This window comes from Adiantum capillus-veneris, chromosome 7 (assembly GCF_014529385.1).
Source record: "Adiantum capillus-veneris isolate H3 chromosome 7, ASM1452938v2, whole genome shotgun sequence".
NCBI classification, from domain to species: domain Eukaryota; kingdom Viridiplantae; phylum Streptophyta; class Polypodiopsida; order Polypodiales; family Pteridaceae; genus Adiantum; species Adiantum capillus-veneris.
The window spans coordinates 7722367-7866545 of NC_140937.1; the positions used below are offsets into that span (position 1 = coordinate 7722367).

General features: G+C 44.1%; 1 protein-coding gene and 1 pseudogene across 5 annotated transcripts; one reads left to right on the plus strand and one right to left on the minus strand.

Annotated features, from left to right (window-relative positions):
* The first annotated feature begins 6356 nt into the window (after nt 1-6356).
* On the plus strand, nt 6357-68447 carry LOC147453401 (uncharacterized). 5 transcript variants are annotated; one of them, XR_015188534.1, is made up of 7 exons: nt 6359-6499; nt 6622-6674; nt 6753-8487; nt 53406-54412; nt 54712-54846; nt 67782-68100; nt 68190-68447. XR_015188534.1 is itself a non-coding variant. In XM_086515588.1 (6 exons), the coding sequence occupies exons 3-6, from the start codon at nt 6904-6906 to the stop codon at nt 67864-67866; spliced, it is 2811 nt and encodes a 936-aa protein (XP_086371714.1). In that variant the 5' UTR covers nt 6358-6499; nt 6622-6674; nt 6832-6903; the 3' UTR covers nt 67867-68447. The 5 variants fall into 5 exon arrangements, 4 of the variants coding, with proteins under 4 accessions (XP_086371715.1, XP_086371714.1, XP_086371711.1 ...); XM_086515588.1 differs by having other exon boundaries at nt 6358-6499; nt 6832-8487; nt 67782-68447; XM_086515585.1 differs by having other exon boundaries at nt 67782-68447.
* LOC147453402 (uncharacterized) lies at nt 17560-18780 on the minus strand (annotated as a pseudogene).
* Nucleotides 68448-144179: the final 75732 nt, after the last annotated feature.

Consider the following 144179-nt stretch of genomic DNA (forward strand, 5'->3'; position numbering starts at 1 on the left):
GGCGCTTGCCCACTGAAACCTTATTCTTGTGTACATATACAAAGAATAAGGGGCAGCTCATACTAGAGTTTCGCTCCACCCACACACTGTGTACTCTCTCCTTCTCTCCTTTTTGTACGCACACCGCACCTCGCACGCACTCAAGCACTCTTCACACAACACAACATTCTTAGTTCGTCATGCACCTGGTCCAACCTTTCTTCAATTTTTGCATGTCATATGATAGAGGAAGCTCAAACATAATGACATTTGTAGCACAGTTTTTGAATGTATGATTGATGAGGAGACACTCCTCCAAAATATCAACAAAACAACAATAATCTACATGCATAAAGTGTTGGGGTAAAGGCATTGCACCTTTTCCTAGGTCCGGATGTCTGGTGTCTAGTCGCCCACTGTGTGTACATACACATTCCTTATTCTTCTTATACCAAAAACAATAAGGATTTCTTCTTACTTTCTTGGAGGAGGTTGCTCCACCCACACAACACGGTCTTGCTTCTCCCTTTTCCCACACGCATCGCACCGTGCACACATGCATTTGCACTAGTGCACTCGCAAGTGGTATCAGAGCCGTCACAATCGGCTGTGGGGCTCCTGCAGCGGCGCGATGGAGCTTGATGCTTGCTGCTTGGCGGAGTCGAATCAAAGGTGGTATGACGATAGGTTCGGCACAAAGAAGTCAAATCAAAGGAGATCTGAGCGGATTGTGGAGCTCAAAATTGCAATGTGTGTAGCCCTCCCAAGCAAGAAATGGAATCTTGAGGGAGATTTTTGCATCTTGGCAGAAATGGGGATCTATAGACAGGTCTCTTCTTCAAGTGAGTGTGCAAAGCTCAGGAAAAGGGAAGCTGAGCTCGACTAGCTTGAGCTTGAGGTCAACCTTGGAAAGGGGCTTATGTGCAAGGAACATAAGCTTGGGAGTGTGTGTGTGAAGACACACACACACACACTTGACAAAGAAGGCAACTTGTAGAAAATCAAGCATTGCAAGCCTTAGCAAATCGAGCAGAGATTGAGGAGCTCACGAGCAAGTCTTGAGAGCAAAACTGCAAAAATCGGGAAAAATTCAAGCAAGCAGGATTCAAAGCCAAAGCGAGTAATCACAACAAGTGAGCAAGGGAATCAAATTTTGAGAGCAACCGGTAGCGCTTAAATAAGGAGTGAGATCGAGCGGCAAGTGAAGTGGCTCTCAAAGCGGGAAATCATAGCTCACAATCGATAGCAAGCTTGGGGGCAGCAGAGCCTGAAAATCAAAAGTAGGTCGAAGGCCTTGAGCAAGAGACTCAAGGGTATGAAAATCAATAGCGCTACACTTGGGGAAAATTAACAGCGTTGACAGAGATTTGAAGGTGAGCCACTCGCCAAAACGGGGGGGGGATCAACAACTTTTTGGGCAGCGGTGGGCAATCAAAGCTTGGCAAAAGCAAATTGAGCAATCAAGGGCAAATTGGAAGGCACAATGTGTGTGGTGCGTGCGCGCGCGCACACACACACAATAGGGATCTATAGGTCGAACAGGTTGGGCACCTGGGCTTCATGCTACTATGTAGCGCTATCAGCCAACAAAAGATCGAGTGTGCGTATGGTTCACACACACACAGACACACACACACACACACACAGCTCGGTAAAACAGAAGGTAAAAAAAAAAATCTTTTTTTCCTTCTTCTTCTAGGGTGCGTTCACACACACACACCCATACACTTGCAGCAAAGAGAGAACGCGTGTGAACTCTCGATAGATTGGCGACATTGAAATAGAGCGAGGGGCGGAGAGAGAGCCTATCGGTTCCCCTATGGCAAAGATTCCGCATCACATGTCTCCGGATAGTGCATGTTCATACGGCGAGTAAGCATCGACGGACAGTTTCTCCCCGACTTTCAAGACTCGGCTCGGCTTCTCGGCATAACCATAGTGGATTGGCTCCAAAGATTGGCTTCTTGATGTCGACTCTTAGAATTGGCATCGACCCAGCAATTCGGCAGCTGTAGATTCGGCCTCAAAGCCACACACACACACACACACACAGAGAGAGAGAGAGAGAGAGAGAGAGAGAGAGAGAGAGAGCCATGGCTCTCCCCTAGCTTGCATCCAAAGCAGCTTGGCTCCACAATGTCTCCTCGGTGACCCCCCCCAATGGCGTTTTGACTTCGACGGTTCTCCAGTTTGTAGTTTTGGCCACACACTGTAAACGCATGGCGACTACGACGTACCATCCCAGAGCGGATTTCCCGTGAGATCGGCACTCGGACGGTGTTTACGACCACATGTTGTGCTATGAGTCTGGTTTTTGATCGAAGTGCTTTTACAGCAACGAGGTAGTGTGTGCCAGATTTCAATCGTTTTGCTCATAGGTTGCATAGTCCTTCTAGTGCACATTGTGCGACACATGTAGTGCTCATGTATGATTTTGTGGAGCATTTCAAAGAGTGGTTTTAGCACGGTTTTGTGCATTTTATGCTATGTATGCATTTGCAGATATAGCTTGAGCTAAGTATAGCTCACAAGCTGGTAGATCACAAGTTTACTGGGTTTTTTGGACACGTGCAATCGTCCATAGAGCCACTCGTTCAGGAGTGAGCCAATCTGCTAAACTTTTGGCAGTGCATGTATACCATTTGTGGATTTGTTTATTGAGACACTAAGTGTATGTTTTCATGTGGTTTCCAGATTTTTCCCAAATTCTTGCTGTGTTTTATGCGTATCTATAGTTTTATTCTCTGATAGTTTAGTGGTCGAGTTTTGACTCCCACTTTGGTAGGTTTTGTCAGCTTAGACATAGTTTAGTGCTCTTGTACCCACTCTCACAGGAGTGAGAGTTGCATATGCTTGTGTGGCTACAGATTACAGACAGTCATAGGTTTCACAGAGTTTTTGCATATTTTTGCAGGCCATTATCTCGTGGGATGTGTTTTGAGCTTGTTTGCTCGCTACTCGCATATATGGCTATGTGCTTTACGCTCGATTGAGCCGTTTGTCTCAGATTGTATTCCTAAAGATAGCAAATTGTGCAGTTTGTTTTATGCATATGTAAGCATTGGTTTTGATGCGATTGATCATGGTTTTCATGACTGTGTAGTGGTTGACTGATCTCCCACTTTGTTGCCACTTTGGCATAGTCTATGGTTGAAATTTTTCTTGAGGATTTTCTCAGATTAGATGGGAGACTCTGTGAGTTTTCTCCCAGGATTTTTCACCACAGTTTCTTAACATTGATGGACAGTTCAAAGTCGATAGTGATGACTCATGAGAGACGGAGGTATCGTTCTTGCCAATATATGCGATGTTGGCATTGTGGTCACACATGGCATAGTAGCATCATTGTTTCAGACATATGAGGTAGCAACATATATCTGTGTGTGATGCAGATGAGGTTTTGACACATGCTAGAGCGGTGGCTTCATATGTCAGTGACGGTGATGTCATGTTTTCCTTTAGCGTTCCTCTTGCTTACATGTCTTCTAGAGGTGACACTTCTTGTTGGTTACTAGATGAGGATGCCGTTTTCCACATCACACCGCATCGTGCGTGGGTTAGCACTTTCTCTAGTGAGAACTTTGGTTGTCTACATGTGGCTGATGATTCGACATTTGACATTTCAGGTGTAGGAGATGTTTGTTTGTCATTGCCCAGTGGAGCATCCTATACACTACGACATGTGCACTATGTTTCTCAGTTCTGCTGAGACATGGCTTGATCTCTGTGAGACAATCAACAAATTGTGTCAAACACTACTTAGAGAGTAGTCTTTCTAGATGCATTGAAAATCATCAGTGATTGCCAGGAAAGCCCGAGGTGGCTTGGTATATCCAATGCATGTATCTGAGGTACGAGACAACATGGTCTTGGTTTTGTTACTGGCATGCATTGAGCGAGAGAGAGAGAAGTGTCTCCTTCATGGGTGAGCTCCACCATGCTCACGAGACAGAGCATTTAGCTATGCAGGACATGCCTATAGACTGAGGTAGAGCATTAGTGGTCTAGTGAGACACAACAAGTGTTGTCAAAGTTTGTGCGGGCACATGTAGAGTGTTGCTCCCTAGAGACACACACATAGATGATGGACATGGAGTTCTTTGATATGTTCATGCTAGAGGATGATGAGTTGATGCCAGGACACACGGTTCTACTTATGGGTGAGAGGACGTAGCTATCACAGTGTCTACGTTGACACATCCATACGCGATGAGTAGTCCTGATGATGTAGTGCATACAGATAGTGTAAGGAAGGCTAGGAAAACCAAGTTGGTGTAAATTTTGTCAATATTCGGGCGTTTCATGTACAACAAAGGGCTCAATTTGGGATGCACAATGGCACGAAGGTAGAAGGGCTCAATTCAAGACCGAAGCCATGGACCGTCCATGCAAAGATCTAGAATTTCAAGAAGCAAGGCTCTATATTTACCGTGTGCAAAGTCAAGGCATCATGCAAAGCTATAGAGTTTAAGCAGGAAGGCCAAAATTTAAGCTCACTCCTCGAATCACCGAATGAGAACACATAAGGATGTCGAGACCTTTAAACTGTTCAACAAAAAATTCGTGCTCAAAATTTTGCATAGTATTAGTAGAAGCATTTTAGGAGTGGTTCTGGAAAGACAACATTTTGTCTTCCACAACACACTTCAAGCACATGTTAGAACAACCTAGTAGAATATTCACCACAACATATCAAGTATCACTTTTTGAAATACTATTGGAAAATATGACGTTCCATTGTCATGCCCATTCATTTTCTTCAACTTCTCCTTTGATTATGTAGACACTCCATCTTCTCTCTTTCCAGTCTTCCATTGCAAAAGTGTAGCTTATTGTTTTCAAATTGAGTTCAAAGATGACAAAATGAACACATTGTATTTACCATCACAAAACTATCACGGTTTTGGCCAAGAAGGCCACAGGGGAGTGGTAGAGAAAACGTGCAATTCTTTGTCGCACCTCTCACTATCCAATGGTCACCATCACATTCATTTTAATTGGAGTAATTTCAAGCCTTACTATAATTGAATTTTGAACATTTTCATTATGAAAGTGTGTGTGTGTGTGCACATGCATCTCTCTCTCTCTCTCCCCCCCACATTAAAGTGTTTAGGAAAATCATTTTTCCAAACATACAAAATTCCTTTTCTTGAATTTGCCAAGAGGAAATTATAAAAAATTAGATTTATTTTTCAGGTTTTTACATGAATTTTTTCTATTTTGGGACGAGATTTCTCCTTTTTCCCTTGCCCTCAACCGACATTTCTGAAATTGAAAGCGACACGATATTAAACAGAGACACATTTTTCCCGAACACAGGTCCATCAAATGTGTTCTAATAATCACTCAATTTATTATGGCAAAAAATGTTGCCTTCTTGAGGCCATCGTGAAGTCTTCACCTTGTTTTTTTCTCTTGCCCTAAGTTTAAACATTGTTAGTACAACATTTTTTCCATCTTACAATTGTCATTCCAAACTAATTACTTTCGTACTCACACAATGCTCTCCATCATGTAGTTCAATTTAGTACAACTCATCCTACGTGTCATTCAGTTTTATTTCATAAAATGATAATTTACTTGCTTATGAACTCAAGCTTCTAACCGTCATTTTGAAGTGTTTACTTATCAATACAACCTTGCACATACATTCACTACAAAAATGCAAGCTCCCAAACATGCAAAGACAACTCATTGTTTTGATGAGTGCTAAAAAGCCATGCAAAGCTTGTAGAATATACTACTACTAGAGCTGAAGATTAAAGTACTAAAAGCGTACATGTGGAAGTGGTTGCAAGAGCATCTACTACACTTGGACGAGGATGCCTGACTCACAACCTACAACATATATAGCTACGGGATAGTAGACTATACAAAGTGGAACCAAGCACCAGAAACACTTAACATTGTCATGAAAGTGCTTAACTCCTGCCAGATCAAACGACATCTCATAATATTCATACAAATTCTAGACAAGCTTGACCTTCATCATGCGATTCATTTTAGCTTCATAAACATCGAGCCGTCCCACATTGCAAACCCTGAAGCATTTGTTGGAAAGTACTACGACAAAAATATCAAAATCAACAATACAATTTTTGTACTAGCCCACATTACCTTATCATATGTCGACAACCTACTTGGGGAGAGTTATCTTCAATGCCCAATAGTTGAATTTATTTCTTCATGATGACCATTCTATTTAACTTCTCTATTAATTAGGTTACAATATCATTGATGTTCATATATTGTATCGTTCATTCTCGTTGGAATTAACCATTCATGTCTCAGAAAGTGATTTACATACTATTTCTTGATCTAATCATGAATGTAGATCAATAAAATTGAATTTTTCCTTGTAATCAGTATCTTAGCCACTAACAACCAATTACCATTATTGAGCCGTTCAAGAATCATGAACACTAGTTTGGCCAATGCTTCCACTGATGGCTCGCAGGAACATCCATCTTAAATTTTCATGATCGTCGTCTTCAACATTTTATGTGCTTCGTATCTGCAGGTACCTATTCTTTCTGTGCACGCTTTAACCCTAACCTTTTCTGCGCGCGCGCGCGCGTGAATTGTAAGCTTTCAAATCAGCATCTTTTGTGAACTTTCCTTGCTTGCATTGTCTGCGCACAGAACTTATCGAGAATAATGAGCGAGCAAGTTAGACGCTTCTGCATTACCAAAAGGTACGTTAACCGAGCGTGTTTCTGCGCAGGAAGAATGCTTTACCATTGATTGTTGGATTTTTATATCTCATTTTGCAGACTGCGCACACAATGATGCCATTGCTTCTCATTTTTCCCATCGTCCTAAGGTACATTTGCCCACATGGTGTGTGCACAGAAACGGACACTTCAGATTTCAAACAACTGGACGTAGTGTACCATTGATTCACAGGGAAGAGGGAAGAAAAGTATGTGCATACTTTGTGTGGTATCAAGGTGGTCACGGCGCATTGTGACCATGTTACCATGGCTTGTCATTCCATTCATCATAACCTGGGCCTTTTCTCAGTTATTACCTCCTGGATACCGTTTAGAGGTAACCTCTACTCGGTTGGCTTGTCTAGGAGTGCTTCTGACCAGTTTGGGCTGGTATGAACTGCTAATGCCATGGTTATCTTCTTGGAGAGCTCGCCGAAGTGCAATTTTGAGAGAGAGACGGCTCATTGAGGCTCAGGAGGCAGCAAAATGGAGGAAAGAGGCTACCCGCAGGTGTCGAAATTGCTTGACAGCATATAAGATACAAAGTCCTGGGTGTGGGAGATTTATGTGCACATACTGTGGTCATGTGTCTAAAAGGCCGGTCCTAGAAGTGCCTCCTTCACTAACTCAAATAGGAGGTCAAGGACTGCATAAAATTTTACATTCAGGGGGCCAGCTTGCCACTGGTTCCCTGTTTAGGGGCTCCATCACAAGGAATAATGATACTGGCTGCTGGTCTAGGCCTTCAGAAAGGAAGAATTGCTGGCTTGGAGAAGGAACCTGTGGAAGTGAGAACTGCAAAGCATGGCAGTCCTTCATAAAAGTCCTCCAGTGGATAGGAAGCTTGTGTTTATATCCAGGAATTATCTTGAGAAAAGTTACTGGAGCGGGTAAATCAACTTCTGAAAGCTGTAGGGGCTTTCAGAAGGGTAAGGATGATTTTTTGAGCTCTCATGAGAGCAGGAGTGAGAAGGCTCGCAAAAGGGCCAATGAGCGGAGGCAAGCAAGGTTGGAAAGAGAGCTTCTAGAAGCAGAGGAGAAAAAGCAGAGGGAAGAGGTTGCTCGGATGGTGGAGGAGAGAAGAAGGCAGAGGGAGGAAAAGCTACAGGTTGAGAAGGAAAGTGAAATAGAAGCAGCTGCAGAAAGAGAGAGGGAAATCAGAAGAGTTAGGGAACTAGAAAGACGCCGAAAGGACAAGGTGAAAGAAAGAACTGGGGAACATTTAGAGGCAAAAGCCGAAGAGGAGACTCATTCTACTGATATACATGTCACAGGCTGTGAACAAGCAGATGCAGAAAAATTCACAAAGGCAGCTGAATCCTTGAAGACTGCAAAAATATCTGCAGCTATCAGACGCGATCAAGGCTCGAAAATAAAGGTTCCCATAGATGCTCAAACAAGGCTGGAGTCTTCAAAATATGGAGGAAATGTGAAGCCTAGACTCAATCTTACTTCCAAATCGAGTTCAGTTTATCAGAAGAATGGTACCTTGAAAAATACTAAAGTTGATGGTCATGTATCTACTAATAAAATTGGTAAAGTTGAAGCTTCAAATCCTTTGAACAAAATGGTTAATGTGAAGCATGATGGTGAAGAAAGCCCTTCTGGTTCAGTGTGGGGAAGAGCTCCATGGTTTAATGCTTGGGCAAAGGGAAGTGAGGCCTTGAAGAAACATTGCATTTCATCAAACCCATGCTTCCCAAGGAACATTGGGCACAAGTTGGATTTGAACGTCAAAGATGGAGGAAACTTTTTCAACAATAAGGCAGTGGGTACCAAACAAGCTTCTTTCTCGGTGAGTCCACCTCACCTACTGCTGCTCATTAAAAGACTGTAATTCTTTATGTCTGGTTCAAGGTTGGCAATTCACATGGCAAACATCTTTCGACTTCTGGTCAATTCTCTAAGTACACACGGCTTCCAAATTTGCGGCTTACTTTTACTCATATGTCTACTTTTGTGGCTGTTGTGGGTTTCACATGTATGTACCTCTTGTGTAGCTTGTCAGAAACCAGCCGAAGACTCTAGCTGAGATTATGCAGGAGATGTAGGGGGGGGGAGAGAGAGAGTGGGGGGATCAGCATTAGAAAGGTTCCTTTTCTGAGTAGCATTGTTTGGCATATTCTATTGCGACAGCAGTGTTGGCCTCATCCAAAGCTTTTTTCCCTCGAGGAGGCGGGATTGGGGTAGCAGCTTCATTGGCTCCTCTTTGTCCTTGAGAGTGAGGATATAATGTTCGGATGGACATGCCCATGTGTGTCGTTCCAAGAGATGGTTTCGGGCTTGCTGTTATGTTAGGTGCAACGGAAGGGTTTAAGGATTTTAGCTGAGATCTAGTAATTTGCACAAACACAAGGTGACTTTACTTTACTTGAAAGAAACTAAATTGAAGGCAATGAAAGAGAGAGGCAGAGAGAGAAAAAGAGAGACGACATTACGTCGTGTCCTGTAATATTTTCAACTATGGCTACAGATAAACGAAAATGATTTTTGTGCACACAGAATGAGTTTATGAATTGATTGGTACCAATTATGAACAGGTAAATTTTCTGGCAATGCGCCATGTGGAAATCTATCCATGTTCGGATAGATTGATAAGTAGAACAGTAGCTGGACACAGTGCAAAATAGTTCAAAACAAACACATGAATAAGATGGTGTCCCCAATTCGCCAAAAAAGCTATAAATTAAAAGTTTTTGCGGTAGCCGCCCATGGACATAGTGGGAATACGACCCGGCACGTTTCGACAGATTGAGTTAGGAGAATCATGAGATCGGCTGAGTAATCAATGCTCCAGATTCCCGAGAAACCGGGGTTCAAACGCTCGTTTTTCCAAGGTTTAAAACTTAAAAAAATTGAGTGGCCGGGTCAGTATGAACAAGATCAAATGATAAAACATAAAAATAAGGCTTAAAAACTTAGCTCTAGCGTAAGTTCTAGAAAGAAGTCGGTGTTGGCAGTTTTGCGAGGCAATTCTCTCTCTCTCTCTCTCTCTCTCTCTCTCTCTCTCTTGCGCTATCTGTTGGCAAGGAAAACTCTAGTGCTAGGATATAGAGGAGCTAGCGCTACCTCTTGGCAGCACTCTGCAATAGTTTCCTCTGACACAGAGAGCCTCCTCTCTCATCTCTCAGTTCAGCCACGTTCTCTCTCTTCTCATGTTTTCTTGCTTAGAGCTCTTGTGAGAGCAGTGCAGAGCCTACATAGCTTGTGGTGAAGGTGCAAAACAGACCACAGAGCTTGTGTGCGTCCTTGCGGGGAGTAGACGCACTTAGACAAGCGCAGTATTGGTTGCCCGCATAAAATTTCATTATTCCAATGAAGTCTAGAGGCAATTTTTAGCCAAGAAGCACTCGTGTAGGTACCTCCTACGCGAGTAAATAACAACAGAATCGTCTTCCGTGCAAGAAATTCCAGTACGAAGCAGAAATAGCCGTTCACGGCTTCAAGTATGATGAATTTCAGCTAGTAGGCTTATGAAACCATGCATCTCTATGCATCAGAAAAGTATTTGGGACATGAACAATGAATTCTGTTTCGGGTCACGTGTTTGTAACATTTTAGAAATTAATAAGAATCTCCTTAAGGGGGGGGGGACCAACCCATCTTCTGGTTTCTAGTGCTATGTCGATTTTTCTGTATTGTTTTTTCCAATTTTATGTCGTGCAAAATTCCACATGAAATAGTAAATTAGTATTTAAAGTATTTAGTACAGGCTTTAGTTCGTGTGGCAGTGGTATCAGTGCAAGGTCCTCTCGTTTCCTTTCTTAAGGAGAGATGGTCCTTGGTAGAAAAATACCTGTCATGGTAGGACAAGCAGAAGAGCTTGAGCGGCTCAGGCAACAGATGGCTGAATTGCAAGGTGCTCTTGTTAGCCAGAAGTGCAGAAAGTGCTTAAGTGGCTGTGCCGTTCCCATCACCAGACGGTATTTTATGATACTTCAGAGGAGATGCTGAGGGAGCTAGATATTGCAGAGATGGGCCTATCTAGGATGTGGAGCATATTGAGTATGGACAACACTTGATGGACACGGGGACTGCACATGGATTGGCCATTTTGAACAGCCTACAGAGATTTCCTGTTGCGGGAGGCTTTACATACTTTTCACATAGACACGGAGCGAGGACAGTGGATTATGTCATGGCACAACAGAGCTTTATCTCGAGTATCTAGGACGTCACAGTTAGACCCATACCTATGGGTGTAGCAGTAGACCATGCCCTTGTGTTGATGACCATCTCTTTCCGTTTAGTGTAGTACACATGCCACGGGTAGCAGCACCTACTCGCTACACGTTTACAAGGGAGACGGACTCTGTCTACATAAATGGGATCTATAGACGCCTGTGCACCGAGGAGCCACGACGACCTCTGGAGGAGCTCACTACTATACTGACGCAGACATTACATGATGCAGTAGCAGAGGCATACCCACACACCCAGCGTGGGCAGAGAGGACGTGTCACGTGCACATCTAACCCTATGTGTACGTGGACAAGCTACTTCATGACATGGGTTCAGTTCAACTAGATTAGGAAGTGTTCTGGCACTTTTGTGAGTCTGTTTGTAGACCGTGCTTGTCCAGGCACTTAGATTAGATGCATATCCTCTGGTTGCACAGAGCATGATCATGAGATTTTCATCAAAACCCATCAGGAGCATTTTTACAGTGCATAGACCTATTTTCCCTATTTTAGCCAATTTTCACTTATTATTTCTAAGTGACTTTTGTTGGGAACTAGGTAGGGCTATTTTGATAGCCAAGTATATAAGAAACTTGAGTGCTAGCACTTTCTGGCAGAAGAGGCGGCAGGAACAAGAGTTCAACAGGCACCTTCTCAGCAAGACTCCCCCCCATCAGCAAACCTAGCTTTTTTGCAGCAAGCAGGCCTACATTTTATCTACAGAAGAAGCCTTGGCGTCTTGCAGATCAGCCCCGGTGACAACAGGACCAACAAAAGCCTAGCGTTTTGCAACAGACTCGAAATTCAGCCCTAGCGTTTTTGGATCAGCAAGACAAATCAGCGTTTTGCAGATTCACCGCGACGGAACCCTCAGAAGCACCAGCGTTATCAGTTTTCAATAGTCAGACACCGCAGAAGAAGTCCCAAACCTCGCAGATCTCACCCTCTCGCAGCAAATCCTCGCCGCACTGTGAGATCCATCGAAGGTTGCAGTTTCAGCCCAGAAAACGCAGACTTCAGCATCTGCGTTTTCAGCGTATCGTCGTTGCATCGTCGTCACCGCTGTCGTCACCGACATAGAATCAGAATTCAGTAGGTAAAGATTTGCAGATTTCAGCCCTTAGCGTTTTCAGATTTCAGCCCGTCTCGTCGTCGTCGACATCGTCGGCAAGTGCAAAGCATTGTACCAGATTTGTGCAATCAATAGCATAGACCTCTCTCGCCATCGAGAGAGGGGCCCTGGGAGGAGGGTTTGACAACTTGTCTGGTGTTGTATTCTTCTCTCTCTATCTCTCAGTCTCAGCACCTTCATTCACAGTGTTCATCACTTTGTTTGTGATCATTTGCTCTCTCTCACTAAAGGAACGGAAGGCTCTCCCTTATGAAGTAAAAGGAACCTTGAGCACAATTCGGAGCACTCATCTTGAGCAAAGTTCAAAATTCACTTCTGTTGCACCTTACATTGGTATCAGAACCACAATAATTTTTTTTTGCTTGTTGCGGTCACACGTAACCCAAGTCCTCTTAGGTGTGCTGATTCCTAATCGTGTTTTTGAAGAGTGACAGGAAACCCAAGAAAGAAGGGCTTGTTCAGCCTCCCCTTGTGCCTCTTTTCACTCATTGAGAGCGGACCGTGCACTTAGCGGCCAGCCAATCGACGTGAGGTGGGAAAAAGCAACCTTGATGTGAGTGCAAGGCCGCTGAGGGGTGTGCCCACGGAAAAGAGAAGAACTCGGGTGAAGAGAAGATCCTTCTCTAACACAGATTGCAAGCTAAAGAAATACCTCAAGAACCTTGAGAACTCAAGACCCTCCAGATGTACGTGACACATCCAACCCTATGTGTCCGTGGACAAGCTACAGCATGATCAGGGTTCAGTCAGTCCAATCAAGTTTAGATTAGCAGTGATTTGGCACTTTTGTGAGTCTATTCGCAGACCGTGCATGCCCAGTCACTTAGCATAGATGCATATCCTCCGGTTGCACACAGCATGATCATCAGGATTCCCTTCAGACTCCATCAAATTCAGTCAGGGGAATTTTCCAGTGCATTTAGCCTATTTTCCCTATTTTTGGATTTTTCACTTATTATTTTTAAGTGACTTTCCAACAAAAGTAGGTAGGGCAATTTTGCTAAGTTAATATATAAGCAAACCCAAGTTAGCACTCAATGGGAGAAGAGGCAGCAGGAGCTTCCCGCTCAACAGGCAACTTCTCAGCAGTACCTTCCCCCCTCATGACCCTCTAGCGTTTTGCATCTCCCCCTCATCTCTGGTGTTTCCTACAATAGCAGGCCTTCGATCACCAGCACTATAGCGGTTGCAGATTTTTGCCATCGCCAGCATATTCCTCAAGACTACCATCAGCGTTTTTACCATCACTAACGCCAGCATCATCAAACACTGCAGCGTTTTTGCCTTGCAGAGTTGGATCAGCCCTTATCGCATCAGATACATCAGCGTTTTGGGATTACAGCTACATGACCAGCCCAATGTTTTCTTCACAAAGACGCCAGCCCTCTTGCAGATTCAGCGTTTTGCTTGCAGCCTAAAAACACCGATTTCAGCCATTGACAAACGCAGATTCTCAGCAGATAACAGTAGCAGATCAGCCCTCAAGTTGGTTGCAGATTGCTCCCCCATTTTCAGCCATCAAAACGCATCCAAAACATTCATTTTCAGCCACCAAGAAGACCACCGAATTCAGCCCTAGAAGATCACAGATTTCAGCCTTAGCCGTCGTCATCAAGGTCGTCGTCATCGGCATAGTCCCATTGCATCAGTCCATTGCATACGCCTTGTACACCTTTGTGCAATCAAAGTAGACCACTCTCGCCTACGAGAGTGGGGCCTTCGGAGGAGGGTTTTACAACCTCTCGGGTGTCGTATCTCTTCTCTCTCCTTCTCTCAGTCTCATTCACTTGCACGCACAATATCCACTCACTTTGTTCGTGACCACAACACTCTACAAGACGGAAGGCTCTCTCCTTCTCTAAGAACTAAAAAGAACCTTGAGCAATAAAGATCACTAATCTTGAGAAAATACAACATTCATTCCGCTGCACCCTACACCAGATCCTCCAGAACCCAAGATCCAAGACCCACAAGACCCCAAGTTCCTCGTGAACTTAAGAACCCAAGACTTCAGTGGATGGTCATCACCCGAAGCGGAATGGATACTTTGCATGAAGGTGATGAGCATGGCATTGGCGAAGAAAAATTTTCAATTTTCCCCACCAGGAGGTTTTTCTGACCCCCCCTTCCCCATTGTCACGTGACACATCCAACTGTATGTGTATGTGGACAAGCTACAGCATGACCAGGGTTCAGTTCAGTCAAGTCAGTCTAGAATAGGAAGTGATCTGGCACTTTTGTGAGTCTGTTCGCAGACCGTGCATGTCCAGACGCTTAGAGTAGATGCATATTCTCTGGTTGCACACAACATGATCATCAGATTTCCATCAAAACCCATCAGGAGCATTTTAACAGTGCATAGACCTATTTTCCCTATTTTTGACATTTTTCACTTATTATTTTAAGTGACTTTTGTTGGAAACTAGGTAGGGCAAATTTCATAAGTTTGTATATATAGAAACCTAGCACTAGCACTTTCTGGCAGAAGAGGCAGTAGGAGCACCTTGCTCAACAGGCAACTTCTCAGCAAGATCCCCCCAGCAAGGCCTAGCGTTTTTGCAGCACAGCATCAACACTGGCATTTTTGCACCATAGACCAACCCTGGCGTTTTTGCACAGCAGATCAACCCCGGCGAACACAGTAGACAGTAGATCCACTAGCGTTAGCAGATTCTACAGCAGTTAGCAGATTTCCACCGCAGCAGAAGATTTTCAGCCCTAGCGTTTTTGCACCTGCAAGACACCTCAGCGTTTTTGCAGATCTTTGTGACGGAATCAGCCTTAGACTCAGCGTTTTCAGTTTTGAGCAGTCAGTACCCGCAGTAGAACCCTCGAACCTCGCAGATCTCACCTTCCCGCAACAGATCCTCGCCGCACGGTCAGATCCATCAAGGTTTACAGTTTCAGCCCGGAAAACGCAGATTCAGCATCTGCGTTTTCAGCGCGTCGTCGCCGTACCGTCGCCATCGACATCGTCACCGACATAGAGTCAGAATTCAGCAGATAAAGATTTGCAGATTTCAGCCCTTAGCATTTTCAAATTTCAGCCCGTCTCGTCGTCGTCCCCATCGTCGTCGACATCGTCGGCAAGTCCAGAGCATTGTAGAGATTTGTGCAATCAATAGTAGACCGCTCTCGCCATAGAGAGTGGGGCCTTTGGAGGAGGGTTCGACAACATTCTAGTGTCGTATTCTCTTCTCTCTTTAGCGCGCTCAGTCTCAACACCTTCTTTGGGCAATCAATAGTAGACTGCTCTCGCCATAGAGAGCGGGGCCTTTGGAGGAGGGTTTGACAACATTTTGGTGTCGTATTCTCTTCTCACTCTAGCTCTCAGACTTAGCACCTTCATTCACAGTGTTCATCCACTTTGTTTGTGTCCATTGCACGCTTTCACTAAAGGAACGGAAGGCTCTCCCTTCCGTAAGTAGAAGGAATCCTTGAGCACACACCCATCTACGCCAAGGATTGTACCAAATCCTATGGAGGCTTTGGTCAAATAGATGATGGACATGATGCTACAACAAGAAGAGCGACGCCAAGAAAGACAGGACTCCTTGGATCACGAGCGTGAGGAAGCGCGCTTGGCGGCCGAGGAATGAAAAGAAAGAAAAGCAAAAAGAAAAGAGGCGGCCGCAGAAAGACAGGCAGCCATTGAGCTTGAGCGTGAGCAAGCACGCTTGACGGCCGAAGCAAGGAAAGAGGCGGCCGAAGAAAGATAGGCAGCCATTGAGCGTGAGCGTGAGCAAGCGCGCTTGGCGACCGAAGCAAGAAAGGAGGCAGCCGCAGAGAGACAAGCGGCTTTGGAGGCAGAGCGTGAGGCGCAGAGAGATCAACGTATGCAAGGGTTGGTCCGACAGGTTCTCACCTCGAAGTCTGAGCCGGCCAAAGATGTTAGTAGTTCATCAAGTGGCGCAAGCCGAGATTCGGACTCCAACAACCCCGTCACAGAGGAGATCACCTTCACTAAGTAAGATGGTAAGATGGATGCTAGTGTTATTCATTTCTTGGTTGCATCAATTTAATGCTTATTTTGCGACAACTAAGAAGACAAGAAATAGCAAGGTTTTGACGGTAGCTATGTACCTTGCCGATGATGCCATTAATTGGTACCACGCACATAGCAGCTACGGTACGGGACGGGACGGGACGTTTTATACGCGGTGTACAATACGCGTACTAGACGTATTTTTGAGAATCAAAAATAAAATACGTCCACTTTTTTTAGATATGATACTTTAATAAGGAAAAATGAAGGGGTTCATGGACCTCCTCAGTGGCTCTTCAATAATTAACCATAGCATACATAAACAAGCACCATGAAGCTCTAAAACACAATTGATCAACTAGGAAAAGACATACGTTTTGAGCAAAAAAACGTTAAAATAGAAAACGTTATTTAAGCTGCAGTGGAAGTGAATGTTGAACTTTGCTCAAGATGAGTGCTCCAAACTGTGCTCAAGGGTTCCTTTTACTTACGAAAGGGAGAGCCTTCCGTTCCTTTAGTGAGAGAGTGCAATGATCACAAACAAAATGGATAGACACTGTGAATGAAGGTGCATGAGACTGAGAGATAGAGAGAGAAGAATACGAAACCAGGATGTTGTCAAAATCCTCCTCCGAAGGCCCCACTCTCTATGGCGAGAGTGGTCTACTATTGATTGCACAAATCTCTCCAATGCTTAGACTTGCTGATGATGTCGACGACGATGAGGACGACGATGAGACGGGCTGAAATCTGAAAATGCTAATGGCTGAAATCTGCAAATCTTTATCTACTGAATTTTGACTCTTATGTTGGTGACGATGTCAATGATGACGGTACGACGACGACGCACTGAAAACGCAGATGCTGAAATCTGCGTTTTCCGGGCTGAATCTGCAAACTACGCTGGATCTGACCGTGCGGCGAGGATCTGTTGCGGGATGGTGAGGTCTGCGAGGTTCGGGGGTTCTACTGTAGAGTCTTGATGCTGAAAACTGAAAACGTTGATGCTTCTGTGGTCTTGTCGCGATGAATCTGCAAAACGCTAGGAGGTCATGCTGACGTAAAAACGCTAGGGGCTGAATATTGTCCTGTTGCAAAAACGCTATGGATCTGCTGTAGTCTGCTAATGCCGGGGTTGATCTGCAATGCAAAAACGCCAGGGCTAATCTAGATCCTGCTGTCGCCAGGGAAACTGCAAGTGTAAAACACTGGCTGCTTTGCACTGCTGAAAACGCTGGCTATGTCTTGGCTGAAAACGCTAGGTCTGTCGCGGGGGGGAGTCTTGTTGAGAAGTTGCTTGATGAACACCGGGTTCCTGCTGCCTCTTCTACCAGAAAGTGCTAGCGCTAGGTTTCTTTTTTTTTCCAAGAAAAAGATCCTTCTATTAGTTAATGAAACTGCCCATAGGGCTACAACCACCTCTTTTTTTTTTTCCCGAGAAAAAGATCCCTCTATTAGTTAATGAAAACTGCCCATAGGGCTACAACCACCTCTGCAAGAGAGGGCTACAACAAGCATGATGGGGAGACTCTCCCAATGACAAAACAACATATATACAATGAGGCTAAATCAAGAGATGGGAGGAGGGAAGAGCCACACAGGTGGACAGTAGTGCCATCTGAGCACCCCCTGGACAATGGTGTAGAAAGGCCCAGGGCGCCAGAGTCGAAGGAAAGCCTCGCGGCGCTCCCGCATGCGGTCGGAGCTGCCCTGTAGTCCCTCAAGCTGTCCTCTGAGAGTATGGATCAGCTCTAGCCAAAAGTCACGAACAGTCTCTGCTGGTGGCACAGGGCGAGCCTCAAAGATGCGGAAACAGCGGGCCCGCAAGATGAACCAAAGTGTCAGGCTACTGATGAGCTCCCAACACTCCTCTCTCTCACTGCACCACTCCTGTGGAGTAAGCTCTGTAGCAGGCTGGAGTGTAGGACGCCCCCCTTGTATCACTATCATCCTGCTGGTGGAAGATAGCTCAAAATGAAGTGCCGGGCCCGTGAGGGTGGAGAGAGCACTACACTGTCGAGCCGTGGAGAGAGCAGGCATCAGTCGAAGAACTCATAGCCACACCTGTTGGGCCGAGGGACAGTCCCAAAGACAGTGACGCTGACTCTCCACCAAATGGTCACAAGCTGCACATGTGGCCAAGAGACCACTATGCACTAGCCAGCTCCCTACTGCTGTGGCTCTATGTGCGGCCAGCCACTGAAACAAGGTGACTTGCCTGAGCTGTCTGGAGTCCCACAACCTCTCCCAAAAGTCTGCCAAGAACTCGACTGTGAGACCCTCCTCCTGCCAATGACGTGCTGCAGTGGGGAGGGCCTCTCTCTGTGCTGCTAGTATATGACGTCCCAGTCGAACAGTGTACTGAAAGAACGGGACTCCTGGGTGGTCTGCAGAAGAGAAGGGGTCCCTCCATAGCCACTCACTAGGATCCCATTGTACTCGTGCCAACGGACAACACTCCCAAGCCCATAGCCTCCAGTCTCCTGTCTCAAGAACTGCTGGGTCAGGGTCTATGACGCAGGTCTGCCCACAGATGCCCACTACTCGGATCCTCTGAAAACAACACTCTGCTACCTGCGGGGCCTCTACTGCAACTCGCTGTAGTCGTCCCCCACCCTGAAGCTTGAAGAACAGGGCCGAGACAGACTCTGAGCAGGCCTTGATTGAAATGAGAACCTCCAGTCGTGTGAAGGCTCCCATCCACCGGGGTGCTACTGGCTCGAGAGGTGTGAGCCACTCAGCTAGAACTGACTCTGAGATGTCTTGACACATGCTCTGCACCCCTCTCATGCCCTGTAGTAGCTGGAAACCCTGCACCTCCTCTGACAAACCTTTGAACTCTACCCAGTCACCTAGAGAGCGAGCTGGACCTGCTGCCATGGGACCCCAAGAAACATGAGGCCGACTACCAACCAAGTGGCCTCTCTGAGTGCTAACCATGGGGTTCCAGACGAGGGGCTGCCGTAGGCGCTCCTCCGTGCACGTCGGCTGTCTCTGCTCCAGGCCACGCCGTAAGAGCTCCCAAGATTGGAGCAAACTCACAGCGAAGCGGTCTTCCAATCTCCTGCTCAAACCAACTCCGCGCAACTCTATAAAGATCCATCTGGTCGAAGGTTGCCAAGGGCCTCCTGACTGAGGCACTTTGGCACGAAGCCTCTGCAGCAAGAACTCCTTCCAGGGCTCCTCTCCTGGAAGAAGTCCTCTGACTACGAACTTCCCAAGAAGGGCTGTGCTCTGTTGTGCTGGATCAATGATCCCAAGCCCTCCCTGAGAACAAGGAAGTGTGATGACCGACCAAGCCACCTTGGCTCGGGCAATCTGAGTACAAGAACTCGAGAAGATCCAGCAAGAAGTGATGTACCACATAGTCGCCAACAACACTTGGTTGGCAATTACTACTCTACCAGCCAGCGAAAGTCGTGCTGAGCTCCAATGTAACAGCTTTCTCCTGATGGACAGGAGAAGAGGAGCAATCTGCTGCTCGGGGGACAAGTCCAAACCAACCTGACAACCCAAGTACCGAACTGCAGTCCCTGGGGGAATCCACCTGAAACCCTCGTCTAGCATCCAATCTGGCACAGGAGCACTACCAACCGAGAAAGCCACTGTCTTTCTCCAGTTGATCAGTGCGCCCGATGCACAATAGCAGGTCTCTAGAGCCTGCTCACACCTGTGCAGAATCCAGATTGGCCTCCTGGCCCTCTAAGTACAAGGCTGAGTCATCGGCAAACTCAGCGTCCAATAGCTCATCTCCACGAATAGGGAGTGCTAAGCCCCGCAAACCAACCTGCTGTGACACCAAAAATCTGCTCATCGCCCCCGCATAGAACATAAAGAGAAAGGGGGCAAGAGGACAACCCTGTCTGACCGAGCGTGTGAGCATGAAGCGCTCACCTCTACCTCTTGCCAAAAACACCTGATTGTGAGCCTGTCTGTACAAAGCTGACACCCCTCTGATCCAAGCATCTGAGAAGCCCATCCTGCGTAGAGTGCCCTCTAGAAAGTCCCAGTCAACTCTGTCGTATGCCTTCTCAAAATCGAGAAGAAGAATCACAAGGTCCTCCCCACGGAGCCGTGCCAGGACAGAAGCCTCCCAGAAAGTGAAGATGTTGTCAAGGATACTGCGTTCCTTGACAAAACCTGTCTGAGTCCCATGTATAAGGCTCTCCAAAAGTGGCTGAATCCTCAAACTCAGAGCCTTGGCAAGAATTTTGTAGGCTTAGTTGAGGATGGTGATAGGGCGCCACTGTCGAATCTCATCCAAGGAGCCACCCTCCTTTGGAATGAGGTAGATCAGGCCCTCACTCATGCTATCAGGCATCACTCCTGTGTGCAAAATGTACTGAAAGGCTCTACAAAGATCTGGGCCAAGCACGTCCCAGTACTCCAAGAAAAAGCTGGGAGTCAACCCATCCTCACCTGGACAGCTACCACGAGGAAGGGCCCTAAGAGCCGTGTGCAGCTCCTCAAGTTGAAGTGGCATCTCTAGCCTCTGGCGCATCTCCTCTGTCACAAGACAAGGCATCTGTGCCCAAACCTGCTCCCTGCATGCATCCTGCCGCTCTGACTGGGGCTTAGCTGACAGTAAATCACGATAAAAGTCAGTAGCAACTGCACACATATCCTCGGGCTCACAAGCATCTGACCCATCGGGTCTCCTCAACTGATTGACCTTGTCATGCGAGTGCCGAGGTCCCACTGTCTCAAAAAAAGCCCCAGTCACTCGTTCACCCACCTGAGTCCACTGAGATGCATGTCGGTGGAAGGCAAACTCATGACGCCTCTCTTCTGTGCTAGCAAGCTCCTGTCGAGCCTGCTGTAACTGCTCCTCCAACCATGGATTGTCTGGATGCTGCTCATGCATCCTCTGTAGTGAAGTAATGCCTCGTCTGAGACGTTGCTCCTCCTCTCTCGCTGCAGCCCTGCGAGCCAGAGACTCCTGAAGAAAAAAGTGGCTCAGTTAAGCTAGGCCTAAGCCCACTCTGTCTGCAGGTGGAACCTGGCTGTTCATGCCCTGTGTCCAGAGAGCCTCTACCCTCTCTCTGAGTGCTGAGTCCAACAAGACTCGCTCTGGGATGCGAAGCATCGTGCTCCCACTCCTCTGCCTGTCTGCCACTGTGAGGATCACTGGTGCACGGTCCGAGAAGGAAGTCCCTGCCAGGATGCCCACTGATCCCCCCAAGTCACTGAAGTGGTCACTAGTGTAGAAGCGATCTATCTGCGATAGATTCACTCCTCCCACTCTGCGTTCCGATCTAGAGAAGGCAAGACTGTCTGGAGGCCTCACAAAGCCAAGAGTGCTGCCATGTATCCGAGACCCTCAAAGTCATACACAACCTCTCCCAAGCTGCTAACTCGACTCCATGCACAGTAGCATGGTTGCCTCCAATCCTGTCAGAAGGGTCCTCCCAACATGTTGAAGTCCCCTCCTACACACCAATGGTCGGCTTGCGGCAAAGACTTAACAATCTGTGACCAAAACTCTGCACGAGCACTCGCCACATTGGGCGCATAGATGTTCAGGAAGCCCACAAGGCCACCCTGAACCTGCATAGTAATCCACTGAGCCGTGCGTGGCACAATAATCCCTCTGCCCACAATGGCCTGCTGCAATGAATCCGCAATAGTCATACATACCCCACCCTGGATGCCTCCAGGTCCAAAAGCAGCTGACCAAAAGGTATCATATCGTCCACGCAAAATCTGACCACATCACCGAATGCGTCTCACACAGATGGTGCTCCTGAAGCATAAGGAGATCAATCTCTCCTCCCACAAGGCAACGCTGAAGCTCCTGACGCAATCGGCCCCGCTGTCGCTGAAACTGGGGCCACCTAGTCCCTGCACGTTCCATGAGACGATCCTCATGGTGAGCGAGAGAGAACAGATGCTGCCGCAGCAGCAAGTCGTGCTATCTTCGAGGCTGGCTTGTATGGGGAGTAATCCGCATCCGAGCGTCCTCTAGATAGGCGAGACTGCAGTGAGTGCCTAGCCCAAGCCCAAGCAGAACGAGCCGTGCGTAAAGCAACCTCCTCTGTCCAGGAGTCCTCATGAATGTATACATAGCAAGGCAAACACTGCGTATCCGCAAAGAAGTATACCACAATGTGCCTACATCCTGCTGTGTCTGGGGGTGTCACCGCAAACTTGGCCAATGGCCACAAAGTCTGCAGCAAATCTGTAACTCCAAGTTCTCCCATGTGATGAGAGAACTCGAGAACCTGTGTATGCAGCCATCCCAACACTGAGTCGAGGGACCACTCTGTCTCGACCCTACCTCAGAGAGGGAAGGAGAAACCAACTGCTAAGTCCAAGGCCTCTGTCCCCCAGCGGCGAGGAACAAAGCATGGACCTTGAAGCAGGTTGCCTCGTGGTCTGTTGCGGAATCGCCGAGAAAGCGAGTGAACCCGTAGTTGAAGAAGTCCCAGCGGCGTCGGAGGTCAATGCTCGTCAGACCACGAGGGATAGCTGCAAGGGAAGATGTCTGAATCTGTAGAGGGGGCCGCAAGAAGGGTTGACCCTCTCTCGCTAGGCGACTCTTGGCAAAAGCGCTGCCAAGAGATCTCCTAACCGCCGGAGGACCAGTCTCCTGAGTCGACTGTGGAACTGGAGCAGGAGGGGGGGGGGGGGGGGGGGGGGGGGGGGGGGAGGAGAAGAGGGACGGGATGGGGCGACAGAGGAAGAGGGGCGAGGTGAAGAGGCGACGGGAGTAGGCGGGGGGGGGGGGGGGGGGAATGAGGAGGTGGAGGGGAACTCTTGAGGGGGAAGCGGTTGTCGAGGGTGAAGCGGAGGTGGAGTGTGGTGTAGGGGACGACTCCTGCTCAAGAGGACCAAAGCGGTTCCCCGTAGGAACCCACTGCTGCTGAGTAGGCACCTAGGGGCCACTCTGAGTGCCAGGCTGTCGCTGTGGCCCCTGGCGTCGACGGCCACGGGCTTGCTGCCACCCCTCCTCCGCTGGAGCCCTAGGCTCGGAGGGTGGCTCTGAATCTGTGGGCTGTGCCGTTGACTGTGGTTGCGGCCCAGCCCTGGTAGGCTGGGGCTGAGGTTGTGGTGCAGGTCTCGGCCTCCTCCGTGGACAGGCCTTCGCTAGGTGGCCCATCTGTCGGCAAATGAAGCACTGGTTCGGGAGGCCCGAGTACTCCACACTCTGTCTGAACCAACCCCCACTCACCCGAGGCAAAGGGATGACCTTCGGGAGCGTGGGTATCTCTGACCAAAACTCGAACTGAGGGGATGCCAGCCGCCTTGGCAGCTACTGATGTTGCCATACGAGGTGTCTCTAGGACAGTCCCGATGGCGGAGCCGATCTTGGATAGAAGTGGTAGGTACTCCCTTCGTAAACCCGGAAAGCAGACTGAGATGGGCATGTCTGCCTCCTCTACTAGAACATCTGAAGTCGGGTCAAAACCATGTCGCCACTGTCGAAAGTGGGCACGTGATGCTCGAATGGCCAATGGACTCATAGCTATGACCTTGGTCGCCATCTCGGAGGTCTCAAACTCGATCTGATAGTAACCCCGTCCGAGAATCTGGACATCCAAGATCTTGCCCACCTCTGCGAGAAGGCGGGCTTGGAGAAGGTCTCGCAGCTCTCCTTTGCTAGGTCAGGTGCCGAGAATCTTGCAGATGACCGACGTCGCCTGCAAGCGCTCTACCTCTGCGGGCTAGGTTCGCTTGCTCTGCCGGTGAAAGAGCAAGTCGAATGGTGGGCTCAGCGGGGTCAGGCGAGGGGGCTTCAGGCGAGTCCCTCTGTGGCGGAGCTGGAGCCTCCATCTGTGTCTACTGCTGTGTCGAAAAGGAGGAAAGAGAGATAACGCTGTCAACGACCTTGACGAGCACTGTCCCACGAAGGGTACTGCCAATGCGAGCTGAAGGAAATCTTCGGGAAGGAAGGCGAAAAAACAAAACAAAGGAGGCCGCGGGGGGGGGGGGGGGGGGGGGGGGGGGCAGTGCGGATAAGGCAGCGGCAGAGAGGTAGCGGGCTGAGCAGCAGAGGCAGCGGGCGGGATGGGCGAAAGGCGGGCGGGATGGCGGGCTGAGCGGCAAAGGCAGCGGGCGGGCTGGGGGAGTGGCGGCGGGGGGGGGAAACGGGCTGAGCGGCAGGGGCAACGGGCGGGCTGGGTGGAACAGCGGGCAGCGTGTGGGGAGGGGGGGGCGCGCTGAGGGGCTGCGAGCAGTAGCTGCAGGCACAAGGCGCGCGAGGGCAGCGATGGAGGGGGGGGGGGGGGGGGGTGCGGCAGCAGCAGCGAGCGTTCAGAGTCTGTTCTCTCTCGATATTGCTACAACCATCTCTTGGAGAGAGGGCTATTGAAACCGGCCCGTGGGGCGGTAGGCGTTGGCTTTCACCCGAAATTCTTTACTTTAGAGACACATAGAGAGAACGTGCAAAGGGAACCTGTGACGGGAATTAACACTTAAGCACACACACGGCTCGGAAGCTAGAATGCTCCGAGCAGACGCCGACAACCTGTAGGCCCCAAAATTGGCACCCCTTTCGGTATTTCTTTATTCTTTGAGAGGGTAAATTACAAAGTAGAGTCTTGGGAATCCTTTATCTGTATCCCTCTAGATACTACACGATTTGGCCAAATTTCGGTAGCATAACAGCCACAAAACTTGTGCGAAACCCATTCCCTTGCTAGAACTCACTGCTATTGGTGTATACCCTCTGATTCCAGCCCAAAAACAGTAAATTCAGCTCGCTGTATTTACTGGTTTTTGCCCTGTTTTCAGCCCCAAACAGTCCTCTACCTGTCCTCTGCCAGTGGGGCATGATTCCCAAGGGTTTTGGCGTCCGTATGGCTGAAAAACAGCCAATTTTCTGCGCATACACAGCCGCTGAATTTGCGCCTGTATGGTGAGGTTATGACCCTCACCGGTGCCTGCTTTGGAGTAGCAGCTAGCTACCCCTGTTCCTGCTCAAGGAGGCTCTTGCCTCAGCACAAAAGCATGAACGCACACAGTTGTACATCAGTCAAATGAAGAGCCCTCTTGTGGGGCATCACATAACTGCACGTATGGGGGGGAGAGCAGTGTGTAGCGTGCAGGGCATCACTCCTAGCACCACACTGTACATGGGAGGGAAAGAAAGCACTTCATAGCTCTTAACCTGTGACAAAAACCAAATGAAGCCTCCTCCCAGCTTAAAATTCAGCACCCATTTTGTCACGTGACACATCCAACCCTATGTGTCCGTGGACAAGCTATAGCATGATCAGGGTTCAGTCAGTCCAGTCAAGTCTAGATTAGAAGTGATCTGGCACTTTTTGTGAGTCTATTCGTAGACGGTGCATGCCCTGTCACTTGCTATAGATGCATATCCTCTTGTTGCACACAACATGATCATCAGTATTCCCATCAGAATCCATTAGAATCAGTTACGGGATTTTTCCAGTGCATTTAGTCTATTTTTCCTATTTTTGACATTTTTCACTTATTATATTTAAGTGACTTTCCAACAAAAGTAGGTAGGGCAATTTTGCTAAGTTAACATATAAGCAAACCCAAGTTAGCACTAAATGGCAGAAAAGGCAGCAGGAGCTCCACGCTCAACAGGCACCTTCTCAGCAAGAACCATCAAGGACCCATCAGACTGCGTTTTTCCAACAACCCTTCAAGCTAGCGTTTTTGGACTTCGTCACCACCTCCCCCTGACCCTAGCGTTTTCAGTTTCCCCTCATCGCCCACAGTCCTCTGGCGTTTTCAGCTTTGCAGAGATCGCCAACCTTCACAAATCCCTAGCGTTTTTGCTAGTGCTACACAAGGACATCAGCGTTTTCATTTTCAGCCTTAAGTGCAGCAAATGCAGCAGCGTTTTCAACCTTAAGAACAGTAGCAGATTCAGCCCTAAGCATCTGCAGATACCCCCATTGTCAGCCTCCCAAAAACGCAGCAAATCAGCGTTTTTCAGCAGTCCGAATCAGCCCCGAAATTCAGCAGATAGAAGACCACAGATTTCAGCCCTAAAGTCGTTGTCGTCATTCCTGTCGTCGTCACCGGCATAGTCCCAAGTTGCATCAGTCCATTGCATCGTCATTGTACCACTTTGTGCAATCAATAAGTAGACCACTCTCGCCGACGAGAGTGGGGCCTTCCGAGGAGGGTTTTACGTCGTCTCTGGTGTCGTATCTCTCTTCTCTCTCTACCTCTCAGTCTCATACACTTGCACGCACAGTGTCCATTCACTTTGTTTGTGATCATAGCACTTTCTCATTAAGAACGGAAGGCTCTCCCTTCCATAAGAACTAAAAGGAACCTTGAGCACAGTTCGGAGCACTTATCTTGAGCAAAGCGCAAACATTGATTCAGCTGCACCTTACACATTTTTTTGCATGAGGCAAGTGCATATAAATTTGCCACTTGGCGCATTTACAAGCATTTTCCCGTTTCGGGTTTGCGGCCTAAAAATCTCCCGACTGGTTGCTCAGTTGACTTCGCGGCAGAGTTGTAAAATGTTCCCCTAGTCATACCGGAGGTAATGATGCAAACACATTTCACGGCCCAAAATAGCAGTTCCCTAAATTTTAGGAAATGATTCCGTTGGGCTTCCACTGGTCATCTGACCATCTATCCTCATTGGGACCGCATCCAAAAGTGCAATGTGGCCCAACTGTCGGATACTTTCTGTTGGTAGTCCCACCTTGACTTTATGCCTTTATTGAGTTCACTTCCTAGTATCCACCAACTTGCTAAGTGCGACGGGGGGACCTATATGATCTTGCTTTGAGCCTAGACATCCTCTTACTATACGAATTCCAGTGTCGACCACTTCCCATCTGCGGGTGAAACTACCGTTCACATTGGCCATACAATGACCGACCGTTTGCTACTTCAAAAAGAGGGTCTCAAAAATAAAACAAAAATCATTGAAAAGAAACCAACAACTAAGGTTAGCAGTTGCCACGTCCTCGTGACATAGTTAACAGCTGCCACGTCCTCGTGACATACCCCCGTCTTGAAATCGAAAACGTCCTCGATTGCATACCAGAAATACACGCCACTGATGATCTTGTGCTATTAACACTCTTTTATCATCGCATGTATCCGCAAGAAAGGTCGGAACACATAGATACAAATGACTTAATGAAACCTTCATACTTTTGTCATTTCCATTTATTACACTGAATTCTTATGTACATTTGATGTACTAGCTCTTACATTACCCCTCCTTTGCACACGTTGGGTTGGGGCATAGGTAGGTTGTAACCCAAAGGCTTCAAGGTAAAGCTGCAATACATTTGGTGACTCTGATAGTTCATGCTCTTCCATCCACTTTGCATCCATAGGCGGATAGTTCTTGAACTTCACCAAATAACGTCTTGCAACTTGTTCTTTAACTTTTCTGTCCTTATGTGCCCAAACTTACTGAGGTATCAGGATCTCATCAAGTTCCTCAACTTCTGGCTGATCCTCATCTGGCATATCTTCTGGTACATCATCCACGAAGGGTCTTAGAAGACTCATGTGAAACGCATTATGAATCTTCCATGCATCAGGCAATTTCAGCCTCTAAGCCACATCAATGATCTCATCAAGCACTTGAAAAGGTCCATAGTAATGCATACTGAGCTTAGGAAACAGCCGTTCCTTGCCCTTCATTTTCTTTAACTTTGCCTTTTCGAACCTTAACAGAACCCAATCACCAGGTGATAACAACAATTCACGACGGTGACGATCAACAGTCTTTTTCTGTTTTGCCTAGACGACCCGGGTTCAAATCCCGGCAATGGAACCTTGAAACCGGCCCATGGGGCAGTAGCGTTGGCTTCAAATTCATTTGACAACCAAGAAGATGCAAACATTTGCTTGAAGTAAACCCAAGTGGCGGGTGCCTGTCCTTGCATTAACAATGTTGTCCACCATGTAAGCACATTGTCCTTTAAGAAGTGGCAGCTTTCCTGACTTTCGAGGCCTCTGTAAAATTCCCTTCTGCATAAGCTGTATCAAACTGCTGGAGGAAAGTAAGAGCCTTTGCTTTATCTTCAAAGCCACTGAAAGTACTGAACTTTATAGCTGCACCACCTTCTTTGTAAGCTTTCGGCTTCTCCAATGCCCCCAAGTTGTCATATGGAATGGTCTGCAACATGGGCACTGTAGTAGGCATGATCGGCACATCTTGGCCATTCACATTTTGCGTCAGAGGTGCGATATCTGGCTGCTGTCCAGAAAAACCAGCTATGCCAAAATGACCTTGTGGCACCCCAAACTGACCTTGGTTGCACTGAAAACCCTGCTGCATGCCGACACTACTATACATGGGGTTTGGCATGATGCCTTGCATACCCCCAAACACTGTTCCTGGCATGTACGACTTCTAGGCGCATAACCAGCCATACTTTGGAACACTGATCCATCCCGAATTACCCAGGATGTACCGTGGGTGGTGGAAAAACTGGGTGCATAGCCTGGTATCCAATTTCCTTTCCATTCAAGACAGCATGTGGGCTTTGAAAAGTGGCGGGCTGAACTGGCATAACGTGTGGAATAGGCGCTCTAGCCACCTTGTTCAAGCACAGGAGGAACTTGTTTTGGAGCCCCTGACTCCGCAACATGCGAGTGTTCCCTTTCCTGCTGAGTCGCATTAAGTACTTGGGCTTAAGCCTCAACAAGCTCCGTATGCGGTGTAGGTTGCCTATTTTGCTGTTGCTCTTGTGGCGCTCGCAGGAACTCCATAAACCTTGGATTCTGCACCAGCTGCGAAAAGACATTCACCGTGGCAACTAACTGAGTCCTGAACGCATCATCCTCAAGTTGCCCAGTCATAAAGCCCTGTACTACGGGAGGGACATTCACATTAACAGGAGGACAGTCTGACGTGGCCGTGAACTCTCGCCAATCTCGAAGACCATAGGAATCTCCTACCTACCTTCGAAGAAGAACCCTCTTCCATAATGCCCTTCCCTTTGTCGGCCATAGTGTAATCCCGCGTTCCTGCACTCTTCGTCTTTACCCAAAACAACCGAGGCTCACTCTTTGAGGAAAAAGTAATTGATGTCTCAGCGACGGAACCTTGAAACCGGCCCGTGGGGCGTTAGGCGTTGGCTTTCACCCGAAATTCTTTACTTTAGAGACACACTGAGAGAACGTGCAAAGGGAACCTGTGACGGGAACTAACACTTAAGCACACACACGGCTCGGAAGTTAGAATGCTCCGAGCAGACGCCGGCAACTTGTAGGCCCCAAAATTGGCGCCCCTTTCGGTATTTCTTTATTCTTTGAGAGGGTAAATTACAAAGTAGAGTCCTGGGAATCCTTTACCTGTATCCCTCTAGATACTACATGATTTGGCCAAATTTCGGGAGCATAACAGCCCCAAAACTTGCGCGAAACCAATTCCCCTGCTAGAACTCACTTCTACTGGCGTATACCCTCTGATTCCAGCACAAAAGAGTAAATTCAGCTCGCTGTATTTACTGGTTTTTGCCCTGTTTTCAGCCCCAAACAGTCCCCTACTTGTCCTCTGCCAGTGGGGCACGATTCCCAAGGGTTTTGGCGTCCGTATGGCTGAAAAACAGTCAATTTTTTGCGCATACACAGCGCTGAATTTGCACCTGTGTGGTGAGGTTATGACCCTCACGGTGCCTGCTTTGGAGTAGCAGCTAGCTACCCCTGTTCCTGCTCAAGGAGGCTCTTGCCTCGGCACAAAAGCATGAACCCACACAGCTGTACATGAGTCAAATGAAGAGCCCTCTTGTGGGGCATCACATAACTGCACGTTGGGGAGAGAGAGCAATGTGTAGCGTGCAGGGCATCACTCCTAGCACCACACTGTACATGGGAGGGAAAGAAAGCACTCCATCTTAACCTGTGACAAAAACCAAATGAAGCTTCCTCCCAGCTTAAAATTCAGCGCCCATTTTTCTACATGAGGCAAGTGCATGAAAATTTGCCACTTGACGCATTTACAAGCATTTTTCCGTTTTGGGTTTGCAGCCTAAAAATCTCCCGATTGGTTGCTCAGTTGACTTCGCGGCAGAGTTGTAAAATGTTCCCCTAGTCATACCGGAGGTAATGACGCGAGCACATTTCACGGCCCAAAATAGCAGTTCCCTAAATTTTAGGAAATGATTCCGTTGGGCTCCCACTGGTCATCTGACCATCTATCCTCATTGTGACCGCATCCAAAAGTGAACTGTGGCCCAACTGTCGGATACTTTCTGTTGGTAGTCCCACTTTGACTTTATACCTTTATTGAGTTCACTTCCTAGTATCCACCAACTTGCTAAGTGCGGCAGGGGAGACCTATATGATCTTGCTCTTTTTGGACCCTGGTCATGCTGTAGCTTGTCCACGGACACATAGGGTTGGATGTGTCACGTGACATCCCCTCCTTTTTAAAGTGAGGTACTGCTACCGAACTGTATGGCGTCGAGGGAGATCGCCAACAGGGTCTTGAATCTTGGAAAGGACTCTTTGCCGGCATTGAAGAAGGTAGACGCATGACTATAGACGAAGTGGAAGCATTGAAGATGACTTTGTGGCGCTTTCGGCGCGGCCCAAAGAAGAAGGCATTGCAGACCTTTATGAAGTTCAAGTATCGCACAACCCACACATCAGAGTGGGCCGGCGAAGAGTCCTTTCTAGGATTTCGGATGTTAATGGCGATCACCCTCGACGCCATACAGTTCGGTACCAGTGCCTCACTTTAAAAAGGAGGGGATGTCACGTGACACATCTAACCCTATGTGTCCGTGGACAAGCTACAACATGACCAGGGTTCAGTTCAATCAAGTCAGTCTAGAATAGGAAGTGTTCTGGCACTTTTGTGAGTCTATTCGCAGACCGCGCATGCCCAAACACTTAGAGTAGATGCAGACCCTCTGGTTGCACACATCATGACCATCAACATTACCATTAGAATCCATCAATCCATCAGGGGTATTTTCCAGTGCATTAAACCTATTTTCCCTATTTTTGACATTTTTCACTTATTTATTAAGTGACTTTTGTTGGGAACTAGGTAGGGCAATTTTGCTAATGAAATATATAAGGAAACCAGAGTTAGCACTTTTTGGCAGAAGAGGCAGCAGGAGCACCTGTCTCACAGGCAATTTCTCAGTAGGACTCGAAGAGTCTCTAGCGTTTTTGCATCACAGCAGACGGGCTAGCGTTTTTGGATCAAGAACCCAGATCAACCAGCGTTTTTGCATCTGTATCAGCCTGGCGACAGCAGAGGAGAGTTCAGCCCTAGAGTTAGCAATTGCATAAGCAGATTCATAGCAAATTGCACCAGACAACAGAATTCAGCCCTAGCGTTTTTGGTTTGTAGATCAACCTCAGCGTTTTTGTAGATCTTCGCGACGGAATCAGCTTTAGACTCAGCGTTTTTAGTTTTCAGTAGTCAGTATCCGCACTAGAACCCCCGAACCTCGCAGATCTCACCTTCCCGCAGCAGATCCTCGCCGCACGGTCAGATCCCGCGAAGTTTGCAGATCCAGCCCGGAAAACGCAGATTTCAGCATTTGCGTTTTCAGCGTGACGTCATCGCATCGTCGTCATCGACATAGAGTCAGAATTCAGCAGATCAAGATTTGCAGATTCAGCCATTAGCATTTTCAGATCTCAGCCCGTCTCGTCTCGTCCTCATCGTCGTCGACATCGTTGCCAAGTCAAAGCATTGTAGAGATTTGTGCAATCATAAGTAGACCGCTCTCGCCATAGAGAGTGGGCCCTTGGAGGAGGGTTTTTCAACATCCTTGGTGTCGTATTCTCTTCTCTCTCTATCTCTCAGTCTCAGCAGCTTCATTCACAGTGTCATTCACTTTGTTTGTGTCCTTTGCACTCTCTCATGTTAGGTGGAGGGAATGATTGTTTGCGCTTTGCTCAAGATGAGTGCTCCGAATTGTGCTCAAGGTTCCTTTTAGTTCTTATGGAAGGGAGAGCCTTCCGTTCTTAATGAGAGAGTGCTATGATCACGAACAAAGTGAATGGACAATGTGCGTGCAAGTGAATGAGATTGAGAGATAGAGAGAGAAGAGAGATACGACATGAGAGAAGTAAAAACCCTCCTCCGAAGGCCCCACTCTCGTCGGCGAGAGTGGTCTACTTATGATTGCACAAAGTGGTACAATGACGATGCAATGGACTGATGCAATCTGGGACTATGGCGACGACAACGACGGTGATGACGACGACGACCTTAGGGCTGAAATCTGTGGTCTTCTAACTGCTGAATTTCGGGGCTGTTTCGGTGGCTGAAAATGACTGTTTTGGCTGCGTTTTCATGGCTGAAAATGGGGGATCTTCCGCAACCAACTGGGGCTGATTCTACTGCTGTCCATAGGGCTGAAAACGCTGTGGTTCTGATGCGGCCAGGGCTGAAAATCACTAACGCTGATCTACTTGCTGAAGTTGTTGATGAAAAGCAAAAACGCTAATGCATCTTCTGCTGCGGATGGGCTGAAAACCAAAACGCTACTGCCTTCCTCTAGCGTTAGTGGAATGATGGGGTGCTGGGTGTGATGCAGAGTTGGAAATGCTAGGGCTCCTTGTTGGTGGCGACACATGCAAGGCTGATACACCGGATCTTGTGGAGGTACTGTTGGGGAAACCAAAAACGCTACCTGTTGCTATGAGAGGAAACGCCAAGGTTGGGGGGGGGGGGGGGGCCTACGGGTTCTGCTGAGAAGTTGCCTGTTGAGCGGGGAGCTCCTGCTGCCTCTTCTGCCAGAAAGTGCTAACTTGGGTTTGCTTATATATTAACTCAGCAAAATTGCCCTACCTACTTTTGTTGGAAAGTCACTTAAAAATAATAAGTGAAAGTACCAAAAATAGGGAAAATAGGCTAAATGCACTGGAAAATTCCCCTGACTGAATCTGATGGATTCTGAAGGGAATACTGATGATCATGCTGTGTGCAACCAGAGGATATGCAGCTATGCTAAGTGACTGGGCATGCACGGTCTACGAATAGACTCACAAAAGTGCAAGATCACTTCTAATCTAGACTGACTAGACTGGACTGAACCGAATCCTGTTATGCTATAGCTTGTCCACAGACACATAGGGTTGGATGTGTCACGTGACATCTCATTACAGGAACGGAAGGCTCTCCCTCCGTAAGTAAAAGGAACCCTTGAGCACATGTAAGGTGCAGCGGAAGTGAATGTTGAACTTTGCTCAAGATGAGTGCTCCGAACTGTGCTCAAGGTTCCTTTTTCTTATGGAAGGGAGAGCCTTCCGTTCTTAATGAGAGAGTGCAATGGACACAAACAAAGTGAATGGACATTGTGAATGGAAATGCATGAGACTGAGAGATAGAGAAGAGAATTCGACACCAGAGACGACGTAAAACCCTCCTCCAAGGGCCCCACTCGATGGCGAGAGTGGTCTACTATTGATTGCACAATCTGGTACAATGGCTGAATGCAAATCTAAGGCTATGTCGATGTCGACGGAGTGGACGACGAGGACGATGCTAAAGCTGAAAACTGAGTGCTTTGACTCTGTCTAGGGCTGAATTCTGCTGCGTCAAAACCGTCGTTGTACTGCTGTCCAAAAACGCTAGGTATGCTGAAATCTGCTGATGCAAAAACGCCACTTGCAGGTCCTTTAAATGCTGCTGAAAATTGATGCGGTATTGCTGTCCGAGGATGCTATGATCGGCTGAAATCTAGTACTTCAAAACGCTGTAGAGGCAGCCCCAAAAACGCTGGTCCATGCTGCTCTTTGACGCGCCGATTTGCTGGATCTGGAAACGCTATGCTGCTGAGGCTATGGCGATGAGGCTAATGGCTGAAAACGCTAGGGGAAGTGTGGTGTAGCTCGTGGGTCTTGCTGGGGAAAATCGCCACCAAGAAGGGGGAGTCTTGCTTGAGAGAGAGAGAGGGGGAACCTGCTGCCCTTGGCCTGTGTTCTCCTTGCACTTCTGCCAAATAGTGCTAGCCTAGGTTTGCTTATATATTATCTTACCCAATTTGCCCTACTCAGTTCCCAACAAAAGTCACTTTAAATAAGTGAAGAATGTCAGAAATAGGGAAAATAGGTTTAATGCACTGGAAAATTACCCTGATGGATTTTGATGGGAATGCTTATGATCATGCTGTGTGCAAACGGAGGATATACATCTAATCTGAGTGACGGTCTGCGAACAGACTCACAAAAGTGCCAGATCACTTCCTATTTTAGACTGACTTGACGGAACTGAACCCTGGTCATGCTGTAGCTTGTCCACGGACACATAGGGTTGGATGTGTCACGTGACATCCCCTCCTTTTCAAAGTGAGGGACTGGTACCGAACTGTATGGCGTTGAGGGAGATCGCCAATAGTATCCGGAATCCTGGAAGGGACTCTTCGCCGGCCCACTCTGATGTGTGGGTCGTGCGGTACTTGAACTTCATAAAGGTCTGCAACGCTTGCTTCTTTGGGCCGCGCCGAAAGCAACACAAAGTCTTCTGGGGCTCCTTTGATGCTTCAACTTTCTCTAGAGTGATGCTTCTTTCTGCTTCAAGAATCTCCATGGCTGAAAATTCCTGAAAGCACTTGTCACAAAGTGATGACGTGGCGGACAATAGAAACCCTAATTTCTGCCAGAAACCCTAAAATTCATGCAAACCCTAATTTCTGCGAAAAACCCTAATTTTTGGAAATCGTGGAGGCTATAAATAAATAAATAAATAAATATAATGATGAGCGACGCAAATCTTGCTTTTTCTCTATGCAATGAGAAAGAGAGAGAGAATGCTTTTGCTTTCAAGTTTTGACTCTCTGTGAGAGAGAGAGAGCAGTTGCTTTGGCTTTCAAGCTTTTGGGGCTCTGCTTTTGGGCATCCCTTGTAACCTTTAAATTAGTGGTGAGGACCTCACTTCTCAGAGCATCTGGACGCAGAGTCTGAGAGTGAAACCCTAGCCACTCTCTTGTACTTTGATCTGTAATATAAAAAGAAATACTGAAAGGGCCGCCAGTCTTTGGGGCCAATATCTCTAGGCACGGAACTCCGCTGGGCCAATGTACATCTATTGTGATCTGTGACTTGTTTTGAAGTGGTTATTTGGCGCTGTTGCGGTTGATTCTTGACTTGGAGTGTCCAAGTCTGTTACAGTGGTATCAGAGCACGACCGATTTCTCTTCTACGGAAAATCCGATCCCCAAAAAATTTTCTGCGGCACCTATGGCTTCACGCAAGGATCAGTCGACTTCCTCTGCATCTGGAGATGCGGACTGGGATCACAACGAAGATTTAGGCAGAGAGTATGCCCGCCTCGGCCTACTGAGGCGGAGCAGCAAGAGATGGAGCGTCGTCAATTGATTGGCGATGCAACAAAGATGATGCTCAATTTTGCCAAGGACCCGAAGATGACAAAATATATGAACCAGACCTCTTTGGAAGAGGTACAGACAGAGTAGCAGAGAACCACAACATCACTCCCCAAACCCGCTCTCAAGAAACCTTCTGCGTCCAAGAAATATACGGAGAAGGAACTGGAGAACGTGGTTGATGCACGGATTGCTCAGCTTTTCGACGTGCAAAAGAAAGACAAAAAGCACGGTGAAAAGCAGAAGAAAGGCACTGACTTCCCGGGATATTTGGGTCGTCGGTCGACATTCGACAAGGCAAAGAAACAAAAGAAGCGTATCAAGTTTGAAGGCTTATCGAGTTCTTCTTCTTCTTCTTCTGACAGTTCTTCTAGCTCTTCAGATTCGAGCGAAGAAGACAGAAAAGGTAAAAAGCGAAGCAAGAAACAAAGCTTCGGAAAGGGCAAGAAAAAGGCAAAGAAGACTAAATCTCACCCAGAGACTGACAGTTCTACTGAGGACTCGTCTATAGACAGCTCGGATTCTGATGATGGAAACTTCTATGCGAACAAGAAGAATTTTTACAAAGCCAACCAGTATGACTTTCTCGAAGATAAAAGCAAGTGTGCGCGTATGTCGCACGTGTCAATGCAAGGAGCTTGCCGATACACCGTGTGCGAGCCACAAATGGCTCCAAGCACACAACAAGCCTAAACTAGTAAGCTCAAAGAAAGCGATGGTGTGTCACTCACCGCTCTACGCTTGCTTCGTGGAGGATTCCTCGCCGCGAAGAAGAAGGAGACGCTGCTACGCCGCGCTCAACCGCTTCGCCGCGGTCGTGCCTTCGTAATGCTCGATCGCCCACACACTCCCTCTCTCTCCCTCTCTGACTCTCTCTCTCTCTCTCACACACACACACACAAAGAGATGAAGAAGAAGAAGAAGGAGATGGAGCAAGAGCACTGTTCAATTGCACAAATGAGAGAATGAGTGAATTTTAGGTTTAGTTGGCTTTTATATGAGCTCACCCCATTCACACTTGGGCGCCCATGCTTAGCCAACTAATCTCTTGAATGTTCCAGTTAGAGTGCGCCTCTCATCGGCGATCACTCTTACCCTTTTCCTATTGGATCGACAAGCCCGGTACCTGACTCTACCAAATAAATAATACAATGTCCGCCGTAGGTTACAACGTCCGTCGTAGGTGATAGGGTGTCCGTGAGCCGTGAGGGTTAACATGCCCCCCTTCCTGATGTAGATTCCGTCCTCGGAAGCTATTGAGTTGAAGCTCGTTCGTCGAGGTGGAAGAGCATTTGAGATGAATGTCCTTAGACTTCTTCAATCACTGCAAAATCAAACAACATTGGCACAGTAATTGCATTCTCATAAGCGATTAAAAAGCATATGCAGTTTTAGGCAGACAAATTGATTGGTAACAGAATTTTAAACAATTTGTCAGCAATAAACATTAAATTGTAATATAATCATAATGCATAAATAGATGTAAAGGTAAAAAATTAAACAAGTCTGGGGTCGCTAATTTAACGATCGAAAGGCACTAGAGATCGACTATTAATACCATGGGTAAGCTTCTTAATTTTCTTTGGGCAATTAAGTTGTTTAATCGCGAGAGCCAAGTATTTCATGTTCGATGGCTGACTAGAGGCTATACCTAGAAGACCTTGTAGTTAAGCTACGATAAAAGAAATTTCTCATGAAATCATCGCTTGACTGATTACTTTTTCTTTGACCCCCCAAAGTCTTTTCACAGTGATTCAATTTCGATGTGTGTGCTTATTTTGTATGCCTTGAGTTTTTTGCTTTTCAAGGAAAAGCGCCGACACTGGGAACCTCTAGGGCTCTAGTACCATAGGCGATACATGTGAGTGAAGTACCCAATCAAGGTGAGATTTCTCTTCTAGCTTAAGATTTTACATTGTGGCACTTTGATTTTTTGTTTGTTCATTTTCATCATTTTAATTGTGTAACTTTGGGGGGTCATATAACACTGTTACCCTCCCCAGGCTCATCACACTAGTAAACTCCCTTTATAATACTTAAGCTAAAGGTCAATAGGGTCAAGCCCACTAGAAAGCCCTAGTACATTTCACACAATGCTGCCTAAATCGGATTAAGAACCTAAGTAACCATTGATTATTAGGAAGGCATTCCCCATGGTATTAAGAGAAGATCTCTAACACCTAGCTTGGTCAAACTAGCTTAGTCGGACTGCTTGATTTTTAAACCTAGACAAGTGATTATGACAGAAAATTACATTGAATTTAATGTTTGGTACTAAACAAAGACAGTAAATATTATGCTACCAATCACAATCAAAGCAGACAATCATAGATGGAAAACAGATAAGGAGCAATGCTAATGGACAAGAAACACCTGTTTGTGTTGATGGTCGCGCTTGATCTGAAGTGTGAACGAGAGAAAGATTCCATGAAGGTCCAAATCCTAACCACATCAACACGTTCCTGTACACACGAGGAAACACAAGGAATACCTCTAAGAGGCACATCAGTGGGAAAAAGGAACTTTGCTAATCACTCAACTCTAAAACAGAAACACTTCTATCGTACTAATTCTACCTACCCTTCATCACTCGAGTGATGAGGGTAAAGGTGTTTTATGGCATAGGTTTCTGTTTCAGTGTACCGAATGCGAATGTGTAGGTCTGAGTCAATATATTGACTTTTATTGTGCATACTCGTTTGCTAATTGCTCTTGCTCTTTATTATTTTTAATTTTTGTGAATATAAAGCTTTATATGTACATTCCCTAAGATTGGGAGATTGAGAGGTCAGGGAGGAAGGTTGAGAGGGAAGCAAGTGAATGATGGATGTCAGCAAACACTCCCCCCTTCCTTGGGTAGATCATACCATTTGAAATGAGCTTGTCACCCTTTCAAACCAATTGTTCCAGTTAGTAATAGGTGAGGATTTTTGCCAGTAGTTTTCTCTTACCTTAGGTGCCTCATCGAGTTGCAAGGGTGGTAAGGTACTCTCCCAGGATCGAACTTGAAGTGGTTCATCAGGTGATTCTTGAACATTGGGAGGTGTGGATTGCTTTGTAGCTTCATGGAGGTCCACTATTGTAGGTGGAGACTGTGGAGAAGCTTTTACCTCTGTGGATGCCTTACATGAGGAGCTAGAAGCTTCATGGGACTCCTCCCTTCCTGAGCTAGGTGAAACAAATCGTTCTTTCTTTGGTACCGAAACTAGCTCTGGAGCGGGTGTGTTGCATTCCGTGATTTTTTCCTTTCCACGATCTTCAATTTGTTTTGGAGCCACAGGATTGAGCTCACATGGTTCAGGTGACAGGTAAGAACACAATCTACGTTTTGGCACCCAGATGTGATTATTTCCTTGATAGTAGCCTTGGGCTGCCAATAGTCGTTTAGGAATCCATCGCAACATTTTCTTTACTTTTCTTGGAGCGAGAGGTACGTTTCTTACAAGGCTTCTGTTTTTTCGCACTAGTTATGGTCGCTAAAGAAGCTTTAGGGACCCACTTGTATGTTCTTTTTGTTATATGAGAATGAGTCTTGTCAGAAGCTATATGCATTGCTTGTAGCATATTTAAGGGTATGGGCATTTCATCCCTCTCAGGTGTTATCCATGTCGTCTCCCTATTTCCCCAAGTGTCTATGGTTGCTGCTAGGTGGACCCAATCCCATTGTCCGACTTAGTTATCCCATGTAGTGCATGCATATAAGGAGAATCTTCCCCAACATCAGTGTCCGCTTTACACGTGTAACAATACTGCAATGGGGCCGAGTGAACTGTGGTGTCAGATCTATGATCAATTATAAACCTGTTTCCTAGGGGATGTGCTCGACCAGTCACAAGATCCACTCGAATGACAGAATCTTGGAACTGCAAGTAGACATGGTTTTTAGACCAATCATGCACCATTTTTGCTTCCCTCATGAAAGGACGTCCTAAGATCATCTCCGATGCCATAGTGTGTTTGGAGAAATCCATAACAATAAAGGTAATGCTTATTTTATGTCCAAAGACCTTGATCTTGAGATCTTCTAGCATCCCAATAGGTTTAACAATAGACCCATTGGCCATCTTCACTACTATGGTTGTGGTCGCAAGGTGAGGTCTTCCCATAGTTTCCCAGCAAATTTTAGTCACAATGCTAACCCCAACGCCACCATCAAGGATTCCCTTCACAGTTAATCCCTTAGTAGTGATTGGTATGGTCGCATTGGATTCATCACCCTCAAAGTATTGTCCCAACTTGTTAACAGGTATTTCTATAACAAGGTTCTCATCTAGGTTGGGTTGTGGATCTAAGTGTTCCTCCTCTATTGGCATCTCCTTAGCTCCATCCATCTATGCAAATTATGGTAGCCCAAACTTTAGTTCTCCATTGAGGAAAGCTCGAAGAGTTGAGACTAGCTAGGGGTCTTTATATAGTTTGGACATGATGGTGGTTCTAACTTCTGAAGACATGAAATCCATCAATTTGGCAATGGTTAACAACACCTTTTGGCCTTGAGTCCCTTGACGTGGGGAAGATGGGATCTCCATTTCTTCGATAGGATCAGGTAGTCCCTCTGTAAACATTCTTTCCATCAAGAAGTGAGTACGCCCACTTTCCCATGACTTTAAGTCACTTTCTTCTTGGATGACACTAGGTATGTCCAAGGGTCTATGGACTTGGTGAGGTTGTCGTTGCGTAGGGAACACGGTGTTTGTAATCTGGATCTTCCTAGGTGCTGGTTCTAGATCCCTTTGGGTATCTTCTACCAAACTCCTTAAATGCTTGACTCGCTCAATCTCTTCTGTAGGGTTTGGGTAAATTCCTATCTTCTTTTTGGATCCTTGTCATTGTGGCTCATGAAGATCTGCCTTGTTGGTTTCTATGTTAGTGGTCGTTTTGGTCTCCATGGTTTCACCTGAATCAGAATCTTCTTCAGTGTCGTTCATATATACGGGGTCATCACCAATCCCTATGTTGGTCTTTGAACTGGGGCCTGACTTCGCTGCTTTTTGCGATCTCTTTCTTCGTGTTTTCTTCTTTTTCTGAGATTGGGCAATTGATGCCGTGTCTCTTTCCTCAAGAATATAATTTTGTTTTTGCAGCATCGATCGTGTGAGTACGTTTACTTGTACCACGGGTATACTTGGTGATGTCTCCTCGGTAACTTCAATCAAGTTTAATGGCGTGATCTTCGGTGCATTTGGATTATTTGGACATTGGGCAATCAAATGATCTATGCCACATCGATTACACATGAGTATCGGCATTGTAGACGTGCTCGCTTGATTGGTCTGCATTAGTGTGGCGTTCTTTTGTAGCCTAATAGGACACTCGGCTACACGATGTGGACCTCCACACTCATAGCATTGAAGAGGTGGTCTCTTAGCAGTGTAATTGATATTTTGGCCTCTTGCCGCAAGAGCAGCTACTTGATATACAGGTTTGACTTGTCCCCAATAGTCCTCCATGTAGTATTGTGGACTTTCTTCAAGCACATCCATCCCATAGGCGATATTAGGATCTATATCTTCCTCACAGCCTTCCAAACAAGAAATAAATGACTCACAATCCACTTGATTCACAGAAGTGATTCTCGGATGTGGTGGTTGTGGTCCTAGCATTGGAGGTGGTAAGGGTGTTGTTTGAACAACATTTTGGGCCGTAGGGACCATGTGTTGTGCTGTTTGTTCAAGAGGTGGGGCCGACATCAATGCAGACACTCGAGGTGTGTCTGTCCATGCTAAGGTTGGTCTATTGGCCATCGTGCGCTTAAATACTATGCAATCCTTAGCTTGATGACCATACCTGCCACATGCATTGCAGTTCCCATTGAATTTTACTCTAAAAGTAGGGCATTCACTGGTACTATGTGGTCCATAGCATACTGAGCACCATTGTTGCTCCCTTCTTGGATACATATGATTGTTTTGCGGAGCACGATTGTCTCTAAGACTCTCTTGAATAGCCTTAGTGAGATCTGCTAAAGTCATCTCAGATATCTTTGGCTCCTTAGCAATAGGCTTTAGGGTCATTGGCTGATGCCCCGATGCTTGTGAGCTAATAGATTTAGACTCAACAGACACTCTTTCTCCTTGAATCATTAAATTATCCTCCAATTGGATCGCATTGGTGGTGACTGCTTCCCAATTGGTGATACCTCTAATGACTAGGCCATTGTAGATATCCTCATGCCGTAATCCCCTAATGAATCTATCAAGCAATTGGTTATTGTTGAAGCGCTCATTTGGATTACAACGAGAATTCAAATGCTTCATGCGACTTATAAAGTCTCTCACCGACTCTCCTTCCTCTCGTTGGGCTTTCTGAAGCTGAGAGGCTTCACCCCAAAGCACTCTCTCTCGTATGTATTCTTTTAAGAACAGTTTCCTAAGAATAGGGTAAATCGTTTTTTCTTCCACCCTTAGGGTTCTATACCAATCCCCAGCCTTTCCACTTAAGGTTAGGCTTAAAGTATTGCTCTTATGTAGGTCATTGTGTTCTCCTAGAGAATCGCATATTTGTTCAAACACTTAGATATGCTTCCTCACATCCCCGTCTCCGCTAAATTTTTGTGTGAGCTTGGCTATTTGTACCGCCTTATTTCTAGGCTCTCTATCAGGCGTGTTACGCATATTCTCAGCAATAGATCGACCAATAGCTTGAGCAAATGTTACCAAGTCATCTAAGTGAGCAGGCACCGTGGGTGAAGGTGCTCCAGAGACTACATGTGGAGTAGGTATTGGCATTGGGCTTGGCGCATAGGAAGCCCTTGGGTTCCACGTTGGGTACGATGTTGTGCCATGTGGTGGTCCATAGTTCATATGAGTGGCCCTAGGCATAGCAGACATCAGATGTGACATGCTAATGCTAGCCGGTATAGTCCCATGGGAATAAGAATTTGTGTATTGTGGTTGTGGAGCATAGGTAGTTGAAACAATGGGAGGGGTAGGGACTACATGAGTGTGAGCCATAGGTGCATACGATTGGTACGCACTTGTAGGTACTATTGCAGGCATTGAGCTACCATGTAGTGGTGCTTTACTAACAAACGAGGTCCATGGTGTGTTTCTTGGCATGCCCATCATTGGGGTAGGCATGGTATCCGTGGTGTCATCCAGGGAAAGATGAGCTAGACTTGGAAAAGTAAAGCTATTACTTGTGGGCTCAGATTGCATTGAGACCCCTGGCGAAACAACATATGGGGGATCGATGGGACTCACTGGGGGAGTCTCCATTTGTGATAGAGTGGGTTGTTTCCCTTTGCCCGTGTCTAAGAATCGCATAGGACCCGTCGAAGGTATGTTTATTCCTCGATTTTGCCTCTCGGATTGGATAATCCTATGGATGACATTGCAGATCATGTGTTGTTGTTCCTCTAGACTAGTGACACTAGATGTAGATTGTACAACTTCTAACCAATCCACATGGTATGTATAGCCCATGTATAGGTCGGTCAAAGTCTCCATGTGTAGGTCATATTCCCAATTTTCATTGAGAAATACCCCGTCTAAACTTGGTGTACTAGAGGGTTGCCGTGAGGTGGATGCAATGTTGCTTCCCGTGTTTTGACTTTTAGTCCCCGCTACCTTAGAGGCGACTTTGGAAGGTGGTAGCTCGGTAGGGCCCTCATTAAATGAGGTAGGTAGAATGTCCACGTGGACACTCTGAGGGAGTGTGGGGTCTACAGGAGATGTGAATGGTGATTCTACTTCCCCACATCCTTCGTTTACTTCACTAGGCATAGGTTCAGAGCGCATAGCTCTACTAAAAGTTTCCATCAAACGGCTAAAAACACTAGTTCCAGGTTGTTGGGCCCAGCTAGGCACGGTTTCATTTGTTCCCCCGGGGCTTTGTGTAAGATGCTCTTCCATAATATCGTAGTCAGAGGAAGAGTCGCTAGCCGCTATATTGGGTCTTGGGTTGCACTACCTTGGGTCCCCGCCAAGGGCGTAGACCCTAGCGTGGAAGGATAGTGAGTACCCCCGTAAATCGAAGCATTAGCTAGTTCGGACTCTAGCACACGACCAGAGCGTAGATACATGTGCTTTGGGTGCCCTATAAGTGTCAGCAAGTATCCTCAAAGGTTACTTGCTTTGTTTTGTGGGTGTTTTGCACCCCGTTTTCTACTTGATTTTTTCTTGTTTTTGATGTTTTTTGAATGTTTTTTAATGTTTGATTTTTTTGATTAAAGTGTGTGATAACTCGAAACGAGCGTATCACTTAGAGGGTGTGTGCTTTACAGCACAATTTTCGGGCATCTGACGTTCTGTTGGTCCTCAAAAAATCGATTTTTAGCTACGTGTGAAGCTAAAATTCGTTTTTTTAAAAGGCGGCCTAGGCCTGGGCCTGAGCGTGAGCTTGGACTTGGGTCTGGGAGATATTCCCTATCCCGGTCCTACCTTTAAAATTTATTTATTTATTTATTATTATTATTTTTAAAAAAAAGAATAAGGTCGCCGTGGCCTGCGCGAGAGCACACACACACTCTATCTACCTACTTCTAACTAATACACTTACTCTTACACACTAACACACTCTATTAACTCTCACTAATCTACTTCCTACTTACTATACACAGAAAACTAACTACCTTAATACACAGAGAATAAACACAGAACCTTTGAAATCTCCATTATCAAGAAAACTAACTACCTTAATACACAGAGAATAAACACAGAACCTTTGAAAACTCCATTAACAAAAAAAAAAACACAGAGTATAACACCAAATCCCTCTTCTCAACACACACACACACACTCCTTCTCTACCTTTCCTATAATTGAAATTGCACCTCAGAGAAGCACAGAGTGCTACTCGAGCTTAATGTATGACATTCCCCGGCAGCGGCGCCAAAAATGTGCGCGTATGTCGCACGTGTCAATGCAAGGAACTTGCCGATACACCATGTGCGAGCCACAAATGGCTCCAAGCACACAACAAGCCTAAACTAGTAAGCTCAAAGAAAGCGATGGTGTGTCACTCACCGCTCTACGCTTGCTTCGTGGAGGATTCCTCGCCGCGAAGAAGAAGGAGACGCCGCTACGCCGCGCTCAACTGCTTCGCCGCCGTCGTGCCTTCGTAATGCTCAATCGCCCACACACAATCCTCTCTCTCCCTCTCTCACTCTCTCTCTCTCTCACACACACACACAAAGAGATGAAGAAGAAGAAGAAGATGGAGCAAGAGCACTCTTCAATTGCACAAATGAGAGAATGAGTGAATTTTAGGTTTAGTTGACTTTTATATGAGCTCACCCCATTCACACTTGGGCGCCCATGCTTAGCCAACTAATCCCTTGAATGTTCCAGTTAGAGTGCGCCTCTCATCGGCGATCACTCTTACCCTTTTCCTATTGGATCGACAAGCCCGGTACCTGACTCTACCAAATAAATAATACAATGTCCGCCGTAGGTTACAACGTCCGTCGTAGGTGATAGGGTGTCCGTGAGCCATGAGGGAAAAAGAGCAACCCAAAGGAAAAGAGCAACCCAGAGAAAAAGGATGCACGACCCAAGCTTACTCCTGAGGAGAGAGCTCGCTTCATCAGAGAGGGGAAGTGCTTTGGATGCGAGGAACATGGACATATCTCCGCGAAGTGCCCTAAAAAGGCACAGAAAGAACAGAATGATAAAGACGACGACAGGCCTGAGAGTTCGAGAGCAGCTGAAGAACGTGGCAGAAAAGGCAGATAGACCGAATCTAATGAATGAAAGTACAAACTTTGCCGCTTTTGGGGCAAAGTGAAGGATCAAGAAGCTCTTTTGAAGGAGTCAAGGCCAACTTCTTTTCACTTGGAATTGGCGGCTCGATTTGGAAATTACGCCCGAGAGACTGACGCCACAGGCGGAGGTAGTTCGACTGGCACCCGGATGGGATGTTGCCTTTACACCGAGCATTGGCAAACTTCGTTTGCAATGACAAGGGTGTTTAGGGCACGTGAGTGACGTTCTACTCAGGATCCCTATGTACCACAAGAACTACGCCGTGGTTGACTACCGGGCCGAGAAAGCGACTTTGATAAATGAAGGGCTTAGAGATTGTACTTTGATCTGATTAATATAAAAAGAAATACCGAAAGGGGCGCCAGTCTTTGGGGCCAATATCTCTAGGCACGGAACTCCGCCGGGACAGTGTACATCTATTGTGATCTGTGACTTGTTTTGAAGTGGTTATTTGGTGCTATCGCGGTTGATTCTTGACTTGGAGTGTCCAAGTCTGTTACAACACTTCCAACACAAAAACATGAACATACCTATTCCATGTAAAGTGATTGGAAAAAATCTTGTCTTCCGCAAAGACTGTGCATGCAATGTAGATGAACAAAGAAACGGAGTGCCAAACTGTTCACCACACACACGCAACAATGAGATCGAAGCTTTCTCTTCTTGTCTAAAGCAATCAACTGTGGCAATTCATAACGGAAATGCCCATGCTTTGTGCTCATACTTTCTTGTGCTCTTTCTATGACTGTGTCGTGCCAAGGAAGAGACATGAAATGTGACTTCTTTGATTTGGAGAAGACGAGATCGAGAGAGTCTCCTTCTCCCGAATCCGTTCAATCTTCGCCTGCACATTAGAAATGAGAGAGGGAGAATGAACAACTTGCTCTCCATGAATGACAATGGGAGAGTTACTTTTGGCATTGAAAGTGAACGTATTTTCTGCCCAATCAATGAGAGGGTTATGCTCACGAAACCATCGAATGTCCAAAATCATATCACATCCTGAGAGAGAAGAGACAAATTTTTTTTTACGGAAAGAAGCTTGTTGAACTGTAAACAACACATCAAGGCACTCTTTCGCGATGGGAGAGTCTATACCGGGAGCGAAGCCAGAGACCTCGAGAGGAGATTTCTGACTAACCTCTAGGCAAGCTCTCTCAACAAGAGGGGGACTGATCACATCATGCATACTGCCTAGGTCAAACAATATGACAAAACACTGCCCCGTCATATGACCATAACATTTATTGAGAGAGTCATCAATTGGAGGGTCATGAGAAACTTGGGCGACACTCGTGTTGTCATTGATTGCATTGACAGAGGAAGTGGGTTCTATGGATTCTTTAGATTCATTAGAGTCAAGCTTAGGACATGTTCTTTTTATGTGACCCTTAATGTGACAATGCAAACAACGACCTTCCTTAGAATAGGTACTTTGCTCTTCGGACGTGATGTATCCTCTTAGAATTCCTTGTGCTACCTTTTCATCTGGAGTGAGCTTAGGTTTAGCAATTGTGCTAGCTTTACCCTTAGGTTCATTGGAAGAGTTCTTTTCTGAGAGACTGTTGGAAGATTGGTTAGAAGAGTTACCGTTCTTACCATTCTGAGGGTTCTGAGAAGTCTGAGAGATACTTGTGGAAGTCTTGTTCTCCTTAGGCTTTCCCTTGTTGTGCTTCATCTCCTGTGCGAGAGCAATCGCTACCGCCTTGTTGAGACTGATTGGATCGAGCACCTCAACATCGTACTTGATATACTCGTTCAATCCATAAAAGAATGCCTCTTTGCGCTCATCATCCGACTTGCGTAATTGGGTACCTAGCTGTAAAACACGATTAGAGAAAGACATAACTGGCTTACCATTTTGCTTGAGGGCGTGCCAATCGTCCTTCAATCGTGCGAGGTACTAAGGTGGCATAAACCGCGCCTTGAGCTTGTCCTCCTCCAAGGGCCCCACTCTCAATGGTGAGAGTGGTCCAGAGTTACCTGGAATGCGGAACGTGAACGGCGACGGGCCTCCCTGCGGAACTGGGGAACAGGAATGGGCTCGGAACGGAAACGGCGCGAAACGGGAGGCTAAAAAAACACCCAAATATTGTTGTTTTAAGCGTTATGTGTTTGAATACAAGTAGTACTAGAGTCCTTTGACTCTAATACCCACAAAAAACACGATTCGAAGACCATTCAACCTTATTATGACTTGATTGGGATGTGCGGCGCCCAGAGTACATAACACATATACAACATTGAGCAAACACAATGCCCATACACAATGCTCTCAAATAATTGCAAGAGTAGTAGTCAGAGATAACACTTTGGAATTAATTATGGCTAACAAGCCTCAAGGGCCGCCAAGGTGCTACAAAAAAACCAAAGGGGGGCAAACCATTGACCACAATACCAAAAGACTGAAGGTGACAAATACCATAAAGATGCTAGTAGCTACAAATGGCAAAGAGGGCAAGGCTCAAGCAGCCATACAAAAGGGTAAGGATAAATGGCAAAGACTCAAGACTCAAGAGCCACTAGCCTGAGAGGCCTCCCAATCCGTAGTAGCCTGCTGTAAATCGTAAATCATGCACATCCTCCCATTCCTCATCATCGAGCTCTAGGCCCGGCTCGATCTCAGCCACGGATGAAGTACCTGGTGTTGGTGGATGTGCATCTCCACCTACCTGAGGAGCCTCTTGTTCCATCTCCCACTGTGTAAAAGGATCTGTGTTTTTGTCTGTACTCTTGCAAAGCATTTTCAAATTTGCACTGACGAAGATAAGATCATTACCCTTCTCCACTCCAAGCCAATTCCTCTTCTTGGAAGTAATGTGGCTAAAGGTACTCCACAATTGCTCCAAGCATGAGGTACTAACTGATTGGCTGAGAATACGGATCGCCAATCTCTGAAGCTCAGGGCCATCATAGCCATAGTCCTCCCACCATAGCACTGAACCTATCTTCCTGCGATCAATCTGAGCATCTGGACTGCCAAATGACCTTCTATAATAGCTGCTGCTGCCCTATTTGATGCCTCCCCATCTGTGACAAAGGCCACCACGTGTTGCTCACCGATGGTTTCTATGGGTGCTGTCCACTCTGCAGAGAGGACATCGGCGGACTTGCCACTCGGTGGCATCATGAGAGTGCACAAAGTACATCTCTCCACTCGAGTATGCGACGAGACCATGGATAGATCTCTTCCATGTATCGCTCCACCCGTCGGCAATGTGGGAAACGCCATGTTTTGCCCAAAGACGTTGAATATTGAGGGTTGCTTGCTCCACGATAGCCTTCTCTCGATCGAGCAAAGTGGTTCGGAGAGCCTCTGAAGATGGCGGCACATAGCCGGTGCCATACTCTCCTATCCGTTGCACCATGACTTTCCAATACTCCGACCTATTTCGATCAAACATAGAAGAGGTTAGTTTCAAAAAGGTGGAACCGACGATAAGGGAAGAAATGAGAGAGAAGATTGATAAATCATAAAACAATGAACATACCTCGCGGTGACAAATGGGATATGGTCGTGATAGAAGAATCAAGCCACGGCCGCATCCCCCTCTTCCTTCTTCTTTGTGTCCCAAGAGGTGGCAAGGGTCCTTTGGCGACGAATTGGACCTTGTGAAGATGCACCAACACGTACACCGGGTAGAGAGGAAGAAGGGAAAATGAGGGTCTTTGGATCAATACCTTTGCGTGCGGGCTTGGCTTTGTGGTTGAATTGGCGATTCTTTTCCTCGAGCTCCTTCCTCTTCTCGATGGTTAAGTTGGTGCAAAATCTCACTTCATGTCCCGGCACTCGAAGAAAGTGTGCCCTCACTTTGTCATGCCCCCCTTTCCGCGTGTAAGAGCATAGCTTGCATGCCCATGCACGAGAACCTCCCGCCGCCGACAAGGTGCCCTCCGAGGTCTCTTCATCCCACCACGACCATTCCTTCGCCTTTTGAGTGTTGCCCGCATGAACGGAGGGGGTTGTACGAGAAGAAGAGGCCATGGAATCTAGATGATGGAAATTGGAATGAAACTTGAGAGAGCTTGAGGCTTAAAGCCTTGAGACTCGAGAGCAAGAGAGAGCTTGAAAGTTGAGAGCCTTGAACTTTGAAGGCTTGATGCTTGAGAGCTTGAGAGCAAGATAGAAGTTGAGAGCTTGAGAGCAAGATAGAAGTTGAGAGCTTGAGAGCTTGGAAGTTGGTAGCTTGAGAGCTTAAGAGGTCGAAGCTTGAGCCTTGAGAGCTTGAGAGGCTAGAGCAAGAGAGCTTGAGAGCAAGAGAGCATGAGAGCTTGTGAAGGAAAGGGGTGAGGGCTTGGCACATTATATAGTTTTTGAGGGCTTATTGTTTTTGAATTTTAAGTTTCTGCCCGTTTTTGAACGTTGGAAAAATCTGCCCGTTTTTTCCGTTCCGGCCGTTCCAGTGTTCCGAATCCGTTCCGAGTCTATTCCGGTCGACCGTTCCGGTTTGAGTCCGCCTCTCGGAACGGACTGCCGTTCCTGGACGTTCCAAGCCTTGGCTATCGGCCAAAACGCCGTTCCGGCGTTCCAGGCATGGTTTTACCCGTTCCCTGGTAACTCTGGAGTGGTCTACTATTGATTGCACAATCTGGTACAATGGCTGAATGCAAATCTAAGGCTATGTCGATGTCGACGGAGTGGACGACGAGGACAATGCTAAGGCTGAAAAACTGAGTGCTTCGACTCTGTCTAGGGCTGAATTCTGTTGCGTCAAAACCGCCGTTGTACTGCTGTGCAAAAACGCTAGGTATGCTGAAATCTGCTGATGAAAAAACGCCACCTGCAGGTCCTTTAAACGCTGCTGAAAACTGATGCGGTACTGCTGTCCAAGGATGCTATGTTTGGCTGAAATCTGGTGCTTCAAAACACTGTAGAGGCAGCCCCAAAAACACTGGTTGCTGTTGCCAAAAACGCTGGCTGTGCTTGTCAAAAACGCTGGTCCATGCTGCTCTTTGAGATGCCGATTTGCTGGATCTGGAAACGCTATGCTGTTGAGGCTATGGCGATGAGGCTAATGGCTGAAAACGCTAGGGGAAGTGTGGTGTAGGTCGCCACCAAGAAGGGGGAGTATCTCTTGAGAGATAGAGGGGGAACCTGCTGCCCTTGGCCTGGGTTCTCCTTGCTCTGCTGCCAAATAGTGCTAGCCTAGGTTTCCTTATATATTATCTTACCCAATTTGCCCTACTCAGTTCCCAACAAAAGTCACTTAATAAATAAGTGGAAAATCTCAAAAATAGGGAAAATAGGTTTAATGCACTGGAAAATTCCCCTGATGGATTTTGATGGGAATGCTTATGATCATGCTGTGTGCAACCGGAGGATATGCATCTAATCTAAGTGACTGGTCATGCACGGTCTGCGAACAGACTCACAAAAGTGCCAGATCACTTCCTATTCTAGACTGACTTGACGGAACTGAACCCTGGTCATGCTGTAGCTTGTCCACGGACTCATAGGGTTGGATGTGTCACGTGACAGCACAATTCGGAGCACTCATCTTGAGCAAAGTTCAACATTCACTTCCGCTGCACCTTACAGGCGAGGATCTGTTGCGGGATGATGAGATCTACGAGGTTCGAGGGTTCTACTGCGGAGTCTTGATGCTGAAAACTGAAAACGTTGATGCTTCTATGGTCTTGTCGCGATGAATCTGCAAAACGCTAGGAGGTCATGCTGATGCAAAAACGCTAGGGGCTGAATATTGTCCTGCTGCAAAAACGCTATGGATCTGTTGTAGTCTGCTAATGTCGGGGCTGATCTGCAATGCAAAAACGCTAGGGCTGATGTGGATCCTGCTGTCGCCAAGGAAACTGCAAGTGTAAAACACTGGCTGCTTTGCACTGCTGAAAACGTTGGCTATGTCTTGGCTGAAAACGCTAGGTTTGTCGGGGGGGGTGTCTTGCTGGGAAGTTGCTTGATGAACACCGGGTTCTTGCTGCCTCTTCTGCCAGAAAGTGCTAGCGCTAGGTTTCTTATATACAAGCTTAGCAAAATTGCTCTACCCAGTTTCCAATTAAAGTCACTTAAAAATAATAAGTGAAAAATGTATAGGAAAAATAGGTCTATGCATTGTAAATATGCTTCTGATGGAAATCTGATGATCATGCTGTGTGCAACCAGAGGATATGCATCTATTCTAAGTGTCTGGACATGCACGGTCTGCGAACAGACTCACAAAAGTGCCAGATCACTTCCTATTCTAGACTGACTTGATTGAACTGAACCTTGGTCATGCGGTAGCTTGTCCTCGGGCACATAGGGTTGGATGTGTCACGTGACACATTATGAGACATATTGTACGTTGCAATACGGGACGTTGTGTATTCTAAATAAAATACGTGTATTTAAGCTACTATGACCACGCATGGCAAGCACAATTGACCGCGCACCTAGAGGAAGCCGAGGAAGGCACGCCTTTTCCTTCAATGGGGCCGATTGCCAAGACAAGCTCAAGGCGCGGTTTATGCCACCACAATACCTAGCACGATTGAAAGATGATTGGCACAATCTCAAGCAAATGGTATGCCAGTTATGTTTTTCCCTAATCGTGTTTTGCAGCTCGGCACTCAATTACGCAAATCGGATGCGGAGCGCAAAGAGGCATTCCTTTATGGATTGGACGAGTATATCAAGTTTGATGTCGAAGTACTTGATTCAATCGATCTCAACAAGGCGGTAGCGATTGCTCTCGCCCAGGAGATGAAGCACAACAAGGGAAAGCCCAAGGAAAACAAGACTTCCACAAGTACCTCTCAGACTTCTCAGAACCCTCAGAATGGTAAGAACGGTAAGAACAATTAGCTTTTTTTACAACATGCTGGTATGGAAAGGACATCATGGTTTCAGGACATGGGTTCAGCATGGACAGATTGCCCCCCTTCGAATACTCATCGGATTTGCCCCTCTTTGATTCTTACACAATCCGAGAATCACCGGGCTCATCCGCCAAGACCTGACTCACCTAGATACTAGGACTTGGATACAACTGGCACAGGAACTGGGCACGAAGATGCCTTTCTATAGAGAGCATTTGCTCTAGCTTAGTGAGGATGGCTTTGTGACGAGGCCTAGATACATGGACACCCAATTATCTCATGGGATACGATGCGCTATTGGCCAGATACGCACATCTTCACACCAGCTTCGGGTCGAGACTGGTAGATATAGCGGAGTACGAGCAGAGGCCAGGACATGTCCCCTATGTCACATGGAGCTTGAGACAGTTGCAGTACACATGTCACTACTCAGTTTACTATGAGATACGAGTCCGCTTTCTTCAGAGAGGACTTTGGACCACTCTCTGTAGTCATGGGGTATGAGAACCAGAGATGCCTGTGATTGTTCTTTCTCGAGCTGCGCAGACATAGAGAGTGCCTGATGAGAGGAGAGGCTAGCCAGTCTTAGAGGTGGATCACAGACTTCTTTAGAGGGGACTCTGGGCAGCCGGAGGAGCAACTACCACAACAGAGCTCACATTCTCCTTACACCAGAGGCACGCTGATCGATCGAGCGACGGAGCTAGGGAGATCCCGACGCCCACGACTGCGGAGGACTACACAACATCGACGGAGGCTGCATCAGAGGATTCGGGTCACTTTGGCCCCACATACACGCTGCTCGGTCAGACTATTGACCATGGAGGAGATTGATGAGATCCGCCAGCGACCGATGATGGATCTCCTGTGATTTAGCTCTTTTGAGGATTGTACACCCTGCTCATCTTGTACCAACCTTTGTATCAGCTCTTACCCATTATTATATCTACACACCCACACCCCCAGTGTGCTATATTAGCCCTCATTCACCACTCACTTCCCCCATGCTCATATCCTATGCAGTTCCATTTCAGTACCTTTTCTTTTTATTTTGGTACTCAAGACATTGTATCAGATTCACCGCGTTGTAACTTTTTGGTCTCATAGGTCATTTTGGCCTTTTGAAGCTCGGTATCCCCCTCTCTTTCATGTGCTCGGCAGTGGGCTGTGTCTGCCTGTGAGTAGAAGCACAGAGGTGAGAGGGCAAGAAGATGCAGATGGTGGGCAAGAGGGTGCAGAGGTGCACGACATAGAGTTTTTTTTGGGGGGAGGAATATCTGAGGGAATCTCAAAAAGTAATCAGATTTATATTTTCGAAGAGTGAGAATGAAAGCAGTGAAAACAGGATAGAAAAGGCAGATTTTTCTGTGGCAGCAAGTAGTTTATGCCTTTTATTCTGCTTGTTTGGGTTTAATGTGGATGGTTTTATTGTGGTATCTTCAATCCACATGAGGGCCCTTTTTGTCCATGCTTGTTAGGTTAACCTTTTTGTGGAGTTAATTTCAGAAAGTGCATCTCCATCTGAAGGCAAACTTTAAACATCTGGTGCCCTTTTTTTGTATTTGTCTTGATTTGAACTTGTGATGCAGAGTATTAATCTTATACACAAAAGAGATTTTTTGTCTTTTAACTTTCGCAGGGGACTAATGCTGGTATGCAGCCACCTATTGCACCTCCATCAACCCACACAGCTTCAATTCATCAGCTCTTCTCGAGCCCAACAATTTTTCCACCATTGGATTTGGCAGCAAATCTGGCTGGTCAGAGTGAGCAGGCACTGCAGGGAACTGTAACAGCTTCTTTCAGACCTGAGCATACATTTTTTGAAGCACCTGCGTGTGGCACCTTCCAGTCTTGCACAGGGATTTCTGTGCCATCGTCTCCAGCTGCCCCTGTACAAGGTTCGCTTCTCTCGTCTCCGCAGCTTACAGTCAGTGTTGACAATGGTGCTCTGCACTACATGGATGTTTCACAGCACTCGGCATTACTGGCATCTGTAAAGTTTCCACAGACTGGCAACTCTACAGTTATCCACTGCAGTCCCATCTCGCCCCATACTGTATCTGTCTCTGATACAGCACATTCCGATGTGAACACAAATCTCTCTCCAAATTCACTCTCTCGAAAGTCAAATATCTCCAACTTTTGTCTGGAAAAGTGTGATGCTGTGTCTTGGGACCTGCCTTCTGTCTGTTTAGAGAAGACAGATGATGTGAATGAGGGAACACAGGAGCGACTGTGGAGTATAGTAGCACCTTGCAACAGCGAAGTGCATGAACAAGTGGAGCCCGCTAAAGCCAAAGATCCCGATACTTTGCAGCTTCCTCATCTGAGCACTGTGCAGTCTCTCTTTGATGCGGAGTTCCTTTTGCCAGACTCACTCTCGCTCTCACCTCAGAAAGAAGGAAGCACCTTGCAAAGTGGTAGTGACAGTGTAACATATCCTGGGCAACTTTTTGACAGGAAAAGTCTTTGGTCTGATATCTCTGCTTTGAACCCTGCTGTCCAGATATGGGATGATGCTGACAACAATCAGAAATTGCCGCCAGAATTTGTCGATTGCATCACACAAGAAATAATGAAAGACCCTGTAATCACTGCAGATGGGCATTCTTATGAGCGAACTGCCATTGAGAAATGGCTCAAGTAAGTTGACAATGTTCTTGTTTGGGGGTAAATCGCATGCAAAATACTTAGTGGGCAAGCTGTGAAAATACTTTTTGCTGATATCGCTTGTTTGGTTGGGGACTTTCTGAGAAATTAGAGGTATTACAAGACTTTCAAGTCTATATGAATATGGAGCTCACAAGGCATTGCTTGTAACAAAAATGCACTTTTAAGAGGAAATGTCCATTTGTGCTGGCAGCAAAGACAATTTAAGTAGATTATGATGTTGTTCTTTTTTTTTTCTCATTAATGTGTGCCATTGCTATTTGTGTTTTCAGGCATCATGATACCAGCCCAAAGACGGGAGAAGTTTTACCTCCCCCCCCCGGGGGTGTTGGTGTAGATAAAACCTTACGGCCAAACCACATTCTTCGTGGTCAGATTATCGAGTACAATGAGAAGCTTGCAAAGATGTAAGTTTGTGCATTGAAGAGAATTCACTTTTTCTTGATTTAAGAAGCTATATCTCGAGAAAAATACTTTAAAGCTTGCTTTGAAGATCCATTGAAGCTGCTTATGGTTCATTGCAACTAATTTTGCCAATGATATCTGTCTTTTTTGTTGATGTCAAAAGTCCCTCCTTTGCCAAAGACACAATGCCACAAACTTCCCATTATCACTGCCCCCTGCCTCTTCATACACTCCACGTGCTCTTCCTCCACCCCTTTGTACCCACTTTTTTCTCTTCAAGATTTTTCCATTTTGGACCTTCCTTTGATATGGACACATCCCCTCTTCCATTGTGCCCTCCACTCTAGCCCTTACCTCTTACCCGAGCTTTGGTGTCTGTCTCTGGCGCTTTCATTGAGTAGTCCTCCCCGGCAGCTTCACAGAACAAAGATAAGTGATGATGGCCTTGTGCCTGTCTATATGCGGTTACATCTCTTGCGCTGCTTTGGGTCTAAAATTTCTTTATTGGGAAGCCGCCATCAATCTATGCTCTCCTACTATGTCCCATCAAAAATGGAGGAAACATGGACTGAGGAGGTCATGGCATCATATTGCAAGTAGAAGTGGTCAACCCCTCTTTGTAGGCATGTGTTTGCACTTCTGTGAAATGCATATTTACCAAGCTGGTTTCACATGGGCGGTTCATGTACATAGTAGATGGGTGTATTCATTTCATGATAATAATCTCATGAGTAATTATATGATGTGGGTAATGCTTTCATACAAGAGAAGGTTCACAAAGAAGGTGAAGATTATAGGCTAAAACCCATTCTCAACAACCCTCCCCTTGTGGGGTGCTAGATGACCTAGCCCACCATGTGAAATACTTGGTGTTCTTATTGCACGATGATGCAAGGAGAGCATGTGATATATCCTATAAGGTGAGAGGGCCTAGACTATGGCAGCGTAAGTAAAGGGCAGCCTCGTTGGATAAGCACCTTGCAAAAGTCTTGTGACAATCCATCATGGTATGATGATCCTTGAGTGGATATTGGAGCAGAATTAGTAATGTGGCACTCGGGACCAAAAGTAAGCAGTTTTGAACTTCACACTTGAGCAACTTAAGTCAAACACGTAATGTTAGGTGTAGCGGAATGAATGTTTGCGCTTTGCTCAAGATGAGTGCTCCGAACTGTGCTCAAGGTTCCTTTTGTTCTTATGGAAGGGAGAGCCTTCCGTTCTTAATGAGAGAGTGCTATGATCACAAACAGAGTGAACGGACACTGTGCGTGCAAGTGTATGAGACTGAGAGATAGAGAGAGAAGAGAGATACGACACGAGAGACGTATAACCCTCCTCTGAAGGCCCCACTCTCGTCGGCGAGAGTTGTCTACTATTGATTGCACAATCTGGTACAAATGAATGCAAGTGACTGATGCAAGTCTAGGCTATGTCGATGATGACGACGGTGATGACGAAGTCGACCTAAGGGCTGAAATCTGCAATCTCTTTACTGCTGTCCAAAAACGCTATGGGCTGAAATCTGCAAATCTTGTATCTGCTGAATTGTGACTCTATGTCGATGACGATGTTGATGACGACAATGCGACGACGACGCGCTGAAAACGCAGATGCTGAAATCTGCGTTTTCTGGGCTGAAATTGTAAACCTTGCGGAAACTGACCGTGCGGCGAGGAACTGCTACGGGAAGGTGAGATCTGCGAGGTTCGGGACTTGATCTGCGATGTCTAAGTGCTGAAAACTGAAAACGCTAATGGTCCTTGACTTTCCGTCCCGTTGATTTGCAAAAACGCTGAGATTGTGCTGCAAATCAAAAACGCTAGGGGCTGAAATTGGTCTTTTTGTCGCTGTGGTTCTGCAAATGCAAAAACGCTAGGCTGATCTGCTGTGTAGCGATGGCGCCGGGGCTGATCAGCTGTGCACCAACACGCAAGGGCTGATCTGATCGCAAAACGCTAGCTTTAGGCTTCTGCTCCAAAAACGCTACGTCTCTTGGGGGGTTCTGTTGAGAAGTTTCCTGTTGAGCGTGGAGCTCCTGCTGCCTCTTCTGCCAAAGAGTGCTAGCATTGGTTTGCTTATATATTTTCTTAGCAAAATTGCCCTATCTACTTTTGTTGGAAAATCACTTAAATTAATAAGTGAAAAATGTCAAAAATAGGGAAAATAGGCTAAATGCATTGGAAAATTCTCTTGACTGATTCTGATGGATTCTGATGGGAATTCTTATGATCATGTTGTGTGCAACCAGAGGATATGTATCTACACTAAGTGATTGGGCATGCACGGTCTACGAATAGACTCACAAAAGTGCCAGATCACTTCTAATCTAGACTGATTGGATTGACTGAACCCTGATCATGCTGTAGCTTGTCCACGGACACATAGGGCTGGATGTGTCATGTGACATCCCCTCTTTTTCAAAGTGAGGTACTGGTACCGAACTGTATGGCGTCGAGGGAGATCGCCAATAGCATCCGGAATCCTGGAAGGGACTCTTCGCTGGCCACTCGGATGTGTGGGTCGTGCGGTACTTGAACTTCATAAAGGTCTGCAACGCTTGCTTCTTTGGGCCGCGTCGAAAGCGACACAAAGTCATCTTCAATGCTTCAACTTCGTTGAGAGTCCTGCTTCTTTCTTCTTCAAGAATCTCCATGGCTGAAAATTCCTGAAACCATTTCCAACACAAAACCATGAACATACCTATTCCATGGAAAGTGACTGGAAAAAATCTTGTCTTCCTAAAAGACTGTGCATGCAATGCAGATGAACAAATAGACAGAGTGACAAACCGTTCACCAAACATATGCAAACAATGAGATCGAATCTTTCTCTTATGATCTAGAGCAATCAATTGTGGCAATTCACAATGGAAATGCCCATGCCTGGTGCTCATACTTTCATGTGCTCTTTTGGGTACTGTGTCATGCCAAGGAAGAGACATGGAATGTGACTTCCTTACATACATACTTTTCAGCTTTTCATGAAAAATCCGCATACATTCGTGCTCATCCATGAGTGAAACGTGCTCAACGTACAATATGTCATGCCTAATAAAAAGGATCACATAAAGACGCTAACTAAAATACAAGAAACGATCATGAATGAAACACTCGAACAATGTGTGCGTATCAATCATGCGAACACATAATACTTCATGTGAGGCTTCTTTGAACCTAGGCTCGAGAGCCAAGATCTCTTCTTCTTGAGGGGGTTCTTTGGACCTAGGCTCGAGAGCCAAGATCGATCCTTTGTGATTGATCGAATCTGCAACGAGGTTAGCGTCACTAGAGAAAGTATCCACTAACACATCATCCTTGTGAACAATCACATCATCTTCATGCAACTCATCATGCTTGTGAGAAATCACATCTTGATCATACAAATCATCATGCTTGTGAGAAATCACATCTCGATCATGCAAATCATCATGCTTGTCATTGGCATCCAAATCATTATGCAAATCATTTGCATCCAAATCATCATGCTCATCATTTTCAATCAACTCATCATGCTTCTCATAATCATGCGAATCCTGTGTGTCATGCTTTGGAGAAGAAGAGACTGAGAGAGTCTCCTTTCCCCAAATCTCTTGCATCTGTGCCTGAACTCGAGAAAAGAGTCGCAAGAACTCTTTGTTGTGTCGGTCGCTCTGTTCTTGGAATGCTTTGGCTTCTTTTCTTTCTGCTTATTTTTTTGCACTTCTTTCTGCGTGTCTGCGTTCCATTTCTGCCATTCTTTCTGCATTTCTGCGATCCATTTTTGCTTTTCTTTCTGCATTTCTTGCTTCGTGTTCTAACTTCCTTTCCATAAACATTTGATCCAAAGCCTCCATAGGAGTTAGTGCAATCCTTGATGTAGATGGGGAAGGGTCAGAAAAACCTCCTGGTGGGGAAAATTCTTCTTCGCCTCTCTCATGCTCATCACCTCCAAGCGAAGTATCCATTCCGCTTTGTGTGATGACCATTCTGAAGTCGTGGGTTCTTGTGGTCTTGGGTTCTTAAGTTCACGAGGAACTTGGGTTCTTGGATTCTTGAGGGTCTTGAGGTTCTTGAGGTTTTCTTTCGCTTGCAATGTGTGTTTGAGAAGAATGTTCTCTTTACCTGAGTTCTACTCCTTTCTGCGGGCGCACCCATTGGCGACCTTGCGCTCACACCAAGGTTGCTTTTTCCCACCTCACGTCGAGTGGCCGGCGGCTAAGTGCACGGTCCGCTCTCAATGAGTGAAAAGAGACACAAGGGGAGGCTGGACAAGCCCTTCTTTCCTGGGATTCCTGTCACTCTTCAAAAACACGATCAGGAATCAACACGCCCAAGCGAACTTGGGTTCGTGCGACCGCAACAAGCAAAAAAAATTCTTGTGATTCTTGTGGTTCTTTCCTTGAGTGATACAGAACACTGCCAAAGCTTTGATACCAATGTTAGGTGCAGCGGAATGAATGTTTGCGCTTTGCTGAAGATGAGTGCTCCGAACTGTGCTCAAGGTTCCTTTTGTTCTTATGGAAGGGAGAGCCTTCCCTTCTTAATGAGAGAGTGCTATGATCACAAACAAAGTGAACGGACACTGTGCGTGCAAGTGTATGAGACTGAGAGATAGAGAGAGAAGAGAGAGACGACACCAGAGACGTTGTAAAACCCTCCTCCGGAGGCCCCACTCTCGTCGGCGAGAGTGGTCTACTATTGATTGCACAATCTGGTACAAATGAATGCAAGTGATTGATGCAAGTCTAGGCTATGTCGACGATGACGACGGTGATGACGAAGTCGACCCAAGGGCTGAAATCTGCAATCTCTTTACTGCTGTCCAAAAACGCTATGGGCTGAAATCTGCAAATCTTGTATCTGCTGAATTGTGACTCTATGTCGATGACGATGTCGATGACGACAATGCGACGACGACGCGCTGAAAACGTAGATGCTGAAATCTGCGTTTTCCGGGCTGAAACTGTAAACCTTGCGAAAACTGACCGTGCAGTGAGGAACTGTTGCGGGAAGGTGAGATATGCGAGGTTCGGGACTTGATCTGCGATGTCTAACTGCTGAAAACTGAAAACGCTAATGGTCCTTGACTTTCCCGTCGCGATGATCTGCAAAAACGCTGAGATTGTGCTGCAAATCAAAAACGTTAGGAACTGAAATTGGTCTTTTTGTTGCCGTGGTTCTGCAAATGTAAAAACGCTAGGCTGATCTGCTGTGTAGCGATGGCGCCGGGGCTGATCTGCTGTGCACCAACACGCCAGGGGCTGATATGATCCCAAAGCGCTAGCTTTAGGCTTCTGCTCCAAAAACGCTAGGTCTCTTGGGGGTTTCTGCTGAGAAGTTGCCTGTTGAGCGTGGAGCTCCTGCTGCCTCTTCTGCCAAAGAGTGCTAGCTTTGGTTTTCTTATATATTTTCTTAGCAAAATTGCCCTACCTACTTTTGTTGGAAAATCACTTAAATTAATAATTGAAAAATGTCAAAAATAGGGAAAATAGGCTAAATGCATTGGAAAATTCCCTTGTCTGATTCTGATGGGAATTCTTATGATCATGCTGTGTGCAACCAGAGGATATGCATCTACACTAAGTGACTGGGCATGCACGGTCTACGAATAGACTCACAAAAGTGCCAGATCACTTCTAATCTAGACTGATTGGACTGACTGAACCCTGATCATGCTGTAGCTTGTTCACGGACACATAGGGCTGGATGTGTCACGTGACACGTAACCGATCTGTCATCGTGTCATTTGTGCATTTGAAGGTTGAATGTGTTATTATTGGGGTGGCACATAATTAGAATTGGGGGATTGTCACTCTGTTGGCCCCCTTACCTTAGTTTGGGCACATGGATGCTACACTACGAGCTAGGGGTCATGATTCGAGGAGATCACAGCGTATTGAGTGGGAATAATCCCCTAAGTAAATAAACTAAGAGATGATTATTCGAAGCTTAAGTGTCAGCTGAAAGGGGAATTACCCATTTTCTAACCTCTGGGGGTGCTTGAGGAGGACAACTCTTTCTCTTGCTAACGGGGCTCATGGTGCTCACGTTTCATTGGTATCAGAGTGCTATCCTGTGCCCTGCCTTGCCTTGTCAAGGTCGGAGCTACTGTTGTTTCGTCTTTTTTTTTGAATCCGCTGCCCCTTGCGACAACCTGAGGCTGCACTCGAGGTGCTATCGGCTGCAAGTTGTGGGCTTCACTCTCCGTGCCCTTTTGACACTGCGGCCCCTTCATGCCTATCATAGCTGCTACCCACGATTGCTATCCGCCTTGCCAATAACCTTACAAGGCTGCTCCTGCGCCAGCAGGGAAGAGTAGAGCTCGGGTAAGAGAAGATCCTTCTCTAACACAGATTGCAAGCTAAAGAAAGACCTCAAGAACCTCAAGAACTCAAGACCCTCAAGGACTTAAGAACCTCAAGAACTGAAGAACCCAAGAACCACAAGAACCCAAGTTCGTCGTGAACTTAAGAACCCAAGATCTCAGTGTATGATCATCACCCGAAGCAGAATGGATACTTCGCGTGAAGGTGATGAGCATAGAGGTGGCGAAGAAGAATTTTCCCCACCAGGAGGCTTTTCCGACCCTCCCCCTTCTCCATCTATGCCAAGGATTGCACCAAATCCTATGGAGGCTTTGGTCAAGACGATGATGGACATGATGTTACAACAAGAAGTGCAACGCGCCGCCTTGAAGCGCGAGCGCGAAGAAAGAAAGGCAATGTTAGATTGCGAGCGCGACGAAAGAATTGAAGATGGACCTACGTCCATAGACAGTTGGACCGTTGAAGCAGCCACAGATCAGTTTGTGTCGCTTTTGTCATGGACCTATGTCCATAGACACAGTTGGACCATTGAAGCAGCTACAGATCACTTTGTGTCGCTTTTGGCGCGGCCCAAAGAAGCAAGCGTTACAGACCTTCATGAAGTTCAAGTATCGCACGACCCACGCATAAGAGTGGGCCGGCAAAGAGTCCTTCCCAGGATTCCAGACATTGTTGGGGTTCTCCCTCGACGCCATATAGCTCGGTACCAGTACCTCACTTTAAAAAGGAGGGGATGTCACGTGCACATCTAACCCTATGTGCATGTGGACAAGCTACTTCATGTCTAGGGTTCAGGTCAGCTTAGGAAGTGTTCTGGCACCTTTGTGAGTCTGTTCGCAGGTCGTGCTTGTCTAGGCACTTAGAGTAGTAGTGGGAGACCCCCCGAGGTCGTGGACGTCTAGATCTGCCAAGCTCAGTGGCTCAGTCAAGCAGTGTACCTCTACTATGAGTAGGCTCTGAGATCTGCTGTAATGACTACTCCGTTGGCTCTCCTTTGGCTAGTGTAAAGAAATCTGTGATTCTTCCTTGAGGCTGTCTTTCCCCTGATGTCCTTAGCAAGGTCTCCCTAGGTCTACGCAGCTCTAGCAGGAACAATCCGAGACACCTCTGATCCTTGTATCTCGTGACTCTAGAAAAAGGTCCGAACCCTTCTCTGAACAGGCAGTGGAAGCGGCCGCGTATCTCATAGTATGTTGGACAGTGACATGTGTAGTGTAGCTCTGTCTCTGGCTCTAAGTTACATAGGTAACATTTCCTGGCTCCTGTCGGCACCCCTCGAAATCGGGCGGTCTCGATCTGGAGCTGATGTGAGGATGTGCGTATCTGAGAGAGAGAGAGAGAGAGAGAGAGAGAGAGAGAGAGAGAGAGAGAGAGAGAGAGAGAGAGAGAGAGAGAGAGAGAGAGAGAGAGAGAGAGAGAGAAGAAGAGAGTTTTAACGTCGTAGGAAACTATCCCAAGAGACCTTAAAGATCTAGCTGACGAGGAGTTGAACTCAAGACCTGTTATTCAAGAGGGAAATGGCATAACCAATCTACCACACTTGGGTGATAGAAAGGTTATACCATTTTCCTCTTTTTATTAGCGCACACACACACACCCACACGAACACACCCGAGAAGAAGAGAGTTTTAACGTCGTAGGAAACTATCCCAAGCGACCTTAAAGATCTAGCTGACGAGGAGTTGAACTCAAGACCTGTTATTCAAGAGGGAAATGGCATAACCAAGAGAGAGAGGTGAAATGAAATGTTTTATTAACGTCTTCAAAAGGCCAAAGACCAGAAAGTTACAATGTGGTGGATCTGATACAAAGTCAGAGTAACAAGATGAACAAAATGACAGAATGACAAAATGACAAAATAAAATATTATGGAATCCTAAACTGCTAGGTGTGAACTAAGCTGCTAAACAGCTAGTTGGGATAGCTAGATCACAGGAGATCTAACATCAGTCGATGGCTGGTCTCATCAATCTTCTCCATGGTCAGTAGTCTGACCGGGCATCGTGCATGTCGAGCCAAAGGGATCCGAATCCTCTGATGCAGCCTCCGTCGATGCTGTGTAGCCCTCCGCAGTCGTGAACGTCTGGTCTCCCCAGCTCAGTCGCTTGGTCGATCAGTATGCCTCTGGTGTAAAGCGTCGAGCTCTACTGTGGTAGTAACTCCTCCGGGTGTCCAGTGGTTGGCAGCTCTAAAGAAGTCTGTGATCTGTCTCTGAGACTGGCTAGCCTCTCCTCTCATCAAGCTCTCTGTGTGTCTGTGCAGGTCGAGCAAAAACAAACCTAGGTATCTCTGATCCTTGTACCGCATGACTCTAGAGAAAGGTCCAAAGCCCTCTCTGAACAAGCAATGGAAGCGGCCTCGTATCTCGTAGTAGACGGGGCAGTGGCATGTGTAATGCAACTGTCTCAGGCTCGATGTCACAGAGGGGGCATGTCCTGGCCTCTGTTGGTACTCCGCTGTATCTCCCAGTCTCGATCTGCAGCTGGTGTGAAGATGTGCGTATGTGGCCTATAGCACATCGTATCCCATGAGACAAGTGGGTGTCCATGTATCTGGGCCTCGTCACAAAACCATCCTCCGTAAGTTGGAGGAGATGCTCTCTGTAGAAAGCCATCTTCGTGCCCAGCTCTTGTGCTGGCTGTATCCATGTCCTCTTGGTGTCTAGCTGAGTCAAGTCCTGGCGAATGAGCCTGGTGATCTCTCCTACTCTATTTGGTATGTATGTGGATGAGGTTTCTGACTACATTGAGAGAGATGGTGATAGAGGTGCACAGTTGGCAGGGACATGGATTCCACTATTGTTATATGCTAATGATATTGTGTTGATCTCCGACACTCTGGAGGGGATGCAACGTCACTTGGATGCTTTACATAGGTATGCCCAGGAAAGTGGTTTGTCTGTCAACCTTGGTAAAACCAAGGTCATGGTATTTAATACCACCCCACAGTGGATCAGGAGGTCAGCGCCCGCCTTCACATACGGCCAGGAGAAGGTGGAGTATACAGATGCTTACACTTACCTTGGAGTGGTTTTTAGTGGGCCAGCATTTTCATTGAGGAGGGCAACGGAGACTAGATTGACCAGAGCCCATGCAGCATTGGGTAGATTGGAAAGGATGTGTTCACAGGTTTAGTTTCAAGAGCCTCGGACGAGCTCTGGCTCTTTGACACTTTGGTGGCTTCTGCATTGCTTTATGGAGCTGAGATTTGGGGACCTTCATTGGATCATCACGGGAGGACAGGCCGCAGTGATGGTTGGGGGGACATGGAGAAGCCTCTGGTCTCTATATGATCTTGCGGCTCATTAGAGCCAAGGCTTCAATACCACATGCTATTGTACGAGCAGAGCTAGCTGCCCCCCCCCACTAGTGGTTGAGGCGCTCACCAGATCTATCTCCATACACCGCATGTGGGAACTTCCCAGAGACAGATATGCACGCCTTGCACATGAGTCCTCTTGACAGTTAGCCATGCACGCAGGGAGATACAGCATGCCGGTATGGGGAGATGACATCATGGTTTCAGGCGCATGGGTTAAACATAGACAGATTGGCTCCCTTCCAGTACTCACTAGATGCGCCCTCTCTGGTGAGAGAGAGAGAGAGAGAGAGAGAGAGAGAGAGAGAGAGAGAGAGAGAGAGAGAGAGAGAGAGAGAGAGAGAGAGAGAGAGAGAGAGAGAGAGAGAGAGAGAGAGAGAGAGAGAGAGAGAGAGAGAGAGAGAGAGAGAGAGAGAGAGAGAGAGAGAGAGAGAGAGAGAGAGATGAAATGAAATGAAATGAAATATTAACGTCTTCAAAGGCAAAATGACCTATGAGACCAGAAAGTTACAACTGGTGAATCTGATATCATGTCCGAGTATGAAACTAAAAGAACTAAACTAACTAAGAACTAAACACTAGAACACTGAGGAAGGAAAATAAATCTGAAGCTGATTCAGGATTGAGACGAGATGCAAGGGGGAGGGGTTGGTGGGTTCAGATGAAATCCCTCATCGGTCGTTGTCGAATCTCGTCAACCTCCTCCATGGTCAGCACTCTAGTTGGGGTCTTGCATGTCGAGCTAGAGTGATCTGTATCTTCTGTTGCAGCCTTCGTCGATGGTAGGAGACCCCCGAGGTCGTGGGCGTCTGGATTTGCCTAGCTCAGTGGAACGATCAAGCAACGTACTTGTGGTATGGGTGGGCTCTGAGATCTGCTGTACTGACTGCTCCTCTGGCTCTCCCCTGGCCTGTGTAAAGAAATCTGTGATCCGTCTCTAAGACTGTCTTTCCCGTGATGTCCTTAGCAAGCTCTCCCTAAGTCTGCGCGGCTCTAGTAGGAACAATCCGAGACACCTCTGATCCTTGTATCTCATGACTCTAGAAAAAGGTCCGAAGCCTTCTCTGAACAAGCAGTTGAAGCGGCTGTGTATCTCATAGTACGTCGGGCAATGATGTGTAGTGTAGCTCTGTCTCTAGCTCTAAGTTACGTAGGTGACAAATCCTGGCCCCTACCGGCACCCCTCGAAATCGGCCAGTCTCAATCTGGAGCTGATGTGAGGATGTGCGTATCTGCCCAATATCGCATCTTATCCCATGAGATAAGTGCGTATCCATGTATGCAGGCCTAGTCACAAAACCGTCCTCCGTGAGTTGGGGAAGATGCTGAAACCGGCGTGTTTAATCCAAAAAGGGCGGTAGACTTTAGACTTAACCTTATTTGCTTTCACCCATTTAATTTGTCGCCCACTTTACCTGTATTTTCAAGACACAACAAAGGGGAAAGGGATACAGGCTGCTAGAATGCACCTGTATGAGAAGACCGACACCAGATTGGCCCCGCCCCTTCCGGTATTTCTTTATTGTTTAAAAGAGGGAATAAACGTTGTGGTTCCCTACAAGCTGCCCCGCACAAGCTTTGCTGAATTTCAACTGTTCCGGCCCGATTTCGGGAGTATAACTGTACTAGGACCCTTCACAGCCAGTATTCCCAAGCATTGAATGACTTTCCCGACGCATACAGGCACTTTGCAAAACCTGGCAAGAATCTGCAGCACGCTGAATTCTCTGTTTTCAGCCCCGAAAATGCACCAGATCACTTGTACAGCGGTCCCCTCGCGTCCCCGAACCTCCTGGGGGTATTAGGGTCCGTTTAGGGCCAAAACACTAAACCTGCAAAAATACACAGCAGGTTGTAATTTATTGTTTCGGGCTCTCGGGGGGTTCACCATTCAGTACCCCCCTATATAACGTGCGTTCGCGGGGTATTAAAAAAATCCCTCTTTTAACATGTCTGAATGAATAAAATGACCCCTTATTTTAGGATTTTTTTCCAAAATTGAATTTAAAAACCCCTTATTTTAATGTATCTTTGTTAAATTGCCTAAATTTTTTGCATTTTAAAACCCCTCCTTTCGAACTCACGTTATACATTAACATGATAACATAGTGCACCCCCCGAGTTCGGGCTCCGTTTCCTGCCGGTCGCATCCGTAGCAAGTCCTCGAGCTCCCGCACCTGTAGGGCTACTTGCCCTTTGAATCGGACGAGATTTCGGACGTGAAACCTCTCCGAATCACCTGTACGTGCGGGGGATTAGCCGCTAGCTAATCCTGTACCTGTGCAAGAGGCTCTTGCCTCGGCAATCGCGCATGAACTCACACAACTGTACATTGGTCAATTGAAAAGCCCACTAGAGGGGCATAACATACTGCCATAGGGGAGAGAGAGAGCAGTGCGTAGCGTGCAGGGCATCACTCCTGGCACCGCACTGTACATAAGAGGGAAAAGAAGCACACCATAGCTCTTAACCTGTGACAAAAACTGCAAATCAGTCTCCTCTCTCATTTTAGGCGCCCCCTTCTCTGGCCAGGAGTAGTAGAAATGCTCACAGAGTGACACCTCGCCCAGTTTCCGATTTTGGCCAACGGGGCTAAAAATATCTCAACTGGTGCGTCAGTTGACTTGGCAGTAGAGCAATAAAATGTTCCTCTTGTCATTCCGGAGGTAATGACGCGAACACATTTTCAAGTCCCAAAATAGCAATTCCCTAAATTTTAGGAGATGCTGCCATTGTATCTTTCTAGGTCATCTGACCCCCTTTGTACACTGCAACCACACCCAGAACTGAAATGTAGCCTCTGTAGGAAAGGATTCCACTTTGGCTAGTCAATGACCCCACTTTGGCTAACCATAGTCTTTGTCCAACCTTAGTGCTCTCTTGCCCTCAAGCCTGGACTCCCTCTGAACAGTTCCACACTAGCTATGCAGTGCAGGGCAGTTAGATTTCCTGAGGGGTGTTTCCAAAAAGTGAAAGTAAATAAATAATAAGAAAGAAATCAACAAAAAGGATAGATAGTAGTCACACGTTGGTGACAGATGCTCTCTGTAGAAGGCCATCTTCGTGCCCCACTCCTGTGTCGGCTGTATCCATGTGCTCCTGGTATCTAGCTGAATCAGATCCTGGCGTATGAGTTTGGTGATCACTGTCTGTGTGAGAGACAGGGAGGGTGCATCCAGGGAGTATTGAAACGGAGGCAATCTATCCATGTTGAAACCATGCTGTCATCTGTCCATACAAGAAAAAGTAGAGAGAGAGAGAGAGAGAGAGAGAGAGAGAGAGAGAGAGAGAGAGAGAGAGGTATGTGTTATGCAGGCAACGAAATGCAGTGTCTTGGAGCAATACAAGCAAAGATGGAGAATATCTTCCAACAAGTACATTAGGTGTGCTGTCTTTCTAGCGACTTTGCAACCAACAGCACGTCAAGGAAGAGGCCCAACAGCTAGTGCTTCTCATGGACCATCCTTTGACTGCACAGGTACATCGAGCCTGCATGACCCACCATAAAACTCATGATTTGAGAGAACTGAACAAGCTTCCATTTTCCATTATGATCCATTCCTACATGGAAAGTACATTCATCATATAAAGAAAATGAAGCTTCACTGCACATGTCTGGAGCAGTTTTACCATGGTGCGTTGCAGTGTACAGGTTCCATTAATCTGTTTATTTATTTGCTTTGGGTTGTTTGATTAGATTTTTCTGTTTTATCCCAAGGAAAGATTTATTGGAGGGCATTGATTCAAGGTCAAGGACCGAGTTTCTTGAAAGCTTGTATGTAGAAACTGTACACGTTCTATGGGAAGAGCTGCATTCTATGGAGATGTAGAAGTGAATGTCGTTGGACTATTCCTTATAACTTGCTATGATGTGCATAGCTGGGTAAATGTTCTGATTACCAGGGCAGTGTGCTCTTGAGAGACAATTGGCAAGGACTTCTTTTTAAAATTTGCAATCCTATTAAGGTTTTGCTTGTCTTTTCCTTGCCTATGGTTTGTTGGTTATTTTGGGGACTCTGCTTGGTGAAAAGAAAGGGAGAAAGTGTCTGTTGGCAATGTATAGCTACATGCATTAACGTCTGGCTGTCCCATGGCCTGTAAACAGTATGGCACATGTATTACAGATCAGGTCATGTGTGCCCTATAACTTTCGTAGGCACAGTAATCTTGTATCTGCTGGGTACTTGGCTTCGTGTCTCTTGCTTTGCCAGCAGAAAGTGTGGTCCCCCTGCTAGGCTTCTCTCTTCTCTTGAATAACAGGTCTTGAGTTCAACTCTCCTCATCGGATAGATCTTTAAGGTCTCTTGGGATAGTTTCCTACATGTTAAAATACTCTCTCTCTCTCTCTCTCTCTCTCTCTCTCTCTCACACACACACACACACACACACACACACTGTACATAGTTACCCGGAACGGGAACGTGAGGGTCCGGAACGGGACGGGAACGGGGAGAGAGGGGGGGGGGGGGGGGGGGGGGGGAAATGGTAACGGGGCCGGAACGGTCGACTAAAGTAAGGCTTGAATTACCTCCATTCAGCTTAGTCCCAAATAAACTCCTATACAACCCCAAAACTGCCCCCGAATCTGCCCCCCTAGCCTGCCCTCACACGGCACCAAATATGTTCCCCAAACAGCCCCAAATCTGCCCCCAAAAGCCCATTTTTTTACCCCCACGCGTTTCGCCGTTCCACCTCATGTTCCGCCTTGTTCCCCCCATTCCGGAACACCGTTCCGGTTACACCTTGTTCCGGAACGGCGTTCCGTTCCCGACTCCGTTTCGGGAACGAGATTTGTCTGGAACGCTGTTTCGGAACGTTTGGGTTGTGTTCCCCCCTGTTCCTTGTCTCACACACACACACACACACACACACACACACACACACACACAGAGGTTTTGTTACGTCAATCTTGGGCGATGAGAAGAATCATTGTACAACTGTGGTATCTCCTTCAGTAATGTATCCAAAAAAGTGTTTAAATGAACAGAACTAGAACTAAAACCTAAAGCTGAAAAAGTACAGCATGTGCAGTTTTGAAAAAATGAATATATATAGAGTTCTCCCTCCTTCCCTGGGGTTAAAAAAAACGAAACAGGCTGAAAGGCAAAGTGGTTTTGAAAGATTATGCTTGGATCTCTCAGAGCTGGCCCACTCTGCTCTATGGACAGATGATGATGTGAGCTTTGATTTGTGTCATCTCTCTATGGTAGAGCCTGGTTTCTGGTAGCCCGGTGCTACTGTTACTGGCTAGAAGGCTTCCTGCTCGCTGAGATGTGGCTCCATGCCTGGACTCACAAGGAGATCTTGCTTTGTGGTGTTGGATGCCTAGTAATTCTTTGTTTTGTAGGAGCACATGTGTTGGTGTGGGCAATATGTGTTCTTGGGTGTGAGGATGCCTCATCTTAAGTGGGCACTGTTTTCCTTTCGAAGGTGTACATTTCTTTCTACTCTAAACCCTCTGATTTCTCTTGAAGAGAGTTTGCGGGCTTTGTTTACATAAAAGCTTGAGTAATTGGGCCTTGTGATTTCTTGGAAGAGCATCAAGCGGAATTGAGTCTATGAGGTCAGGTGATTTGGTCTTGATAGCTTCGGGGCTTCGTGTCACCCCCTGTGCTTGTTCTGCCTTCTGTGGTAAGCTCTTTCTTCTGTGTTGGTGTTTTTTTTTCTAAGGTTTGACCGTCTTGTTTGAATATTTTTGAGTTTACCTTCCTGGTGGTTCAGGGCTTTCTGGGAACTTTTTGAATTATGTGAACTTTGGTCTGCTTTGTCTTTTTCCTTGAGTGAGGTGGCCTGTTACTGGTCCTCTAAAGTAGATTTCCTCCTGGCATGGCTGTAGTGCTCTGTAGTTTATCCTCCTGGTTGATCAGCTTCGAGTCTATTTTCTGGGTGTGCTCCAGACCAAATAGCTTTTGTTCTTTTGCTTTGGATCTATGTATACATCCTTGTGGCTTATTCACCCTCATCTTTGTTTGTATAGGTAACTTTACTTCTACCATGTCCCTTTGGACGTCTATCGGGCGTTGTTTGGTCCTATATCATCTTTGATGTAGATACTTGTCTTGTGGATCTAAGGTGCAGGCTTTTTAGGAAAGCTTCTCCAAGTCCCTTTCTGTCCTTTGGTAGGCAGCCATGGCATTTTCAATTGTTTCTAAGGGAAGATTTTTGTTTGGCCTTTTTCCTAGGTGATAGCTATGTGATCGAGTTGTTTCAACTTTTCTGTTCTTTCAATTTAAGTCATTGAGCATTGTGTGCCCTACCAACCTAGATATATTACAACTTTGTACTAGTTTTTGTCATGCTCACATACGTGGGAGTCAAGTTTTAATCACCGTACTTGGGAGCAGAGTATAGCACCTTTAAATGCCACCTTTTAAGGGGTAGGGAATGGTCATTTAATAACCATTACCGGCCGTCAAGGTTGCTGGGAAGGGGGCCAGGTACAGAGGTTTACCTATAGAGATTGCACATGCGGAGACTGTAGAGATCGAATAGTGGTCCACCTGCAGCGATCGCATTCCGTATGCTGACCTGTCAATCGCTGCTTGATATTCCCACTGCTGATGTGCCATGCAGTCATTTGCAAAAGATTAAACATCCTGACTGTCGATGTGGCGTGCATCCAGCAGCTGCAGCACTGCATTCAGCAGGAGAAGCGACAGTGGGCGGAGGGCCTAGATCTTCTGCCCCTGGACCAGCGTCCTCGACGGTAGAGGAGGAAAAAAATAATCTTATCTAATTGGGCCTTTTTAATTAATAGAGATTAGCATTGTATTACACCACTCCAACCCATCCGTTGTTTTGAGTTTCATCAGCGACACTCATCACACAATGACACCTTTCATATCTCTTAGAAGTTTTTGTGATATTGAATTTGTAGTCTCTATGTAGTAAAGAACTAGCCAAAAAGAAGCCTTGTAAATGCTGAGATTTCCCATTTGCAAAATGGTTGATTGCTGAGGAAAAAGCAATGATGACTTTTCAAATTTGGGGGAAGATTTATTTATTTCAACAGTGCGATCTACTTTTGTTCCCATATTTTGACTTTTCCACTAGAGTTATTTGTTATTGTTCTTGTTTCTTGTATAATGCAATCTAATTATAGCATGCTTCTTCTGTAATGTATTACAGCACGGAGTCAAATTACAAAACATTTTGAGACGATGAGGCTTCACAAACCTTCTCTAGAATACATAAATATCATGATCCTAAATATCAATTCATTTGCAAGCATCTATAAATAGTCAATTCATTTGCAAGCATCTGTATATATCAATTCATTTGCGAGCATCATGATTTGTGAAGAATCATGCTACGTGCTTCTACAGGACTTGTCACTCCATTAACAACGACCTATGGCTCGAGACATCAATGTGCGTGCTTCATTTTTGTTTAGTAGTGTGAACTAGGCGGCTCCACGCTTGGCTGTACTGTGCACTTTCTGTACCCTCCAAAAGGTTATGAGGATTTGTTCTTTTGGGAAAGTCAGCCAACATCTGAACAATAATGACATTATTGAGAAGTAATAGACAATGGTTGCATGCGAATTTTGAAGCATTACTTAGTGGGTAGATTCAAAGGAATACTCCACCAACCTTCACTCTTTGCGAGCCTCAGCGAGGGCTAAGGGATGCAGACAATACGACCATACGTGAGCAACATACATATTGCCCAAGAGGAGTTACAAGTAGGACATAAAACACAGCCTATTTTTGACAAGTCTCCCAACCTCAAGATTATGACACAACGAACTAGTTGTATGTTGCAACAATAGTTTCAACCAACAAGAGTGTATGTACCTTCAGCCCTCAATCATTCTGTCTCTCTCAAGAAAGAGTCCATCACATTTGTTGGTAGACTTTGCTCCATTGTTCTTGCCTTTCGAATGACCAGAATCTGAAAAATATGGCAACATTTTATTGCTCATGAGTGTGCCATACTTCGAGCAATTTATTTATAAGTAGCTACCACATTAGTAAACACTTTAGGTTTTTTAAAGCTACAACCGCACTAAGCAGATATCACACTTTAATTGATTTTTTTTGACACAAGCTATTTAGTTTGCAACCAGTAGGAATTAGAGTTGATAAAGGAGGACAGTAATGACAACCATTTACAATCCTCCTTTAAGCAAAGGGTAGCAACAAGGCAAGCTTCATTACAAACAAGTAGTAGGAGACAACACCTACATGGATATACATCCAAGTGATAAAGCCTTCGTTTAACTCAAAGCCCCAACAAACAAACTCTGAGACTAGTCTTCAAAGCAAGAGTGTAGATTCCAACAAAGAGTGCTCAAACAATATCATCATTTGAAGTTCTCATGACAAGAGAATGACTAATCATACATCAGATTAGGTTGTGTTTGCAATATACTTTGGTATGTCAAATAAAACCTTGCATTTTTTCTAGCTCTCTCTTTTCAATAAAATCAATCTTTATAGGCCTGTAAATCATAGGCCTGCTCTTACTAGTACTATGCCTTGGTGGAGTCATATCGCTTCGTATTGTGATTGTCACCCTCTAAGCCACACTTGTTAGCATAAGCCTATATCTAGTGGTATAGGAAGTCCATGCTTTGTATGGTAAAGTCGAAGGTCAAACTTGCAAAATATGGTTGATCAACTCTAAAATAGGGTAATCTTCAAAACATGCAAGGAAATTGACTCCTTATGTCAAAGTCCCAATCAAGGCTCAATGCCTATAAAACAATGTACTCTTCTCTTTTCAACTAAGCAAGGTTTCATAGTTGGTCTTTCATTATAAATGGATCTCACAGTTTTCCTCCATAATCATCGTCAATTCCAACACTGCCATGTCACAAAGCTTGTGATGGTGTACATGGTGACATTGTAGAGGTTGTAGGGCTTGACAGAGCACCAAGAGCCAGGATAGTGGATGCTTCATGGTTTAGGGCGAGGGCGCCCAAGGTTTGAGTGCCCATGGCGGTGGGGCTACGGTGGAGAAGTAGGCTAGTTGTATCTAACCTTGCTATGTGCTATCCTAATTTTTTTTCATGGTTTCATGAGCACTCTCTAACCCTCTACGATTGCATGGTGAACTCGAGTTCCTTGTGGCCTTCTCCCTTAACCATGTCATAGATGATGGAAACATTACAAGCATGTAATAGTGGCATTAAAGCTTTGTCTACTTTTGCGCTTGTATCACAAGAAAGTGAAATGGTGCACTGTTGTGCTCTCTACAAAGGTGGGTGTGCTTTGAGTGTAGTATGCCTAAGAAGCCTCACATGCAATAGAAAAGAAACTTGGAACTAGAATATTGGAGACTGTAGACCACAAAGAAAGACCAAGGCCCACTACAAAGTCACAAGAAGGATTCAACGAGATGAAAATAGGGGCATCACACCACTGAATATATTGAAAGGCAGCAAAATCGACAAGGCACCAAGCTATAAGAGTGCGGCTGACTGTTACCATATACCTGTGGTAGTGATGTGTGCGAACACACTAGGACCGCTGGGCATTTTTTCCCTCTTTAGGAGGTTTTTCCCCCCGAGCATTGCATATACGCCCATCACTCTAGGGCTATCTATCTTTCCATTGCATACTAAGTAACACACTCTCTATTGTGTTCCTTGAGCTTCCTTCGTCTTCTCCAAGCTGTGTGCGTTTCTCTGCAACCCTAATTCCAACAATTGGTATCAGAGCAGGTTGCGTCCTCCCGAGCTTAGTCGCCAGCTGCTCCAGCACACGCCTACTCACTTTCTCCGACTTCAGTGAGGTTTGGCGAGCATTCGCACGTCGACAAATATTTCGGGAAGACTCGAAGAGCTCAATCTGCTCAGATTTTTGATTCGGGCTCATTTCGGCCTCCATTTCCACTACAGGTAGGTCTGCACAGGCAATTTCGTCATTTTGTGCAGAATTTCTGTCAGTGCTGTTTTCTGCATATCAGGTGCCTTACAATTTTCTACGGTTTGTGCTATATAACACGTATTGTTCCCACTCCGTTTCTCCTATTTTTGGGCAATTTTCACATCAGGTGCAACATTTACCATGGCTGACAACAACACAGATGTGTTCAAGATGTTTGCTGCTGAGGACAGGTTGGATGGGGACAACTACCCTATGTGGGCTTATATGATGCAACATGTTCTTGTGTCAAAGGGCGTATGGAACATTGTATAGGGCATTGATGTACGTCCTTGTTTTGAGGATGTAGGCGATGTTGAGGATGTTGCAGGCCTTGCTGGAAGGATTGCTGCTATTAGAGTTGTTTTGCCTACGGCAGAACAAGCTCGTTGGGATGTAAAGGATGCACAGGCTCATGCATTGATTGCGTTGTCTGTGAAGCGCACCATTGTTCCTCACATTCGTTCAGCAAAATCTGTAAAATAGGCTTGGGATATTCTAGCAGGATTTTATGCAAGCGGCAATGAGGCTAAAGTTGCTTTGCTGCGTAAAGAGCTGGAGTCGAAGATTATGCATGAGAAAGATAATATGGACACTTTTCTTGATGGTGTCAAGGATATCAATGAGTAACTTATTTCTGCAAGTGAAGTCATTTTAGACAGTTCCCTTGTGCAGACTGTTCTTGATGCCTTACCAGAATTTTGCTAGTACTTGGAGACTTATGACCCAAGGAAATCCTGAAGTTGTCAAGTTTGATGCATTATGCACATTGCTGTTGCAAGAGTCACTTTCCAGAAAAAATAGGACTAGGCAGCGTGCAGTCGAACAGGCTTTTATTGCTTCTCAAAGAAAGGGTGGTAACAACAATGCAACCACTTCTTATGGTTCTGCTGCGAGTGGCAAAAATTATGTTCCTAATGCGTCTGTTGGCAGCAATTCGTCTGGAAATTCTGGTGATAAGGGGCAAAAGAAGATGCGTTGCCATTATTGTAAAGCTAATGATCACTTGATCAAGTCGTGTCCTAAGTTGAAGGCCAAAGAGGCTAAGAAGAAAGAGGGTGGTTCCATTGCAAATGCTGGTTCCACTACAAATGCAGCCATTGTTGAGTCTTCTGTGAAAGGAGACTATGATGCTGATGTTGATGCAGAATGGGCTTTTAGCGCAGAGTGCACTTACAATCCTGCTATCCATGATGCATGCTTGTCAGTTGCTGCAGATTCACATGTGTGGTATTTCGACAGTGGTGCTACAAAACACATTACCTCACATCGTGAATTGTTTACCTCTCTCGAGTTTGTCCCTCATGGAATTCAATCACTTGTGCCAACAATGCCTCTTATCCGGTTCAGGGAGTTGGAAAGATTGTGCTTACTGCTGCAAATGGCAGTTCCTTCACACTTGTTGATGCACTTTATGTACTTGGGATCAAGAAGAAAATCTTGTCTGTATCCGCACTTGCTAGACTTGGACCTGTAGTCAAATTTGTGGATGAAAGATGTACAATTCATGATCTCAGTTTTGGTGATGAAATTGTTGCATCTGGCCTTTTGTGCCGTGGGCTGTATAAGCTCACTTTGTATGACAAGTGTGGACAAAACATTGCAAATGCTGTTGCAGATTCAAGGGCTATTTCAGATGCAAAACTTTGGCATGCATGTTTTGGTCATCTGAATTTTGCTAGTTTGCTGCGTTTGCAGAAATCTGATATGGGTGCTTCTTTGCCGCCTCTTGAAGCACCTACCAAACATGTTGTGAAGGTTGTACTTTGGGTAGGATGCAGCGTTCTAAGTTTCCAAAGGATGGTTCAGTTCGGGCCACATGCAGGTTGCAGCTTGTGCATAGTGATGTTTGTGGGCCCGTGCAAACTCCGTCCTTGGGCAATTACCTTTACTTCGTGACTTTCATTGATGATTACTCCAGGCATGCATTGGTATTTCCGCTTAAAGAGAAGTCCGAAGTTTTTATGTGCTTCAAACAATTTGTGGCTATGGCTGAATATGTCTCGAAATGTACTATGGGCACCCTCCGTTCCGATTGAGGGGGGGAGTATATGTCTCATAAATTCCATGCATTTCTGGCTAGCCGTGGGATAAAACACCAATGTACAGTTCCTTATACACCTCAGCAAAATGGTGTCGCTGAGAGGAAAAACATGTCACTTATGGAAATGGCACGATGTGTGCTTGAGGCCATCAAGTGTGCCACTTATGTACTAAACAGGTGTCCTACGAAAGCTTTACAGTCTATTACTCCATATGAAGCATCGCATGATAGAAAGCCTTCTATTGAGCACATGCGTGTTTTTGGCTGTTTGGCATATGCTTTGGTGCCACAAACACAGCACAAAAAATTGGATGATAAGGCTGTCAAATGTATTTTTGTTGGTTATAGTGCTGAAAGCAAAGGTTACAGGTTGTATCATCTGTAAACAAAACGTATTCTGGTTTCACGGGATGTAGAGTTTGTGGAAGATTCTGTTCAGCCCTTGCTGTCATGTACTAGAGACAATAATGTAAGCTCATAGGACATTTATGACACCTTGTTGCCTCTTTTCAGTGGTGGAAATACGAATGTAAGTTCCAATGAGGCAAATGTACTGCCTATGGGGGCTTCTGAAAATGTTACAGATCAGCCTATTACTGATGTAGATGTACATGATGTACTTGATGAGGAAAGGGCTGAAAATGAGCAGGCTAGAGGTATGCCAAAATGGCTGGTGCACACTTTGCATGACAGTAAATTGGATGCACCTTTGTCTAGTTGTACTCGTTCAGGCTCTCGCCATGCATCTTATGCATCAGATTGTTATGCTTTGGCTGTGTCTAGCTTACATGATGTTGAGGAGCCTCTGCCTTTTGATAAAGCACAGAATTCAAAAAATTGGATGGCTGCCATGCAATCAGAATATGCACTTATAGAAAATGACACCTGGACTTTATGTGATTTGCCTCCTGGCAAAAAGGCCATTGGTACGAAGTGGGTTTACAAGTTGAAATGCAAGCCGGATGGTGAGATCGATCCCTAGAAGGCTCGACTTGTTGCAAAGGGTTATGCACATCAAAAAGGCATAGATTATGAAGAGACTTTTGCTCCCACTTGTCGTATAACTACTGTGCGTTTTCTATGTGCATTGGCAGCTCATTTTGGTTGGGATGTACATCAATCAGACATTGTTACTGCCTTCTTGAATGGTGACATATTTGAGGAAGTTTATGTAACGCAGCCTCGCGGTTTTGTTATAAAAGGACAAGAGGACAAAGTGTGCAGATGTAAGAAGTCTTTGTATGGGTTGAAGCAATCTCCTCGTGCTTGGTATGAGAAAGATGACACTCATTTGGTTAAACGAGGCTTTCGTAACAGTCCAATAGAAAGCACATTGTATGTAAAGCGTGAGGATGATGTACTTCTCATTGTGGTTCTTTATGTAGATGATTTGCTGATCACTGGACCAAATAAGAGACTTATTGATGAATTTAAGGCTGATTTGAATGCTACTTTCAAGATGAAAGATTTGGGGTTGTTGCATCATTATTTGGGCATACACTTTAAGCACTGTGATGGTGGTATTGTCTTATGTCAGAAAAGTTACATAGAGACATTGCTATGTAAGTTTGGACTTGAGGATTGCAAGCCTACTGCCACTCCCATGGAAACAGGTTTGAAGTTGAGTCTACATGATGCTGGCGATCCTGCTGATGTCACTCTTTACCAAACTGCTGTTGGCTGCCTCATTTATGTATGCAACACGAGGCCAGATATTCAGTTTGCAGTCTCATAGGTCAGCAGATTTATGCATAGCCCAGGGTCCAAGCATTGGCAGGCTGTCAAGAGGATTTTCCGCTACCTTAGTGGCACTTTACATCTTGTCTTATTTTATCCCAAGGGGGGATCATTGCTGCCAAACCTACATGGTTTTTCGAACTTAGATTGGGCTGGTTGTTTTGACACGCGAGTGTCCACAAGTGGTTTTTGTTTCATGCTTGGCAGTTCATGTATATCATGGTTGAGCAAGAAGAAACCTACTGTGGCCACTTCGAGTTGTGAGGCTGAGTACAGGGCAGTCTTCATAGCTACGGTTGAGTGTGTATGGCTCAGACGCCTTATGGCTGATTTGGGTGTTGGACAGGACACTGCCAACACTATCTACACTGAAAGTCAGAGCGCATTGGCAGTTGCGAGGAACTCAATTTTTCATGCTCACACAAAGCGCATTGAGGTGCATAACCACTATGTCAGGGAGAGGCTCTCAGCAGGAGAGATCAGCTTGGCTTATGTGCCAACACAGGACAACCTTGCAGATATTTTCACAAAGGCATTGTCTTGTGAGAAGATTGAAGCTTTCCGCAAAGCTTTGGGCTTACTCCCCTTTGTGGACTGATCATGTACTGAGGGCATGGCACTTCCCTTTACTCATGTGTCAACTCTCGTTCACTGCATCACTCCAAGGGGGATTTGTTACCATATACATGTGGTAGTGATGTGTGTGAACACACTAGGACCGCCGGGGCATTTCTTTCCTCTTTAGGAGGTTTTCCCCCCCCGAGCATTGTATATACTCCCATCACGCTAGGGCTATCTATCTTTCCATTGCATAGTAAGTAACACACTCTTTTATGTGTTCCTTGAGCTTCCTTCGTCTTCTCCAAGCTGTGTGCGTTTCTCTGCAACCCTAATTCCAACAGTGACGGCACCTTAGCCCTAATCCTCAACCCAAAACCAAGGATACAAGGGCGGTGGAGAGGTTCAACGGTGCATGGATTAGGCAAGTATGCTTGGACCGAAAAACTCTCAACAATGTGGTAATCACTAATATAACATATATACAATGCCAAAATATCTCAGATATGAGTGGCGACAAGAAAGGTGTGGTGGATAGCAAACCAACGAGGGACCCATGCCTCCACACTGTCATCCCCAACTAGTAGATAGTCCAGTATGGTGGCCCAAGCTGCTTATTCAAAATATTTTCTATTTGATGTCCTCTAGACTGGCCACCTGGGATTAGATACCCCTACCTAGCTATTGATGATGGAGACTAATCGTTGTGCGTATCGACCCCCCCGAGTGCTATAGCTAACTCAATGTTAGTATCTTGCTTGGAGAGAATCGTGTTGCAATGCAATAGACCCAAGCCCATGGGGCCACACATCCCTAAAGACCTAAGACCTGTGTAGTCCATATGAAACTAAACCATAGACTTGACTAAACTAATAGAATAGTCCCTATGGCCAAGCTATAATGCTTTTCATACGACGAGGGAGAACACAAGGAGAAAAATCTACATCACTTAACTTTCTCTCAATGATCGAGTTGTCATTTTCTAACTGCGTGATAAACACACCTAATTTAGCTTTTAGAAGAAGGAGGTGAATTTTTCTAGACAAATAATTAATGCCCACACAAACTTTTAGGTTTGTTGTGACCAACATGGACAAATGCACCTAAACTACCTTGATGCTATGCAATCTGTGTGTTAGCAAGTTTGTCTTTAGACTATTGTAGCTCTATGGACCAAAGTGGAGTCCATGCCTTGTGAATGAGCGATAAAAGTTTGAGGAGATTCAAGAAAATAGTTTTTATGGCTATGAAGTTGGGCTTATTGGCCTACAATGGGCTTCTCTTGAGTATGGTAGCGTGCAGTTGCAATCCTTAGGTGGTGGTGTCATATTGGGGTCACTGCTCGAATTTTTTTTTTCCCCAAAAATTTGGCAAACCTACATATGAGAAACAATAGAGGTAAACTGACTAAATTTGAAGGCTTCTATACCAATTTCACTACAACATGCCGCACAAATATCGACGCGTGTACCGACAGCAATAAGTTTTTTTTAAGAATAAAAAGCCATGATATGAGAGTTGGTATCAACATCACTATCATATTGCCGGTATAAACGCTAGTATATTAATCATTGGAATACACGGTGATATGAGCGTTGGTATACCCGTTTAAATAAACGTCAAAAATAAAATAACATTTTAGCGCTAATACCGTTGTGAATACCAACACGTATTTCGATGGCCATTTTTGATGCCTATACCGAGGGAAAATCCAGCGCCTATTCCGATGCCTGTAATAGCGGCAAAACGTACATTTTTTTTTGGACAGAGAGAGATGGAAACTAATGCTGCATGTACTGTGGCAGTAGGAACCAACCCTCTTTGCCCAAAGGAGGAGTGTCAAAGCAACCGCACTCCACCTACATTTTGACGAAAAACAGCGAGAGGTACATTCAGTATAGATGCACAAAATTGTAATCATAACAAAAACACAAAATCAAAAGCTTAAACATGACAAGTTTCCAAAAGCATAACCATAACGTCAACTCCCAAACCATAGGCACAACAACATGAATATTTTCTAACCATAACTAAAACATGACTTGAAAACAATAAGTATAATGTTATGAACATTTTCAAGCAAGAATTATACCATGAGTAGGTGGATTTTGGTCCTTCACTGCCATATGTATCTTTTTCCATTGTAGATACCTAGCTTTACTAATATAGTAGAGTGATATATCCTCCTATGCTTTGTAAGATTAATGGTTTAGATAAAAATCTACATACCTTGACCACATCGATGGAAAACTATAACCATAACAATAAGAAGATTCTCAAACCATAAATGTAACATGATTCAAAAATTGTTACCATATTCATAACATAATTGCAAAACTATAACCATAACCTGATTGCCATACCATAACCATAATGTGATTGCCAAACTATATTTGCAAAACCATAACCATAACCTGCTTGCCATACCATAACCATAACATGATTGCTGTACCATAATTGCAAAATTAGAACCATAACCTGATTGCCAAACCATATTTGCAAAACCATAACCATAAGCTCATTGCCAAACCATATTTGCAAAACCATAGCCAACCATACCATAACCATAACATGATTGCCATATCATAATTGCAAAACCATAACCATAACGTGATTGCCATATCATCACCGTAACATGATTGCCATACCATAATCATAATCATAATCATAAAAGAAATGCAAAACCATAAACAAACATTAAATTGTACATGTATACAATGAATACGATAATCAAGATGACCACAACTACAATATATATAAATATAAATAAATAAAAATAAAAATAAAAATAAATAAATAAATAAATAAATAAATAAATAAATAAATAAATAAATAAATAAATAAATAAATAAATAAATAAATAAATAAATAAATAAATAAATAAATAAATAAATAAATAAATAAATAAATAAATAAATAAATCAATAAATAAATAAATATATGGAGGATGTCACCCTCATGGTGATGCCTCACAGCCGACAGCCTCTCCCTCCTCCTGCAAAAACAGGGTCAAAAGGGCCACAACTCCATGCTTGTACCCATACTTCTCTTCTCGACGTGTCGTAGGGCGCTTCACAAAAACTTCTTGCAAAATAAACAATTAACCATAAGATAAATATTCAAATAACATATACATATTTGATAATTTAAAGCGTACGTATAATACTTACAAACTCATACCGAAGAGTGTCGTAGCCCCCACTCCCAAGATGTGACGCTCCAACAAACTCCAAACGTGCTCTAGCTACATCTCTCTGCTACTGAAATCTCAGAGGATTGTTCTGTGTCTCTTATGCAATCTCCACCCACTCCTATGCGTCCAACCATGTTGGCTTTGGACTGCCGCCTTGTATGTGTCTCTCGTCTCTGACCGATGGTGTGACATTGTGGCAATTGCCACGCTCAAGATCTAGTGATTTGAGACTGGATCGTAACCCTCTGGCCGCGTGTACTCTCTATGAATGGCCTCGACGATGTAATTCTTTATTTGATCATTTTGATCATCCCAAATCTCCATCACAAAGTGGCCAAGCTAATGTGTACAGAGGTATCGAATCCTCTGTCACATGGCCTTTTTGGCCCTATCTGCCATAGCAGCTCCATTCCTGCAGGGTCTTGTACACTTTGCTAGGATCATGCTCATGTGATACCCAAGGTGTATGTGGTGTGCCAATTGGTGAACTATCTACTAAAGAGAGGTAGATTCTCTCTTGGTGGTGTAGACGCATTAGTAGAACCACTATCACAACAACCACCACCTCCAGAACGACTCCTACCTTGTTTCGAAGAAGAACGAGCCATCAGTATAACTGGCATACTCGAGTGAGGTGTAGTCCCGGTTGGTGTAGGGGACACACTCATCCTAGGCGTAGAGACGGCCCTACTAGGACTAGAGGGACCAGCTCCCCAAAGGTGTCGTGCATAAGCGACCCGCTCTAGTGTGAAATGTGACAAAAAGGAACCCATCTGCTTGGGTGACACGTCGGTCGGAGTGATTGAAAAACTAAAACTAGGAGAGTATGTATCGTCATCATTGGCCATGGCTACATATAGACAAATAACACAGATACAATACTTTAGTTCACATATCCATAGAAGAACAGCTTAAGCAATGTAAATAACAAAAAAAGAAGCTTTAATATAACTCATTATATCTATCCAATGTTATAGACCAATTAAAAGAGTTTTACAAAAGAGTTTCTAGCAAACAACAGTAGTCAATCTCTTATCTTCTATGAGAGTTGATGCACCAAAGTTATCTATCTCAATCTGTACTTGTGGGACGGGTGTCTAACCTCACTCCTATTTTATTGCAGACGTAGCGAGAACCACGAACATAATTGTCAATCCATGGGACGAAGCTGACTCGCCTAGTGCATAGAGGCTACAAGAGGTTGTCAATATCTTGAAAAAAAACAAAGAACCGGCATATATCTCAAGCTACACTCAAATGACAAAAATCACCAAAAGCTAGTCGCTCATCGACAAACAAATCACATCCGTTACAGCATCAAACGACATCCAAACGTTACAAACTTCTAGGAAATGGTTATAAGACCTAAGCACACATGCTTATGGTTTCAGATCTCACTTTAGGTCAAGTGCAAAAATTGCGATTATTAACAACAGTGAGTTTTTGACCTAGTCGTTTTCGACCCAGACTACATCTAAATGCTTAGCAATGATGCCCCAATACCCCGTCTATACTTAGTTTTTGATTTTAAAGCTTAAAATTCCTACTTACGATGAAATTAGGCTGCGAGTCAGCAATGCCAAAAATTACGGATGACCATGAAATGCTTACGTCAATGCGTAGAGCTCTTACCTGTGGTTGCAACGTAATAGACGACACTGCAATGTGACAATCAAAAAGGGAGTAGGAAGCGCAAGAAGGAGAGAAGTGAGCACCGTTAGCTCACGCTGTGTTTCATTATCCAAAAACTTATGAAAAAACTTACAAAAATTGGCTTTTATACCTTAGCCAAAGTTTTTCTGGTCAAAACTAATAATCTGGGAGCTCTAACTAAAGACAGGTTGATACAATCTGGAAGCTTGTAGCCCCAGCTCATCAATTACAATGTTTATTTAAGAAGTAGGAGTTACAATATTCCCGATTCATCAAAATAACAAGTGTTTTTACAATGAAAGCTCCAAAAAATGTTATCCGAGTTAGCTTGCTGCTAACATTTCCCCCTCCTTGTCTGTATCGTCCCTTGACACAGCTTCATGGATTGAAGCAGTCTTTGGGTTGACGGCTGGCAACAAGGCGGTCTTTAAGCGCGTGTAAATCTTTCTCATATCCGAGTCTTCTCTCTTTGTCAAGGACTTGCAAGAACTGCATGGTGACTCTGTATTTAAGCTCTATGGCTAAATAGCCAACAAATCTGGTTGTAAGGTTGCTTATCCATTGTCCCAAATATCTTCGTTCTCCAAGTGAAGAAACCTATATAGAATGCTTCTTCAAACGCCAACATATTGCTTGAGGATAAAAACATGCATCGGACGTAGAAACCGTAAAGGACTTCTTCGGAAGGCTGGCCACTTAAGTCATAAGCAGAGACCCTTATTGCCTTGAGGAAGGACTGCTTGCTCTGGCTCGTGAAAAACTTGAATACATGTGAGCAGTATTCTACAAATCTTATATAACATGGCACATGAGAGGTCAAGAAGGCATTTGAAGAAAGTCATGGCGCACGTTAGGGTTTTCACCATGTATTCCTTCGTTGCCGGTCCTTGTTCAGGAGCTGGCAATCATGGATACTTTAGCCATGTAGGTGGCTTCTTTCTCAGTGCTTCAAGTGCTTGCTTTGTCCTTACCCTTGGTACATGACAAAATGTTGGGTCGTTTTGTAGTGCGGTAGGTGCTCTTGTGAACAGAATCAGATATCTTGGATTCTTGTTCAACTAGCTCTTTCTCCACTTAGGCTGGACATCCTCTGTGCCTTCTGCCTGCATATCCTTGTATAGTTTTTCTTTACCTGTAATAGCTCTACTTTGATCAAAGGGTATGGCAATGTTTGTTTATTCCACTATGCATTGATTTGGTTGGGAGTGAGTTGAGTGACATTGACTGAGTGGAGAACTCTCAACTTACAATCCATCGCTACCTTCCATTTTGTATATGTTTCTTGAGTAACCTATTCTTTGAGTGCATCTTCCTCAGCTTTAAAAAGCTAGACCATGGGAACTTGCTCAGCATCTATGAGTGGTACCTGAAAATCTTCTTCTCCTTCTAGCTCTTCCGTCGGCTGTGTTTCCACCTCAGCAAAAGAGACTGAGGGAATGTCGATAGTTGGTTGCTCTGAGGTACCTGCTTCTTCTTGTGTCTCTAGTTGTCCCTCTCTCAGCAGTTGATTGACTCTTTTTAGCTATGCTATGCCCTCGAACAATTGCTCTTATCAGTTGTACCCGCATGAATGCAAATGCAAGGTCTCTTCTTTGTGTAAGACCGCGGGGGATTGGACCATGCAACTCTCCACCCAACCGTGCTAGTTATAGACTCCTAGCCTCTAAAGATAGCGCCCCTTGACCGCATGTCCGTCCTGGCCCTTGGCCCTGCCCTTGGCCTGACATTACTCCCCCCTTGGAGAAGCATTTTCGTCCTCGAAAACACAAGTGGTAGTATCTTCGTAAGAACACTGATGTTTTCCTTATTGGCATCCTCTACACGGGCCAATTTTCCATATGACCGATACCTGGTGCAGTGAGGAGGTTCAATGAAACCAAGAGCAACATCTTGATTTTCAACATTGTTGTCCTTTTGCAACCACCCGTATCTATATGGTAACTCATGATAACTCATGTGAGTATCTTGAAAAGCTCATAGCTACTGAAAGATAGAATAGGGAGTGTCCTCATGTCAGACTTCTGAACATTTTGGAACACACAGAACCATATGTTCACCCCTAACAAAGGTTACATGCCAACATACTCTGTCAGCACACCTACTAAGTCCTTGACTTATGAAACTATCGGTATCCAACCCCACCACAACAGGTGTTCAAAGTTGAAAACCTAACTTAAGCAAATTCTAGAATAAGGAGAGAATCACCTATTCAGAATGCATTGTGCTAACGTATGCGCTTAGCATATCCTTTAGTACTAAATAGAATACTTGTAAGCTGCCCATCCAATGTGGGATGAATAGCAGCAGTAAGAGTGAGGTATTTTCCCCAACCACTTACAAGCAGTCTTCCACGACTGACGACAAACTATGACTCAACCATTGAGTATCCAGCCATATACTCGATATGGAATGGAGACAACCAACTAGGTTGAAGGTAGATTGGAGGTTCCAGCAACCAATCACTAACATCCATACTCAGCCATCACCTTGTATGGCAGGGTGTAAACTCATACTAAATCTGCAAGAGAGATTGCACTAGCAGTGCAAAAGGGTGCAGAAAGAATAAAGTCCATGGATTTGAATGCCGCTCCAAATAAATTTGTGTTAAACACTAGGGCCCATAACACCTAGTGTGCATGCATTTAACACAAACATATCCAAACCGCAATTCCATGACGAGACTTTCCACGATACTTACGTGAAAATCTTGCAACAAAGTTGGACTATAATAGAATGTGACAACCCGGTCACACCTAGGAACCAACCATGAGACATTCTCATGAACGTAGCATACGTTGCTATATGTAGAAACGACCCTCCGTTAAGGTGGTTTCACAGCACTTGTAATCACAACAAGTCTGTACTTAGTACCCGACAATTTTTGGCCACTGAAATTGTTCCTGATACTGTGTGCATCAATTGGTCTAATGAACGGATGCGACCAACACCTAGGGACTTCGTCACGACACATCATTTCGAATTGGGCGCCAGTGTCAGTCCCAGAGACTCATATTCTCCACATGTGGAATATGTCTCAAGTAAGGATGCCAGGAAAAGTGACATCCATCAAGTACGAGCTGTACTTGTGTGTGGAGGAACTACAAACACTCTGCGACGCGAGTGAGAGGGACCCTCATTATCATGCTCCACACTGGCTAAACCAAACTCCTTGAGTTCCTAGACCATGTTGTATCCCATGTGACAACATGTGCCAAATCGAACCCTACAAGTAGGTTCGTAACAACATAAGGCAAAAAGGTAGATTGGACACTTGGCCCAAAATACTTTGTGCCGACATGCCCTTGGCATGGCTATGTAACATTCAAGCGTACTTATACGTCTTGAAAAAAAAACAAGCAAAGCATACAAAAAATGGAATAACACCAAATTAATAGATGCGTACTTGGAGGTTTGAACGTAATGTTCACTTACCAGTATTCAAACGGAGAGGAGCACATCTCCTACCTGAAAAACAAACAGCATTGCACTGGGAACCATGGGTGTTGCCTTCACAATCCAACCCCTTTGGTTAAAATCTACGTAGTCAAACCCCTTGATAAGACCCTTTGTAGAAACTGCTCAACTAGTAGGTACGGCAACCAACATAGTTAACCGTGTACATAATGATTGGAATCAACTTGAAAAGTTGAGTTTGTCCGCTACAACGTGGTAGATTGCGGAATTATTTCCTTGAAAGTCTAACTGAGAGAGATCAAACTGTGATCCTCAATGCAGATCAACTGTGATCCTCAATGCCTATGGGGTGATGTAGCAGTCACCCGTCGGGTCGTACCCCAAAACAATATGTCCATAGACACTCTGTAGTGCTATAGAGAGAGCAAAAAATCCACACAAGTGAACTGCCTAGCTCGTGTGGACAGCCATGCTGTCACCACTGATTGCTGCATCTATACTTCCTTATAGAGATCAACTGCTGTGAGTTGAAGATTATCAAAAACTCAGCTTGAGTGTCACACTGAAAACATGTAATGCAAAAAATGACACCCTAAACATCCGTAATGACAAGACTCTTGCTTGTGAATTAACTTCGATGTATACTTCCCTGGGTAGATCTGTTCAATCTTGAAAACAATCACCCCAAAGAATGCCAATAGTTGGGTCTTACCCTTGGCCTGACAATGGCTCTTAGCCGGTGTGGCTCATAGCCCTTATGCAAATTAGTGTTCAATGGATGAACCCATGAAGACTAATTTGAGTAGCATCTTAGCCACGTGCTAGCTGAGAGTTAGAGCACCTTGGCTCAGGCTGACTCACGAGCAAAACATGTATCAAAAGCTTCTTAGAAGATTTTTCATTTTTCCCTTAAAGAGAGGGAGAGAGAGAAGAAGAACATGCTGGGCTGAGGAATTTTTCTTAAATTTCTAGAGTGTGTGCCCAATCTGTGTGCTTTTACATCTTATGCATGACTTGTAGCTTATCCTATAAGCATTCCACAATTTTCGGGTATGACTCTCTCATTGAGAGAGGTAACAGAAAAACAAAACCACATTTTGACCTACCTGCCTTGCAGGGTCGTGATTGTATGAAAATGACTTAGCATTGGCACTTTGCCTGTGAAATAAGTTCTAGATTTAGGTTCCTTTTAGTGTTGTTGGGTGTTGATAGCAACCAACCATCATGTTCAACAATCCATCACTTAGTCTGTCCTTGATAGAGTTGCGAGTGTGACAGTGGAAGCGTAATCCATGAAGTGGTGGACTCACTTCATGGACTCCATGCCACCTGCTTAGCATGCCTTGCATGCAAAAGCGTAAGCCCTTGGCTACTAGGACAATCTCAAGCGTGAGAACCAAAACCATAAGTGCCTTGCACATAATAAACTGGTAGAGATTCTGTGAGCTGACATTCCCTATTTGGTCAGTTCCCCAAACTTGGGTGCTAATGCCCTTGATCCCAAAATCAATGGGCAGTATCTCGGCACAAGGGAGAAGCCTTGCTTCGTATAAAATTGCCAAAGCACTTTGCTTTGCACAATGATAGTAATTTGCCAAGTAAAGTGTAAACATGGAAAAAATAAGAAAAACTTAAGCTTGGCTAACCTAGTAGTTGTTGCTGCAACCAGGTGTCATGAGATTTCCAAGGGAAAGCTCGCGTAAAGATGGCTCATAGCCAAATCTTCCGTGTGAGAGAAACTTGTCGCATATGGATATACGCCCTCGTATATCATATACATCCGTCATATACAAAATGAAATAATTTGTAAATAGTTTGCTAAAGCCTTCCCAAGTTTGTATGCTCATAGCATATGCCAAACGTGGTGAGTCACTATGCAAGATGCATAAATAGAAGCCTTGCTTCACCTAAATCGGGTAGTGCTAATAGCCAACTGCGTGGCAAGCATCCTATGTTGGCTTGTAGAGACAGTGACAACGAGTCGGCCATGCCGAGCAACTTGCTGCCCTCAACAAATCCAGTAATAGGCCATGCGTGTCACCTTGAGATATTGAAAAACCGGCCCTTGACCCTGCCTTTGAAGCAAAAAGTAACTTGTGACGAGCGTGCTCCATTAAGGTACTCAGGAGAAGCCATGCTTCATATAAGAATGTCTGGCCTCATTGCCAATAAATGTTATTAGCAATCGATGACATAGCAAAAAGAGTCGACCTGCTTGGCATTATGAATGATAGCCGTGATCATTCATTCCATTGCATACGAGAGTTAGGAAGCACATGCGCAATAAGTACTCCACTTCATGCTGTCAAGGGCCTTGCCCATTTCACAACCAATGTGGTATCATGTGAAAACTGTAATGCTCTTACCTGCCAGGTTTGATTGGCATTGTTCATGACAATCACCACCCCTATCATTAGTGTCTGCATCACCACATAGTGTGGTTAAATGTTGTATAGGTAGAGAAGCCTTGCTGCTCTGCAAGCCCAAACTCAGGGCTCTTGCCAGTCGCCTTGAAATCGGCCATGCCGATCAACGATCCAACCATGCAAAACAACTTTGCACACATGAGCCGAATTAGCCACCGGCTTTGCCGTTGCATCAAAGATGAAGCTTGAAAATTCGATATGTATAAGTCTGCAAAATATCATCACATAGGGATTAAGAAAATCCTTGGAAGTACGAAAAGGCCAACCTGATGAGCATGGAGTTTTTCCGTGTACGTGGCAAACATATCCGCCCTTCGAGCAACAATATCGTTGTAGAGAAGCCCAGACCAAGGCCGTGCCTTCAAATGCTTTCAAACTTTTGTACAACAAGTCGGAGATTTGCCGTGATTGCCTTGGAAAATTGTCCTCGAATTCTCAATGCGGCATCTCGACTATCGGCAACTTTGATAGTGTTGAATTCATCTGAAAATCTGCTGCACGCATCCATGCAACTATGGTCCCTTTGCGGATGCCCTTGCATGTTTATGCATGCCATGACAACCGCCGTCCACGGTTTGCTTGTGTGCGGGAAAGCTCCCCTACAAGGGGTGTGTGGCCCAAAAAAATTTTCAACTGGACGGCCTGTATGTGAAAACTCACCTCTAAACGATGGTGGAGACAGGTCGCAAGCAGCGCAGGGGGTAATCTTCTCCAACCAGCAGCTACGGCCCTCGTTGACCCTGCACGAAGAAACGAAGTTGCATCCCCTTGCCCTTGCGATCCTACTGAGCTCCGCAGTGCCGTGTTTGGTGCCAGCCGAAAACGCGCTGCTTCCCCGCTTAGGGTTGCTGCCCACGGTCCTGCAAGATTTGATTACACCTCCCCGACTTGGGAGAGCAGCACATAGTGCTTGCTTCCCTGCCTCCCTTGTCGGAGAAGAGCCATGCAATTCCATGCACCAGTTTCGCCATGGCTGCGAGAGAGATTGAGAGGGATGCCTTGCAAGACGATAGAGAGAGCGAGCACGAGAGGGAAAGAGAAGACCAGGCTTCTTCCCCTGCTCCATGCCTCCTTCTCCACCTGAGCTCTGATACCAGTGTAAGACCGCAGGGATTGGACCATGCAACTCTCCACCCAACCGTGCTATTTATAGACTCCTAGCCTCTAAAGATAGCGCCCCTTGACCGCATGTCCGTCCTGGCCCTTGGCCCTGCCCTTGGCCTGACACTTTGTGATTGCTCTAACTTCAGCTCCAGCTCGAGATCCTTGTTTCTTTTTTCCAAATTCTTATAGACTTCATCTGTACCTTTGATCGAGGTGGCAACAGGATTTTCTCTTACCTGTTTCAAAAAAGCTGCATGATCATTGATCCTTTGCCTAGAGTATTGCAGAGATGCGTTTGCTACATTGAGCTGCACTTGGATCTTCTGTACTGACAGAGTCGTGGTTAGGAGTTCATTTGTTACCTCTGTCAGTTGTTGATCTTTAGTTTTGCAGGCATCGGATAACTTGGTTAGAAGCTCTCCGAGCTTCTCCATTTCTTTCTGCTGCTTCTCTTTGGCCAATTAGTGCTGTTCTCCTTCATGTTTCAGCTCTTTGATCTGTCTCTATAGATCTAATATGATATTCATCCTGTCATCTAACTCTCCTTGTAGAGCATCAATAACTAATTCCCAGCTCCCTAGCCTTAACACTGTGGCTAAGTGCTGATGTTTGCATTTTTTCGATCATCACTGGCATCTGCTTGGCATATTCATTTACTTTCATGATGACTTTGGTGAGTCATTTTCCAATATTTAGGGTTTGTACGCTGTCTAGAGGTTTTAGCCGTCTCAGTGTGTGGCTCCTTGGGTGGTGCTGTGGTGGCTGCTTGTGGTTGTGGGAGGGGTTGTTCTTCACCTTGAGGCATTGCGGTTGCCGTAGCTGCTTTTGTTGCTTGAGGCTTTGTGGATGCCTCTATTGTTTCTTGTTGGGTGGTTGTAGAAGGGTCCATCTCAGTTTGTTCTTGTGCTTTTGACTGCTCAAAACTGGCTGCTGTCTGTTCTTGGTGTTCAGGCTCTTTTTCTTTGGTTTCCTCGTCCTCATTGGGTTTAGCTGTTGGTGAAGGGCGAGGACTTGGCATTAGATGATCTGCTTGCTCCGTAGCGGGTGAGGTGGGCTTTGGAGACATCTCTCCTTGGTCCTGCTGTGTCATAAAATATAATATCTAACTTTACCAAATGATTTTCTCATATTAAATTGATCATTTAATGTGGGAGAATATACGGGAACAAGAGTTAGAATAGAGACATGTGCTTCTAGACCTATCTCAACATGGGACCAAAAGGAGAGATGGTTGTATCTCAATAGGGGCCCAAAAGGAGATGGTCTATCAAAGAGCAACGTGCAATAAGTGCTTCTAGACTTGCCTCAACATGGGACCAAGAGGAGAGATGGTTACATCTCAATAGGGGTTCAAAAGGAGGTAGTCTATGAGCAATGTGCATCTAATGGAGCTTAAAAAACCTTAGAGTTAGCTTCATTAAAGACCTCCAATGGTTAGTGTTAAAAGTTCTTTGATCTTAGGCAAGCTAGGACTGAACTTGAGGTGGGAACACAACCTAAGCTTGAGGTGCTTGTCGTGCTTGATGACTAAGGTGCTTGAGGTGCTTGTCGTGCTTGATGACTAAGGTGCTTGAGGTGCTTGTCGTGCTTTTTGATGACTAAGGTGCGTGCTTGATGACTAAGGTTCTTGAGGTGCTTGTCATGCTTGATGACTAAGGTACTTGAGGTGCTTGTCATACTTAAGAGGAAGGTGCTTGAGAAGCTTCCTATACATGGGGGGTAAAGTGCTTGAGTCAAAAAGAGACTCTAAAAACTGAATGAGGAAGGTGCTTGAGAAGCTTCCTATGCATGGGGGGTAAGGTGCTTGAGTAAAAAAGAGACCCTACAAACTTAATGAGGAAGGTGCTTGAGAAGCTTCCCATGCATGGGGGGGGTAAGGTGCTTGAGTTAAAAAGAGACCCTACAAACTTGAGAAGCTTTCTATGCATGAGAATCTCAAAGTTAGGGGAATCTTTGACTTAACCTTTCCACTCACCCAAAGGACACCCCTTTTCTAAAAGGGCACATGGGACACATGTCAGACTCTCCCTATGCTTAACCACATGGTGTGCTTGAATGCTTTTTGGTTGGGCTAAAGAGGGGTCCAATGAGCTTCTAGTTCCATCCAACAAATATCTAGATATTTTCAAGCTCTTTCTCTCTAAGGGGTAAGGAGGACACTTGTCAAAAGACTACCCATGTACTTGAATGCATGCTACAAGTGGTTGGCTAGGGGGGAGAGGGGTCCAAAGAGCTTGAAACATGTGTAAAAGCTACAATACGTCCCAAGCAAGCAAGGGGGGTGCTGGGGGGACACACACACACACACACACACACACACACACACACACACACACACACACACACACACACACACACACACTCTCATTTTGTGGATTCATTCTCACTTGGTGAAAGTTGAGGAACTCCGCCTCCGTCTCCAAGCTTGTGAGAAGTGAGAGCCTACACCAACACTCTTGGCTATGGAATGAAAATCCAACCAAGGGCCATGCTTCAATGCTTAAGCTTGCCATCTTCTCCATCTTCATTACTATGCTATTATGTATGCTAGCAAGAAGAGTGATGATAAGTGAGGAACTATTTATTTCCCCTATGGAATGTTTCTTCTTCCTCTTCCCTACCCTCATTCCCCACTAGCTCTCTCCACCTTCGAAGGTGTTTGAGGCCTTGGGACAGAGTCTTGGGATAGTTAATGCTTTCTACAAAGTTTATGTTATGCTTGTGATGCATGAAGCTTTCCATCTTCATCGAATGACCTAGGTCACAAGGAACACAAAGATTGTATTGTACCAAGTCTCTCTTGATGGGAGAAACTATAATACAAATGCCTATTGGAGGGGCGCCTGCTCCGTATGAATCCGGTCCTCAACTATTGTCATGTTCTCTAAACTCTCTCTCTTGAAAAAGTATTGTTCATGTTAAGTTAACTAAGTACCATGTTTATGTTTCTACCATCAATTAAGTTCACCCCTATGCTCACAAAGTAATCTCACAAACGTGCTTCACCTAATTTCCTAGTTCCGCTACTCTCAAAGTTGATAGGCCATTTCCATTACATGGGTATCAGAGCATTTGGTTTCTCTTTTCTTTCTTAAGAAGAGAGGTCCTTAAGTAGCTTATTAATGGTTTATTTTGTTAATTATATTAGGGTAAGTGGAACTGGGATCTTCTATCGGTTTTGTTGAGCCCATTATGTGGGATATGGTGCACATCTCGGGAGCTTTGGTCTTAATAATGGAGTCTTTTTAGACTTGCCTACGGCTTTACCATTATTGAGCCATAAGAAGTCTGAAAGGAGCTATCCCTCAAAGACTTTGCTATGTTAGACTCACTCCACTACTCTCTATAATTAATCAATTTGAGCCGTGGGTGTAGATACTTAAGTGCCTATTTTCAAAGGCTAAGAGGAGTAGCAACTAAGGTTTTGAATTGCCAAAGCATACACTAAGTAAACACTTAAGTTTAATTAACATGGCTGATAATAACCAAGAGAGTAGAATGAACATTGATAACTTTGATTTTGCACATGAAGGTGCTAATGATGATGCCCCCATGTTTGTTAATTATCTTGTCACTAGGTTGCAACAAGCTATGGGCAACCCCGCTTTGCAAGCTGAAGTTACTCAACAACTTCGTGCTTATGGGATTTCCTTTCCTCTCCAAAAGGAGAGAGAGCTTAGGAGGCCTCTTGACGAGACCCCCAAAAGAAGACTCTCTCCCATATGAGAGGAGGAATCCAAAGATCAAGAAAATAATGAATCCTTAAATTCCTCAGAAGATGTGGCTCCACGAAGAAGGCGTACTAAACGATTGCCAACTCCTCCCGAGAGGAAATGATTAACCCATAATCCTTCTTCTCGTCACTCCAAAAGGGAAGAGAGGAAACAAAGGAAGAAAAGAGCAAGAAAGAGGTCACCCTCTTCTCCTTCTTCTTCACCTTCCTCCTCTGCCGATGAAAGCTATGGCTATCTCCTAGAGAATACAAGAGGGGAGGACATCACAAATCTTACCCTGCATGGCGAAGTTCCCAAAGGTTAAAGAAGTTCAAAGAGGGAGGAAATAGTATCTCTTTTCTCACCTATGATGGCACCTTTGGTGCTACCAACAAAGTATTGGCCTTCATCCAACAATTTCATGCGGTCTTTGGAGACGAGGGCTTCACGGAGTCCTCCAAGCTACGCCATGTAGCTATGCACTTCCAAAAATCGGCTCGTCAATGGTGGGCTAGCCTTCATGGAAACGGTGAAGCCCCAAAGACATGGAAAACTCTACGAGTTTCCATCATGAAGCAATTCCTTGCAATCGATGCAAAGGACAAAGTGCTCACCAAATGGCAGAGCTTGAGGCTTCTCTCTCATGAGTCTATCCACAAATATGTGGAAAAGTTTTGGTATTTACATCTCAAGGCTACTGTCTTTCAAAAGATAGACTTTGCCGAGCAAAAGCAACAATTATGTGCGGGATTACCTGAAGAGATGGCCGAGTATGTCAACTCTCAACAGCCTGGTTCTATCACCGATGTAATCCACCACATCATGGATTCTTAGGAAAACCAATGCCTAAAATTCTTACCAAGGCTATTCCAACAACAACAACAACAATCGGTCCAAGGAAAGGGAGTTTACAAAGGTAAATATAAACTCTCTTCTAAAGATCTAGAAGCTTTTCATAAGGACGCAAATGTTTTAAGTGTGGGGAGTAAAGGCATGGTTATCGCCCTTGCCCCAAGTGAATTTCCCATAATGAGACTTCTAGAGCTTGTATGTTTGAAGCTCCAAAAGAGGATGCTCATTGCCAAGGATTTTTCCTTTCCTATGCTTGTGGAAAGATGCAAGAGCATGATGCCTTTATTTTGTTTGACCCTAGTTCAATTCACAAATTCATATCCACGGAGTTGATCACTAAGCTAGACATAAAGCCCACGAGATGGGAGATGCATTGAAAGCCATTGGAGCTAGCAAGGGACAAGACGTCTCACTTACTTCCTTAATTGGAAAATTAAGGCTTCATGTCCAAAGCTATGTGGACAAAAAGGATTTCTTCATCTCCCCTCTCAAACATGAGAATGTTATCGTTGGGGACATCGTGGTTTAATATCATGACTTCCAACATGAAGTTCCCTGAAAGGAAAATCTACTTCACCTACAGGGAAGAGAGCATGTACATAGATGCTAATGAGTCGGGGAACACCATATCCTTGCAATAAAGGGAATAAAGAGGAAGTAGATTTGTCTAATTTCCTAAATGGATCCCATGACGTTTTCATTGATGACATCCCTAGTGGGCTACCTCTAAAATGAGGGATAATAACCATGCAATTGAGCTCCTACCAGGACGCTGACTGCCTATAACAAGCCTCCTTATCGAGTTTCACAAGCTCAACAAGAGGAGATCATGAGGCAAGTGCATGAATTGGTGGAAAAAGGGATGGTGAGGTCTAGTTCCTCTCCATTTTGTTCACATTGCTTTTAGTGCAAAAGAAAGACGAGACATATCACATGTGTGTCGGCTATGGTGCACTAAATAAGTTTACTATCAAAAATAGATTTCTCGTGCCGCGGGTAGAAGATCTATTTGATAGTTTAAAAGTTTTGGCTTGACAAATGCTCCAGACGGATTCAAACTCATGATAGACAAAAATCTTCAGGCCATTCAAATTCTCTTGAGGAGGAGTACAAGTGACACCTCGAGGTAATCTTTCAAGTTGTGAGAGAGAATAAGCTTTTCTTTAATCAAAAGAAAAGTGAATTTTTCCTACAAGAGATTTAATATTTAGGTCACATTATCTCTAAAGATGGCACCCATATGGATCCAACAAAGTTAGAGATAATAAAAGGATGGCCTAATCCAAGGAATCTATAGGAGGTATGAAGATTCATAGGTATGTGTGCATACTATAGATGCTTCATTAAAAAAATTCTCGCTAATAGCAAGCCCATTACATGACTTAACAAAAAAGAACGTTAAATATTCATGGACTGCAAAAGTGCAAGAAGCTTTTGAAGAAGCTTAAGGAGAATCTTATCTCTCAACATGTGCTTGCACTACTAGATCTCTCAAAGCCATTTAAGGTCCAATGTGATGCTTGTGGTAGTTGCCTTGGAGCTATTTTGCTTCATTAAGGGCATGCCATAGCATATGAGAGTCAAAGACTCAACTTCGATAAGTGAGTATTGGGCAAATGCGAAAAAGAGCTACTATATATTCTATATGCCCTAAACACGTGGAAACACTATATCTTGGGGACTCCATTCATCTTACGAATGGATCACAAAGCCTCAAGAACTTCATGATGCAAACCAAGCTCTCTGACAAACAAATGAGGTAGACAAATTTTCTTTTGCAATTTAAATTTCATATTGCTCACATTGCTGGCAAGCACAATCAAGTGGTCAATGCACTTTCACAACGACCAAGGATAAATGTGGTGTCTATAGCAACTCACAATGATGTATCTTTTATGATAGATGAGTATGCTACTGACCGAAACTTTAAGTACATAATTATAGCCTTTTCAATAGGGAAGAAAAAAGAACCATTCCCCTTGAAGGATGGTTATCTTCCAAACGGCAATAGGCTATGTGTTACTCACCCATATAGTAACAAAGTCATGTATGAATCCCATACTTCTCCTTATACGGGGCAAAGAGGGTTTCCATAATCTACTCTTCGAGGAGTAGAAATGTAATTCTTGTTCATCTACCATGAAAAGTAAACATACAAGACTATGTTTCAAAATAATGCATGGTATACCAAAAGTTGAAATTTGATCGAGGGAAGCAATTTGGATTAATTTTGTCAACAGGCTTAGCAAGAAAACACCCTCTATGCCTATCAAAAAGACTATTAAGGCACATCAAATGGCAACCCTCTTCAGATCTCAAATTTTCAAGCATCATGGGTTTCCAACATCCATAGTGTCGGACGAAGATCCTAGAATGACCAATAATTTCTAGAAGGGTCTCTTTGAGAATCTAGGAAGTAGATTAAATTTCTCTTTTGGCCTATTGTTAGAAGCTGGACACACCCCACGGCAGTAACTAACCGGAGGATTATTATTTTTTGTAATTATTCATTCATTGAGGAAAACCTGATTTTTCACCTTGTAATTATTGGGTCTTACAGAAGTTTCGAGATTGTATCCCAGTTTTGATAGTTAGATTGAGTAGATGGTTGATTTTGGAACTTTAGGGTTTGAGAAATTGTAAGGTATATATACCACTTTTTGACCTTAATGAAAAACCTTTTTTGTCATTTTAAAACAAGTTTTGAAGTCTGTGAGGGTGAAAGCATGTTAACCTATCGCGCTTTTTGTGCTAGTTAGCAGTTTCAAGTTAGCACATCTTCAAAAAGTTGGGCGTCCGGTAAATTTTTATACAAATAATATCAAAATTTGTCGGAGGTTGTACATTTGGATTCCTTGTTTCAAGTGCTTTCTATTGATATATCATATGCCATTGATCTTGGAGATGTAGCTCAAGTTATTGTACTAGTTAGCATATGTCAAAATTGTGCTAGTTAGCATTGTCCGGAACATGAAAAAGCATGACAGGTTAACATGCTTTCACCAGTGAGTGAGCGTACTGTGTACGAGAGAGAGAGAGTGTGAGCTTCATCTTGAAGCTACGTGTGCTCCGGTGGTCGAAATCTAGTGCGAAGAAGTGCAGCGTATTGCCCCCGACGAGAGCTACGCGCCGATACCTACATTGCGCGCGTACGGTCCGGTTTTGCGAGCTTCTTCTACGAGCTTCATCGGTTGTTTGGGTGAGCATACATTGTCCGATTTTGCATTGCAACATATCCACGCGTTCACATTGAGTAGAACTACACATTAGGCACTTTAGATTTCGGAAACGAAGACCTGCAGATTTCAGCCAGACATCCTACGTGTTTCTGCACCAGGTGTTTTGGGTTGGGATTTTGGTTCATGGACCTTAGAGAGAGCGACCTATTGGTATTAGTAGGGTCTCCTTCAAGTTCTATGGTGTTTCGAGATTGTTTGATGGGTATTCGGCTCTAGAAAGCGTTGTGGGAAGTTTCCTCTTATGCACTCTTGAAGGCTGTGACTTAGACAATTGGTAGAGACCTCTGTAGGAATTAGTTAGGAGTCGGTCGATGTAGGTTGACATCTTATGCTTGCTTCCATGTGCCTGCGGGTCGAGCTTCGTCCTTAGATGACATTACATGTTAGGTGAGTTCTCGCTGTGCTGACGTCCGTCGCGGCGTATCTGTCCAACATTGGCGCCGCTGTCGGGGACGAAAACCTTAGGTAGGTGACCGAGACTAATCCTGGAGAATTGGGATTTTTGCCTTGCCAAGAGTCTCGCTTTACATTTAGATAGGATCAGAGGGTGGAGGACTCTCTAGGTCTTAGAGGGAGTCTAGGAAGCATGTGCCTGGCCTAGATCCTTCGACTTAGGTAGATGAGGTAGACTTAGGTAGTTTTAGGTGGTAGTCAAGTTCTAGAGTAGGAGTTGGAGTGGTAGAAGCGGTGAGAGGAGAGCTTGAGAGTCTGGAGGGCCAAAAAGCAACGAAAAAAAACACCATCATCACCATTTCACATGATAGGTAGGAGTAGAGTAAGTAGGACATCATGATTCAGGATCTAGAGCATTTCATGCATGTACACTTGCTTAGTAAAATCATTACAAGTTTGTAAAAGATGCAAAAAGACGCAAAAGTGTGTTTGAAAGCCTAATTGAAGTCCAAAAGCTACTGTGAGTGTTTCTGATAGACCTACAGAGCATCAGGAGCATTCCTGTCAGAAAAAAAATTTAATTTTAAGCCAGGAGACATCCTACGCGTAGGATGTCTACAAGCTAATATGGAAGGAATTTTGGGATTTTGAGTTGACCAGTGTGTTCAAAAGGTAGGGTTTGCCCTAATTTCAATTGGAAAGTGAAAATTTGGCCATATCTTGACAGGATAAGGCCAAATAGATTGAAATTGCCAGACATCCTACCCAAATAGTGCCAAAACATTATTTTGAGACCAAAATCATAAGAGGGCTGCATGAGCATGTCTTGCATGATATATTGAGTGACTGAAAGGGGTTTCACCTCATTTGGGTGAGAAAATTGGGTTCAAATCGGACTTTAGCACTTTTGATTGAAAAAGGCAAGAACAGCTGAAATTTGGGACTTTTGGCATCCAAACCAAAATCTAAGCATACCATTGGGTTACTGACATCAAGGGGAAGCTGTGGGACAAGTCTGGGGTCAAACATGCCAAAAAAACATCCTACGCGTAGGATGTCTTTTTAGTGATTTTGGACTCCAAACTGAATTCTGAGTATACCAAAGTGATCAGCAACTCAAGGGGGGCCTGGGCTTTGAGTTTGAAGCCATTATGATGAAAAAGACATCCTACGCGTAGGATGTCTAATGCAAGAAAATGAAGCCAGACTTTGACTTTGAGCATAGTAAGGTGTTGTATAGCCGAAGGCAAGCCTCCTAGTCAATTTTGGTCCAATTTGGAGTTGATTAGACTGATCAATATCAGCAACAGGCTATCGGAACAGATTTTTGACTCATTGACCAGCTAACAGGTGTCCAAATCAAAAAGTAAAAGCAGCTGTAAGCTCAGCACAATAAGGGGAAACAACATTGCAAAAATCCAGGCAAAACACAGTAGGAGACATCGTACGCGTAGGATGTCTATTAGGGTATACTGTAAGGAAAATTTGACATGGCATAGACAGTAAGATTCTATTTGGCTTAGGGGTTCTAGAACTTCTTTCAGAAGTGAATTTGGACCTTGTTTGCCCATTTGACGAAGCAAAGACTGAATTCAGACTTTTTCACGTGAATTGACCAACATCTGAGGGAAGTACTGTTTCAGATTAGCAGACCTAATCTAGAACAACAGCAGTGTATAAAATATAGTAGTGGTTGAGATTAACTCTCCAGTTATACCAATCATTACTAAGATAACCTCTAGTAGATAAATGCTTTGATTCAATTTCCGAAATTAAAACGCTTGTGTACAGGTATATTCAGCAACAAAGCAAGAAGTTGTGCAAAAACTGACCCTTTGCCAGGTGAGTGGTTGGATTTGTGATAAATTGCATTGATAAGATCAGGAAGATACATTGTGAGAGACCAGAAGGTGGCAGGTGACGAAGGTAGCTTAGTGTCCACCGAAGAGAGTGTAACTCAGGCAAGGCTAGATCCGCTAGCACCGATTATTGAGGAAGGGAGTGATACTGACACTTCTTCAGACAGATATTTCTTCATGATGGGTAGTCAACAGCCAGGACGTTTCACCTATGATGGACCTATGCGAGGAGGAAGCACCTCACAAAATCCTTTGAGTGATTCCAAGCTCATGGTGATCTTCTTAGAGGGAACAAACTCGAGAGGAGCCCTAGTCTATTCTGACTATCGGCCGCAAGTGCATTTGTATCGAAGAGAGGCCAGCTCAAAGATTGGAGATAATCCAAGTCTATGATGATGGAGATAGATTCCGACACGAAAAGGGGAATCCTGAAGATTACAACAGATATGGAGATAACGTGGCGAAAGGGAAAATGGTTTCAGAAACTCAAGAACCGCCACCAAACATTGATCGTCGCGGAGCTATTTTTATATATGATAAGAAAACAACCAGGGTTCCAACTTATAACGAGAACGTGGGAATCTACAAGCATGAGAGTGAGGCGATAGTCTATTACTTTCGCAGCAAAGAACCATACATAAATGAATTAAGCAAAGACAAGGTTCTTTACTTATTCTCTTATGAAACTGCTACGGGGAAGGGCATAGTTTTTGTTGATAGATATGGACAAGAATACCAACGTATTCACCCAGAGGAAGTAGAGAGAGAAATAGGTCTAGGAGCATCAGCATATGCCCCTGAGGAAGTGCCAAGAGCCACCTACACCCCAAGAAAGTCTACGAATCCTTTTTCAGATGAGTATGACGCAACCTCACATTCCACCCGACCGCAAGCATTCAACAACCAAGACCAACCAGCAAACCAGCCATCATTGCAGGCATGGCTTCGACAGAGTGCAACGATGGAATCAGACCGAAACCAAGATGGTTATCAAGCCACACAAGGGCTCAGGGATTTGCAAGAACCACCACTCTATTCAAGGTATCAGGCAGAGAGTAAACCAAAGACTCAAGGATCAACAGAGCCTGGAGGACCACCCATAGAACGAGTTCCCAGAGAAGAACCACCTCCAGCGAGAACCGTTAGAAATTATGGCTTAGGAGCACCATTGGGAGAGGAACTGAGGAGGTGTATCGACTAGGACGGGGTGATCCAATGATGAGGTTTGTAGACCATCGAAGAATTAGACCTTCTCAAGTGCAAAAATGGGTAAATAAGAAATACACAAGAAGCAGAGACCCAAGAGATCATGTAGCAACCTTTGTGCGTGTAATTAGAGCCGAAGAGGTGTTAGATTTTCCTACCCAATTTGCAGGGTTTGGACTAACCCTAGAGGATGATGCTGCCACTTGGTTTGACTCTGTAGAGGGTAGAGACTTTGAGTCGATGGAGGAAGTGTTTGACGAGTTTATCGAGGAATTCTCTCAAAGGGGAATAGCTCATAATACCGTCTCACAAATCCATAAATTCAAACAGAAAGATGGAGAATCTGTACGAAAGGCAGCCCTAAGTCTAAAAATATATGTTAAGTTCTGTCCTGTTGAAGAACTGCCAACTCAGTCGAGACTTATGTTGATATTCATCCAAGGACTAAGGAATGCAGATCTCCAGAAAGACTTACATATGAAGAGGAGCACGACGTTGAATGAGTTGACCAAGGAAGCTCTGTACCTTGTGGACAATTGTGCGGTCTACAAAGAAGGGGAGTTCAAGGACCTTGATGACGATTCGTCTTCACAGCAAAGTGGAAGCAAGTCTTCTAAGACAACACCGAAAGGAGAAGTAGCGGTAAACCAGGAGCAGCTTGTAGATGAAGTGCTAAAAAAGATCAACTTGTACGCCAAAACCCAGGCTAAACAGCCCAAGTGGTGTGCTATTGAACAAAAATGGACAAACCATGGGACCGAGGAATGTTATTATAACAAGGGATATGTGAGAGAGAGACCTTACACTCCCCAAGCTCCAGTAGCTTCCCCTCAAGTTCCACCGATGCCTAGATATCAAACAGGCAATTTACCAGGACTTGTAGGTGTAGAAAGACCACAACCGGTGTTGGGGCAACAACCACCCCAACCAGGATTACGACCAGTTGGTATAAGATACACACGAACGATAACTGAATCAGAGGATAAGGCTTTGGTGCCTATGCATGCATATTATGAAGACCCCAATGGATATGCGGAAAACCCTGTCTATTATCCACCAGAAGAACTCTCGACACCAGAACCATGGAGCATGATCGAAAATACAGGACCACCAACTGCTACACAGACAGAAGGAGAAGGAAGATATAGCTTAGATGAACGAACATTGTTGTTCATAGCCAATGGAGGCATGGGCGGACAGAGACATGCTTACCAACAAAGAGGAGCTCAAGGAGCACCTCAACAACCCAAGGGACCCTGCTACAAGTGTGGAGGAGACCATTGGCTGAGAGACTGTCCTCATGATGAAATCATTAGAGTCAATGAGTATTGCCCAGAATGTGGAATTACTCATTTGATTCCCGATTGCCCTAAAAACCCGAGCAAAGGAGAAAAAACCACCTTGAACATGTTAGAAACAGTACCTTCCAGTGGAGGATCGGAAAATGAGACAATCATACCTATTTAGGCGGTAACACGAGCCCAAGCTCAAAGAAGGACGAATGAACCCATAGTTGAAGAACCAAAAACTGATGCCCAAAGTTCAGAAATGAAAAATCAGAGAAGCACTTGGAAAGCTAGAAAGGCATGTAGGAAAGCTAGGAAAGAACGAGAGCAAACAGCCCTATCCGAGAAGTTGAAACATACAAAGGACAGATTGGAGCGGTTAGAGGATCTAGCTAGCTTAAGCTCACACACCACAGTAGCCATAACACCTAAGGAAATAGCAGAGCCCAAAAGTGCAGGATCAGGAGGATCTGTACTGGCAGACAAGGTAAATGAGCAGTTGGATGTGCTTCTAAAAGCTTATGAAGCCCGACTTAAAAAGAACCAAACCCAGGAGCAAAGGTGGATGACTTATCCATATGCAAAAATAGAAAAACAGAGGTTGGATATGTGTAAAACGATGATCGAGACGGTGCAATCATTGATGGAAGACCCGCTGGGTAAACCTGCAAATTGGCAAGAAGCACCAGCTCCAACCCCTATCCAACCAACTTTAGAGTAACATGTGGAAACAAAGGAAAGACTCACTAATGCCTATGAGTCCAGAGGAGAGCCTATCCTAGTGCCAAATACCACCAATGGGGCAAGTGACGGGTTCCAGCCTAAAATATTGGCAGAAATGGGTAAGGACTGTAACGGTCTAGATGATCTGTGGAAGCAAATCCGTAAGGCCAACGAGGCTAATAGGATGAGTAACCACATGAATAGCAAGAGAAAAGAAAATAATGTGATCTTACCTCCTATTGAAGAATTTGAGGCAAGGTCGCAAATGAACTTTGAAATACATTCACAAGGGGGAGACCAAGGATCAATTAGTTCGGGGCATAGCCAACCAAACTCGCTGAGAACCTTACCCTCTACCTGGGAGAGTACGAAGCTAAGTCGGAAGTGAGAGCAATCCCATCTCAAAGAATTTCTTCTAACAAGGTGATGCATTCGCAAGTATTGATTGATTTGTTATCCACCCCGGTGGCATGCACAATCACGTTAGCAGAACTCCTAAGGTTAAGGCCAAACATGTGGACCACAGTTGGAAAATGCCTAGAAAAATTTGGAGTGAAAGACCCCACCTTGAAGCTACAAGAAGGGATCAGAGAGTTGGACAGGCCTCAACTAAACACTAGACCAGTATCATTGAATAAGGTTGGAGAATATTGCGAAGGAGAAGATGGAAACACTACGCTACCAGTAGACTTCCAAGGAGTAGTTTCCAAAGCTATTCTTGACAGTGGAGTGGGGGTTGCTATCGCCACCAAGGAAATCTGGAAAAAATGGGGAAAACCGGCTTTGAGGGCTACCAGAATGAAACTGCAATTGGAAGATGGGTTCATGGAGAAGCCTCTAGGACTCTTAGAAAAAGTGATTGTCACTTCGTGCGGAATTGAGTATGAGCATACATTTGCAATAGTCGATTTCGACAAGAAGAACAATTATGAGATCATCTTGGGACGTCCATTCATGCGACAATTGAAGATGGTCCAAGATTGGGGTTATGACCACATATACCTCAGACATGGCGAGACAACAACTAAAATACACCTGAAAGACCATAGTTACAAAGATGTGAACCAAACACATGTGGAAGAGTTTGATTCGGCTACAGTAGCAGGATCAGAACTACCAGCATGGTCAGGGCAACCAAAAGAGCTATGGATGTGCGGAGCTTCACATTGTGGAAGCCTAAGAAGAGAGGACTGCGTCTTAGAAAGAGCAATTGAGGACAAGCAGTATATTCCGAAACCTTTCCCTGAAGATGCCTTGGAACCTCTAGAATGGGAACACATACTAGCAACATTGGATGTCTGTACCATTACCGACAGTCCAACAACAAAATTTTGCGATAAGGATGGCTATGATGTGTTACCCTATTACATGGTAAGCATTATACCAGAAAAAGAGATGGTAGAACCACCAGAACAAGAAGTGTTTTACAACTCCTCTGAACATTTTGAAGTAAATGAGAATGCAGATAATGAGTGTTCAGACATCTCAAGTGAGCGTGGAAATGAAACCGAGAATAGTAAGTTTTATGATTTTGCTAATCAACATCCTAGACGCCAAGAACGCTATAGGAGGAAACGAGCACGAAACAGAGCAAGAGAGAACCTGATGCCCAGGATAAAAGGTAAAACTCACTATTTGATGCTTGTAAAAGCAGAGGATTGTGTAAAGCATCAAATATCCGGGAAATTCTCAAAAAATCAAAAAGAAAGAACACGAGAGGAAATAAAACAGGTACGGAAATCTAGCACCGAAATAAAATCACAAAAATCTCAAAATTCAAAAAAAGAAACAACAAAAGACCAGGAGTGGACCAAACTGGAGCGTAAACAGAAATACCAAGAACTGAAACGGTCTTTGAGAGAGATATGGACCACTGAAGAAGATAGTGATGGTAAAGGGGAGTCAGAAAAGGGGAACATGAATGTACCATCACACTATCGGAAATTTACTATCCAGGACAGAAAAATCATCATGACACCACCAGTAAGGGAAAGAACCAACCAAGAATCTTACGATGGGCCTGAAAATGCAAAAAAGATAGACCTCGCAGAACCAGGTGAAAAGCCTCAGCCGGTCTATATAGCTAACGATTTAGAGCATGAGGAGGAAGAACAGCTAACACAACTTCTCAAGAAGTATAAAGATGTGTTCGCTTGGTCCTATAAAGACCTCAAAGGAGTTGATCCATTGATATGCCAACATACAATTCCTTTGAAATCGGATGCAAAACCTAGCAAACAACGTCCTTATACATATAATGACACATTTGCTAAACGAATCAAAGAAGAGATTGATAAGCTAATGGAAGTTGAATTCATCTATGAAATTGAACATACAGATTGGGTGTCGCCCATTGTGGTAGTTCCCAAAAAGAATGGAAAACTGCGAGTGTGTGTAAACCTCAAAAAGGTGAATGCAACAACCATAAGGGATAATTATCCCTTGCCAATCATAGAACATGTACTGGAGCGAGTGGCCGGGAAACGGGCTTATTCCTTTCTGGATGGGTTTTCAGGATACAACCAACTGACAATAGCAAGGGAGGATCAACACAAAACAACATTTGCCACAGAATGGGGGATTTATGTGTATCGAGTTATGCCATTTGGCTTAACTAATGCACCAGCCACTTTCCAAAGGTTAATGACTCACGCATTCAAGGAATACCTAAGAATATTCTTAGAAATTTACATGGATGACCTGTGTGTACACTCTCTCCTACGAGAGGAACATATTAACCATTTGCAAAAGGTCTTTGAAAAGTGCAGGACATATAGAATCTGTCTTAACTCGGAAAAGTGTGTGTTTATGGTTAAGCAAGGACGAATCTTAGGACACATTGTCTCAAGAAATGGCATAACCACTGACCTAGACAAAGTCAAAGTCATTGTAGACCTACCCAAGCCTACTAATGCGAAACAAGTGCAATCTTTCATGGGACACTGCGGATATTATAGAAGATTCATATACATGTATACGGTTATTGCACAACCTCTGTATCGTTTGCTAGTCAATTTCGAGTGGACCGAGAAGTGTGAAAATTCATTCCAAAAGATGAAGGAAAACCTTATATCAGCACCTGTACTAAAGGCACCAGATTGGGAAAAGATATTCCATGTGCACATTGATGCTTCAGCATATGCAATTGGAAGTATTCTAGCTCAACCTGGAGATAGAACAATGGATTTTCCGGTTTGCTATGCGAGTCGACAGTTAAACAGTGCAGAAAAGAACTACACAACAACCGAGCGGGAAGGGTTAGGAATGATTTATGCTGTAAAGAAATTTCGGCATTATTTGCTTGCAAACAGATTTGTGTTCTTCACAGATCATCAAGCTCTTTTGTACCTAGTAAATAAACCTTGCAATACAGGGAGAATTGTACGTTGGTTTATTATATTGCTAGAATTTGACTTCACAGTGGTGGTGGTCAAAAAGGGTAAAACCCATCTACGAGCGGATCATCTTTCAAGGATACACAACGGGGAAGCTCCGAAAGGAGTAGATGATGACATACCAGATGCTTATCTTTTCAACATTGATATGGTACCCAAATGGTCTCAGGAAATTGTCAGCGTTCTTTCCTTTGGAAGTGGGTTTGATAATACGGAATGCAGATCCAAACAGCAAACAATTCGACAAACAAAAAACTTCCAGTTGATAGCAGGACGGTTGTATCATCTTGGATCTGACCTAATCCTATGATTATGTATAAATCCGGAAGAATTCGAGTGCTACCTTGAAGAGGCACATGTCCAGGGTTGTGCATTTCATTGTTCAACAGTGAAGACACACCAGAGACTGAAACAGTTAGGGGTTTATTGGCCAACTACGTATGCGAACACACATTCTTATGTTATCAATTGTACTATATGTAGTGTCAAACGACCAGCGGACCATGCAACTTTGTTTCAGGTAAACATAGCACCTGCATGGAGTCAATATATCATTGAATTCTTAACCAACCACCAGGACGTTCCCTGAGAACATCACAAGAGCATGGAAAAAAACTATAGAGCTGGAAGCTCGTGACTTTCAGTTAATTGGGAACCAACTCTATAAGCGAGGTAAGGACAATCAACTTAGAATCTGTGCAAGTGAAAGTGAATACCTGCTGATTCTAGCACATGCACACAACGGAATAAGTGGAGGCCATTTTTCTGGCGATAAGAAAATCCGCATACATAGGAAATCCGCACCATGCCATCCACAGGCCAATGGGCAAGCTGAGGCCACTAATAAAACACTATGTACGGTTCTCACTAAAAAAGTGTCAGAATCAAGAACAGATTGGGAGCAACAGCTACACTCAACACTATGGGCGTACAGGGTAGCTTACAAAACATCAATAGGAACAACACCATACAACATGGTGTTTGGCCTGAATGCTATACTACCCATAGAGTTTTTAATTCCAACCCTACGAGTAGCAAAAATCTTAGAATGGACAGGGCATGAGCTCTCTTCAAGAATTGATGATCTTGAAAAGCTAGATGAACTCCGCTTACGAGCTGTCGCTTCAATCTATGCTAAAAAGAGAAGACAAAAGGAATTTTTTGACAAACATGTGCGTACCAAAGAGTTTAAAACAGGCGATTACGTACTTGTTTATACCTTGAAGCAACATGCCAAGAAACTTAAAAAGCGAGGGATGGGACCATTTGTGATTAGTGATCTATCACAAAGTGGAGCTGTGAGGCTTGCTACATTAGTAAGTGAAGAAATGCCAAACTGGATTAGTGGATGTCGACTGAGGAGGTATCATCTACCACTCACACAGGAGATGCTCCGACAAATTCATCAAGGAAAACAAAGAATGAAGGAAAAACAGAGAGTACGGGAGGAAGCTCAAGTTGAAGCACAAGAACGCATTGCAAAAAGACGACTTCTGCGACAACAACAACAAAGTGGAACACCATTGCGAATCAATGCCATTCGACTGACGAAGTTGGAGGAGGAAACAGTGGAGCCAATAATTCCGGTCAAAATGGGCAGCAATCAAGTTGAATCGACAGCATTGCTTGATTCGGGTGCTCAAGAAAATTTGATCTCTAACGGATTATACCAACAGCTCAAAGTCACAGGTCAACTTCATTCTACTCCTCAAGTGCTGGAAAGTAGCACATCACACCCGTTGAAAACATTGGGATGGACTATATTGCATGTACAGATACATCAATATATTTACCCACACAAATTCTATGTGGTGACAGATGAAAGCACACAACACCCAATGATGCTGGGGCAACCTTGACAAAAAGCGTACAATGTGCAGATAGATTGGAAAGCAAAAGCAGCCAAAATTCAGCATGAACATGAACAACAGGTGATAGCTTTTGCTCAACAATACTAGCATGATCAACTGCAAGCCGTGCAATCACTGGGAACAAGGCCAAAACCACGAATGCCCTTAAAGAACAACATGATACCCGAGACCAACAATCAGGTAAAAGCCAACCATGATAATTACAGACAGATGAAGTCACCGGCCACAATGCAAAGATCTAGGCTACCAAAACAAGGAAAACAAGTATGGATGCGGAAAGATAGAAAGGACATGGCAGACAAACAACAATGCAACAAAAGGATTCCAACAAAGCAGAAGGTTCAACCACAAACCAAAGGCACAAAACAGATATGGATCCCAAAGAAAATGCATATCCATAACCCAAATGTGACTCACATTTGGATACCAAAGCAAAAGCGAAAGGAACTCCCTTCAGTACAAGCAACAACGGAAAGCAGACAACTGCATTTCAAAACGAAAAACCGACTTATGTGGATGCCAATAAAAAACAAACCAGTGGTAAACAAGAAAGTGCCAAACCATCTACAAAAACTGGCAGCAACAAAATACCAATGGAAAGCAATGGCAATACGGCCCATAGCCATTACGACACAGCCAATTCTATCCTTCGAATCAACTACGACTCCATCAACAGTGTTGGCAAAGCAATTGTCTATTGCCAAAAAGACAATTAAACAGAGAGCAGTAGAGTTACAACTGTTACTTGCAAAGAAAACAGGAAACCTCGACGGCGAATGCCAATAAGCATATTGCTTATTCCCTTCTCTTGCACAACATTAATTTTTCCATGCATTGACAGAGTATGCATAAAATAGGGCCACATTAATCGGCCAGGCATTAGCACAACTTTTTCAACCTATGCACGACACATAATCCGAGGCGAAACCTTGTTGTCCTGGAGGACTCCGGCTAGGAGGGGGGGAGGAATTCTAGAGGCACTCTCAAATGCAGAACCAATAACAGAAACAACAAAAAAGGGCACGATTTTCTACTATTTTTAGGATTGTTGTTTGATTGTGAAATTTTCTAGAGTAACCCAAGTACATATGCCCTTATACAGCATGAAGCTACAGGTAGATGGGGCCAAACGCCAAATCAAGCCCCTAGGTGTGGTATATAAGTAGAAATAGCCATTTTTCAGGCAAAATATTGGTAAAACGGAGAAATCTAGCCATAAAAATTGCATGTGAGTGTATAATATGTGTTACGGTGATGTTTGTGATTTATTATGATTTTTGGGGACTTTCTGGGTTTGATTTGCTATTTTTCTTTTAATTTTGCTAATTTTTGGCAAAAAAACTTAAAAAATACAAAAAGCAGGTGAAAAACAGTCGTAATGAAAACAAAAAATATGGGGATGATCAGTGACTATAGGAAAACCTATGGTACAGTGGGGGTGCAGTTATGAGACTGAAGCGGAAAGCGTATTTTGGCCAGGTTTTGACCAAAATGCCAAAATTCTGGTAGACAGAGCAAATGCAGTCCAAATCAAGAAATTTTTGAGCCTAAACCGCATCTCGCAAGAAGATAGGAGCACATGTCAAGTTTCAAGAAAAGTAGTTCGGGGACCTCCATTATAAAGAATTTTCACCCCATTTGTAGCTCATTCTCACTATTCACTTTGTGGAGAGAGCTTCTGCCACCTAGAGCGGATCGACCTTCCAGCAGCTTCTACGACGCGCACGACTAACCGACGAGCTCTAGACATGAGAGTTAGGCTCACCACCTTGAGCTTTTCGTGCATGCTTGTCATTATGTTGCGAAAACTAACGTAGGGGTCACACACAAACCGGGCGGTAGAGACCTACAAGTAGAGACGATGGCTTAACAGCTAACCCGAAAGAAACAAGACTTCATTGGCAGCTTACCCTAGTCTAGGAGACCAGTCCTGGATAGCCAAAGGCAGTAGGAAACCATCGGAAAAAACCCTAATTCCCAGAAACCCGCAAGAGGCCACCAAATGGGAAATCGGCGAAACGGCGACCACATGCTACCAAAATTCATGGGTAGGAGCATCTCGACATGCTCGACAAGTCTATATGACCCGCATGACCAAAATGTAACCCGAAGCGGCACTAAACTTCAGAAACGGCATCAGACACACAAAGCGTCAAATTGCACTCGCGGCCAAACCGCAAGTCCGTTTGCCACCAAACTTCACGAGCGGCTTTCCTAGACCATCAACAACCAAGTCCTATGGTGGTAGACCACCACAAATAATCAAAGGTATGTAAACGCAACCACGGGTGCTTCTAGAGCGACAAATTGCCAAATGGAGCTCCGGTGAAGCCAAAGTCGATAAAAACCATACGGCAAGGATCCCCAAGGGATCGGGAAGCTATGGAGACCAACATCAAGAAATTTCATCACCAAAAAGCACTCCAAAATTCAGAAAATGGCTTGGAGGCTCTGAAGTCCACACAGGGAGTTATACTCTATCCATTTGACTTTTTTGTTGAAATTACGCTCAAAAGGGACTTAGGGGGGCAAAGCGCAAGCACTGGGAGCACCATCACAAACTCCAACATTTCTCATCATGCACATGTTTTGAATGACATTTACAAGTTATACACCAAGTTTCATCACATTTGGACCACATTGGACCTCATATGCATGGAAAAACGCAAAGTTAGGGCATAGAGGCAATAAAGGGCCATTGACCTACCAAATCTTGTCCAAATCCCATGAAACTTACACAACACATTCACCAACACATCAAGAAACAATCTGTGTGTTCAGGGAGAAAAAATGATGAAATAGACATCCTACGCGTAGGATGTCTATTTGACCTTTTTGGCATGCAAGGGATGATTTATCATTCCAGATCCAATCACCTCATCACCAAGAGCCCATATATTAAGTTTGAAGCCATTCTAATCACTTTTGACCCCCAACACCCTCAAGATACACTTTTTGAGCCCAAAAACACCTCACAGAGCCTTACAAGCATCAAATCTTATCCAAATTCAAATCCAAGAACATAGCCATGTTCCATAATCCAAGGACAACCCACAGAACAAGTTTCATGTCATTTTGATGAAAAAGAAATCCTACACGTAGGATGTCTACAACATAAATTTAGCCTTCTGTGCAAAGAATACATCATGGGAGCCAATACTATGGTGCAATGAGCCCATATACCAATTTTCAACCCATTTGGACATCAATTGCTACCTATGATGGACATTCTACCCAAATTGTGACCTAAAGCTTGAATCAGCCCAAAAATCCACTTTTTGATATCCAAATCCCAATCCAAGCATATAGCCATGTTCCATGAGCCTTACACTACCTGCATGTCAAGTATGAACCAATTCTGATGAAAAAGACATCCTACGCGTAGGATGTCTAGATGAAAATTTTTGGCCAGATTTGCAGTGTGAGCACATGCACAGCTTCACAAGTTCCTTTTAAGCTTTATTTTCAATTTTCAAGTCGTTTGGATAAGTAAAACTCAGTTTTGCAGCTAATATGGAAAAAACGCTAACTTCGGTCTACTGAGTGCAACAGGATCTATGGCAGCCTCAAAGTCACCGGCAAAAAAGAAAAGAATGACCATTAAAGATTATCTAGACGAAGTGGAACCCTTTGTCATTCCAGAAGGAACACTAAAGCCCACCAGCACTTGGATACAAGAAGATTTGTTAGAGTCCAACCACCTAAAGATCTACCAGGGAGTGTTCAAAGAAAATGAAGGCAATGTCATAGAGCTACCAATGCTGCCGAGAGAACTCAATGAGTTTGTACGAAGCAAGATGGCCAGCTACTTGGAGAAGATTGATCTCCACAACTACTTCGAAGCAATACCGGTAGGAGTGGACATCAAAAGAGTCTGGGAGTTTGTAACAAGCATCAAAGAGGATGGAGTGGCCAAGGTAACAGATTTACAAGGCAGACCAGATACAGAGATAATAATCACTGAGCGGGTTGTAGCCCATGCACTAGACCTCTCCAATGAGGGAGACAGTGTAACAAAAAGAAGGGATGGAGTCAAGGTGTACAAAGAGAAAAAGGCAAATTACACCTTTGAAGACATTGCCAACCCAAAGGTGGAAATTATGAGCCAGTTGTACAACCAATACTTCCACACGTGCACGAAAAGGCCACAGAAGTACAGGATGCCACCAGGTGCAATTGCCACAACGTTCACTTGGGCAATGACAAAAGGCACCCCAAAGATAATCAACTATGCGGCATACATACATGACAGCTTAGTAAAGATGGGCAACAAAAAGCCAACCTACATAGTGCCAGGAGAACTAATCACCAAGGTGGTTTATGGGGCACTACATGCTAAAGGAAGGTGGCCTGACCCCCCATCTCAGAATGATTGGCTGCTGGCTGAGAGTAAAAGAAGACAAGGAAGATGAGCCGCAAAGGCCACCAAGGGTCGCTACGAGGTTGAAAAGACGGCTAGATCCAGTTGAAGAGGAGCAACCCAAGCAGAAGAAAGGAAAGAAGGATTTTGCTCAAGTGCCGGCCAAAGAGACAAGGTCACAAAAAGCGGCAAGACTAGAGAGGCTGATGGAGAGTTTCTGAGCAGAGAGAGCCCTCAAGGGTGATTTAAACGAACTCTGGAAGCCATCTCTGGATTCTATGTCCGGATCATCCAGAAGAGTGCAAAGGGACCATTTTGAATATTATATCAAGAATTTCGAGATTCTTGATGCTGCAGCAGAAAACATTCCCCATGTCCCTTTCATAGAGGAGGAAGTAGAGCAGATAAGGCAGAAACTGCTACATGAACAAGAAAGCCAAGAAAGAGAAAGAAAAAAAAAGCAGACAGGGAATTAAAGGGCAAATCTGCAACTTTACCAGATAGCCCTAAACCCAGCCCACAACCATCACCACCACCCTCACCACCTCCTAGCAGCCCTCCACAGGAAGATAAGGAGGCTGAGGACAGAAAAGAAGGGCAAGCAGAAGATCAAGAGCAAAGACAGGAACCAAAGCAAAAAGAAGAGGCCAGGCCTGAAACTGAGCAAAAAGGATTAGATGAAGCTTACTATGCATTTTTGGACCTGCTAGCTGCAGGCTATACGAAGGAAGAAGCCGCCACAGTCGCATTCGACTTGGCGAGGACAGGGCCTAAAGAATAGATGCAAGGCATCAAGCTAGTGGAGCTAAAAGAAATTGCTACCGACACGGTAGACCTGCACCCGCCCTCCAATGACTGGGACGTGGTGATGACAAAGCTAGCCGGATTGAGGGCACAATCCATGGCTTCAGAGAAAGAGATGATAACTCTCAAAGCCACCGAAGAAAAGATCAAAATGGAAAGGGATTCTTTGCAGGCACATAGCCAAGGGCAAATAGAGAGAGAAGCTGACCTCCAGGCCAGCTTGGCAAGGACTCGGAAAAACTGCCAAGCAATGGAAGACGCAAATGAGGCGGCAACAAAAAGAATACAAGCAGCTGAAGAAGAGTGTCAGCAGCTGAGCAAGTCATTGCGAGATGCCGAAAAAGAACGAGATAATCTGACGCTGCAGCTGGCAGAAGAAACGAAAGAAGTAGGGCCATGAGGAATGCCAAGGAGAGAGCAGAGATAGAACAAGAAGCAAGCCTGGATGAAGTCCTTGAGCTCAAGGACCAACTAAAAGTCAAAGATCAAACCATCCAAAGGTTGCGAGCATCACCTGCTAGAGTCAGAGCTACGAGCTCGGCTCAAATCATTTATGAGAGTCAACTCTATGAAGAGAAAATGCAAGAACTTAAGAAAGAACTGACTCTCGAGAAAAAGCAGAGGTTAATGATGGTTGAAGGTTCTATAGTCATGCAAACTAGAATGGAAGAGGGCCAAAAAGCCCTGCAAGAAGAAATGGAAAGCATAAAGATAAAGCTCGAGGAGGCGGAAAGAATAAACGCCGAACTTAATGACCTCCTCGTGAATATGGGAGGACAAGCTGAAGCGGAAAAGCAAACACTCCTCATGCAAATTGAGGAGTTGAAAGGCCAACAAGGAGGAGAGGCAGAAAGCTCAGGGCCAGCCGCCAATGAGGGCATCGACCTCGAAAATGTGGCAGATCCTGTGGACACACCCATGCAAGAGGAAAGCATAGCAGGATCCTCTCAAGAGTCACAGTGTCTAACACAAGAAGAGGAGGAAAAATTGCGTAAGGCAATAGAGGAAGAACTCAGAGAAACCACGAAGGAAGCCTTGGACTGGGAGCAGAGGGTCTTCAAATATATAACCATTCAGAAGATCGATGCCAGCAATCTCAGGCGCGAGTGGCTTCAATTCTCTCTCCCATATCCATTACTGAAATATGAGGCAGCTACAATAAACAAGCGGATCAGAGAAGAGCCAGATGTACCTATCTACAATGCAGACACCTCAAAGCCAGAAGGAGTTAAGCTTATTGTGGATTCTCAGCCAAAGTGGAGGAAGGATTGGCTTACAAAGTACCCACAATACCTAATCCACTTGGTAGAGGCACCTAAAAATATCAGAGACAACCTCAGCTTCTATCCTCTACCAACGGTTAGGACGTGGAAGGCACATAAAATTTTGCAAAGAAGCCAACCCACTTGGCTGAACTACCCAAAGCTGCCGGGCGTGAAGGCAGGTGAGAGAATAAGTGTCCAATACATGGTGAAAACGCTAACGGGCGCCATAAATTTGTTCACTGGTTCAAGTGACCTTACATCCATTATGATGAGAAAAATCTGCAGAACCATCTTAGCAGTGTTCGAGACCTTCAAGCCAGGCCAGGTGACCGACAACATATTCTTCTTCCAGGATACATACAGATGCGCATATGATCTGTCAGGTCAGCCTTCCAAAGAGGTGATACATGCTCTGTATCAAAGGATCATGTTTCTACCATCCTATCACCTCCAGGCTTTTGAAGAAGCATTCTATACAGGGTTCTTCAACATCAATACGGACATTTTTGGCCCAACAATGTTGAACCTACATGCCAGGTATGAATCACTGCTAAAGATGCGGAAAACGATAAGATGAAGCAGTAGATCAAGGCTATGTCAGGGACGACATGAGCAAGGAGGGGGGGAGTGTTAGAAGATGGACACACCCCACGGGAGTAGCTACCCGGAGGATTATTATTTTTTGTAATTATTCATTCATTGAGGAAAACTTGATTTTTCACCTTGTAATTATTGGGACTTACAGAAGTTTCCAGGTTGTATCCCAGTTTTGATAGTTAGATTGAGTAGATGGTTGATTTTGGAACTTTAGGGTTTGAGAAATTGTAAGGTATATATACCACTTTTTGACCTTAATGAAAAACCTTTCTTATCATTTTAAAACAAGTTTTGAAGTCTGTGAGTGAGCGTACTATGTACAAGAGAGAGAGAGAGAGAGAGAGAGAGAGAGAGAGAGAGAGAGAGAGAGAGAGAGAGAGAGAGAGAGAGAGAGAGAGAGCTTCATCTTGACGCTACGTGTGCTCCGGTGGTCGGAATCTAGTGCGAAAAAGTGCAGCGTGTTGCCCCCGACGAGAGCTACGCATCGATACCTACATTGCGCGCGTACGGTCCGGTTTTGCGAGCTCCTTCTAAGAGCTTCATTGGTTGTTTGGGTGAGCATACACAGTAGGCACTTTAGATTTCGGAAATGAAGACCTGCAGATTTCAGCCAGACATCCTACGTGTCTCTGCACCAGGTGTTTTGGGTTGGGATTTTGGTTCATGGACCTTAGGGAGAGCGACCGTTTGGTATAAGTAGGGTCTCCTTCAAGTTCTATGGTGTTTCGAGATTGTTTGATGGTATTCGGCTCTAGAAAGCGTTGTGGGAAGTTTCCTCTTATGCACTCTTGAAGGCTGTGACTTAGACAATTGGTAGAGACCTCTGTAGGAATTAGTTAGGAGTCGGTCGAGTGTAGGTTGACACCTTCTGCTTGCTTCCATGCGTCTGCGGGCAGGTCGAGCTTTGTCCTTAGCTGACATTACATGTTAGGTGAGTTCTAGCTGTGCTGACGTCCGTCGCGGCGTATCCGTCCAACACCTATCATCCACAAACGGATGACCAAAGTGAAATAAATAATCTAATGATTCTCGATCTATTAAAAGTATATGTCATGGAAGTAGATCAACGTTCTCAATGAGAGAAAAACCTACCTCTTATAGAGTATGCGTACAATGACATTATACATACTTCTATGGGGAAAGAAGCTTTCGAAGTTAAAGAGGGAAGATCCAAAAGTCCCTTACTGCTTAAAGTACATGGGAAGATCTTTGCTACTAATGAATATAGCCGATACTTACAAGAATTTTTTCCAAAGATTAAACAGGTTATATCGTAAGCAAAGGCAAAAAGGGCTACTTCTAATAAGCACAGAAGAGCCTTAGCCTTTAAGCAAAATGATTGGGTCTTGCTAAAGTTTCTCAAGGCTCATCGGAGGCATACTACGGGCAAGAGTCCTACGGACCACCAAGAGTATGATGCTAAACTAGCAAAAAGATACTATGGTCCTTAAAATTCTTAAGCGAGTCAATGTGATGGCTTATCAATTGAAGTTGTCCAACCATTGGCTCATGAACAATGTTTTCCATGAGAACCTACATGAGCCTTACAAAGGAGCGCCATCAAAAGAAGCAATAGTTGCAGACCCTCCAAAAATCGAAGATCAAGAGGTACTTCAATCTAAGTCCATCATATGACATGAAGACAACGTATTAAGAAATGGTAAGATTATCTCACGATATCTTATTAAGTTAAATAATTATCCTTTTAAACATGCTAAATGGATGCAAGGAACCTTGCTTAAGGATAATATGAACCTTGTCAATGCTTACAATGCTGCACTAGAGCTGCACTAGAGTAAGCATATGAAAATGTATTTTAAATGAAAAATGTTTTTGTTTTATAAGACTAGTTCTCTTTTTATTGTGCACAAATTTAAATAGAATGCATGCTTCGAATCATGTTTGTGGTGACGTCGTCTCCCAAAAACCAAGTAGAACTTGTCACTTTACTTTGGAAGTATGATATGGACTAAAGAGCAGACATGCTTGTGGCAGCTATGTCTCCCAAGCACCAAATGGATTAGTCATCCATCTTGGAATGATGTCGTAGGGTAAAAAGGGATCCTCTAGATGCTAAGAAACATGGACTAATGACTAGGCTTTATCTTCTCTACCTCATAATCGAGGACGACTATGACTTCAAGAGAGAGGTAATGTCATAAAATATAATATATAACTTTACCAAATTATTTTATCATATTAAAATGATAATTTAATGTGGGAGAATAAATAGGAACAAGAGTTAGAATAGAGACATGTGCTTCTAGACCTATCTCAACACGGGGCCAAAAGGAGATGGTCTATTGGCAAAGAGCAATGTGAAATAAGTGCTTCTAGACTTACCTCAATAGGGGACCAAGAGGAAAGATGGTTACATCTCAATAGGGTCCAAAAGGAGGTAGTCTATCAAAGAGCAATGTGCACCACACACACACACACACACACACACACACACACACACACACACACACACACACACACACACACACACACACACACTCATTTTGTGGATTCATTCTCACTTGGTGAAAGTTGAGGAACTCCACCTCCATATCCAAGCTTGTGAGAAGTGAGAGCCTACACCAACACTCTTGGTTATGGAATGCAAATCCAACCAAGGGCCACGCTTCAATGCTTAAGCTTGCAATCTTCTCCATCTTCATTACTATGCTATTATGTATGCTAGCAAGAAGAGTGATGATAAGTGAGGAACTATTTCTTTCCCCTATGGAATGTTTCTTCTTCCTCTTCCCTACCCTCATTCCTCGCTAGCTCTCTCCACCTTCGAAGGTGTTTGAGGCCTTGGGACTGAGGCTTGGGATAGTTAATGCTTTCTACAAAGTTTATGTTATGCTTGTGATGCATGAAGCTTTCCATGTTCATTGCATCACCTAGGTCACAAGGAACACAAAGATTGTATTGTACCAAGTCTCTCTTGATGAGAGAAACTATAATACAATGCCTATAAGAGGGGGGGCCGGCTCTGTATGAATCTGGTCCTCAACTATTGTCATGTTCTCTAAACTCTTTCTCTTGCAAAAGTATTGTTCATGCCAACTTAGCTAAGTACCATGTTTATGTTGCTAACATCAATTAAGTTCACCCGCTATGCTCACAAAGTAACCTCACAAAAGTGCTTCACCTAATTTCCTAATTCCGCTAATCTCAAAGTTCATAGGCCATTTCCATTACATGCTGTGTCTCCCTTTGTTCCATAGCCTCCACTTGTCTTTGTTGCTCGGCCGCTTATTCCCTTGCTTTCCTCTCAGTTTCTTGAGCTTCTTTTTAACTTTAGGGCTTCTGTCTCTGCGTACATGCGTTCAAGAAATTCTGTGGGGTCCTCTGCTTCTTTCCTTGTAGGGTTTTTGGTTCTGGGTCCCCTTATCTCTCTTGGAATCTATCTTTCTGGGTCCTCACCTGTAGCTTGGCGGCTTCTTTCATCAGTTTTGTTTTCTCTTTCAAACCTCGCCTTCTTTTGCTGAGGTTCTTCCTGGTGTGCGGCTACAACCTCCTTCTTGATTTCTTCAATTCTGGCCCTTCTTTCCTCATGGTCTGAGCTCTCACTGTTATGGGCTTCATAGGAGCTTTTGACAGATTCTTCATCTGACTTATAGAATCTCTTTGATGAAAGCGTAGTTCTTGGAGAAGGATGAGCAGTTACAATCCATGTGTTTTGATCTGGGGCTGGCGGCAAATTTTTGGCCATGCCAATAGCATGGTATGCTATTCTTGTCAGTACTTCAAGTGCGCCCATATATGTGATTTTACCTTCTTCCTTGGTGCCCTTCAGTGTTGTCAGCACATACTGCTCGTGATCAATTGGCTGCCTGGTTGTCGACTTCAACACTTGGGTGAAGGTAGTCGCAACCACATGATTTAGGGTGGTGTACCGTGACAGTCTCTTTGCTAAAAAGTGGAAGTGTTAATGGTACAGACGTGCTAATTCTTCCACTTGCCTTTGGATGAGGTCGGCAAAAGTTGCAGCAGTAGTCTCCTTGGTGAATGTGCCTACTGTCTTTCTGTCTCGGGCCCTCATTGTCATCCCTTCAGTCGACAACTTCAGTGCCTCGGCCAAAATCTCTTTTGTGATGATGACTTCTACTTTTTGCCCTTGTTGGTCGGTGATTTTGGCTGATCCATCCTGTTTGATAGTAGAAAATAACTCATAGGCTTTCTAGAAATCTACGCCGCATGGTTCCTGGTCGTAGAAGTCTTTGAGGCCCAGCCTTCTATTGGCTTGTTTTGTGTCTAGCTTTGCAACTATATCATAGATTTCCTTTGGTAGCATTTGTAGTCCTACTTGGTGTCCTTCTTTGCTCTTGAACCTGCGTGTGAAAACTGTGGTGTTGTTTTCTTCAAACTGTTCTCTTGACAAGTATGTTGCCTTGGCTGTCTTTACTGAACTTGGGTCTAGTTGGTAGGGTGGCAGCTCTTGCAACTTTTCCTTCTAGGACACCCTTTTCTTGGCCTTCTAAGCAGCTTGCATTGCTCCTGTCAAGAGAATACAGTGCTAAAGTTAGGAGATTTTGCAAATTCTGCTCTGAAATGCCTTGAGTCTGAATTGCTGACAAATTGAGTCCAATTTGCTTCAAATCCATTTTGGAGTATGCATAGATGCTTAAAAACATGAAAAGATCAAAACCATAAAGTTCAAGCAAAATTTATAACAAAAGTAAATAATCAACTTTTTGCATTTTTGACATCATAGGCTTGAAACATATAGCAATTAGGTGCTCTGAGTGAAGTGTGGGCTCAATTGAGTGCACAGGGTGGAAATGGTGCCAGATTTAGGCTTTCAGACTCTGAAACAGTAGATATACTCAGATTTTGAGATTTTAAGGTTTTGAGATCCAAACTTGCTCAAACTTGATCAGTGGATTTGGGACATCATGTGCTTTGGTCCCATAAGGTTAAAGTTGCAATTTTCTCCCATTTTGGTAAGAAAGTAAATAATTGCGATTATTAACTTTTTTTAATCAAAATATACATTTTTTGGTGCAACTTGGTTCTAGGCATGATGTAGACTCTGTGTACGAGACATGGGGTGATTTGGATCAAAAAATGTGACAGATAACTCAAAAATTGGATTAGAAAGACTCCTTTGCATTTTTCTTGACAATTTTCAAGTTTTTCTTGATCATTTTGGCTCATACTTGAAAAGTGGCATGTAATAGATGTGTACAAATGATAGGTGAAGTGAAGGTATCATTTTCAAGCCCAAAAAACACAAAAGAAAATAATCACGATTATTTAAAGTAGCCAATTTTTTTGCTAAACTTGACAATTTGACGACTTAGACATATTCAATACATCTAAAACAAGTCCTCGATTGAATTTGGTAAAGTTTTATCGTGTCGGCATCACTTCGTGCTTTGCCGACTCTGAAATCACCGATTTTTGTAGACTATGACTAGATGGCTTGTAAAGTTGGTTAGTCACTTTTGAGGCTATGGACTTGTCCGCTACATAGTCCTGAAGCTACCATCCAGTTTTGACCCATTTGGAATCAATTTGACTTCATATGTCAAATTTGAAGCTTTGTAGCCTTTGAGCTATTTTTTGCTGTTCGAGAGCTTGTTGCCTTGACTGTTTTCATGAAACCATTCATGTACATTGTGTATAGACCTAGTCTATAAGCCGTCTGTGGAGTCAAAATCCAATTTTGACATCTGGCAAAAACCTAGATTTTCTACTTGGGACCCCCCTTGATCCTGGCCGAATGGTCATCTAGTAATATAGAAGTGTTCTATTATATAGGGGCATGCTACAGTTCAAGTCTTGTCCAATTTGGTCGAGCTGATAGGCCGCTATGGTCAATTTTAGGTCGTAGGACTTCGTACACTGCTGGGTTTCTAGGGTTTTTTCCTTGAGCCTAGACTTGCTACCGGCCATATAGAATTTATCATTGATAAGAATAGAACTTACCCTCATGTCTCGTGTGAGACAACATTGTAAACGGTTGACTGTGGACTCCGAAAATCGCGCGTGAAGAAGGTTGAGAGCTCTCTTCTCCAAGGGCGACTAGTGGAAATGAGGTGATTTAAAATTAACTTGGATATCTATACTCGGACTATTTTTTCCCAAATTCCTCTATTAGTCCTACTAGGCCGTGAAATCTATGTTAGACTCAAAATTTTTCTCATCTTGCAAGAATTTGCGAAAGTAGGCCTTGGCAACCTAATTTAGGCTTCCCGCTTCCATCTGTCGATCTGATTGAAATTTTTTGTGTCTATCTGCCTTGTCCTTTTGATCATCACTGTATCTTGAGTTTCTCCATCTGAGCTCATTTGTTATTTGTTGTTAATTTTTCACATATTTATTAAAAAATAATAGAAAATAACAAAATGTGCTAAAAAAGAAAAAAGAAGATCCAATAAATAGAAAAATCCATTGGAAAACACAACTTTATTGTTTTTTGGTGGATTTCTCTATTTTTAAGTCCCAATATCAAGAAAAATGATGAAAAATAATAAAAAACTATTTTTTGATGATTTTTTGATAGTATATACATTATTTACACTCATCGGGGAGATGTTATCAGTTAAATTTCCCCTGTTGATGACTTGTTAAGGGCATTATTAGGTAATTTTGCAAAAAATCACACGTTAACATCAACTTTTTCCTCCCTCTATAAACATTGCCCTTAATTGCTTAGTTCCCTTTCACCTCTCCGAGATGGCGTACTCCGGGACGACTGTGTGCATGGGTTGAACAATTGTGTCTTTATACATAGCTGTGGTTGGCTCTACCATGCTTTGAAGATCAACGCAATTCAAACCATTATGATGTGCAGAGTTGGGTCTTGAGTAATTAACTCAAGGGTTTCTGATGTCGAGGTTTTCTTTTGCTGTCTTCCAAAGAGCAAATCTTGTAGCTTGTGTGCTCTCTGCTTTATTGTACTGTCTGGATGCTTTGGCACGCTGATTTATTGAGCTGTTGGTATCAATATTGGTGGTTGTCGATCTTTTACCCGCCATTGATATCTTGGTTTGCTTTGGTCCGAATATTGGGGTTTAGTCTTTTGAGACTTAACTCCTCCACTGCTTTATTGGTTTTACAACTTGCGGAGAAGATAAGTGCTCCTTTTTCTTTCAAATCCATTTTGTTTTAGATTCCCTGCTCGAAGATGCTCCTCTTTGTGTTTTGAACTTTGGAACCTTCCTTGGTACAGTAGATGATGTTTTGGGCACCCAAGTTTGAATCGGCTTGTCCTTAAGCTGTGCTTTTGGTACCCAAATTTTCTTGTCTCCTTGCATGCTACTTGTAGCATTTGCTTGTCTAGGATGGAGAAGATTGAGTGCTTTGTGGTTTTCTCTGCTGGTAACCTCCTTTTGATTCCTCCTTGCTTGGTGCAATTGGAATAATGAGTTGTCCGTCTTTAGGTGATAAATGGAGTTGATTGGTATCCCAATTTGGTATTGCCTTGTACATCCGCATCCATGAGATTCCAAGAATCATTGTTTCATTCATGTGTTCATCTGGTAAGCATACAAATTGATGAGGGCATGAACATCCATGTACTATCACATTTAAAGTTCACTGCTCACAATGTCGGTGTTGGGTTCTTGTTGCATCCTTTAATAGTTGATATTCTTGCTGCTGCCAAAGACTGACTTGTTGCTTTCTTGTACGTGAAATAAATGACTGCATTTATCCGAGCTCCTGTATTGACCAATGCATTTTTGGTATGATTGTCCAGCAGTACTTTGATGCGAAGCTCCATTCCATCTAACCATTCATCATCCGTTGACAATGCATCCTTTTGTGATTCCCATAGTCGTTCATCTAGTTCCAGAGTGTTGATGGGAATAGGTATTTGTTGATTTTGGAGAGCAGCTTTCCTTTTGAGTACTTGAAGCCGAGATTCCTCTTGAGCTTCATCAATAACCTGCTGTTAATTATCTTTCTTTGCTTTGCTGCATGCATCTTGTCTAGAAATTCATTGGTTAGTGACAAATTGTACTTCTTTAAACGGCATCCACTAATCCAATTAGCCATTGGTTCACCATCTAGGATGGAAAACTTAAATGCTCCACTTGGAGATACATCTTCAATGATAAACGGTCCATTTCTCTTTTTGTTAAACTTGGGAATTTGTTACTTAAGGGAATAGACTAAAACTAAGTCCCCTTTTTGGAAGATTTTTGTAACTAGATGGGAATCAAAGAACTATTTTTGTTTCTTGTTTTGTGCATAGATGTGAGCTACAACTGTTATCCATTGCTCATCAAGCTTTTCTAAATCTTCACGCCTCTCTAACAATTCATGTCCAGTCCACTCAAGATCCTTAGCTACCCTTAGTGTCGGCAATAGAAATTCTATCGACAATATTGCATCAAGACCATAAACAAGGTCAAAGGGTGTAGCATTTAAAGCTGTCTTGAATGAAACTCCGAATAAGCCCATAGAACAGCATGGAGATTCAATTCCCAATATGTCCATCCTGAACTAACCACTTTTGTCAATATCGAGCTAAGAATTTTATTTGTATGCTCAGCTTGTCCATTTGCTTGTGGTCGATAGGGAGCCGATTTGTTATGGATGACCATAAATTCATTAAGCAGATACTCAATTACCTCATTAAGGAAATGAGTTCCCTTATCACTGACAATTTCTATTGACAGTCCATATCTTGTGAACACATTCTCATATAAGAATGCCGCTGTGGTTCTAGCAACATTCTTTTGAGTTGCTTTATCCTTGGCCCACTTGGTCAAATAGTCTGTAGCTACAATGATATATTGAGCTTGGGTTCTATAAGCAAGTGGTTATATTGGCCCAAAAAATTCTATAACCCATTTTGCAAAAGCTCTAGCCCCCATCATTGGTCTTAAGGGCATGCTATCTACATGGGTGGGCATTTTAGCTTGTTGACATGCATCACACCTTTGAACATATTCCTTGGCATCTGCAAAAAGTGTTGGCCACCATATGCATGCAATTAAGATTGCTCTTGCGGTGGTTTCACTAAAAAAGTGACCTCCAACTAATCGAGCATGTGCTTGTTCTATAATGGGAATATATTCATCTTCATTTGCACAAAGACGCAGATGTTGATCTTTTCCTCTTCGATACAATTGGTTTCCCATAAGAGCATAGTCTCTTGCTTCAATTTCAATTGCTCTTTGGCAGTGTTTACTCATATTCTCAGGAAATGTTCGACTTGATAAGTAAGTAACTAGATAGTTACTCCACTTAGGAACAAGTGATATTTGAAACAAGGTCACGTGAGGTATGGGTGATTGTTTCTGGCATTGAGGACATTGTTTTACAAAGAATGAACATCCCTTCTCATAGTTGGCCAAAATACTCCAAGTCTCAAGATCCGTTGCATAGTTTGTTCTTCCGCAGAGTGAAGTCGTACTATGGTAATATGTGCTTGACTTAGGTATTGGGATTTCTCCTCAAGATTAATGCATAAAAGCAATATTCCATCTCCATTTTTTTTTGTACAACCTTCCAGCTACTAATTGATACATAGCCGATTGCTCAATTAATCCGGTTGTTTAATTCGGTTGTAATAGGAAGTGGTATTTGTGAATCCACTTGAGCTATGGTCATCAAGGATACCATGTTTTCCGACCATTGAGGTATCATTTCCACGGAGAACAGATATACATCCGGTAGTTCATTGTCTACCCCCTTGGGTGGTTCTCCTAATATAATCCTTGACAAATGATCTGCTCTTTGATGAGTGGTGCCCTTTTTCACAATTGCAGTGAAGTCAAATTCCAGAAGAACGATGAACCATCTCACTATTCTTCCTGTGCTACATGGCTTGTTGACCAAGTACAATAAGACTTGGTGGTCCACAAAGAACATAAATTTGTTCGCTAATAGGTAATGTTTATACTTTTTTACGGCATAGATCATTCTTAATTCTTCCCTTTCTGTGGTTGTGTAGTTTTCTCTGCCATATTCAACTGTCTGCTAGCATAATAAATCGGAAAATCAAATTTCCCATCTCGTAGTTGAGCTAGGATACACTCAATGGCAAGATTGGAAGCATCTACATGTATATGGAATATCTTATTCCAATATGGTGCTTTCAATATTGGAGCTGAAGTGAGAGCTTGCTTAAGCTTCATGAAGGATTCTTCACATGGGTTATACATGGGTTTTGCAATTATAGAGTACATGTAAATGAATCATTTGCAATATCGACAATGTCCCATGAAGGCTTGAACCCCTTTTATTGTTGTCGATCTAGGCAAATCAACAATAACATGATTTTTTTCCATGTCAGTAGCTATGCCCTTTTTAGACACCATATGTCCAAGAATTTTTCCGTGTCTACCCATAAATGTGTACTTTTCAGGATTTAAGCAAATCCTATAAAGTCTACACTCTTCAAATACCTTTTTGCGGTGTTCCAAATGATTAGCCCGGATTGATGAATGTACACATAGATCATCCATATATACTTCCAAGAAATTCTGAAGGTATTCTTTAAAAGCATGGCTCATTAATCTTGGAAAGGTGGATGGAGCATTAGTTAACCCAAAAGACATAACTCGATAGGCAAAAATACCCCATTCAGTTCCAAAGGTAGTTTTATGTTGATCTTTAGGGTCAACCAAGAGTTGGTTGTATCCCAAAATTAAAAGACATCTAAAAAGCTGTAAGCATCTTTTCCTGCAACTCGTTCTAAAACATGCTCAATGAGATTGGAAGAGGAAAGTTGTCTCTAATGGTAGCTGCATTCACTTTTTTGAGATTGACACACACCCTTAATTTTCCATTTTTCTTGGGTACTACCACAATTGGAGACACCCAATTTGTGTGTTCAATTTCATAAACGAATTCGGCTTCCTTTAGCTTTTGTATCTCTTCTTTGATCTTTTTGGAAAATGTCTCAGTTATAAGTGTATGGCCTTTGTCTTCTTGGTTTTGCATCATTGTTACCACCAAGCGACCACCTTTTATGTAGCCATGGGCCGGGCTTATCGGACCCACTAGTAGTGTATTATGGTATTGGCCGGGCTTGTCGGCTAGGTAGGAATGGTTAAGAGTGATCGCCAATGAGAGGTGCACTCTAAAACTGGAACCTATAATGTTTGGGTAAGATTGGCTAAGTGTGGGCACCCATATATGAACGGACAAGCCCATATAAAAGTCAATCTAAACCTAAACTAGGTCATTCTCTCATTTGTGCAATGCAAGAAGAGTACCCTTGCTCCATCTCCTTCTCCGTCTCCTTTGTGTACTAGTGTGTGTGTGTGTGTGTGCTTGAGAGAGAGAGAGAGAGAGAGAGAGAGAGAGAGAGAGGGTGTGTGTGATCGAGCATTACGGTGGCACGACAATGGCGAGGGGTTGAGCGCGGCGTAGCGATGGCTCTTTCTTCTTTGCAGCGAGGAATCCTCCACGACAGCAAGCGTAGAGTGGTGAGTGACATACCATTGTCATCTTTGAGCTTACTAGTTTAGGCTAGTTGCTTTCTTGGAGCCATCTGTGACTTGCACACAGTGTTAGGAAAGTCCCTTGCTTTGATACGTTGTCGTGCTGTGGCACGTATATAGTGGGAACGGGCATTAAACGATTTATCTTGTGACTTTTTGACGCATAAGTATACTTCATATAATACTCATATGCATAAATAAAAGCTTTCTACCATACCTTAGTATTACCTTTGAAGTAATATAAATGTACATTACTATTAGAAAGTATTGCAAGAGAAGTATCAATGATTGTGCCTCTTTTTGTATGGGGGAAAAGCATTTGTATATTTCTTTTAATATCTCAGCTATACCCTACCATATATAAATTATTTTATTCTTTTCAAATTTATTTAATAATATAACCCTTCAATAATGCAGACCTTCTTGGATACATACAAGAGGGAAGGGCCTACTACAAGACTTTATGAAAAGGAAGATCCAAAGCTTCTTGGACTATCCCAATTTGAAACTCCCGACCTAAGGGCATGGAGAAAAGGCCAAAACCAAGTCAAGCTCTTTTAGTAGGCCAATTTTGCCTATTGAAGCATGTCAATCCGAGTTACAGGTCAAAAGTTACAGGGAAAAGAGTGAAAAATCCTCTCACAACTACATTGCGAGAAGAGATGGTAAACAGGTGAATCAAGTGAAAAGAGGTAATCTTGGTCTTTTTCCATAAAATAAGATATTTGGAGGATAAAAGACACAAGCATGTGAATGTGACACCTCAAAGATGCCTTGAAGGACAAGACACACAAGTTGGGACCCCCTGCTGGAGCCACACAGAAGATGCCTAGGTGGGGCCCACATACACCATGCACCCACATGGAGCCTCAACGACCAAAGATGCTGAATTTCATGATATTTTGAGTCCTAATATTGCCCATTTTAAGAAATATCCAAAGAACATTTGATTTGGGCTAACTCTTTAGCCTAATCAAGTGATTATGTAAAACATGGCTCCCTCACCTATAAAAAGGGCAACCTTCTCTTCATTGGGGGGAAGTTATCAGTGAGTGAAAATAGCTAAATTCCATAGTGACACACTCATCTTAGTGCCACACTTTATCTTGAATAAAGGCTGAAGTTTTGCCTCATATTCTCTCTCCATTAAGGTGGTGGCGATTGCTCTCATGTAAGATATATGTTGCTAGTTTTTCTTTCATTTGCATATCTAGTCCAATACTTGTCTCTAACTCCATCTCTATCTCTCATTATTTATCTTTAATACCACCACCACACTTAGATCTATCTCTAATTCTATCTTTATTCCTCCTTTCATCTCTCTTGTTGTGTCCTAATTGTTTCATTGGAAGGTATTCAAGCAACAATCTTGTCAATGTAACGGGCACAACCTTCTTGCGGGAAACAATTATGTGCACAAGGTTAGTAACCATATCTTCCTCTTTCACAAGCACATCTCTCTCTTAAGGTTCTCATTCTCTTCCACAAACTCTAGAATCTCCTTGCTACAGGTACTTCTCTCCCCGCAGTATCCTTATTGCCTAAAGGCAACAATAGGGCTTGGGAGAGAAACTCTCTTCTTCTTCTCCTTTCACTTCTTTCACACCTTTATCTTTGAACACACTAAGTATATCATTGATGAATAACCATAATCCACATAGAGGTAATTTCTTTCAATTCCATTCAGTGCAATCTATTAGGGTCAACATTTGGATTAGTCGAAAGATTGACTCTCAGCAACGCATAGTGTTTCTATTTGGTCCTGAAAGGCTCAACGAAATACTTCTCTCACTAGATCCCATCATACTACCTATTATTGACTATGACTTCTCTTTTGATATGAATGTGGTTATATTATTATGAATCAAGAGGATTTGTACTCACAACTAATCCCAATTGCTAGACAAAACATATACATTATAGTAAGCACAAAGCTACAGTTCCAAAGAGCAATCCGCAGCTTATTTGGACAACAAAGATTAAATATCATTAACTCATCCATTAACCCTTTTATCCTACCCATGATATGATTTGATCATAATCTCGATGTTTTCATTTTTGTTTTGTTCTAACTATCTTTCATTAGTTCTCTCCATCACGTGTGTGTTTGTAAGGAAAAGTGAGCGGCTTCTTTGGCTACATTTCTTCTTTAGCTCTAGAAGCTATGTTATCTACATCTTAGTTGTTTCTCATAACCCTTGAGCTTCCTCACAAACTCTCATAGCAAGAGGCCCGTGCCTTCCTGGCAAGACCGCCTACTTCTTGACAACGTGTGGCAGAAGCCTACATTTTTGGTGCCGTTGCCAGAATCGCCTTGCACTAAGCTCAAGAGGCACTCTGTGGTTCTTCTGTGAGTGTTTGTGTTAGTAAGGAAGAAGGAAGAAGAATAAGTTATTTCTACAAGTTTTTATTTCCTGTATAATCTCTATTTTCTGCCAGTGTTTGCTTGCACATAATATTTTTCACAGTTAGTAGTTAGTGTGTTAGTGGTGAATGAGTAAGTAGATAAAACAGTTAGCTTGTTTTCTGCCAATGTCTGCTTGCACACAGTCTTTACATAGTTAGTGAATAGCTTGTTTTCTGCCAATGTTTGCTTTTATACAATTTTTTTGATTTTGCACAATTAGTAGTTAGTGTGTTAGCTAGTGAATGAGTAAGCAATTAGCAGAGTAGGTAGCTTCACTGTCAGTTTTAGTAGTCAACAAAGTAGTTAGCAGAGTAGTTAAGCTTAATTAGCAGAGTAGTCAGCTGTAGAGGAGATAAGGTTAGGTTAGTTAGGAGAGTAGGTAAAGGTTTAGTGTGTGTGTGGCCCAAAAAGGCCACTGAAACTGCACGCAACCATCCGCGGTATTGTTTTTATTAGATAAAAAAAATAAATAGAAATAAAAAAATTATTATCCTAGAAGGAAGAGATCAGGATCATTCCCCAAGCCCAAGCCCAAGCCCTCTCTCAGTCTTCAGTCTTATGATATACTACTTACACTACCTTATATATAAATACTAGGATCTCAAGTGAAGGGAGGACATGTGGGACAAGTTCCTCAAGTCCTCCACCATCCCCTGCACACTCACCCTTTGGACTTACTAATTCTAATCCTCTCCCCACCTAGGAAAAGACTAGTTTTGATACCAATGTAACATTTAATGGCCTAAAATCTTATTTGTAGCGGAAATTAGCATGAACATAGTGGGCATTTCATTAGAATAGATTCCTAATGAGAATTACAAGAGTGCTTGGGTGGAGAGAGCAACAAAAAGCATAACACCTAGTTAGATAGCATCGACAATACTTTCAAAAGAGAGAGCAATTAAACTATTGACAACAGTTGAGGACCGGATTTGCATGGAGCCGGTCCCCCCTCCAAAAGGCTTTGTATTATGGTTTCTCCCATCAAGAGAGACATTGTACAATACAATTCTTTGTGTTCCTTCAAGACTAGCTAGTGCAATGAAGATGGAAGCTTCATACACCAAGCAAAACACTTAATCAAACACAACTTGAATTATCCCCGTTCTCAGACCCAAGACCTCACACACCTTCAAAGATGGTGAGAGCTAGCAGGATATGAGAGTAGATTGAGAGGAAAAAGAAGTATCTTACGAGAAAGAAGTACATCTCCTCACATAATCACTCATATTAGCATAGCTTAGCTTAGTAATTAGCTTGGTAGAGAAGATGAGCATGCATTGAAGCTTGGCTCTTGGTTGGATTTGCATCCACATGCCAAGAGAGTGTTGATGTAGGCTTCTATCTCACAAGCTTGGAGTAGGTGATGAGCTCTCCATTAAAGCTTGGGAGGAGATAGAGTGTTTTCCCTTCACACATGGTCAAGTGTGAGAGTGTGAGAGTGAATGCCAAGCAAAAATCAGCCCCCCCTCTCTCTTGGGCGAGCCCTAGCTGCTAAGTTAGGCTGGCTTTTTCCTCATTGGACCTCCCCAGGTCAAGCCAATAGGAATTAAGCAGCATAAGTGATAGCCTTCAGACATGTGTCCCCCTTTCCCCTTTTGTGAGAGCTTTAGATAATTAAATAATTAAACTAAACTCTCATTGGACCCCTTTGCCTCCTGGCCAATAGGAATCAGGCAAGCCATGGGGCTTCTGAATGCTCATTGGACCCCTTGGGAGACTGCCCAATAGTCTTCTAGGACACTTAATTCTTATTGGTTTCTTTTATTAAATGTTTTTAAATTAATTAAACTAGATTTACTCTAGCTTAATTCTCATTGGTCCACTTCAAGGGTCTTCCAATAGGAATTGGGCACACCTTGTGGGCATCTGGCCTAGGGAGCTGACATGTGTCCCTCATTCCCTTTGTGCAAAGGGAGCCTGTGTGTGTGTGTGTGTGGTTTTCTCTCTCATCCCCTAGCTTTGGGGCTCGCCCCCTCCCATGTAGGGATGCAGAAAGACTTTTTGGGCACACACACTAAGCATCCAATTTTCCCTAAGGTTGACCTTTGGACACAACCTTTGAATTTTGGAACCTTAGCATTTTGGAAGTCTTAATGGGCTGAACCTTAGGGTCTTTTTAGCCCATTGTTTCACATGGCTCTTTTGCAGATGGCCCCCCCTTTGGATCCCTATTTTCCCTCCTTTGGATCCCTACTGTGGCCGGTCTGCTAACTTAACCAATATTCTAGCTTTTTCTCCCTTGGCACTTCCCCACATTAAATGATCAGTTTAATATGAGAAAATCATTTAGGAGAATTAGATATTGATTATTATGACATTACCTCTCTCTTGAAATCATAGTCGTCCTCGACTATGGTGTAGAGAAGATAAAGCATATGCATGAGTCCTTTTCTTAGCGGGTAGAGGATCCCTATGTTACCCTACGACATCATTCCATAATGGATGACTAGTCCATTTGGCGCTTGAGAGCCTGAGGCTGCCGCAAGCATGTCTGCACATTAGTCCTATCAGTCTTCCATAGTAGAGTGAGAAGCTCTACTTGGTGTTTGGGAGACGTCGTCTCCACAAACTTGATCTAAGCATGCATACTACTTTATTTTTGTGCACAAATAAAGAAAAAGAGAGTCTTATAAGACAAAAATTTTTGTTCATTTTTAACATTTTGTACATTTGCTTACTCTTGGGAAGCATTGTAAGCATTGACAAGGTTTAGGTTATCCTTTAATTGTATGCCTTGCATCCATCTAGCATCTTCAAAAGGATAATTCTTAAACTTAATAAGATATCGTCGGATAGTCTTACCGCCTCTTACTACCTTGTCTTCATGTCGGAGAATGGACTCGGGCTGCAGCACCTCCTCGTGGTCCTCGATCTCCGGTGGGTCTTCAATAGTTGGTTCTTGAGGTGGCTCTCCTTTGTAAGGCTTCAAGAGGCTCACATGAAAAGCATTGTGTATGAGCCAATGATTGGGCAACTTAAGTTGATAGGCCATCTCATTGATTGGCCTAAGAATCTGGAAGGGACCATAGTACCTTTTTGCTAGTTTAGCATAGTACTTTTGGTGGCCCGTAGGATTCTTGCCCGTCGTGTGCCTTAATCGATCCTTGGGAAACTTTAACAAGACCCAATCATTTTCTTTAAAGGCTTGGGCTCTTCTGTGCTTGTCAGCAGCAGCCTTTTGCCTTTGCTGTGAGATAGAGATAGCATGCTCAATCTTTTGGAAAGATTCTTGTAGGTCTCGGCTATACTCATCTGCAGCGAAGATCTTCCCATGTACCTTAAGTAGCAAGGGACTTTTTGATCTTCCCTCAATTACCTCGAAAGGTGCTTTTCCTGTAGAAGTATGTACAGTGTTATTGTAAGCATACTCTACTAAGGGTAAGTACTTCTCCCATTGGGATCTTTGATCTACTTCCGTTACATAGGCTTTTAGTAGATCGAGAATAGTTAGGTTAGCTATTTCACTTTGGCCATCAGTTTGTGGATGATAGGCCGAAGAGAAGTTTAGCCTTGTTCCTAAATTCTCAAAGAGACCCTTCCAGAAATTACTGGTCATTCTAGGATCTCTATCCGACACTATGGACATTGGCAAGCCATGGTACTTGAAAATTTGTGAAATGAAGAGGGTTGCCATTTGATGGGCTTTGATAGTCTTTTTGACAGGTATAAAATGAGCTTGTTTACTGAACCTGTCTACTATCGTCCATATTCCCGTATTCCCATGGATAGACTTAGGCAATCCAAAGATAAAATCCATGGATATGCTCTCCCACGGTGAATTAGGGATTGGCAAGGGTTGAAGCAATCCAAGTTGCTTCCCTCTATCAAATTTTGTCTTTTGACATACCACACATTTGGAAACATACTCATGTATGTTCACTTTCATGGTAGGCCAATAGAAATATGTTTCAATTCCCTTTAGGGTAGACTGAATCCCTCTATGCCCCGCATATGGGGGAGCATGAGATTCATACATTACTTTCTCACGTAGTGAGTTAGTAACGCATAGTCTATTGCCATAGAGAAGATAACCATCTTGTAAAGTAAATGGTTCTTCTTTCTTCCCTAAGGCAAGGGCTGAAATCACATCTCTAAAATCGGGATCAATAGCATACTCATCTATCATTAAAGATAGATCATTGTGAGTTGCTATGGAAACCGCATTCACTCTCGGTCGTCTTGAGAGTGCATCGGCTACTTGATTATGCTTGCCAGCAATGTGAGCAATATGAAAATGAAATTGCGAAAGGAAATTTTCCCACCTCATTTGTTTGTCGGAGAGCTTGGTCTGCGTCATGAAGTACTTAAGACTTTGGTGATCCGTTCGCAGAATGAAAGGAGTCCCCAATAAATAGTGCTTCCATGAGTCTAAGGCATGTAGAACTGCAAGGAGTTCTTTTTCGTATATGCCTAGAGCTTGCTCAACAGGGTCGAGCCTTCGACTCTCATAGCCTATGGCGTGCCCTTCTTGGAGCAAAACAGCCCCAAGGCAATCACCACAAGCATCACATTGGACCTCAAATGGTTTTGAGAGATCCGGTAGTGTAAGCACAGGTTGAGAGATAAGCTTTTCTTTAAGCTTTTCGAAAGCATTGTTCTCCTTAGCAGACCACGTATACCTAACATTTTTCTTTGTTAGGTCATGTAATGGTCCCGCAATTTGTGAGAACTTTTCTATGAAGCGTCTATAGTATGCACACATACCTATAAAGCTTCTTAGTTCATGAAGATTCCTTGGTTTAGGCCATCCTTTTATTACCTCTAACTTGGATGGATCCATTTGGATTCCATCTTGAGAGATAATGTGACCTAAATATTGAATCTCTTGCAAGAAAAATTCACTTTTCTTTCGATTAACATAAAGTTTATTCTCTCTTAAAACTTGAAATATTACCTGGAGGTGTTGCTTATGTTCCTCTAATGAATTAGAGTAGATGATAATATCATCAAAGAACACTCCAGTGAAGGTTCGATGAGGTCTGAACAGCTTCTCCATCAAGCGGTTAAATGTGGCTGGTGCATTAGTCAAGCCAAAAGGCATGACAATGTATTCGTAAAGACCAAATGTAGTACGAAATGCGGTCTTTACAATGTCTTGATCAACTATCCTTATTTGATGATAGCCACTTTTTAGGTCAATCCTACTGAAGTAGGTCGATCCTTGTAGCTTATCAAATAGGTCTTCTACCCGTGGAACGGGAAACCTATTCTTGATAGTGATCCTATTTAGTGCTCTATAGTCGACACACATACGATATGTGCCGTCTTTCTTTTGCACTAATAGCACAGGTGAGCAAAATGGAGATGAGCTAGGCCTAACCATGCCCTTCTCAATTAACTCATGCACTTGCCGCATAATCTCCTCTTGTTGAGCTTGAGAAACTCTATAAGGAGGTTTGTTAGGCGGTGAACTTCCTGGAAGAAGTTCAATTGCATGGTCGTCATTACCTCGTTTAGGAGGTAGCTCACAAGGGATGTCGTCAATAAAGACATCTTGAAACCCCTTGAGAAAATTGGATAACTCTAATTCCTTTTGGTTGCTTTTATTTTCTTTTGCTAAAGCATTAGGTTCATTTTGAAATCTTTAACAAAAATCATGTACACGGAAATAGAGCTCTTTATTGACTTGTTGAAAGCTGGTGTATGTACAATGGGGATGGTGTTACCCATCTCCCTAGCATCTATATACATGTCCTTTTCCCTGAACTTAAAGGAGATTCTCCTTTCAGGAAATTTAACATGGGCAGCCAAACGGTCAAACCATGGTGCCCCTAGGATTACATCCTCATGCTTGAGAGGAGAGATAAAGAAATCCTCTTTGTCCACATAGCCTTGGACATGAAGCCTCAATTTCCCGATTAAGGGAGTGACTGAAGCTTCTTGCCCCTTGAAGGCACTGTCTGCGGGTAGGATATCTCCCATCTCGTAGGATTGTATGCCTAGCTTGGTGGCTAACTCCATAGATATGAAATTGTGAGTAGAACCAGGGTCAAAGAGAATAAAAGCATCATGTTCTCTTACCTTTCCCCAAGCATGGCATAGAGGAGATCCTTTGTGGTGAGTTTGGTGAATCTCCTCCTCTTGGATTTCAACCAAAGAAGCTCTAGGAGGATCTTGGCGGTTGTTCTTTTGGGGACAAGCGCGGTACGCATGCCCTTGTTCGCCGCACTTGAAACACCGGTTATCTTTACGATAACGCTCAAGCTCTTCAGGAGAGAGTTTATTCTTTCCTTTGTAAACTCCCTTCTCTTTAGCTTTGTTGGAATTGCCCTTAGGAGACTTTTGGACATTATCCTTCCCCTTAGGCTCATTGGTACCTTTGTTTTCCGGGGGCTTATTATTTCTTTTACCCCCCGTTTGGAAATTGATTCGCGAGGCCACCATAGTATGGTGTATTACCGCCGATATGGTACGTGGCCTTTGGGAGTTGACATACTCCGCCATTTCTTCGGTTAAGCCCGCACAAAATTGTTGCTTTTGCTCTCCAAAATCCAACTTTTTGAAGACAATGGCTTTGAGTTGTAGGTCCCAAAACTTGTCTACATATTTGTGGATGGATTCATTGGGAGAGAGCTTTAAGCTTCGCCATTCGGTGAGTACTTTGTCTTTGGCATCGGTGGCCAAAAACTGCTTCATAATGGAAGCTCTTAAAGCCTTCCATGTTCGTGGAGCTTCACCGTTGGCTCGTAGGCTAGACCACCATTGTCTGGCGGACTTTTGAAAGTGCATAGCTACATGGCGTAGCTTAGAGGACTCCGTGAAGCCCTCATCTCCAAACGCCGCATCGAATTGCTGGATAAAGGCCAAAACTTTGTCTGTAGCACCGAAGGTGCCATCATAGGTAAGGAAAGAGATGCTCTTCCCTCCCTCTTTGAATTTCTTCAGCTTGGACGACCTCTTCCATGCGGCATAGGATTTCCTATGGCCTCTTCTTTTTGATGGTTCAAAAGTTGCACCATCACTTTCTTCAGAAGATGAAGAATTTGAAGAAGGTGGAGAAGAGGGTGACCTCTTTCTCGCCTTTTTCTTGTCTTGATCTTTGTCGTCTTCACCATAGCTTTCATAAGAGGAAGAGGATAAAGAAGATGGAGAAGAGGGTGTCCTCTTTCTCGCCTTTTTCTTCTCTTGATTTTTATCATCCCTCTTTGAATTATGGCGTGGAGAAGAGTGTGATGGTCTTCTCCGCTTTGGTGGTGATGGAGAGCGTTTAGCCCGCCGTCTTCGTGGAGCCATCTCCGCCGAGGTGGCGGGAGACTCGCTTCTTTCTCGTTCCTTCGGTGGAGGCTCTTGAGTTCTCCTTTGGGAAGGAGATGCATCATCAAGAAGTAAGTTCTTGAGCCCTTCATATGGATTCTCTTCTTCTTCCCGAATCGGAGAGAGACCTCTTTTGGTAGTCTCACAAGGAGGCTTCCTAGGTGTTCTCTCGTCATGGTGATGAGCTTGGAGAATCCCGTGAGCACGGAGCTGCCGTTGCACTTCACTTTGGAGAGATGGATTGCCCATGGCTTGTTGAAGCCTAGAAACAAGATAATTAACAAGCATTGAAGCATCATTAGTAGCTTGCTCATGAGCAAAATCAAAGTTATCAACATTAATTTCACTCTCTTTAATATTGTCAGCCATTCTAACAATTTTTAGGTGTACTTTGGCACTTCAAGCCCTAGTTGCTACTCCTCTTTACCCCTTTAGAAAAAGCACTCAAGCTACTGTACCCGCGGCTCGAATACCATTAATTGCAAGGAATAGAAGAGAGGGTCTTTCGACACCAAAACAGCACCGGCTCCTGTCAAGCTTCTAATAGCTCAATAGTGGTTAAGCCGTAGGCAAGCCCCGTAGGACTCCACTATTAAGACCATAGCTCTCGACGGTGATGCCCCGTTAACTGCACAAAGGCAGGCGCACTGAAAGGCTGAAAAATCCCTATTCTACTTACTCACAGGCAATTAATAATACCAACCATTTGTAGCTAGCTTGAGGACCTCCCTTCTTGAGCAAGAAAAGAGAAACCTTGAGCTCTGATACCAATGTAACATTTAATGGCCTAAAATCTTATTTGTAGCGGAAATTAGCATGAACATAGTGGGCATTTCATTAGAATAGATTCCTAATGAGAATTACAAGAGTGCTTGGGTGGAGAGAGCAACAAAAAGCATAACACCTAGTTAGATAGCATCGACAATACTTTCAAAAGAGAGAGCAATTAAACTATTGACAACAGTTGAGGACCGGATTTGCATGGAGCCGGTCCCCCCTCCAAAAGGCTTTGTATTATGGTTTCTCCCATCAAGAGAGACATTGTACAATACAATTCTTTGTGTTCCTTCAAGACTAGCTAGTGCAATGAAGATGGAAGCTTCATACACCAAGCAAAACACTTAATCAAACACAACTTGAATTATCCCCGTTCTCAGACCCAAGATTTCACACACCTTCGAAGATGGTGAGAGCTAGCAGGGTATGAGAGTAGATTGAGAGGAAAAAGAAGTATCTTACGAGAAAGAAGTACATCTCCTCACATAATCACTCATATTAGCATAGCTTAGCTTAGTAATTAGCTTGGTAGAGAAGATGAGCATGCATTGAAGCTTGGCTCTTGGTTGGATTTGCATCCACATGCCAAGAGAGTGTTGATGTAGGCTTCTATCTCACAAGCTTGGAGTAGGTGATGAGCTCTCCATTAAAGCTTGGGAGGAGATAGAGTGTTTTCCCTTCACACATGGTCAAGTGTGAGAGTGTGAGAGTGAATGCCAAGCAAAAATCAGCCCCCTCTCTCTCTTGGGCGAGCCCTAGCTGCTAAGTTAGGCTGGCTTTTTCCTCATTGGACCTCCCCAGGTCAAGCCAATAGGAATTAAGCAGCATAAGTGATAGCCTTCAGACATGTGTCCCCCTTTCCCCTTTTGTGAGAGCTTTAGATAATTAAATAATTAAACTAAACTCTCATTGGACCCCTTTGCCTCCTGGCCAATAGGAATCAGGCAAGCCATGGGGCTTCTGAATGCTCATTGGACCCCTTGGGAGACTGCCCAATAGTCTTCTAGGACACTTAATTCTTATTGGTTTCTTTTATTAAATGTTTTTAAATTAATTAAACTAGATTTACTCTAGATTAGTTCTCATTGGTCCACTTCAAGGGTCTTCCAATAGGAATTGGGCACACCTTGTGGGCATCTGGCCTAGGGAGCTGACATGTGTCCCTCATTCCCTTTGTGCAAAGGGAGCCTGTGTGTGTGTGTGTGTGGTTTTCTCTCTCATCCCCTAGCTTTGGGGCTCGCCCCCTCCCATGTAGGGATGCAGAAAGACTTTTTGGGCACACACACTAAGCATCCAATTTTCCCTAAGGTTGACCTTTGGACACAACCTTTGAATTTTGGAACCTTAGCATTTTGGAAGTCTTAATGGGCTGAACCTTAGGGTCTTTTTAGCCCATTGTTTCACATGGCTCTTTTGCAGATGGCCCCCCCTTTGGATCCCTATTTTCCCTCCTCTGGATCCCTACTGTGGCCGGTCTGCTAACTTAACCAATATTCTAGCTTTTTCTCCCTTGGCACTTCCCCACATTAAATGATCAGTTTAATATGAGAAAATCATTTAGGAGAATTAGATATTGATTATTATGACAACAGGTTTATAATTGATCATAGGTATGACACCACAGTTCACTTGACCCCATTGCAGTATTTTTACACGTGTAAAGCGGACACTGATGTTGGGGAAGATTCTCCTTATATGGATGTACAACATGGGATGACTGGGTCGGAAAATGTGGATTGGGTCCACCTAGCAGCAACCATAGACACTTGGGGAAACAGGGGGACAACCTGGGTAACACCTGAGGGGGATGAAATGCCACCACTCGTACCCTTAAATATGCTAGAAGCAATGCATATAGCTTCTGATGACCTACAAGATGAAGGTTTGATTGGCATTGTAACCAGTAGCGCCTCACAAGACTATAGCCATAACACGATTTGGAGTGTTCGCATTTCGTGTTATGGCTTTTGGCTTAAGCAATGCCCCTGTATAATCCTTTAAGCCAAGAGGCACTACGTGCCATCCATAAAAAAAAGGTAGCCAAGGCAAAAATAGAATTGAAGAAGATACAGGCCCAAGCTGAGGCTAAGGAGCGATAACAACACATAAGATGCCAACGAGAGGCTAACCTTGGAGTTACACATGCATTCCACGTTGAAATCGACAAGGATTGGTTGGACTCTGACACACCTCTATGATACCCTATTGAGCTAAATAGCACCTATGGACAAGTACTATATAACTCCTTATTGGACACAGGTGCTAAGTATAATCTGCTATCATATGGGGTGTGGTGCCAGTTAGGAAAGCCATCTCTATTTGAGAGTATTATCCAGGTCAAGGAGTGTCAACGAGAAAAAAACCACAATTTTTGGTATCTGGCACACTTCTGTCAATTATGACAATTGGGTTGTAGCTCAAGACTTTTTGGTCATGCCTGCTTGAACTATGGAGGGCAACATAAACCTTGGACGCACGTGGATGTTGACAACCAAATGCACTATTGATTGGGGTACTGGTAGTGTCACGACGTGACCACCAACTCTTACCCCTATCATTCAAGCAAATTCACCTACGTTGCAGACTTTAGTGAAGTTGCAGGATAGCCAATATTCACAAACCTAATTGGTTAACTCATCCTTGTCGGCTACCCATGAACCTAGCACTTCAAGACTTGTAGTTGCAGCAAGCAGTAATATTGCAAGTACTCAACCTGCATGACCTAAGAGTACATATCAATGGGTCCCAAGGCCTTACTTCCAGATACCTCAACCCTTACATCTATTTCAAGAAAAAATTCTCATGGAAAACCAGGAGCGCGCTCTAGGAGAGTCAAGACCAAATCACGATGGATTCCAAAACGACTATTAGAAGCCCAAGGCTACTATGATGGAAATGAAAAATTTGGGTACCTAAACGGAAAATGTGTCTTTCTCTATCACCTACAAACCATGTGAGTCAATTAGTGTAACTCCAAAGCCAATGGCAGACCGTGGAAAGGAAAAGATCACAGAATGCTACATACCTATTCCAGAGCTAGTTTGGGTTCCAAGGCAAAACCAAATTATTCCACCTAGCTCAGGAAGGGGGGAGTCCCATGAAGCTTCTAGCTCCTCATGTAATGCATCCATAGAAATAAAAGCTTCTCGACAGCCTCCACCTACAATAGTGGACCTCCATGAAGCTACAAAGGAATCCACACCTCCCAGTGTTCAACAATCACATGATGAACCACTTCAAGTTCGATCCTGGGAGAGCACCTTACCACCCTTGCAACTCGATGAGGCACCTAAGGTAATAAAAAACTACGGGCAAAAATCCTTACCTATTACCAATTGGAACAATTGGTTTCAAAGGGTGACGAGCACATTTCAAACAATATGACCTACCCAAGGAAGGGGGGAGTCCTCACTCATGTCAATATTTTGGATCCACATCCTATTAAATTTCTTCCCTGACATCTGAATTCTGCAATTGAGGGACTGTATATACATAGCCTTATACTGGTTCTAGCAAAAAAAAACAAGAAGTAAAAGAGCAAGAGCGACTAGCAACGAGAGAGCACCCTATCAGATCCTACACATAAGTCCAAATTCACCATGTCAGATCAAGCAGCACATGAAAATAACTCTTATGTTTTAAAGACCTAACCAAATCTATCTGTATTCTCAGAGATGGCTAGTTCACCAGAGGCATGCGCTTCTATTTTTGATGAAAGGTACCCTTTTTATTTTTCTCAAGTGTTTCACATCTGCTACCCTGTACTTCCTTGCGAATTGGATTTGGTAGAGAGACTTACACGTGAGAGAAATTTAGAGGAGTTAGAATGGCTGATACGTCTATGGATAACTAGTGATCCCTACCCAGTAGCGAATGTTTCTCCAGTAGCACATGCTTATTCTTTTGCACAAGATGAGTATCCATGCATAGCGAGGTTCTTGATTAACATGCTTGCGCAAGAGGATGATGAAGAAGAACCGAGGAAGACTATGGCCTCATGGAAAATGATTTTGTTTATCTAGATGATGAGGATAGAGGCCTAGCCTTAGGGATACCACCCGGTTTATATAATATCCTCTTTCCTTGATTCTAAAAGGGACAATAGACAGGTAGGTTAGGGGGTCTGGATTGTGTTTTGAGTTTGTTTTCTAGGAGTTTTAATTTTTTCACACTGACGTGCCTCCTAGAGGTATAGTGCCTTGTTGTTTGATATTGTTACGTAGGACTTATATGGATTTCCATCCACATGGATGAGGACATCTACTACAACAAAATGAGCAACTCCATACGTCCATGTGTACTACTTTCCATGATTCATGCTGGTGGATATGTATAATTGCTAATTGTGGTTTTTCATGGTTTGTTTGAGTGCAATGGTTATCTTTGTTATCTGTCATTGTAGATGTATAAATTTTTCTTTGCTTAAGTTGATTGAATTATAGTTTAATCTTATAGATGAGCCTTGAGATTAGGAGACCGTGACTTAAGGTTAACTCGTTTACTTGACCACTAGTCCTAGTTGATAAAATTATCTGAGTGTTTGAGACCTTAGGAATGTTTTAGGCATAGAGAAGCTTGCCCACTTAAACAACAAAAGACACTAGTGAGAATACCAAGGAAATGGAAGCAAAAAACATAAGTGCAAATGAAAAATTTTACGCTGGAAGAGAAATCTTGGCTTGATTTGGTACTTCACTCACATGTATTGTCTATGGTACTAGAGCCCTAGAGGTTCCCAGTGTGGGCACTTTTCCTTGAGAAGAAAAAAGGTTCGGACATACAAAATAAGCACACACGTCAAATGATCGTGCACCAAAGTAAAAGAAAAAAGAAAAAAAAAAGACATTTAAAAGACTTCCATCGAGCTTACAATTAAAATTTCAAGCTATTGTTTGGGGTTGTGAGAGCTAGTTGGCTAATCAAAGCTGAAAAGCACAATTAGTGAATCTTGCATTTAGATAATCTTCTTAGCTTAGATAGTACTAGTAGAGTAGTTGTTTTAATATTAGTCATAGCTAACTAATTGATAAACTCACCCATAAGCCCAAAACTCTTGATTAATTAATTTCATCAAATTGCAATTTATTTGTCCATAATGATAGTCTAGCATTTTATAAATCTTGCATTTACTCATTTCCACACGTACTTTACATTCCTCTCATGATTTATTGCCATATAATTCCGTTTGCATAAAACAGTGACTTTGCCCGCAGATTCAAATCCAGATGCTCTACAACATGGACAAAACGGGCTTTCTCTCACTAGATTCCGAGGGTGGAATCTACATCAAGAAGGGGGGCATGTTACCACCAAGCGACCACCGTTTATGTCGCCATGGTCCGGGCTTGTCGGGCCCACTAGTAGTGTATTATGTTATTGACCGGGCTTGTCGATTAGGTAGGAATGGTTAAGAGTGATCGCCAATGAGAGGTGCACTCTAAAACTGGAACCTATAATTTTTGGGTAAGATTGGCTAAGTGTGGGTGTCCAAATGTGAATGGGCAAGCCCATACAAAAGTCAATCTAAACCTAGAATATGTCATTCTCTCATTTGTGCAATGGAAGAAGAGTGCTCTTGCTCCATCTCCTTCTTCGTCTCCTTTGTGTACTAGTGTGTGTGTGTGTGTGTGTGTGTGTGCTTGAGAGAGAGAGAGAGAGAGAGAGAGAGAGAGAGAGAGAGAGAGAGAGAGAGAGAGAGAGAGAGTGTGATCAAGCATTGTGGCGGCACGACGGTGGCGAGGCAGTTGAGCACGACGCAATGGCGGCTCCCTCGTCTTCGCGGTGAGGAATCCTGCACGACAGCAAGCATAGAGTGGTGAGTGACACACCATTGTCATCTTTGAGCTTACTAGTTCAGGCTAGTTACATGCTTGGAGCCATTTGTGGCTCGCACATAGTGTTAGGAAAGACCCTTGCTTTGATATGTGCGGCAAAAGCCAACAATCATCTCTCATCGATATGGTATGTTGACAGATTTTTGAATCAACACCCTTGAGATCCTTATAAGACCAAGCAAAGATATCTCGGTATTCTTTTAGTAAGCTTATCAAAATCTCTTCTTCATCTTTTGTCAGGTCATTTGCAATGTAGGTAGGTCTAGACTCTTCTCTTGGTTTGGCCAGATCTATCTTTTTTACGTTTTCAGGTCCTTCGTAGGACTCGCCCGGTTTTCATAGTTCCCTGACAGGTTGTTCAAGTATGATTTTTTGGTATTGGAGATTATATTTCTTGTAATGGGATGGAACACTCATTACATCTTTACCTTCTTCCTTGGAGGTTTCCATTTCCGTTGTATATATCTCCTTTGAAGCC

What these genes read in the sequence shown, in the direction of transcription:
- LOC147453401 (XM_086515588.1), top strand. Translation starts at nt 6,904, where the DNA reads ATGTGCATACTTTGTGTGGTATCAAGGTGGTCACGGCGCATTGTGACC. An exon ending in CCAAACAAGCTTCTTTCTCG is followed by an intron (nt 8,488 to 53,405) that starts GTGAGTCCACCT and finishes TAACTTTCGCAG; the next exon opens with GGGACTAATGCTGGTATGCA. An exon ending in AATGAGAAGCTTGCAAAGAT is followed by an intron (nt 54,847 to 67,781) that starts GTAAGTTTGTGC and finishes TGTGTTATGCAG; the next exon opens with GCAACGAAATGCAGTGTCTT.